At 42.2% G+C, this 144,179-nt stretch overlaps 1 protein-coding gene across 2 annotated transcripts; it reads left to right on the top strand.

The window, feature by feature from the left end:
- Positions 1 to 30,751: 30,751 nt before the first annotated feature.
- Positions 30,752 to 116,824, top strand: LOC148027178 (uncharacterized). Of its 2 annotated transcripts, none has more exons than XM_087691727.1 (4): positions 30,752 to 32,008; positions 32,091 to 33,102; positions 63,384 to 63,418; positions 115,421 to 116,824. In XM_087691727.1, exons 1-4 carry the CDS (start codon positions 31,274 to 31,276, stop codon positions 116,336 to 116,338), a joined length of 2,700 nt encoding a protein of 899 aa, XP_087547853.1. In that variant the 5' UTR covers positions 30,752 to 31,273; the 3' UTR covers positions 116,339 to 116,824. The 2 variants fall into 2 exon arrangements, with proteins under 2 accessions (XP_087547853.1, XP_087547852.1); XM_087691726.1 differs by having other exon boundaries at positions 32,082 to 33,102.
- Positions 116,825 to 144,179: the final 27,355 nt, after the last annotated feature.

The following is a 144,179-nucleotide window of genomic DNA, read 5'->3' as shown; positions in this document are numbered from 1 at the left end:
TTCAATTGGAATACCCCTCCCTTTACCATCAAACTTCGATGGCTTGTACTACTTGAGAAGAAATTTCTTCTCTTAAGCTTTTGTAATATTGAGATTCGGGGTGATGTTCTAAGGAATTATGCAATTTTATGATCAATTTTCTCTCCAACCATATTTTAAAAAAAACTACTTACTTGATCTACCTCATTAATTTAGGAAGAAAATTAAGTACTACTTATCCTTCTGATAATGATCAGGAATTACACTACAAGAGAGAGTTTTAAATTTTTTTTAAAAACCTCATCAAAAGGATAATATCTTTCCACTATGTCACCCTCATCATCCCCAAAATTTGGCAAATCAAAACAGGAAAAAAATCCTAAAATCTCCATTCTCAATCTCAACCAAAAAGCTCTAGCAATCTCCCCCTCTTCTCAGTTTGATGAGAGACTTGGATTGAAGCGATATCATCCAAGAGCCAAACGAATCAATCATGGTATCTCTGGCACACTCTCTGGACCTCAAAGATCAAATTACCAGTATCAGGTTGCATCTTGAAAGCTTCTGGATTGCTGGTTTGCCAATATATCCTCCATAAAGAGCTCTTCTTCTTGGCCACAACCCTTCTTCTTCAATTTAGCTATAAATATGAGCCATGGGGAGCCATTGAGGAGCCAGAACAAGAGAGGAGAGGCCCTTCTCAAGAGCATAGAGTGAGAGAAAGTGGGGCAAGAGAAGCGCGAGAACGGGAACCCTCTCCTTCCATAAAGACAAGGAGAATATTCTGCGAGCTCTTGAATTTGAATCCTCCATCCCTTCTATCCTATTTCTCTGTGGAATCAAGACTCTTCTCAGTTTTCCTAAATTCTTAATGATCACCTTCCCCCATCAATCAAAAATTATGTCAATCTAGTTACCCCCCAAGCTCATTCGCCAAGATCCCCTTTTCAATACTTGCAATTAAAGACCATGTCCTCGAAGAAGATAGTTACGAAGGTCGCAGAGGCAGAAGCTACCAATAACGTTGCGGACACAATTACTAAAAACAGAATGGCGAGTACAGGGATTACAAACAAAGTTGTGATACCATCAACCAAGCACCCATCATGGATCCTCATGTACTTTTAAAAAAAATTAAAGATAGCTAGTTGGCCTTCATCCCATGAACAGGCAACAAAAGCTGCATTCGTGAAATAAGATTTTATTCAATTTTTGCATATAAACTTTTTAAAAGAATTCTTAACCACAAATTCGAAGGGATAACTTGGGTCTGTACAAGATGAACCTAAGCGAGTATAAGGAAGGTATTGTGTCCCTAAAAGATTTAATATTTTTTATTTGTGTTGATTGAACGAAACCTCTTATGGGTAATCATGGACACTAATCCTCAGTATATAAGAGACCTTGAGATGAAATTTCCAAGGGATAATGTCCGTAATCAAACTAACCAAGATTTTCTTTTATTGCTAGCAAGGACCCATGTAACTCCAAAGGGGTTATCCTCAATAAACATCTTGTTTAGATTCAGTCCAACAACTAGATCCAGGGAAAGAGAAAATCTAGGAGACTATTGGAAGGTATTGCCACTTATCCTAATTTTGCCACTTATGCTAATTTACCTAGATGTTGTTATTTTTGGAAAGAAAAAATTTGTATCGAAAATAAACTTGTTAAAAAGTTTATGTATAATGCATTTGAAATAAGATGTTTGTGATTGTAAGTTAGGTACTGATCTTTCCTAAAATCATCAAGCTAAAAGATGGATGACTAAGTACAGATCACCGACTAAGGTAGTATTCTGGTGAGCACAGAATGCTAACTGAGGTAGTGTTCTTGATGGTGCTAGACCTCCCCAAGGCCAGCATGAATAAAACCTACTCCAAGGGGGAGGGGGGGGTTCGCGTTAGTGAGTTTAGACCAATCATGACACAAAAGGTCTTATCATAGGGAATTCTAGTTGGTAGGAGGAGGTGAGGATACTAACGGGCTCTGGTCATAAACTCCTTAGGCTCTTATGAACTACCAACTACCCTTCAATTTCCAGACTGTGTCTTGGAAATTCCAATACTAGTTGGGGAACAAAACTTTGAGAGAATAATACATTCGAACAAAAAATAGTGTAAAAATTCAATTTTCTGAAATGTCCTATTAAGAAGGAATTTCTTTACTCTGTTTTTGTGTTGTGAATTAAAGGGATGTAACGAATTTGTATCAGGAGATAATTCAAAGAAGTTGTTTTTATATGTTGAACCTAAAGTGGTAGGTAATTAGGTAACTAAAACTACTCTCTCGAGGGAAGCGGGAGGATGGGGACCCTAACGGATCCAGATCTATAGATGGGTGGCCTCGATGAGCCTAGAGCCTTCCTAAGAAGGAATAAAAATCGCACTTTTGATTGACCATAAGCAACCAGAAAGCTTGACTCGCATCACTTTAGAACCCCAGGCAGAAGGGATTAAAGTGTCATACTTCTCCCATTCACTTTGAACCCAATTCAATGTAAGTTCGTTTTAGTCACATAGCAATTCCTATAGGGAATGGAATCTTGAGCTGCTAATACTAATCAACCATTAGTAATTGATTTGACCATAAAGACTCAAGTCGGTCCGTGTGGGAATGGCTGGAACTTCCACTACGAGGTAGACTCACGTGAGCCTAGTTAGCAAACTCCGAGGGATTTCACAAAAATCCTGGACGGTGCTTCCTAGGATATCTCTTGATAGGCTACTAAGAACGTATTGCCAAGGAAAGCTTGGACGATCACATTACAGGTATACCCCAGTGTAGCATCCAAAATGCTTGGGAAGTATCCATGAGCAATAGACATCCAAGATATCTAACAAAATAGTATGTTGTCATATTATTCCAACAATGAAACAACCTCTGGAAACTAATCCAAATGAACTCAATAGAATCCCAAGGAGTATCCCAGGTATCAAGCTAATATACGAGCATCCAAGTCAAGCCTCAAGAGTATCAAATGGGTAAAGATAAGCTCAATACTTGCTATCCACAGGTAGTATACATCAAACCACTATGAATACACAATCAATAACTGAAATAGGAAGGCTCAAATCCAAGTCCAAGAGCTAGTAACCAATGCCATGGTGCCAAAGGGTGAATGCCCAAGGGCTAGTCAAAGAGTAGAGGCCCAATCCACAGGCAGTATACATCAAACCACTGTGAATACACAATCAATAACTAAAATAGGAAGGCTCAAATCCAAGTCCAAGAGCTAGTAACCAATGCCATGGTGCCAAAGGGTGAATGCCCAAGGGTTAGTCAAAGAGTAGAGGCCCAATGGGAGCTAGGAGAAGTGCCAGATGAAGCAAGAAGAGGGGGAGGCACACTAGGCACAAAAATGATGCACGTATCCCCTCTTGTTGTAGCTACTTCTGCCCACAATGGAGCCCAAGGCAATGATTACTAGGACCAAGGGAAGGCTTGGAGCAAGCCTCAACAAGTCTTCTATTAGCAGGAAGAAGAAGAGCACTAAATCATACCCCTCAATGCTGGTGCATTGGCTCTAATACTAGTTGAAGGGAGGTGAGCTCTGAAATGGAAGCACAGAATAGAAGTAAGAGCTATGGTGGAAGGAGCAAGAGCAAGAGAGAGAGACACACACAAGATGTGGGAACTCCAACAGTCACAATGTGTGACTATCCTTCCCTTTATTCAAATGTCACTAAAAGAATAAAGAATGAAGTGATAGTGATGCGTTCCCACAACCTACAATGCACAAGTGTGCTGTGCAAGTACTGTTAGCGTAACTAATACATGGGCGGCTAAGCATAGGTGCCTTTACTCCCAATAGTGATAATATCCTCCTTTGTCTCCCTAATGCCTTCCTCATCCTCCTCGGCCCAAACAGGGAGACATATAATCTTGTTTTGTGTAGGACATTACCAAGGCCGTGGCAATAGATGGTCTGGGATGATTCCAATGGGCCTGTTACACTCCTCCCATGCTTACCAAGACCCCACATTTCCCATCTAATTGCAAGCATTATACCGTCAAACTTTGGTGTTGTAGGGTAGCTGTATGGCAAATGCCACACCTGTGCTGATTTAGACTGCACTCTCCAAGTGACTTGGATTACTGCACTCAATACACTAGAGGGTTTTGACAATAGTATTTCGAGCCCCCTTTGAGGGTTTGCAGGCCTTGTCCTTTCTCTTGGACTTAGTTGGCTTCTAGTATTCCTCTTCGTCAAAGTCCTCCTTCTCACTAGTACTCTCTTCCTCTAGGTCTAAACCCGTATCCGAGTCATTGGGTTCCATGCAACAGGCTTTGTCAACAGGTTTAGTTGATTTCCTCCCTTTTTTCTAACCTCTTCTTAACTATAACATCTCAATGCGGCTAGCCCACTCATAAAAATAATCCATAGTATTAAATAATAGGTATTTCAAAGCGAGTGCTTTTCAGATATCTTGATTTAAGCCTTGTGCACATATAGAAAGTGCAACATTTCACCATTGGGTTGGGTGTTTGGAAATATGCGTCCTCTCAAGTCTTTAAAGTGAGCTGCATAGCTCTAGATTGTGACACTACCTTGTTTTAGTTTACAAGTTTTTTATAACACGCGTCAGAATCCAGAGTGCAATCCCGAAGGGGTAACTACTCATAAGAAATACATGACAACGGACTAGGTCATCTTGACTACCATCGCAAAGTTACACTATGTGGAAGATCATAAGGTGATCTCAAAGTTTAGGAAAGGTTAAGACTCAAACAAAGGATTGAAGAGAAAGTAAGGAGAGGAGAGGAGAGGAGAGGAGAGGGAGACAAAGCAGACCGAGAGCTGAGAGAAACACGACACTTCTTCCCTAATCCTTTTATAGCTTCTAATGCTTGTGGTGTCATGAAGTCCATCTTCCACAATTCATGGCTAAATTTCCACCTTGTATTACTATGCCATTGCTGACAGCATAGATGGGCTCTTTTAGCCACCATTACGTGAATGCTAGTTTGGGTCGCCAATCAGGCCGTCGACACGGATCCACCGCTTTAGATAGAACTAGAGAAACTTCTTGAAGATGATGCTACAAAACAAGGATCAAAGACTAGTGGGCTGATGTACATATGTGTCCAAGATGGTCAAGAGGCAAAGAATAAGAAAATAGTTGATTGCACTATGAGCTTTGGTTGTCCCTTCCCAATTATGAGCCTTTATCTAGATCATAGCCTCCTGCATCTCCTTTAGCACCAATAAACGATGAAGTTATGGATGATCTTGTAAAGAATATGAGAGATCTACATATAAAATTTGCCAAATGGGAATATCTGGTAGAGCTGCTCCTTCTTACACTTTACCTACTAGGAGTGAGTTTGTTCACAAATGTATGTGGTGTGATAGTACTAAGCATGACCATAGGGATTGTGAAGCCTACAAAGATGCAGTGGGAATAAATTTAATTTTCTCAAATATTGGAAAAATCTATGCCAGTGAGACACTTTTGCCTGTTACCACAAACTTTGGCACTGGTGGCATTAATAAGATTTTAGAGGATATACATCTGTATGGTTATCCTATGTCATCATAGATGTTGCAGTTTATGGATTGCAACTTGAGAAGAAGCCTGAAGGCGAGAAGACAGAGCTTTGTACCTATGCCTTGCAAACTGTAGGTAATGGCAAGGTGCCTTAGATAGAGTTGTCTAGTGTGGATTAGACTATTATATCACTAACTCGATTGGATTCTCTTATAGATACCTACTCTGTTTATGCTTATCTAGCCAAAACTTAGAACATAAAGGTGATTGTTGAAGAGAAAAGATGGTGATCAAGATCAATGAGTGCATTGCTTTGATCTATCATGGTTTTGAAATAAGTATCATGGTTTGAAGCTTATATGAGAGTGGGAAAGTGCATATTGATGTGGAGCATGGATGGGATATGCATGCAACTAATAAAATTGATGGGGAGCTATATCCAATCTGTTCTAACATAAAGGTTTCTACAGAAGATGTTCATGATGAATACCACGTTTTTATGAGGGTTATTCATATCCTATTATTTTGGGACACCTCTACATTATTTTGCATGGATGGAAACCAAAGTTATGGATGATGGATCTACCAATGCGAGGGTTAGGAGTATAGACAGGAAGAGGACTATATAATCTTTGACAATTTGCGTTAACCACATTTGAAATAGAGATACACTACGAGATTACTGTTTGCCCCAAAAAGAGTTAGATTTTTGTTAAGTACCATTGTTAGGCAGGATGCCACTGGTAGAATAAGTGAAAACCTCTTGCCTTTAGGTATCAATGCTTTTTCTAGTGGATTTATTAGTTTATATGTAGAAGGGTCCATAAGCTATTGCAAGATGATGCTAAGCAATATCCTTGTAGGAAAGAAAAAGAGTTGAGAAGTCATGGTTTATTACAAGATGATGAGAGCATTATAGGATTGTATGATGGTCTTTCATGTTCAAATACTATTGCAAAATTTTTAGCTATACTAAAATTAGATAAGAATGATGAGTCTAGTCTTGTTTAGGTGCATTCCTTATATGTGTATCATGCCATTGCTAAATTTGTCCAACAAAAAGAGTTGTGATTTGAAGAGAGGGTTAAAGCCAAAGTTGAGACTAAGTATAAAGCAATGGATAAGAAGGTAAGACCTATTGTAGGTCCATTGCCTCCAGACAATGATGAGCAGATGAAGAGGGCTGCAAGATAGCCAAACTTGAGGAACCCAAAGAATATTGGACACAAGTTCTAGTAGAGTCATTGAAAGAGTTAAAGATTGGAAATGGGAAGTTCTTTTTCTCATAGAAAATTAGTGTTTTGAGGACATGATTGCGAGGCATGACATGGCATTTGCTTTTCTCCCACATGAGATTGGATGTATGTTGAGAGTGGAAAAAGACTGAATTTTTGACTGATTTTTGTTGTTTTTGAGGACTGAATGATTGATTTTTTATGGATTTAGAGTGTGTATGATTAATAAAGGAAGTTTTTGAGAGTGTTTTGGATGATATTGATTATGTTTTGGAAGATCATGATGATTCTCAGTAGAGATATGAAGATCTATGATGTTCTGATAGGTTCTGTTGAGGTTCTGATTGGTTCTGTATAGCTTCTGTTTTGTTCTGATTTTCTTCTTATGAAGCATGGATTGATGATTCCTGAAGATTGAGATATTTTGGAACCCTATTGAATAGTTTTTGATAGTTTGGAATGGTTTGAGTATGAGTTATGAGGTTCTTATGACCTTCTGTAACCTTCTGTAAATCTTTTGTAGAGCCTCTATCTTTGCTCTGTCTCTGCTCTGTAACTGTTTTGTATCTACTCTAGTACTGTACTGCACTGTTCTGTAGATCTTCTGTAAGTGTTCTGTAGAAAGTATGTGTGACTTTGGAAAAGTTTTCTAACTTTTGGAAAGGATGAATCTAAGTTCAAAAGAGCTAAAACAAATGGAAGAAGTAGCTATTGAAGAGTGAAGAGAAGACTGAGTGACAGTGACAGTAGTGAGCTATAAAGAGACACTGTAGTGGCTCTAGTGACCTTTCATATCAAACATACCTCTTAGGAGGTGCATCCACGACCTAATAATGATTATTGAGAGTTATTATGAGAGTATTGTAGTGAGGATATGATGTACTATTGATAGAGAGAGAGAGAGAGAGAGAGAGCCAGAGATAGTCAATTCTATCAAAACAGTGTAACTGTATATGAGAGATTGAGAGATAGAAGTATGAAGACATTGAAGATGAATACTATGTGATTGATTTCCATTCAAAATTTGTGTATTCTTTTATGTTCTTTGTTTTATTGATGGATTCTATGAAGATGTTGAAGATTATGGTTGATTCTATTAAATCCGTGGGAGATATCTACTATGATGCTGCGTGAAGATTTGCTGTTTTCTTTGTTTTGGTCATCGTAAGAATAAAATAAAAGCTTGTTGATGTTACAAGATAGATTTTCTTGCAATAGAATCCCTTTTTCCTTGGTTTTCCTCTTGGGGCTCCATGTTTTTGGTGCGCAGCCAGGGAAACTTGCCATCAATAAGCATCAGAAGAGGTTGAAAATGAAGGAAATGGCATTGTCAAGAAGAGGAGAATTCAATGGATGTTTGCAAAGTTCCTTCCTCCATTGAAGAGTTGGAGATTCTCATTATCAAAGCCACTTTTCACAAGAATTTCATCCCACAATGGCGGAAACATATCACCATCATGATGCATGCTCTATGTGGTGGACTGTTTCCTCTTCCTGTTGAAGCAGCAAAAACTTGCATCTTGGTGGCAAACTGTTTGGGAACAAACTGAAGAGCAGAAACAGAGAGAATGACCATCCATGGAAGATTTGGCATTCATTGAGTAGTTTCCAGACATCATCAAGTGGGAGATTGTGAAGAAGCTTCAGGAGTCGTGGTCTGTGGAGGTTCACGAAAACAAGAAGGAAAAGAGTTGGAATTTGTTCATGGATACTCAACAGCAAGATACCTGGGATGCTTGGTGCACTGACAATCTTCTATTTGTCCAATTAGCAACCCACTGGAAGTTGGTAGACAGAGTGTTTTTCACAACATACACTATTTAAACCCTCAGAAGCTGGCATTATTATAATGACACAACAACAATCCTAAGAAGAATGAGTTTTGATACTTTCAGAATGGAATATCTTCCCCTCTGTAGTGGTTTGAAAGCTAAATTCAGAGATGTTGAAAAGAAGGAAGTAGAAGAGATGTTGGCCAGAGAATCCATCAGAGACTGAAGCCCCTCTCTGATACTATCCTGTTGAGTACAGACCAACTGGTTGGAGCCAATCCCCTGATGAATGACGCAATCAAGAGGCAAGTGTCAGAACGAGTCCAGAGGTATGTAAGAAGAGAGAAGGCAAAAATCAAAGATGAGAACGAGCTTGCACAGCAGAAGCCTCCTTTGAGCCCTAAAAGCAATCTTTATAGAAGTCCCTATGGCAACTCAAGTTCCCCTTCGTAGTCAGATTCGTCCTGGAAATATTGATGACAGGCCAGCAAATGTAGTCCCATTGCCAGTTTTTAAGGGAGAGTACAATGAAGACCCTGATCTTCATGTAGCAAAATTTATGGTAGCATGTGTGGCTAACAATGCCAGAACCCCTGAGCATTGGTTAGCAATATTCCCCGCCACTTTCAAGGGTGCGGCATTTTAGTGGTATGAGAGACAAGCAGCAGCAACTTTTGGCATATGGGACGACTTGAAGTTGGCCTTCCTCACTAAATTCAGGCGTGAAGGTTTCAAAGAGCGGATGCCAGAGGAGTTTATGAACCTAAGTCAGTCCTCTGGAGAAAGAGTAGAAGTTTACGTCTCGCGAATCGAATCCATCCTGAAGAGATGGACTAACCATCATTTGGATGAAGGAATCCAGAAAGGAGTGTTTCTCAGAGGCCTACAACCAGAAGTTCGCAAGTTCGTGGAATTGAGAAGACTAGTCAATCTGCAAGCTGTAGTGGAAGGTGCAAGATTGTATAACGAAGTTGAAGTAAGGCTATCAATGACTCCAGGAAGAAGAGTCTTACCACCTCCTATGTCACGAATGGTATATCCACTTAATGCAGTTCCAGGAACAATTCCCTACCCCTATCCCCAGATGCAAACAATGCCGCAGTATAATGCACCTATTCCACTGTGGTCACCACAGATGACAATGCCTCAAATAATGATTCAACCACAATAATAGTGGCCTCAAACAGTTCTTTCAATGGCGACTCAACAATAGTGGAACCCTACCAACTGGAAACAACAACCCCAAGTCTCAACAGGAGCTCTGAATCAGAATCAGAACAGAGGATCTTATGGATCGACCCAACTAGTTTATGCAGTAATTACAGAAGCTTCCCAAAACCCTACTACAAGTACTTCCGGAGGTGAAAATCTGAAGGACTACTTATCCAATTCAATTGCAAGTATCAAGAAAGAGCTTCTAGATGTGATTACAGAGCAGCTACAGATGCTGAAGGTGAATACCGCCAGTATATCCACTCCTACGGGAGATGGAAGAGATGTGATGCGTTCTAACACATGTTGTGGAAAGTGTCATCAAACAGTCACAGAGACAGTAATAGACATAGAGCCAAAGACAGAGTCAGAAGCTATGACAGAAGCAGAAGCAGATGTAGAGGCAGAAGATCTATTTTTCTCCTACAGAGCCTCTACAGAAGCATAGACAAAGCCTCCAGAGGAAGAGGATGAAATTGATGAGGAAGAAAATGAAGCAGGTTATAAAAGTGCAGATGAAGAATTTCCTCTGATAGTGGATGATCTTGCTGATGTCCCTACAGAGACTTCAGAGGCCGAAGATCTCAAGGTGCTGGATGGAATGACCATGGTTCCATTTGGGTTGATCAATGGACCACAAAGTATGCAAAATCTGAATTATTGAAACTTCTTGAAGTAGAGTTCATTTATCCCGTGGCTAACAATGAATGGGTTTCACCCATTGTGGTAGTACCCAAGAAGAACGAGAAACTTCAAGTATGTGTGGACTTTCGAAGGCTCAATTCGAAGACGAAGAAGGATAATTTTCCTATCCTTTTTACAGACCCCAACTGTTGGACACAGTGGCAGGCCATTAGATGTATTCCCTCTTGGATGGATTCAGCGGATATAACCAAGTCCAAATCGCAGAAGAGGATCAATCTAAAACAACCTTCACCACCGAATGGGGAACCTATGCCTATAGAGTGATGCCATTTGGGCTCTGTAATGCTCCTGCCACCTTCCAATGAGTAATGATGCCTGCCTTTCAGAATCATCTTCATGATTTCATTGAGGTGGATCTTGATGACTTCTATGTCTATAGCTTAATCCGCGAGCATTGGGGACACCTAGAGCAATGTTTTGATAGATGCCGAGAGTATGGGATTTCTCTCAACCCCGACAAATGTGTCTTTGGCGTCTCATTAGGAGTTTTTTTGGGCCATATTGACTTGGCACAAGGGATTGCAACAGACCCGGTGAAGATTGAGAAGATTGCTGCCTTCACAGCACCAACAAACCTCAAGCAATTGAGAGGATTTATTGGCCATGTGGGCTATTACAGAAGATTTATTGCACATTTTGCAACCAAGGCAGCCCCTCTGCACAAGCTCCTAAGGAAAGATGCTGATTTCCTTTGGACTGATGACTGTGAAGAAGCCTTTAATACCCTAAAACAATGTCTTATCCAAGCACCTATTTTGCAGCCTCCTAACTGGACGAAGGAGTTCCATGTGCACACAAATGCATCAGTTGAAGGGCTAGGTAATGTCCTATGTCAAAAGGGCCCCTCTAAATTAGATCAACCAATATATTATGCAAGCCGAAAGGTCACTGATAGGGAACGAAACTACACAATGAGACAAACCTTGAGTGCTTGGCAATGGTGTTTGCACTAGAGACCTTGAGTGCTTGGCAATGGTGTTTGCACTAGAGAAGTTTCAACACTATCTACTGTCAACGCATTTCAAGTTCTATGTGGATCATGAAGCCCTGTCCTTCTTAATAAACAAAGCAGATGTTAAAGGACGACTGATGAGATGGTTACTCCTATTCTAAGAGTTCGATTTCGAATTAGTTACTAAGCCTGGCCATTCCCATGTCCTAGCCGATCATCTATCACGGATCCCTCAAATAGAAGACGAGGAACAGGATGATCCTAACCTTCCTGATGCTTCCTTGTTTCTAGTTGAAATAGTTACTCCCTGGTATGCAGACATAGCCAACCTCCTGGCAACTCAACGGTATCCTCATGGCATCTCAAGCCATAAGAAGAAGAAGCTTTTGTTAGAATCAGCCCCCTACACTTTGCTAAGCGGTGCACTGTACAAGAGAGGCAAAGATGAAGTGCTGCGAAGATGTGTTGCAGGGGATGAAATCGGCATAGTATTGAAAGGATGCCATGACAAACCATGTGGTGGACACTTCACAGGAGAAGTGATAGCCAAGAAGGCTCTGTTGGCGGGATACTAGTGGCCGACCCTCCACAAGGATGCATATGATTACTGTAAGAGATGTGATGCTTGTCAATGACTGGGGAAACCCACCAAAACAAGTGCCATGCCACTGCAACCTATTCTTCTTCTAAAGCAGTTTGAGAAGTGGGGGATTGATTTTGTGGGTCCCATTGATCCACCCACCAGACAGAAGCAGAAGAGATACATCCTAGTATGTACAGATTATGTCACAAAGTGGTGTGAAGCTAAAGCTCTGAAGCGGGATGATGGTAACAGCGTAGCCCTGTTCATGTACAAGAATATTATCACCCGTTTTGGCAGTCCCCTCGAGTTGGTAAGTGACCGAGGTACTCATTTCCTTAACAAAATCATGGAGGAGTTGACAGAGCTGTATAAGATACGCCATCGTAAGTCCACTCCTTACTACCCTAGAGCCAATGGCCAAGTTGAAGTCACCAATTGCATCCTTTGCTTGATTCTGACGAGAACGATTGCTGCACATCGTCGCGACTGGGATGATCGACTTACAGAGGCCCTCTAGGCATACAAAACCTCTCGTAAGGCAGCTATAGGATAGACCCCTTTCCAGCTAGTGTATGGTACAGAAGTCGTCTTCCCTGTTGAGCTGAAATTGCCCTCTTTGCATGTGGCAGTTAAAGAACGCTTGGGAGATAATGAGTCACTACAACGCCATCTCCTGCACTTGGAATGCTTGGATGAGATACGATGGATGGCCCTACAGTGCATTGAAACAACTCAGGCACGACGCAAGGCCTATCATGACAGTTTCATCAAGCACAAGGAGTTCAAAGAAGGTGATCTTGTCCTAGCCTATGATTCGAGATTTGGCAAGTTTCGTGGCAAGCTTCAACAACGGTGGATGGGCCCGTACAAGGTACTTGCTATCAATCCTAATGGCTCTATTCAAGTGCAGACCATTGATGCCTCTGATGATTCCTTCCTGATCACAATGGCTATCGTCTGAAGAAGTACTTTTCTCCCTGGGGATCTTGACAATCACAGTCAACCTACCCTTTCCCTTTTGGGCGGCGCACTATCCTTCTCGTCGTGCTTCTGATAGTCCTTATGATTTTCCTTATGAGGCGGTCTCGTTCTCCTAACCCCTCGCAGATACATCTCAACCCAAATTTGTTCTCTTCTTGTCTGATCCAACAACGGTGGCGAGGTTGGTCCTGATATATGGTATTTCTACCATTCTCTTTCTTTAAATTTAAAAACAAAACAAAACAAACGAAACTGTTATGGGAGAAAAGGAAGAAATTCCCTATCATAACAGGCCTCGTTCCAAGAAAAGGTGGAAACACCCTTGGGCGGGAAGCTGACTGTGGAAAAGGTGGTAACACCCCGCAGTTCAGGATAGCTGATTTACTAGCAGAACCTTTTCAGCAAGTAATTTGAAGCCACCTCCCTTGGTGCGCTATCTCTGCAATATCAGTCCATCTGTCCTTCTTAATAGACGACCTTTCTTACAAGTCATTGACGTATGAGATTTGTAGGATGCCTCCCTGGGTATGCCTCGTCTTCAAGATCCTGATGACAACAACAGTCGCCATGATCTTCATCACCAACCCCTTGAGTGATGCGAGCTTTCATCCTAACAGGATGGGGATGTGTGTATGGGCTACCCTCTGTATCTATCAGAGCGTGAGACAGAGGGTGGGGTGAGAGGTGAGATATGTGAACAGAGTGTTGCACGCACAGGATGGGCCTCTCAATGCACAAAGCACAATCTGTTCCTGTGCACTACACTATAAGGCTCCCTGGCCTTCCTTCTTGCACTGTATGCAGCACAGGGTGGGATGCACAGTTGCACCATCAATCGTGCACAAGGCATACAACCTCTGTACACGTGACAATGAGGATTACATCAATGGGTTTCAGGAATGGGTTGCCCTCTGTATCTATCAACATAGCGTGAGACAGAGGGTGGGCTGAGTGCGACTGGCGTTTCTTCAATCAATTATCAAGAGGTGAGGATTGAGGGAGGTTATAACCATTGGAGTCAGGTACGTTTATGTTTCCCTATGCACCCACAGGATGGATCTCTGCCATCAGCACAGGACACATCACTCTGTTCTGTACACTGCACTACAAGGCCCCCTGGCCTTTCTTCTTGCACCTATGCCATACGGGTTGGACGCACTGATGCACCATTAATTGTGCACCCTGGCATACTCCCTCTGCACCACCCCTTTTTCTATTCTTAAACCGGGTGTGAGCTATGGGTTTTCATCATTATTTCTTGGAGTGATGTTAGTAATGGGGTGAGTGACTGTTCTTTCAATCCATTTGTGTGATCGTGAGTTGAGTGCAATACCCCTCGTCATCGACGAATTTCCTGCGATTTCCTCAACCAGCTATCTCCCTAGGTACTGCTGCATGGTCCCTGCCACAAAGGATGAAGGACATGTACTGTGAAGACACCTGGGTACCTCCTGCAGCCGATAATGATACAAGACGCAATCTCGATCATTGACATTCCTCCTTGGCAATATGGGCCAAGTTTTTCTAACCCTACACCTTCTATTTTTCAGTGACGGTCCTGTCTTAAGTGTGGGGACATTCGTGGTTGTTCTGATATGTGGTACTAGGTCCTTCTTGTTCGGTTTACCCTTCTTGCTAAGGTTTTAAGTGTGGGGACGCGTCCCTACGCGTCTATGTTGCATAACCCCATGCATATCCTCTGTTATGATCATGCATCTATGCCGTGACTTCATTTTACCTTGATGGGGTCCCTTCCCCACTCTTGCATTCTCTTTCACCCTGTCCCCGAAGTTGTTCCTTGACCGTTTGTCTTTATTCTTTGTTTTGTGATTTTTCCATGTGAACGCACCCTCTGTTCACTACGACTCATATCCAACCTTATAGCCCTGTTCGTCCCTTTGAACTGCCCATTTTCCCTTTTAACCAACCCTTGTTCCGACAGACGGTTCTAAAGTTATTAATTTTTTAACCAATTCTCGTAAAATGGATGGTTTTCCATGTGAACGCGTCTTCATTACTTCGGAACCCTAATCTGATGTGCCAGCCCTATCCTATCCCTTCCCCCTGACATTTTTCCTTTTTAGTTTGTGTCATTCCGATGCACGGTTGGTACGTATTAATTTTTACGGGTTTTCGGGCCCTTATTCGTGCCTCTTTTTCACATTTTTCCATGCAAACCTGCCCTATTTTTACCGGAATTCTAGAATCATTTGACAGTCATGTCCTGCCAGCCTTTCCCCCACTTTTTCCTTTTTCCTCCACCCTCTTCCGACTGTCAGATTTTTAGTTATTAATTTTTTCGAGTGTTTTTGGATGTGCTTTTCGTGTTTTTTCCACGTAAATCCCTCCTAAGTTCCCCCAAACCGAGTTTTGATGCACCAGCCCTGTGAATCCCTGTCCCCCGGACATCTTTTTTACTGTCCTCTATTCCGGTGCACAGTTATTCTCGTATAAATTTTCGAGTCCATTTTCGAGCCCATTTTTTGGGTTTTTCCCATGTGAACACATCTCTATGTGACCCATGTAAGGAGTCTCTTCAAGTGAATCCTGATGGGCAAACGACCAACCGAAAGAGCAATTTCGATAATATTCATTAGTGAAATACGAAATGAGGAGCTTTATAAAGCCTTGGTAGGCAACTCGAGCTTGCAATGAGACACGCTAGCAAGGTCATTCGAAGAGGCCATTCGGGTTGACAACCAATTGAAGGAGAGGAGCTCTAGGAACTTGAACCAAGAAGAGACCAACTCTAGAAGTTCAGAGAGAGCTTCAGGATCCAACAAACGCTAATACGCAAGCACCCAAGATAAGGAAAAGGCTGCGGACACCAACCAGGAAATGGCTGACATGAAAATGGAAATAGCCAAGACACAGGAAATGCTGAGACAACCAACACGACCACATGTCCAATGCATGTATTGTGGTAGGAACCACTTGCTAGCTGAGTGTCAAGACCCCAGGTCACGACCTTGTGCTAATTGCGGTAGGTTTGGTCACGATAGTGCGCATTGTAGATTGCCTAGAAACTTCACAACCGTACAGTCAACCTTACCTAGCGAATAGGCTGCAACAATTCTTCGAAAGGGGAGTGCCATTGGCCCTTCTCGCACCAAACGATGTTAAGTCGGCTATTCCTATAATGGATATAAATCCTCTTGGAATACCCAGACCACTTGGCCCCTATGTGACACATCCACTGAGCGACGCTCCAATCCACTAATGTGGAAGAGCCAAATGAGGAAGAGCCTTACATATACCCTTACCTCTCGCGTGACGAGGAGGGCAATGCAGTCCTCATGGACTATTGACTGGTACTGATGATGGCGTTAGGTAGGGGACAAGGTAGAGACCTAAGAGGGCAGACCCAAGATCCAATCATGTGTTGGACTTGCAGTCACCCGGGACACATCTCATCATTCTGTCCTAAAAGGGAGCAACAAAATAAAGATAAGGCTGACCTAAGGTGTCCTGAGTGTGGAATCACTCATCTCTTCGTTGACTGTCTAAAGCGAAATCCATCCTCGAATTCAACTAACGTGCCATCCGTCCCATTGGGGCTATTCAATGTTGAGAATCTTGACGAGGAGACTACACCTATTCCATTGCATGTCATGACCCGTGCACAAACAAAGCATGCCGGCATATCACTGCTAGGTCCTAGCAACCTTGACGCAACCTCGATAGGGAAGAAGAGCCACATGCGAAGGAAGAAGAGATTCGAAGCTAAAGTCGCACTCAAAATTGAGAGTGCCACAACGCTACATGCTGGAAAGAAAAAGTCACTGACGTTGAGGCAGAGACATCAGCCCCAAAGACTACTGAAAAGGGAAGTGCTAAGGTAGGAGAGTACCCCAACCCAAAGCACCAACTAGAGGCCATCGAGAAGGTGAGGGAGTGGGTAAAGGAGACTCAGAAACACTTGAAAGATACAAAGCCCATCTTGGAGTAAGAGATCGGGGACCTCTCTAACATCAGCACGCCTCACCCCCCTCCACCGAAACTGAGAGATACGACTGTGCCACAAGCAATATCGCTTAGGCAAAGCCTTAACTCTATGGGCCAGCAACCTAGTCATGGCCACTGGCCAGGACAATCCGACACAGGAGAAAGATGAGCAACCAATGACCTCCTTACCACTCTAGTAACCACCCCGATGACGTTAAGCCTGGGAGATCTGCTTAAGCATCATCCGATCCTATGGTGGGACTTGAAGTAGTGGGTTGAAGGGTCGCAAGAGCAAGCTGCTGCAGGCCTACAAGAACATGATACAAAGACGCAGATACCGAGTTTGACATTGCACTCCATGCCTAAATCCTTGCACGTTAATGTTTTTTGGGAAGGCACCGAGATGCACGCGGTCTTACCGGTCTTAGCCCTAGGTGATACAACAAGGAAAGGGATTGTTGACACAAAGGCGAGAGTTAGTGTACTGAGCCATGCAATGCTCTAGACTTGGGGCAACCCACCTATTGAGACTGCTAGGTTCAATGTCACATTAGCTAATGGAATGAAAGTGAAGCCATTTGTGGTGCTAAAAAACTGGCTGCTGAAAATTGTCGGAGTCCAATTCTCAGTTGACTTTATAGTCATGAAGGGAGTGGACTACGATATCCTATTAGGCCGACCCTGGATGTGCAATGCCAGAGTGATCGAAGATTGGGAAAATGGTTTCATCTTCCTAGGCAATAGAATAGAAGCCGTAAGGGTAGAAATGGACTCCTGGAAAACTGCACGAGTCAACCTCAACGACATCTTCGCTATGCTCAAGGGTGATACCCAGATCAAGGAATCCTATGGTCCCCTAACTAAGTATATCCCATGTCCTGAAGACGAGCGAGACTGGATGCATATCCTTGCTACCATCGACCTGTCGTTCTCGAACAACGAGGAGTACAAAAAGGCCAATAAAATGATCAGTGAGTCCAAGGGTACACCCTCAGTATCAATCTGCATGATGGCAGGAAACCTTCGCAAAAGACCCAACCCTGTCACTATCCAAGTGCCAACCAATAGGAGGGAGTTCTAGGGGGTTTTAGAGTATTTGAACAGTAAGCTAGCGAGCAATCCAACAGCAAACTTCAAGCCACTTTAAGATCTCTTAAATGAACCAACGTGGAAATGGACTAGGGTGCATGAACTAAACCTCAAGTACAATTGGGCCCTAGTCCCCGATCAAACGCATGAGACATACCAAGACCTAGGAGACGACGAGTGGTCAGATAAAGATGATTCTGATGATGAATACAAGGACTATTGCTTCTTTAGTGACAAGAGTGAGGATGAGATAGATACCATACAATACGACATCGATGGACGAGTGATAGAACGTATACGAACAGACTCCAGGCCACAGAGAAAGAACACCTTTAGGATAGATCAAAGGGTCATGTGCATGGATTGTGACCACGCTTGGTTGGAACATATAAGAGCCATAGATCTTGAGCAAGCAGGCCTAACCCAACTAGGTAACATGCGAGTGCTTAGAACAGAGTCACCCTCTGAGCCACAACCACCGTGGGAGACTACCTCGTCTAGCGAAGACGAGGAGTTCGATTCCGAGTCGGAAGTGAGTTCAGAGAGCGACCCAAAAATACCGAGGCATCCCAAGACTAGACGTACCAAGGGGGACCTGCCCGTCCACCTGAGGTGCAAACGCTTGAAAGAAGAAAGGGCAGAACAGTCTAAGGATGCAAGAGCAAATGAACAACGAAAACCACATGACCTCCCTAAGAGATTTAAAAAGTTTAAGAAGGATGATAAGGTAGTGATCCTGGTGGGTGCCAAACGTCAAGGGCAAACAAGTAAACCCATCGAGGGACCTGCCAAGGTCAAGGAGGTGAACCTAGCCCAGGAAGGGGAGACACCTGGGCTTGCCGATGACCTGACGGAGGAAGAGGAGAAAACTCTCATTGTCCTCTTACGAGAGTATATAGCCGTGTTCGCTTGGTCCTTAAAAGAACTCAAGGGGGTAGATCCAAGTGTAGTGACTCATAACATACCCATGATGCCAGACGCAACGTCGACTAAGTAGTGACTCTATCCTATGAATCCAAAACACATGCATGTGGCCAAGGAAGAGATCGACAAGCTGATGAGAGCGAGATTCATCTACAAAATTGAGCACACATACTGGGTATCACCCAAAGTCATTGTAATGAAGAAAAACAAAAAGATTAGGGTGTACATCAATTACAAGAAGGTGAATGCCGCCACTAAGAGGGACAACTACCCATTGCCATACACCGAGCACATGCTTGAGAGAGTGGAGGGCAAAGAGGCCTACAATTTTTTGGACGGCTTCTCTAGATACAATCAGGTGCAGGTGCATCCTGACGATAGGCATAAGATTGCATTCGCCACTGAATGGGGTGTCTTTGCCTACATAGTCATGCCCTTTGTGTTGACTAACGTTCCAGCCACCTTTCAACGCCTTCTAACTCGAAAAGATGAGGCAAATGGCTATGTAACAAAAGGAAATACTTGATCTGAAATGGGAACTAAAGGCCAAAGATGAAAAGGAGAAAAGCTAGCGGGAACAGCTCATAGATGAAAATCAAGAGCTATTGAAAATGCAGAGAGAGTATAAGCTTCTAACCATGCAACATGAGGATCTAGCCGCAAAAATAGGTCAGATCAAACAAGGCATGAAAGATTTTTCCGCAAGGGAAGAAGGAAGGAAGAAGAAGAGGAACAACACCATAGAGAAATGGAAACCATGATCGAGAAGCTAAGTCTTGAAATTGGAAGACCAGGAGCAGAGACTCATAGCCTGGTACAAAGACAAGGAGAAGGTATTGAGGAAATGAAAAAGAGAGCCGAAGAGTGGGCATGCCAAAATGAACAAAGAGTGAAGACCTTGGCACGTCGCCTGACTCTCGTAGAAAAAGAGAAAGTCCTAACAGAAAGCAGAGCAAAGGCAGCCCAAGTGGGTTTCAATACTCAATAGCGAGTCTTCTTGAATACCCTGATGGATGCCACTCACGTGGAGGAAGGGGAGTCCTTGGAGGTGGTAAAGAAGAAGCTGAGCATAGCACGTAGAGCTCTGCGAGCAAGGCTACACATGCCCCCCCAACCCATTGTAGTTGGGTTGAGCCTTGATGAACAACATAGGTACCTGTTGTTGGCCGGCCTAACCCCCCAGGAGATTGATGATTTGGGGTTTGTAGAGGAGGTACAACATGAAGATTGCCCAAGAAGTGAAGCCGAACTGCAATTTGATACGGGAAGATTCGAAGAAGAAGTGATCCCACAACCCCCTTCACCCCATTCTAAAGAGTAGCGACGACAGCTAATAGACACATCTTTGGAAAGAAAAACCACCCTGAGGGAGAAGAGAAGGAAAATGGTGGAAGACGCCAGACAAAGATTGAGGGATAACCCTAAGGCACAACCATTTGCACCCCTTCCACCATGCCCAAATGACCTGCCGGCCAGTTTCCATGTGGAGCTTGTAGTCTGGGAGAGACAAGAAAAAGAGAAATAGCCTTTCAACTTCAGCTTCCTCATCCCCAATTGCCTGCGCCGCAAAGTCCTTCCCCCTAAAATAGTGGACGAGGTGATCGGCGTCAGAAACTGGCTAAGCCAACAATGGCTGGAAGAAAAAGAGAAGAATCCTACCCTCTAGAGCACCGAGGATGCGAAGTATTGGCAAAATAAGGTTTTTGAAGTGCCTTGGTCTGTGCCCGGATATGAGAGCCAGCCACCACTGTGGCGGAGATGCATCTGCGACAATGATGTGTTCTCATGGATGGGTTTTTGTAATACCCTCCCTTCTGAGAGAAACAACCCCACCTTCATGGCATATCCTCATAGGGTAGAAGTAGACTTTGATGCAAATACCCATGGCCATTACAACTTCCCAATCACATATAACCCCTGTACTACCACCTTAGCCCAAGCCCTCACTTTCACCTTCGACAGCCTAGATGCCACCATGACCCGCTTTATAGCTAACTTCTCCTCCTATCCCGATCCCGCCTTCATTACCACATGCAACTATCTTAGGTTATTAAAAATCTTACTTAGGCGGGACCCCACCTCGGCAAAACGTGGTCTTCCCCCCACTCTTTTTTGACCCTAACGCCATTGATAGTTGCGCGATGGCCCGCCTAATGATGCGAGCCAGCCTTCTACCTTCCTTCTGCCTTGCTATTCTTAAGGATATGAGTGACAGTCAATTCACCCGTTGTAACCACCCATTCCTCTCCACCACCCCTCTCCAAGTCCAGTTAAACCTTAAGGGTTTCATGCAGAGTTAGAAATTTTTGAGTCACTCCATTAAATCCCTCTCACCACCACCTTCTGATGAGGAGAACTAGCAATTAGCTACTACTCAAATCCTGTACCTCAGCAAGGTTATATAATTTTAAAAAAACAAACAACTAACAATGAAAGGAGCCCGTGACATGTCCAAACGCAAGTCATGGCACATAGCTCACAGTCACTACACCTAGGGGTCCTCAAGCTAGGCACGTCCAATGGCCTTGGTTGGCCAGCTCCGTTCCTAACCCCCTAACCCTTTTTGCCTCCCCACTTCACGATTAAGGCACCCCAAGAGCCGGACATACCTAAGGAGATAACACTCGCCTATGGTTAGACCTATCAACCTAAGCTATACACACCGCACCTCCCTTTGTACGAGCAGGGTCCTCAAGTATGGGACATCACCCAAGCTTACCTAAGGTTAGACCCAACACCCTATTCCACCAGCACAAGCACAAAGCACCGCACGGTGAGGTAGACACTCCCCTTAGGTCAAGCACTTTCTCCTTCTAGGTACAACAGGATTCTGCAAACCACCAACTTCGGAGGCCCCCATCATCCACTTGACACACCTTGGGTTCTCCATCCAAATCATTACCAAAGTTTCCCAATCAAATGAGTCCACATGCGGCCCTATCACCTCCCCACCAACTACTGGCCCAGACCCCACCCTTCCACAACAAATACCTCAAAGTGCCATGGGACTAGCACCCGTCTTGGAGGGGGGTTAATGTTAACCTCAGTACGAGATGGCAAAAATATGAAGCAAAAAGGGAAAAAAAAAACAGAAAAAGAGCAAAGGCGCATAGGCAGCCCCTAAAAGCTAAGCTGAGGCAAAAACACAATTTTAAATAGAAGGCACCTCAAAAAAGTCTAAAAACTCTTGTAAAAGAGCGCCAAGCTCCCTCCTATGCTATTTGTAAAAGAATAGACGGGTGTAGGCTTAAGGCATGAGACAAGAAAAGGGAAATAGAAAAAATGACCTTGCCACAAAGGCCGGTCACGTAAAAAGGGATGGGTGCCCCTGGGATTTTAGGGCTTGTATATAAAGTTCAAAAAGTGAATGGAAGCTCATTCTTTGGTGTGTGGCTAATAAGAGACCTCTCTCCTTGTCTTCTTCTCTTCTCTTGTTTGTGTGTGTGTGTGTGTGTGATATAGAGAGAGGGAGATTGAGAGGGTGAGGGAGTGAGCACATGGGAGTGAGGGATCAAGAGGGTGAAGCTCTTCACCATTCCCCCTTCTCTTCTTCTCTTCTCTTCTCTTTTCTCGCTCACGCACAGCTATGGTGGATGGAGCTTGAAGAAGGAGGCTTGAGAATGATTGAGCTAGCATCTAGGATCTTGGAGCTACCGGTGTGTGTGAAGGAGGAGGCAACTCATTTTGGCATCGAGGTAAGCTCACTACATTCATAGGTTTGGAGGCCCGTCGGCTAGGTGAGAGGTAACCATTAGAGCTTGCTTGGAATGCTTGAAACAATAAGCGGTCTGTGGGTCTTGGCGGTCGAGCAAGAGCTCCCACAATATGTATCTTGAATGGCTCTATATTAAACTTTACTTACATTGCTTTATCAGTTGTGCATGTGCTTGGTCTCTTTTGTTACCCCAAGTCTTGTTACATGCATTACTTTTATATCAATGAGATGTATGTTGTCTAACACCCTACTTGGTCGATAGTTCTTGGTGCCCATTGCCCTTTTTCACTCATTGTTAGATGTATTTGCATCCTAGCAGTTGCAATTGGTCATGTATCAGTGATAGCTCTGCTTTTGGCTTCTTTTATCTACTGTTGTGATTTATTACATCAAGCTATAAATTGCAAACTGTGAGCATTTACTGAGGAAAATCATTATTGTTTGACACCCTTTTGGTCATATTTGGTGGATAGCTAGTCATTTTAGTAGTTTCACTTGTTTTCAACTTGTTTTGGCAGTGATTTTAGCCTATTTATTGCTACTTATAACATCATGTTTTTTGCATAGTCTACCCTGTTTGAATCATTATGGCTGGTCATCTCAAGATACGGCTTTCTTTAACATTACCAAGTTGGATGGCACCAACTATGGCTACTAGAAGTCTTAACTATGGCTGGTTTTGGTGCAAAAATTGTAGATTAAGCCACTAAGAAATAAGGGTATTAAACCCGAGAACATGGATGATGATGATTGGGCTGATAGATGAACTATGCAAATCCACTATCATTTTATCACTCTTTGAAGAGGTCTACAATAATGTTGAGGATAGAGTGCATGGAATCTATGGGAAAAGATTTAGGAACTTTATGCAAAGCAGAGCCCTGCTTTGCAGATGTATTAGCTTAAATAGTTGACGGATCTCTACATGAAGGAGGGGACACCATTGTCTGCTCGCTTTAGCTAGTTTCATTCTATCATGAAGAATCTGGTTCAATGGAGTATTGAGTTTCAAGATAATCTGCATCCTTTATTTTTTCTTGGCACTTTACTTGAGTCTTGGGATGTATTTCACACTGCGATCTGTACCAACAAACTTGATGGGCTGAAATTGAAAGATGTAGAGAGTGCTCTTTTGATTGAAGAAATTAACTGGGAAAACAATGATACTTCTCACAGTTCACATGCTTTATCCATTAGAGGTGGCAAGTAAGATAATGATCCGTCATGGGAATGACTCTCAGAAGTCCCAGTCTAAGACACGTGGATGCAGCAAGTCCCGTGGACATAAGTTTGATCTTACATGCCATTGTGGGAAAGCATGACACATTCGACTGCAGTGCCATAAGATGCACAATGACAAGCACAAAGAAAAGGGAAAAGAGAAAGTGCAAAAGAAATCCAATGATCGTAATATTATACTTACAAAGTCTAGCATAAAGATTGAGGAGATAAATGTCATGCAATCTGAGGAGTACGATGGTGACTACATATTAGCAACCTCTTCATGTGATGCCTCACAGCTGACTGAGGCTTAGTCTATGCATGCACAATGTTGGCTCTTGGATTCGAGTATGTCTTTTCATGTGACCCTTGCAATGTATTTGGTTATGTGTGCTTAGGTGATGATTAGCCTCTTGCTATTGTTGTCATTGGTGATGTCACTCTATAGTTTCCCTCTAGTTACACTTTTGTTATGCATAATGTATGTCATATACCCGCATTGACTAAAAGCCTTATGTCTTATGGGCAGCTTGATGATGCAAGTTATCATATATGCTTTGGGGATTCTACATGGAAGATAACTTGTGGCAGCCTTGTTCTTGCAAGAGGTGCCAAGTTTGGCAACTTCTACCCCTTGGTTGTATCTGGTACTATTGACCATGTTTTGTCAGAGGGTTCTATCCCACATGTATTGCTCTGGCATGCTCGTCTTGGGCATATGTCGTGCTTAAGGGAATGAAAATGCTTAGTGCTTTGCAATATCTTCCACCTTTTGACTACTCACAACGTGAGTTGTGTGATCATTGTTTATATGGCAAGCGGACTAGGAATTCGCATAAAAAGTCTAGTGTTCGGCGCATGGGTGAGGCTTTGGCTCTTGTGCATTCAGATTTATGTGGACCCATGCCCTGTCAGTCATTAGGGGGTGTAAAGTACTTTTCCACATTTATTGATGATTATTCACGTAAGGTTTGGGCTTATCCTATAAAGCAGAAATATGATGTCTTGGCCATCTTTTAACATTCACTTGCTCTCGCAAAGACAGTCTTTATTGTTGTGCATCTCATTAATAGGTCACCTTGTAATGGTATTGACTTCCAAGTTGCAGAGGAGGTATGGATAGGAAAGCCTCCCTCATATGCTCATTTGCATGTCTTTGGATGTGAGGCTTTCTGCCATGTGACCAAGGACCAATGCAATAAGCTGGATCCGAAAAGTGTGAAATGCATTTTCCTTAGCTCTGGTGATGTAGGTGAGATGGGTTATTGTCTTTGGGATCTGCATACGCAGAAAGTCATATGTAGCCATGATGTAGACTTCCATGAAGACAAGATGCATAGACAGCCTAAGAAAGTGGTTGAGATACGCAGGGTTATCTTTTAGGAGGAACCCCTTGCTCTCGCATCACTAGCTAGACAACCTGCACCAACAACCAATGCTCATGGCCAGGATGTTAGACAGGATGTTGGACATGCAGCACAGCTTGCCTTCAAGCATTCTACTAGAGATAGATAAACTCCTGACCATTATACACCCTCCATGGATTATGTATTGGTTACATATGCAAGAGAGCCTCTCACCTATGATGAGGCTACGCGCATGGGGTGATTGTCACTCTTAGAAGAGGGCTATACAGTTTGAGATTGACTCATTGCATAAGAATCATACGTGGGACTTGATTTCCTTTCCTAGTGGCAAGAAAGCTTTGTCTTGCAAGTGGGTGTACAAGTTGAAAAGTACCCCTGGCCACCCCAAGCCAATATACAAGGCCAGATTGGTTGCTAAGGATTTTACGCAGGAACATGGTGTTGATTTTGATGAAGTCTTTTCTCCTATGATCAAGATGACTACCCTACGCTTAGTCTTGGCTTTAGTTGCCAAGCTTGACTTGGATATTTATCAATTGGATGTCAAGGTTACTTTCTTACATGGGGACTTGCATAATGAGATATGCATGGAACAATCTAAGGGTTTTGTAGAGCCTAGTAAGGAACACCTTGTGTGCTGACTGAGGAAGAGTCTTTATAGTCTAAAGGAAGCACCTAGGGAATGGTATCGCAAGTTCAATGCTTTTATGTAGTCACAAGGTTACAGATATAGTGCTATGGATCTGTGCTTGTATACGAAGAAAGCCCATAATGGTTCATTATTGATTTTGGTACTCTATGTGGATGATATGCTTTTTGTAGGGAAAGCTCATGATGAGCTAGATGCTCTCAAGGCTCAGCTCAAAAAGAACTTTCAGATGAAAGATTTGGGACATGTACTTGGTATGCGCATTATGCGTGATAGGTCTTAGGGACTACTCTATCTGTCCTAGAAGGAGTATATCCATAAAATCCTTGAGCACTTCCGTATGTAGGATATGAAGCCTATTGGCTATCCATTGCTTTCTCATGTGAAGGTGTCACATGCTAATTGTCCACAAACAGATGAGCAAAAGGTCGAGATGGCCAAGATTCCCTATGCATCTACAGTGGGCAGTCTTATGTATGCCATGATAGCCACCCGTCCAAATATTGCTTTTGCAATTGGTGTTGTGGCATGTTATATGGCTAAATCAGGCAAGAGACATTGGGATGTTGTGAAAGGTATCATGAGGTACCTGAAGGGCATTGCTGATATGTGCATTTGTTATGGTAGCCAGGACACAAGAGTCATGGGGTACACTGACTCTGACTATGCAAGACATGCAGATAGTAGGAAGTCCACTTCTAGCTATCTGTTCACTTTTGCAGGAGGTGTTGTTTCATGGATGTCCAGGGTGTAGAAATGCACAACCCTCTCCACTATAGAAGTCAAGTATGTTGTTGCTATGAGGCTTGCAAGGAGGCCATCTAGTTAGGCCATTTGATTACTGACCTTGGTATGACAAATGTTATCCCCACACTACATTTGGATTCTCTGAGTACTATCCAGTTAGCTAAGAATCCGGTCTTCCATGTGAAGGCAAAACACATTGAGGTGAGGTATTGCTACATTCGTGAGGTCATTGAGGATATGACTATTAATCTTGTCAAGATCTTGACTGACCAAAATCCTGCAGACTTGCTCATTGAAAGTCTCTCAGTGGAACATTTTGTCTTTCTTATGAAGATGATGGGCGTAGGATGAGATGACATCTTTCCTCATCCTATTGTACATATGTACACTTGTATTTTTTTTCTCATTATTTTTTCTTTTTTCCCTCCTCATTAACGTAGCTTTGCCTTTAAGTGGGAGGTTGTTGGGGGTAAAGGCCCCTCTACGCCTAGCCGCCTGTGCATTACTACACTAACAATACCCATGCCTGCACACTACAGGCGGTAGGCACCCATCATTGTCACTTCATTCTTTATTCTTTCAGTGACATCTGAATAAAGGGAAGGCCGGTCACACATTGTGATTGTTGGAGTTGCCACATTTGATGTCTCTCTCTCTCTCTCTCTCTCTCTCTCTCTCTCTCACTCCTTCCACTGTAGCTCTTGCTCCCGCTCGTGCTTCCACTTCATGGCTCACCTCCCTTGACATCACACATCCAATATGAGCTTTACACCTAAGGAATATGCCCACCAAGTTTGGTCACTAAATAAGCAAGTGGAAAATACAGGCTCTAGAAGGTTAATGTTCATAGTGGGTTGTGTGTAGAAAAAGTGAATTGTAGGCTGCACAGAATCTTGGGCTGAAGCTTTGAGAATTTGATTTTGATGTCTTCACAAAGTTGTAGATGGGATTGAGGCTATAGTTTTGTTTCACAAGGCTTAGCCATCTAAGTTATAAATGAAAAATTATGAATAGTTTTCTACACAGTGGTCTAGATTAACAGTTTTCAGAGCAAGGAGTGACAAACCATGATGGATACATAGTATTGTTACTAATATTCGAAAGATAATACCACATGTATGTTAGATGATACAAAGCTGAGGATCCTAGTCATTGAAAAGGACTATTCAAGAGAAGAAAATTGGAGGAGGATGAAGAGCCAGAGTTTAAAGAAAAAGAGGGAGAGCTGGATATTGAAGAAGAAGAAGATATAGAGGTTATAGAGAATGAAGAAGATCTCAAACCTGCAAAAGAGTGAGGTAGCACATGCAAGAGGATGTGCAGGTTTAGATAGGGTGGATGTCATGGCAGTGCATATCCACATATTAAAGTTCTACGAGATTCTTATTTATGTCAAGATCTAATGTGTCTCCTAGCCAGAGTGACTGATTATGTTTATGAGAATTACAACTAGTTTGCTAAGAGTGTATGACAAGACTTAGAGGTAGTCTTCACATCTAGGTGAAAGATCAAGTGGATAAGTAGTTGGCCATGACATTTAGGAGATAAAAGAGACTAAATCCAAGTGGCCCAAGAACAAAGTAAGTGACCAAATTTTATTTATGGGAGAAAATGGGCAAGTGGATATGAGAGTAGCCAATAAAGTGCAAAAAGCAAAGCATAATAAGGCAACATGAAGTCATGAATGGGGCAACCCTTTTAGGATTTTAGAGCTAGAAACACAACCTATTGGGTGTCGTCATCAACATGAATAGCAAGAGGAAATTTAGTAGGGTTAGAAGATTGAAAATCTCCAACTTAAGCATAATGGAAAAGAGGGTAAAAATATGAAGAAATCAGGCCATACACCTGGGTGTGCTTGGCTATCTCTGGAATAGAATGAACTGGACTACCTTGGGGAGTTTTAGAGACATTTTTCTATTGTATACTCAATCTTTACATGGTTGGACTTCAGAGAACTCAAGATACAATGTTTCTTACCTTGTTATGGGTGCCTTCTTTACCATAAAGCTTGTTTAGAATAGATAAGAGAGTGGACATATTTGAAGCTTTTTGTACCTAATGCTGTAGGTGTTTTATGAGACATAGTTTTTACTACTATAAGGGAGTATTTGTCATAAGTTTTATTAGAGAAAACAGGTTGAAGTACATTCAACTGCCCACAGAGGATTTCAAGTTATTTTGGTTAGTGTATGAAGCATAGTCTTTCATTATATTATTGTAGCAAAGAGTTTTGGATTGCATAGAGTGGTCAAGAAATAATCTTGATAGAGTTTCGTCTCAACCATCGTCTTAGACATAGAGTTTGTAATCCAAGAAGAGTGGTTACAATATATAGATTTTATCAATAGACAATACACCATGTGTTTTGGGTTCTTTTATTTCTTCCATATCTATCTTGTATGTTTCCTTAAGCCCTAGTGGTTAGTGGCTTGACACAATCCCCTCTTCCCCCCCACAATATTTTGATTGTAGTTAATCGTTTAATAGTAATAGAGAGGCAATATGGTTAAATAACATTTATTACTAGTTTTAAATATGAAACTAATAATTTTGCACTTAGAATTAAGGTGGTCCAATCATTCAATTCTATATTATCATTTTAAGCTTGACTTCAATAAAGGCAATTGCAACCTTCATGCTTAACCTTTCACAAGGTTAAAATCTGCCTTTTTTCTTTCTGTCATAATCAATGGTAAAGGAAAGTAAAGAAAAGCAAATAAAAATGCATATCTTCTTGAGAGATAGGGGAATGACACTTTTCCTTATAATTATAACACAACAAGGAGACTTGTACCAACTCTTTGACATATTGCTTGTATAGCATATTCATGTACTTTTTTGTGTATTACTATGCTTTTATGAAGTTATAAGCATTCTTAACCAAAAAATAATGAAATGTCAAAGCCATCACATCTCAAACTCTGACTGAGCAACTTTTTGGGTTTTGGTTTTTTGTTTTGCCAGTTCTTATTATCAACACAACAACTCATGTTATTTAACACTTTCCAACCAAATCTAATTAACTTCATGAACTTGTGAGTGTTGTTCATCTCATGCATAGATATATTAATTTTGCTTAGATATTTTGAGAAATACATTCAATTCAACAAGATTAATATGGTCCGTTAAAAAACAAACATGCGATTCTTGTACATTTTTCAAAAGACACATATCAATTTTGGCTAGATATGGCTAAAAGCAACTTCAATTTGGTAAGATTAATATGATTCACAATTTAATGGCTACTATTTCTAGAATAAGTCACTCTATGCATTAGTATTGTAGTCAAAGGATGACTATCATGAATGGAAACATTGCATTGATGATCGATTCTCGTTGATTTTTTGTTGACTTGGGATGACACACTGTTTGCTTAGTCATCTATCAAACTTAACTTGACAACAAATTACATTCTTGATATGTTCACTCTCAATATGCTACATAATCTAGTGATGCGAAAATACATCACAATTGGGGAACATTAGTATGTAGAGCTCCATCTCCTCAACAAGGAGTCAATTGAAAGAATTCTAGAAGTGCATCATGACTAAATATAGTTAATAACATGAACTTGAACAAGAAACATGTAGAATCAACTCACCTAAACCTAATTGCATGAATCAACTTAGTTGAATCATTAGCCTTCAAAGGCTATGTTGACCTACTATCCTACGATGTGGCTTAAGCTTCTTGATAAAAGGCTATGAGGCGCTTCACGCCTCATGCCCTCTTGATGCTTCGTGCCTCATACCCTCTCGGCATTGCTGGGACTTGGTGGGTGGGCATGCGGACGGGCATTGTGAATGACATGCGTGCAGATGATGGGTGTGCAATGGGCATGTGGACGACGGGAGGGTTAGTAAATGACAGGCATGGGGTGGGCCACATGAAACCACCTAAAGGTTTTGCATGCGCCACTTGGCCCTTCGCAAAACCTTTCGCTAATAGGTATATAAGAAGATGTAAACTTTGAATACCTATTATTTTCCCCTTTATTTGTAATACAATTACAGTCTCTTCTAAGAAAAAAAAAAAACTATTGGATTCTCTCTTTGCCCATGTTCCCTTGGTGGCAGGTGCAACGAGGCGCTTAGAGAGTGTGAAGAGCGAGGCATAGCCTAGAGGCGTGAGAGCACGCCCTTATTGTGCATGTGGGTTCTGGGATGCACTTTTTGCTACTAAGCAAACATTGAAAAAAAAAAGTGCGGCGCTCACCTAGTCGAGGATGACGGATGGCAGATGGATGTCGGATGTCCTCGCTCTCTCTCTCTCTCTGACTGTCTCTGTCGTACAGCAAGAAGGGCCGTTCAAACATGCGCCATGGATGCCCTCTCTTCTCTTTCGTCTCCGCCTCTCGTTTTCTCTCGCTAGGTCGTTTACGACGAACGGCCGTTGGATGATGCTGGATGGATGTCTTCTGTCTGTCTTTCTCTCGCTGGGTTGTGACAGACGCGCTGTAGCCCGTATGGCAGATATGACTGCCGTTCCCCTTCGCAGCTTTTTTACGATCTTCGTGGCCTCCACAGCGCCATGGAATATCGCATTCTGCGTTGTCAAACCAGTATCGAAGGGCTGCAGTAGCGACAATCGGCACGCTTGCTTATGACATACGCAACAGCTTCACTTGACGATTTAGCACACAGCATGTCGGGAACGTCGGATTAAGACTCGCTTCGGCGGTCTGTTGACGGACTGTTTTATCATGGCTTCGGCAGGCTTCACCGCACAGGCACCCAGTAAAAGCATGGTTCGCGCTAGCTTGCTGTCGTTTACACCGTCCGATCCTGGAAACAAGACACCTGAGCCAGCACTCAGGTCGTCATGGCTCAAAAGGCTCAAGTCACACGATGCGTCAGAGCTTGTCAAAGGTGGCTCTAAAGAGTTGGTTCCTGAAACGATTCAGATCAGTAGCTGCCAGAAGAACGCATTTCAGAATCTTGAAGAACAAGAATGCTCTGTTCTTGTACGAGACAAAGCAATCACATCCTCGAAGGGTGCTTCCCCTAGTCAAATCATGGATAGAGGACATGGTCAGAATGCACATACTGTTGATTCTGCAGAAGAGTTTGGGAAAGAGAGGATCCCTGCAAACCATGTCCCTGCACATACTGTTAATTCTGCAAAAGAGTTTGGGAAAGAGAGGATCAGTGCGAACATCATCCCTTCGAAAAGTGGTTTTGGACCTTGGATTAACACCCATTCTGGGAATAGATTTGGACCAAAGCTGCAGGTGCAGCGAAAGAAAGCTGAACTAAGCTCTCAACCTATTGTTGGTAATCTTGCGAGGACAAATCCATCCAAATCAACTGGACATGCATTGATTAAAGGTGTTTGTTTTCCGAATCCAGTTCCAAGTTCCAGCCCTACACAAACAGAGGCACGTCCTCCTAGCACTGGAAAGCCTCCATTGCCACATAGGCGAAGCAAGCCTACAATGGTAAGTTGAAAGACTTGAGATTTGTTTTTCCTCTAAGTAGGTCTGACATATGGATATGTCAATTGACGGACAGGTCTTGCAGGAGCCAAAGAGCAGAGACATCATAGAGATCAAGCAAGTGGTTATAGGGAGGGAGGAGCAAGTGAGCAACTTATGCACAGTTGTGGGAGCCAGTGCAAGTGCAGGCTCATATATTAATGAGACAAGAATGCTTTTTAAAGCATGCACAGCACCAAGGCAACAAATAACTGACTCACAGGCAAAAAATTCTGTGAATATTTTCACTTCTACAAACAATCATACTGAATTCTCTGAACTTGCTCAACCACTTTCGATAGAAAAATTACATAACATAGTTCAAGAATGGGTGGGGTCATCCAATGATGCTATGGTACACTCTAATGCAAGTGATGGCAGTGATATGGCTGAAGGTACAGATCCACTTCAACAAAGAGAAGCAATGCCAAAGAACATCACAGGCTCAAATGGTAATAATTATGCAAATTTATCATCAGAAGTTCCTGTTGTGGACTCATGCACACAGCAACATAGGCCTGAAAATAAAGAAGTAAGATTTCTTAATGGCAACATGTTTGGATCTGCAAAAGCGGCTGAGGAATTGATGGGGAATGCATTGGTATTCGATTATTCATCTGGAAATGCAGGATCTGATGCAGCATTAGGGTTGTCAGAACCAGCTGCAAGTTCTTCAACTACTGCAAGCTTTCCTTGGGAAATGTTTGCGGATGCTACTGATCCTTCTGACAAAGATAGGGAGCAGTTTGTTCAAGTGTACATAAAAGCTCGTGATGACCTGAAGAATCAGGGAACTTCTCAATGTATGAACAGGTTGCCTGAGAAGGAAATTAACACTGGTACAAGATTTCCAAATGGGAAGAGTGTGCTGCCTTATGATATTCCAGCCTGCAGAATAGATATGCAGACAGTGGCAGCTTTTTCAGCTGAAGCTAAGGCCAACACTGTCGATTTGAGCTCTGAGCAAAATTGTAGGTCGTTTAGCATGAACACAAAGTTTATAAGTCCTGTAACAAAAGAGAAAGAGCAGCAGCATCATACCATCAGTTTTACTGAGGGTAAGTAGAGTAATAGTTTCTACTTATACCACGTGCCTATCGCTTCAACTTTTCTGAAAGCCTTCCCTTCAAGTTTGCTGCCAGAAACTTGTTAGAAATTGAATTATTTGGGAGCTAAATTTTTAAAACTATTATCGGTAGATGGTTATGAAATATGCCTGTAATGTTTAGGTATCAGAAGGTTACTTCTACCAACCTTTTTGTCTTTGATATATAAGTTTGATTTGCATCTATGCTGCTGGTTGTGAGAAAATTTCCAGCCAAATCCCCCAGATCCGCTGTTGCCCACTGCAAATGGTCCTTTTGGTGCTGCCCAACTGCCCATACTGCCCTAGAATGGCCTCCCCCAGTCTAGCTGCATGCCAAGTGGCCATGGTTGCCAAGAAACCCGTTCAATAAGGTTAGGAAACTTGTTTCATGCCTGGGCATTTCAGAAACCTATGGAACATCTATTTTAAATTTCCAAAAAAGCCCTATCCTAAAAAATGCGTTTGAACTTTTGTAAGTGATGTTTGTTGTGGATTCATTTGACACACTGACATGGACATTGACATTGATTGCAATAAATTTTCTTGAGTTGTTGTCTATGGTGCATGCATGTATTGATAGCTTCTTATCTTATATAATTAAAGCTAATGTCGTCATGGATATTGGACCATGATCAATGTATATGCTGATGCTACGTTGAATCTCCATTTGCATTGTATAGGATCATGAATTATGATAAATTACATTATATGAGTCACACTCTATATGTATAGAGTCTCATGATAGTTTTCTTCCATCTCAAATGAAACTTGTTTCTAATGTTTTAGGAAATTGGAATGAAACCTATAAAATGTGTTTTACACCTTTTGTTTTAGAAACCCTTGGTGACTATGCAAGTGGCAAAGTTGCCCATGCAAAACTCAGCCTGTAGACTCAAATTTTAGCCAATATTAGTTGAGAGAAAAATACTTTACCCTACCCAATTATTGGCCACTGCCCAACCTCAATTTGACCAAGATCTTATCAGCAGAGTATGTTAGCCATGTGCGAGTTTGAGCATGTATTATGGGCTGGGCACATTATGTAGTTATTTTAGGTATTTTTATTGTGTAGCATTTTATGCTTTATGGCATTTATTGCTGCTAGTCGGCCAACATTAATGCTGGCTGACCTGACATATTTTATGGCATTATTCATGTTTAGATATTGCCTCCTTAGTTAGTCACTTCACCACCTGGAGGTCTTGTGGAGAGAGGAGCCGGTGCTAGTGCCCACACAGCCAATGACTCGCTATTGTATGCGATAGTCTCATGCCTGATATATGGATTCCATTTCCTGAGTATACATCTGAGTTCTCATTTGTATTGTGTTCTTCAGTGTTCTTTCTTTCCCTTTCTCTTTTGTCTTGTGTTTCAGCAGTTTAGTACGGCATATGTTTACGCTTCCATTGCTGCTCCACTTCTGACATAGTATTAGAGCTCAAGATCGGTGCTCCTGCTGTGTTTTCTTACTAATTTCAAGACTCTTTTCACCCTTGCTGATCAGGCGATTGTTGCTTCAACTAGGTGACTTGTTTTACCTACGTTTTTTTGCTAACGTCAGCATCTGTACAGCTTGTGTGTCCGTTTCAGCCTGTGTTTTGGTGTCTCTGCATCTCCTCCTGGCTGGGCGCTTGCATTATCAAGCCATTTGTGCTGTTTCAGGCTGTTTTTGGTTGTTTTTAAAACTTTTCATAACAGTTTTCTTATTGTTTTGGTTAGATTTTGGGTTATACTATATGTGAACTCTTGCTTTTTGCAGTCTGTGCTCGTGTTTTGGCTGAGTTCTCTCTCCAAATACCTTCTTTTCTCTACTTCTCTTCTAAATCCTCTACCGATGGCTCCTGCATGTACATCCACTGATGATAGGTTACATGGATCTGATTATCCTACATGGAGTGCTGTGATGAAGGCTTGGTTTATACAGAAGCGGTTACAAGGGAGGCTTTCATCAGGCTCTAGTGAGGCTCTTGCAGCTTCACAGAGGGGTTTGAAGAAGAAGAAGTCGAAGACCCAGTATTACCACTGTGGGAAGAAAGGTCATTTATGGAAGGACTGCAAAGTGTTAGCGGCTTTCAAGAAGACGGAGCAAACAATGAAGCGGGATATGGACTTCTCCAATGAGTCATTATTTGTCTTCGACTCAGACTCCGATTCTCCGGCCAAGGAGAAGTCCAAGGCATGAAAAGGATCAGCTTCTACAGATCATGGGAAGGGATTGATGGCCCCTTCCTCAGTTGCTTTCTAGTGGTGGTGATGAGGTCATCCCTCGTGACTCTCCAATGCTAGAGAGGGAGTGTGAGAGGGTGGTGAGACGGGGCAGTTGCACCTCATCTATACATCTATACATCTATAGTATATACAGATGCACAGGATCTAGAGAGGGACTTTTCTGACGCATTGATCAAAGTTTGGCATGTTCAAATCCTAGAGCTAGGATTGACATTCAGGTTCATGATGGGCTGGTTATTTGACAAAGAGCGGGTGGCTTTCATCTGGAGCTCACATGAGGGGACGCTTTGGCGGTCTGGCCAAAGGAGGGGGATCCATGGTCATTTATGCACTGCAGTATTGGTGACAGGATCATTATATGTGCTACATTAGAGGCATTGTTGACAGACATTGAGAGCTACTATGATCTTCTCTATTTTCAGGAGCTGGTACGATTGGCATCGGCCTTAGGTTCTCTCCGAGGCACCTTGGTGGTGGCTTGATCACCCATTGCCTGGGAATCCATGGTTCTACTTGGTGGTTCTCTATTGTATGGACTATGATGAGTCATTTATCATTGTGTCATTGTATTGTATCAGATCACCCATGATCTGAGAGAGGGTATTAGCAAAGTATGTCAGCTCATGTGTGAGTTTGAGCATGTATTATGGGTTGGGCACATTATATAGATATTTTGGGCATTTTTATTGTGTAGCATTTTATGTTTTATGGCATTTATTGCTGCCAGTCAGCCAGCATTAATGCTGGCTGATGTGACATATTTTCTGGGCTCCTCCTCCTAAGTTAGTCAGTTCACCACTTGGGAGGTCTTGTGGAGAGAGGAGCCAGTGCTAGTGTCCACGTTGCTAGTGACTCGCTATTGTATGTGACAGTCTCGTGTCTGATATATGGATTCCATTTCCTGAGCATACATCCGAGTTCTCATCTGTATTGTGTTCTTTCTTTCCCTTTCTCTTTTGTCTTGTTTTCAATAGTTTATTACAACATATGTTCATGCTTCCATTGCTGATCCACTTTTGACAGATCTGTCACTAGGCATCCATTGGCACTTGTCCCCAACAACTTTTGTCAATGTTCCCCATTGCCCAAGCTCTTGTCACCTCGATTCATTTTTCAAGTTAGTCTCACATGTACACAACTTAATTGTCCCAATGAAATAAGTTAAAAATTCATGACCCCATTATAGACCTTCCCCTTGAATCCTCTCTGCAATCACCCTTGATTGCATTGAAATGTGATAAAAGCATGAGTTCGACTAGAAATTCATGCGGCATCATAGTCAAAACAATTTCTATAGTTGTTGCATAACCATACTCATGTGGTATCATAGTCAAAACAATATCATAGAAATTCATGTGGCATCATAGTCAAAACAATATCTGTTTCCAGCCAGTAAAAACCAAGTTACAATCCGTGCACATGTATCATAACTATAGTTAGAACCAAAGACAAGAAACCAACATGCCAAAATCCAAAGATGTTGTGACTATTCAAAGGCAAGGTAATGCAAGAACTGAGCATAAACAATGCCTCATACCAAAGATGTGCATGTTGTACATCCACACATTACACCTAACTCAGGCAAATGCAGAGTTTTAGAGTCTGGGTGCAAATCATACTAATCTATATACCAAAGCATAGTGGCTAGTACCTTGAATAGTGATCCTCTAGGTAGAATATTATTAGCACACAATACCTTGAATGAGCCCAAAATACATCCAACTTCCAAGATCACTATATACTCGAGCTGGTCTAGACTCCATTCCAAGAGAGTGGAGATACTACCTTCCCCTTGAGCATTAGGCAATACTTCAGACTTTCTACTTTGGTGACCTTGAATGTGCCTAATCCAATATTGGCTCCAATTGAAATGCATTGATGTAAAGCTGCAACACTTGAGGATGATTTACCAAATCATTTCCCTCCATCTATTCGCATCCATAGGTGGGTAATTCTGAAACTTCATCAAGTATTGCCTTGAAACTTTACTTTTCATCTTCCTTTTCTTATGTGCCAATATCTGCTTTGGTACCGAAGCCTCATCGTGTTCCTAAACCTCAAGCTGAATTTTAACACATATATCCTCTAGTACATCCCCATGGAAAGGTCTCAAACAATCTAACATGAAAGCATTATGTATCTTCCAATGTTGAGGTAATTTCAGTCTAAAAGCCACACCATTGATCTTTAAACACTTGGAATGGCACATAATATCATGTTTTCACTCTGGATACAAAATATGCTCCTTTCATCTTTTTAAGCCTTGCTTTCTCAAAGCATAAGGTACCCAGTAGCCTTCTACAAATTCCAATGCATGTCTATGGCAATGAATTGTCCATTTGTGCTTGTCTGGAGATTTTTAAAGTGCTTGTTGCCAAGCAAAAAATGCATTACAAATTGATTGGCTCTTTTAAACAGCCCCAAAACATGTAATTGCTGAAACTTTCATAAAAAAGAAATGTGTTCCTAGAGAGTTTCTGTGTCCCATAAGCCAAACCCTAATTTGGGAGGGTCTATGCATCTATAAATAGATGGGCTACCCACCATTTAGCTGATCCCTTTTTGTAGGTCACTTCATTGTTTGCAGATTTCAGCCATTCGATGGTGCGCTCCTATTAGGGATCTTCTCTAGTTGCTGATCCATAGCTGATGCCCATTAGCTCAGTGACCTATTCAACCTGAGTTTCACTCTAGTTTGCTGTTGCCTTTTCTCCAGCTGTTCCCAAGGTCATCTACTAGTTGTCACCTTCATCTAGGGGTGTCCTATAGTTTGCTTTTGCTGCACTAGCTGGCTGCCTTAATTTGACATATGTCTCAGCCCGCGTTTTGCAGCTCATCAGGCTGCTCTACATCAGCACACCCTTATCCAGCTGTTGCTTGACTGTTCTCTACCTTGGTGATCAGTTTCCAGCACTTTCTGGGTGGTATACTACTATGTTCAGCCAAATCCAACCTCCAGACTGCTGGGTTTTGGTTAGCAACCTGCTGCCCCCTTGCTTTGCCTTTGAGCATCTTGTATACCCTTTCGATCATTTATAGCATTGATTCATTCACTTTAGAGTTCTCTTCTTTCTCTATTCGTATTTGTGTTTTTGCATTTGGCATTTATGTTTTATGTTTATTGCGTTATTGCATTTTAGTCATGTTTGTACAGTCGGTGTTTTCTTAGTGCAAACCCTAGCATATCTTCACACGGTACGAGAGTCGGTGCTTTTGTAAAGAGTATCATGTGGCTATTGTGGAGGCTTGGTTTTGTGTGAGATACATGGGTGATATGTAACTAATTTATAATGTGTTAGATACCTTCTTCTTGGGATCCCACATTGTCTTTCAAGCTTCTCTATCATTGGAGGCCTTGCCGAGGCATTATGGACTCAACGAGGAAGACAATGCATCATCACTTTCTTCTTCTGGGCCAAATGTAGGGCTCATGACGGAGGAATTTAGTGAATTATTGCATGTCAGATATGTTAGAGATCACAGCCTGATCAGGAGCAGCAGGGCAGGTGCAGTCGGACAGGAGCAGCAGTGACCAGTCGGACAGCTGCTGTCCGTGTGCAGTCGGACTGCACAGTGGCGGTCCGACCTGTGCAGGCAGTCGGCTCCATTTAATGCAGCCGACAGGCTGTTTTCTGGCGCCCTATTTTCGCCCAGTTTTCTGGCTATAAATAGCCGACATCTCCAGCAGTCTCCTACACTTCTCTGCTCGCAGATTACAGACCGGTGGCACGCGTAGATTCCGTCTCTGTTCGCAGATTTCAGACAGGAGACAGTGCAGATTGCAGCGGACTTCGAGGTGAACAGCAGGTTGCATCGTCGAGGTGGAGACACGCAGTCCAGCGCACTGCGCCCGTGTATATATCTGCATATCTTTGTATTCAGCACACTTTATACAGCAGATCTTCATCTTCCACTGTCTCTTTCTCTCTCTTCTCTCTCTGCGTTCTCTCTCTTAGTCCTACGCTTCCGCACCGCTGCACTTTGACATGGTATCAGAGCAGTGTTTGAGGGCTGACTGAGCGCAGAACCAACCTGAAGAGGAGTTTCTATCGCGACACAAATTTGCGTTTTCAGCGTTTGAGGGCAGACAGGAGGGCTGCGCCTCGGAACAAGGCTGAGGCAAGTGTGGGCGCACAGGAAAGGAGTCCAGGTGGTGGATTTGCTGCTGTTTACTGCTGTTTGACGCGGAGAAAGTTTGCGTTTTCAGCCTACAAGTGCAGGTTTTGCTTTTTCATCGCCTCCGGCGGGTGAAGAAGTTTTAGGACGCGGAAGAGCCTTAGCAGGCTGAGTTTTCACAGTCAGAGGGGGCTGCTTTTGCGTTTGTGAAGGCATTACAGGTGAAGATGTCTACAGAGATTGACTTGGAGTTCCAGTCGATTATGGACCGGAAGGTGCCTGTCTTACCGGCTCTTCCTGCAGATCAGAAGCTCGACGGCAACAACTACCGCATTTGGCGCGTCATGATGTTGGCCATCCTTGAGTCCTATGATTTGGCGGAGCTTGTACAGGAGGAGATCGACCAACCCTCGGTAAGAGATGAGTCCAAACTCTCTTTCGATGCTCGTGTGGAGTTGGCCAAGGCTCAGTCTCATTGGGACAAACTGAATGCCAGGATTCGTTCCTTTCTTTTTCTATCTTGTACTACAGCCGTGATCGCTCACATGGAGCACTTGACGGTGGCTCGGGAGATATGGCTGGAGCTTGATCAGATGTACAATCGGATGACCCTTATAAAGCGGGTTTCTTTGGAGGTACAGATGCGGACCTTGTCCGTAAACAAGTCTTCTTCGTTGCGGGAGCACATCAACAAGCTAAGGCAGCTTCAGATGCAGGTTCAGAAATGCGGGGAAGCCGATTTCCTCCGAAGACATGGCGATCACACTATTGTCCCAGTTGCCGCCACGATTCGGTACATTCTACTCCGCCCTTATTGCTTCGGGGCGGGAGTCTACTCTTTGGTGGGAAGAGTTGGTTCCTATTGTCTTGGACCAAGAGGAACAGCTAAAGGGACAGAATGCTTCCAAGTCGGAGGCGCTGACAGGTCAAGCCTCTCAGAAGAAGGGGAAGGACCAAAAGAAGAAGAAGGGGGATAACAAGTCAAAGAAGGACAAGGACAAGGACAAGGACAAAGAATCCACATGTCATATTTGTGGCAAGACTGGCCATTGGAAGAAGGATTGCCCTGACAAAGACAAGAAGGACACCAACAAGGACACAAAGGATTCTGGAGCGGTGGCTGCACCCTCATCAACTGCATTTCTTCATCTAGCTGTCATTGAGGACTCTTTACCTAATGCTTCTGATGCTGCGATGACGGCTCCCCAGGCTCGAGAATGGATCGTTGATAGTGGTGCCTCCCGGCACATGACTCCTTCATCAGATGGTGTTGCCCAGTTGCGACCCTCGCGTGGACAGATTCTCATTGGAGATAGCTCTTCAGCGTCTGTTGCAGGACGGGGTAAGATGCAGCTTATTCCAGATGGACGAGGTGGTACCCATACCTCCGAGGTTTTGCATGTACCTGGCTTAGGGCATCATCTCTTGTCAGTTCATAAGATTTGCTCCCTTGGACTTTTGGTGGAGTTCGATAGTACTATGGTGCGAGTCCTTGATCGTGGGTCGAGGAAGGTTCTCTCATCCGGATATGAGGAAAACGACATCTATAAATTGAAGTCTTCCACCGCCCTCTCTACTCTTCTTCTTACTTCACAGTCACAGTCAGAGTTATGGCATGCTCGGTTTGGTCACCTGAACTATGATTATCTTCGGAGGGCGTCACGTGGACAGCTTGTTCGAGGATTGCCGGATATAGTGGTGAGCCAGCAGCCATGTGTCTCCTGCATTCGGGGGAAGCAGCATAGGAATGCCATTCCCCACACAGATTCGCGGCGGTCTACTTCACCGATGGAGCTTGTATCTACGGATCTATGTGGCCCTGTGAGGAATGAGTCCTTGCGTGGGAGCTCGTACTTCATGCTGATCGTAGATGACTACAGCAGGATGACATGGGCCTATTTTTTGGCACTAAAGTCAGACGCTTTCACCCACTTCAAGGATTGGCTTCTCTTTGAGGAGAACCGATCGGGCCGGAAGTTAAAGACCTTGCGATCCGACAAGGGTGGTGAATTTGTTTCTAATGAGTTTGCTCGGTTTTGTGCAGATAAAGGTATTCACCAGGAGTTTGCTAATACCAACACTCCTCAAGAAAATGGCATTCTTGAACGGAAAAACCGTAGTGTGATTGAGATGGCGCGCACCATGATGGAGCACCGACCGACCTCTCAGGTTCTGTGGGCCGAGGCTGTGGCTACTGCAGTCCACATCCTTAATCGATCCCCCACTTCGGCCGTTAATGGGATGACCCCTTTTGAGGCTTACTTTGGGACTAAGCCCGATGTTTCTTACTTTAGGGTCTTTGGGTGTGATGCCTATGTTCACATTCCCAAGGCTCACCGTGATAAATTTGAAGCAGCTTCCCGAAGAGAGGTATTTGTTGGCTACAGCTCCCAGTCCCAAGGCTATCGATTGTATGATCCTGTCAAGCGGGATGTGTACACTAGTCGAGATGTGCGGTTTGTGGAGGTTCCGGCTATATCAACAGGTGAGGAGCATCCCGTTCTTGGAGATCCCGGGGAGAGTTGGGCTCCTGCTACAGTTCCATTGGAGCCCGTGCCTTTTGATTATGATTCTGTTTCTGACACAGAGTCTACTTTTCCATCGGACCCCTCTGTGGAGTTACCACCGGTGGATATTCCAGTGTCTTCCGCTGATGGAGAGAGACGAGGGGAGGTTCGGCCTCCTCCTCGCTGGGCCCGTGACAGACTCCGTGATTCAGGGATCGAGGGGGTTCCTGAGGAGTGGGGACCGCAGGATGGTCCGCGGCGGTCACGGCGGCACCAGGCACATTCTACGGAGCTTGTTTGCTCTAACTATTGTTTGATGACCCGTGTTATGCAGGATCGAGAGCCCACCTCTGTGAAGGAGGCTTTACAGTCCGCACCATGGAAGAAAGCTATGGAAGCCGAGTTGGAGGCTATTGAGAGGAATGGCACTTGGTCACTCGTGCCCCGCCCTTCGAATAAGAAGGTGATTGGCGTCAAGTGGGTCTTCAAGACCAAATACCTTAGTGATGGTTCTTTGGATAAGCACAAGGCTCGCCTTGTTGCTAAAGGTTTTGCACAGCGCCCAGGGATTGATTGTCATGATACTTTTGCCCCCACAGCTCGTATGGCGACCATTAGAGCTGTTCTTGCCTTGGCTGGCCATAGGAGATGGCCTGTTTACCAGTTGGATGTGAAGTCCGCCTTCCTCAATGGTGATTTGAAGGAGGAGATCTATGTTGAGCAGCCTCCTGGCTTTGGATCTTCAGATGGGAAAGTCTACAGGTTGAAGAAGGCCTTGTATGGCCTCAAGCAGGCTCCGCGTGCATGGAATGAGAAGATTGACTCGTTCCTCCAGTCTCAGTTGGGATATCGGCGTTCCAAGGTCGATCCGCAGCTTTATGTTCACACTTCCGAGGATGGTTGTGTGCTTTTTGTGTTATATGTTGATGATTTGATTGTCACAGGTGATGATGCAAACAAGAGACGAAATCAGCTTTACATCGGACGTTCGAGATGACGGACTTGGGTCTACTCCATTTCTTTTTGGGCCATGAGATTTATCAGTCTCAGAGGGGGATCTTCATCTCTCAACAGAGATATGTACAGGAGCTCTTGGTGTCTTTTGAGATGGAGGATTGTCGGACCCTTTCTACTCCTATGGATCCGAACTGGAAGGCCACTTCCCATTCAGCTTCTCCTATGGCGGATGCTTCCCGCTATCGTCAGTTGATTGGGTCCTTGATTTGGCTTCTCAACACTCGGGTTGATCTTTGTTTTGCTGTTGGGCTCTTGGCTGGGTTCATGAGTGAACCTAAGACGGTGCATTGGTTGGCTGCTCAGAGGATACTTCGGTATTTGAGGGGGACGTCTGATTTAGGGATTCATTATCCCGCAGGGACAGATGGTTCAGATTTTGTACTTGCAGGTTGGAGCGACTCGGATTGGGCCGGTGATGTGGACCACAGGCGGTCTACTATAGGTTACTGTTTTACCTTGGGTGCAGGTGTTATCTCATGGAGTAGCAAGAAGCAGCCCATGGTAGCCCTTTCGTCTACTGAGGCGGAGTATCAGGCCGCGTCTTCCACCACATGTGAGGCTGTGTGGCTTCGGAGATTATTGGAGGAGCTTGGGTGCCCCCAGACTCGTCCTACTTTGCTGCAATGTGACAATGAGAGTTGCATTGCCTTGGCACGGAACCCTGTTTTTCATGCCCGGACGAAGCACATAGAGATCTAGTACCACTTAATCAGAGAAAAGCTTCTGGATGATACCATCACTGTGGAGTACTGCAAGACGGAGGACAATCTTGCGGATTTGTTTACGAAGGCACTTGCCCAGGCTCTACTTCGGCGACATTCCAGATCCCTCAGGCTTCTGCCTTGCCCAGGCTCTGAGAGGGGGTGTTAGAGATCACAGCCTGATCAGGAGCAGCAGGGCAGGTGCAGTCGGACAGGAGCAGCAGTGACCAGTCGGACAGCTGCTGTCCGTGTGCAGTCGGACTGCCACGTGGCAGTCCGACCTGTGCAGGCAGTCGGCTGCATTTAATGCAGCCGATAGGCTGTTTTCTGGCGCCCTATTTTCGCCCAGTTTTCTGGCTATAAATAGCCGACATCTCCAGCAGTCTCCTACACTTCTCTGCTCGCAGATTACAGACCGGTGGCACGCGCAGATTCCGTCTCTGTTCGCAGATTTCAGACAGGAGACAGTGCAGACTGCAGCGGACTTCGAGGTGAACAGCAGGTTGCATCGTCGAGGTGGAGACACGCAGTCCAGCGCACTGCGCCCGTGTATATATCTGCATATCTTTGTATTCAGCACACTTTATACAGCAGATCTTCATCTTCCACTGCCTCTTTCTCTCTCTTCTTTCTCTGCGTTCTCTCTCTCAGTCCTACGCTTCCGCACCACTGCACTCTGACAAAATATTGCTGCCATACTCTTAGGAGCCTTGCATATTAGTCAAGATCTGTGGGTGAGATTAGCTATGTCTCCACTTTGGAACAACATGTTGGATTTAGGATAATTGGTGACCCATCTTCATCACAACTAGGCTTGATGTCACGTTCCTATGACCCTTTTGAGTCGTATGAATCCGAACCCTTTCCTGTTTCTTCTGTTTAGCACTCATGTTTGTCATGCCTTGTCATCTCCTGCTTGTGAGCCTCAGTCTGAGTCAGACGAGGACTTTAGGAGCTCTGACTTGTCTATCACTTGTTTTGACAGAGGAGGTAGCTCATTCTAAAGCACTCAGGTTATTGCATTTTAGTGCATTTTCTCCTTTAGTTGGGATATTATGTGCATTTCTCAAGGCAGTTTCTGCATTCTTCAGCTTGCCTCACCTGCCGGACCTTGTCGACCCTTTTCGAGATTTTTTTTGACCATTTCTGCCATTTTTACCAGCATTAAATGCTGGTTGGATCAGCATTAAATGAGTCGGACATATTTTTGGCCTCAAATTTCAGGTCAGCCAATTTTTGGATTTTTTGCTATTTATAGCCATTTCCCACTTAGCAGTCAGTTGTATTATCATCTTCCCTTCTTCTTGGCAAGTGCACACTTCGATTTCGTCATCTTCCTCTGTCTTCGATGCTACTGTCTCATCATCAGCCTGATCTGGTGCCCTCACTGACGCTCCGGTTGCGTGCAAGGACTGATCAGTCCACAGCTTTGTATTCAGCATTCATTTCAGTCAGTGCAGATTTTCTTCCTTCATTTTCTGCTTCCTTTCTCTCTCTCTTTCTCTCTCCGTGTTCGTGTTCCTTCTTTTGTTGCGCACTCTCACATGGTATCAGAGCCTAACTCAGAGCATGGAGAGCTTCTATTGCAGAGGAGGACACCATCAAGTGCAGCCCTTCTTCCATCCTTTCCAGCCCTTGGCGGTGCTGTCCAGGCTGAAAGGCAGCCTTCCATACCTGCATTTTTACTGTTTTGCAGCATCAGGAGGAGTAGGTGATAGTTTTCTAGGTGTTTGCAGCCTACGTTTGCATCAAACGCAGCCAACAGGAGGCTGTCCACATCAGTAGAGGAGGAGGCGTCATCATTTGGAGGATAGGCAACAGTTTTTCTCTCTAGGCGGCAGCATTTTCTCTTTCCTTTTGCAGGCGACAGCGTCCTTTGGGTCTTTTTTGACATAGGCGGCTCTATCTTGATTGTTTGTTGGTTGCAGTTTGTTTAGTGATTGTAGATATATACTGTGACATTAATGTGACATTAAAGTGATATTTAATGTGACATTAAGGTCACAAACATTGAATGTGACATTAAAGTGACATTTAATGTCACATTAAGGTAAATCAAGGGGAACACGCACGAGGATGACCGTCCGGGCTCTTGGGCGCCTGAACGGGGTTAAGGGGAGCCTAGAACTGAAGAGAGTCCAAGAATAGTAGGACTCACCAAGGTTTGACGGCTGGCAATCGGATCACGATGGTCTGGCCAGCAATATACTAGGCAAGGCTGGGAGGTGAAAGAAATCACTCGTGCTCACCCATCCCGACTGTTTTCTTCTGGCTTGATAGCCTTCTTTTGAGTGATCTGTCATTGGTATCAGAGCCTATGGATCAACATGGGAGCGAGTAAGTACTTTAAAGAAAAGGTTTCCCGATTTACGATTCTTAAGGGGAAGGAAATGTGACATTAATGTGACATTAAAGTGATATTTAATGTGACATTAAGGTCACAAACATTGAATGTGACATTAAAGTGACATTTAATGTCACATTAAGGTAAATCAAGGGGAACATGCACGAGGATGACCGTCCGGGCTCTTGGGCGCCTGAACGGGGTTAAGGGGAGCCTAGAACTGAAGAGAGTCCAAGAATAGTAGGACTCACCAAGGTTTGACGGCTGGCAATCGGATCACGATGGTCTGGCCAGCAATATACTAGGCAAGGCTGGGAGGTGAAAGAAATCACTCGTGCTCACCCATCCCGACTGTTTTCTTCTGGCTTGATAGCCTTCTTCTGAGTCATCTGTCATTGGTATCAGAGCCTATGGATCAACATGGGAGCGAGTAAGTACTTTAAAGAAAAGGTTTCCCGATTTACGATTCTTAAGGGGAAGGAAATGTGACATTAATGTGATATTTAATGTGACATTAAGGTCACAAACATTGAATGTGACATTAAAGTGACATTTAATGTCACATTAAGGTAAATCAAGGGGAACACGCACGAGGATGACCGTCCGGGCTCTTGGGTGCCTGAACGGGGTTAAGGGGAGCCTAGAACTGAAGAGAGTCCAAGAATAGTATGACTCACCAAGGTTTGACGGCTGGCAATCGGATCACGATGGTCTGGCTAGCAATATACTAGGCAAGGCTGGGAGGTGAAAGAAATCACTCGTGCTCACCCATCCCGACTGTTTTCTTCTGGCTTGATAGCCTTCTTCTGAGTCATCTGTCATTGGTATCAGAGCCTATGGATCAACGGACATGATCCGTCATCCGCCAGGTCGTCTGTTACTTGCCAGGACGTCCGTCATCCGTCAAGTCACGCATCGTCCGCCAGGTTACCAGTCGACTGAGGGTCGCCCGCCATTCGTTAGTCGTCGAAGTTTCTTTCGAAGTAGTCATTTGTGGTGTGCCACGTCACGTAAGTGTGACACTTTGCAAAACAACCAGGCGTGAGGCGAAATGACCGACGTGAGGCGAAACGACCAGGTGTGAGGAAAAACGACCCGGCGTGAGGCGAAAAGGGATCCGTTTGTGGTCAACGAAAGGCGAAATGTGCAAAAGGCGTCAGCTGTGAGGCGAAACATGAAGAAGCTGTGAGGCGAAACATAAAGACGACTGCTGTAGTCGTGATAATAAGTTCTAGATAGCATTCAGGCTATATATGTCACACAGCTGTCTTCAAGGAGCAATTTTGCAGTAATATTGTTTCCTTCCAACTGAGCCAGCATTTGAATCGCCACCGACGGACTGAAATCAGCCAGATTTGTCACACATATAAAAGACATATTTGTGGTCCAAGTGATCGTCTCGTTTTCTGCCGAAGAACTTCATTTTTAGCGTGACTGGTCAAGTTCGGGAAGATAAGGATTGTTCCTCACTCTTCGGGCTTACTAATAAATCCAGCAGCAGCTGCCCTGTCATTAAAACCAGGGAAGTACTTTACTTTGTATGCAAATTTCTTATCTTTGCTTTCTTTGGTGATGCCTTTTGGCCTCACTAATGCACCAGCTACCTTTATGAAGCTGATGAATAGTGTTTTACGGCCCTATCTAGGACATTTTGTAGTAGTCTTCTTGGATGATATCTTGATATTTAGTAAATTAAGAGAAGAACATTTGGAACACTTACGATTAGTATTCCAACTGTTAAGAACACATTCCCTTTATGTGAAGAAAACTAAATGTGAATTCTTTGCACAAGAGGTCAAATATTTGGGGCATATTATCTCGAAAGAGGGAATCAACATGGATCCAGAAAAAGTAAGGGCTATTATTGAATGGCCATCTCCAAGGAACATGGAAGAGCTGTAGATCTTCCTAGGTTTATCTGGATTTTATCGTAGATTCATTCGAGATTATGCCAAAGTAGCTGTTCCAATGACAGACCAACTTAAAGGGAAAGGAAAGAGTTTCAATTGGGAAACAGAACAAAATGAAAGTTTTCAAAAACTTAAGGTAGCTATTGCTACATCTCCAGTATTATTAATAGTGGATCCCAATAAACCATTTGTGGTTGAAGCTGATGCCAGTGATAAGGCGATAGGCGCGGTCTTATTACAAGAAGGTTGTTCAGTTGCTTTTGAAAGCAAGAAATTAGACCGTGCAAAATAGAATTATTCTGTTTATGAGAGGGAGCTGTATGCAATAGTACATGCAATGAAGAAATGGAGGCACTATTTGTACGGTGCCAAACTTTTGATTTTATCGGATCATGAACGCATTAAGTGGCTTAATGATCAATCGGATTTACACGAGCGTAAAGCCAGATGGGCCGAACTCCTCCAAGAGTTCGACTATGAGATAAGATATAGAAAAGGAAAGTATAATATAGTAGCTGATGCACTCAGCAGAATGCCCATCATTAATGAATTGAGTTTTACTCAGTTCACTTCCAACTTGCTTGAATCTTTAAAAGGGAAATGCCAGGTTGATCCGGCATATTCCAACATATGGGAAGCAATAAAAAATGGGGATCCAAATGAAAGTGCTTCTACTGAGGAAGGAATATCTGACAATGTTCAACAAGGAAATGGAGCATCAGGGGTTGCTCAAACTGGATTCAAGTGGAAGAATTTTTCCATTGATAATGATTATTTACTCTACAAGGGTAGGGTATGTGTCCCGAAAGATATAGAAATTAGGCGCCAGATACTCTTTGAGTGTCATGATACCCCTAGCGCGGGACATCGAGGAGTTAATAAGACTTATAGTCTTATTAAAAGGCAGTTCTATTGGCCTGGAATGAATAAGGACATCCTTGACTATGTGGTCAAATGTAATAAATGCCAGGTTAATAAAGCTGAAAGATTGAAAATGGGAGGACTTCTCCATCCACTAGAGATTCCTTCGGGAAAATGGGAGAGTATCTCCATGGACTTTATTGTTGCTTTACCCAGAACACAGAGGGGGCACGACTCTGTGTGGGTGATTGTGGATAGGTTAACCAAAATGGCTAGGTTCATTCCAACTTCAACTGATGTTAAAACACCAGAATTGGCTAGATTGTTCGTAGAGAACATATACCGATTGTATGGCCTTCCGGCAAATATAGTTTCTGATCGGGATAGAAAATTTGATAGCCAATTTTGGCGTGCGGTATTTAGGAAATTGGATACTAAACTTAGCATGAGCACGGCGGATCACCCGCAAACTGATGGGCAAACTGAAAGGGTTAACCAAATCCTTGAAGATATGCTTAGGGCATATGTAAGTAAAAGGCAAACTAATTGGGAAGAGTATTTACCAATAGCAGAGTTTGCATATAACAGTGCCAAGCACTCTTCCACTGGATATAGTCCATTTATGTTAATGTATGGGTTTCAGCCCAGAGCTCCTTTTGCAGTAGGACTGCATAAGGAAAAGGTTCAGGCAGCTAAAGATTTTTTGGAGGATATGAATAGTATGTTAAAATTTGCTCAAGAAAATATTAAAAAGGCTCAAAATCGAGCTAGAGCATATGCAGATCCTCACCGAAGAGACATCTCCTTTGAAAAAGGAGAATTGGTCTATATTAAGGTGCCTGAACAAACTAAAACTATGAAAAAGGGACAGTGTCCAAAGCTTTCACCGAGGTATTGTGGTCCTTTCATAATACTTAAAAAGGTGGGAGAATTGGCTTACAAGATCCAACTACCTACTGGTAGTAAAATACATCTAGTTTTTCATGTAAGTAAATTAAAGAAGAAGCTGGGTGATTTGGATAATCTAATTTTAAATGATGACATTGAGGAGCTATTCAATGACCAATCTAATCCACATGAATCAGAAAGAATATTAAATGTTCGTAATAGGCGAACAAGGAATACTATTTATCAAGAATGTTTGGTTAAGTGGAAAGATTGTTCAGAAGAAAGCTCAACATGGGAGCGAGTAAGTACTTTAAAGAAAAGGTTTCCCGATTTACAGTTAGACCTTCCAAGTATCGTTTTCGAGGACGAAACCGATTCTTAAGGGGAAGGAAATGTGACATTAATGTGACATTAAAGTGATATTTAATGTGACATTAAGGTCACAAACATTGAATGTGACATTAAAGTGACATTTAATGTCACATTAAGGTAAATCAAGGGGAACATGCACGAGGATGACCGTCCGGGCTCTTGGGCGCCCGGACGGGGTTAAGGGGAGCCTAGAACTGAAGAGAGTCCAAGAATAGTAGGATTCACCAAGGTTTGACGGCTGGCAATTGGATCACGATGGTCTGGCCAGCAATATACTAGGCAAGGCTGGGAGGTGAAAGAAATCACTCGTGCTCACCCATCCCGACTGTTTTCTTTTGGCTTGATAGCCTTCTTTTGAGTCATCTGTCATATACGAAGATGTCTTATCACCAGTTCTTTGCTGATTCAGAGGATGCGGTCTCTATTCTTTCCTTTGAGAGACGGAGAGACTTTCGTGCTAGTTCACGCGACGACCCGAGGTCGCCTAGCCCATTTGCACGAGATCCCTCTATTCCCCGTTCTGTCCATGTTTCACAGAAGGCTCGTTCTACTGGCCTTCATATGCCTTTCATGGCACTCTCTATACAAGTGCCCATGCTCCCTTCTTTGCCCAAAGAAGACCGGCTTGATAGTTCCAACTACTCGCTTTGGTCATGTAAGGTGGAGTGTATCCTTGATACCTTCGATCTTTGGGAGTTTGTTACCCACCCTATTTCCCGTCCAGTGGAGGATCCCCCCATTGGATCATCGATGGATCATGTGACCTTATGGGATCGGCTCAACTCGAGAGCTCAATCTTTCCTTTTTATGAGCTTACAGGATTTTGTCCTAGTGCATGCGCGCAGATTGCGGAAAGTAGCGGAAGTGTGGACAAAGCTTGCTTCTTTATACCATCAGAAGATATTTGCCCATCGGATTACTCTCGAGAAGAAATTACGGATGCTGGCTGTTGATGATTCTTCTTCCATGAAGGATCATATCAACAGGTTGGAGGACATGAGGGATGAGCTTGCGTCCCATGGCAGGATGATCTCTTTCGAGGATATGGCCATGATTCTTTTGACTCAGTTGGCTCTCCTTGTTTTGATGTCTTCTACACTAGCCTTCTTACATCGAGGACTCGTGAGAAGCTTCTATGGGAGGAGCTTGCCCTGCTTGTTTTGGAGCATGACAAATGCGCCAAAGAGGTAGCTAGTGGATCCACCTCCATTAAAGCTTTTGTTGCAGGTTCGGGAGGGGGGACATAGAAGAAAGAGAAGTCACAGGCTAAAAGACAGGAGCGTTCTTCAGGTTCTGACACCGACTTAGAGAAGCCTAAATGCCCTTATTGTGGAAAGGGGACACATCCAAAGGAGAAATGTTGGAAGAAGTATCCTTACCTTCGTTCGGGAGCGAAGGATGGAGCTAAAACATCCGAGCCTTCTACCTCTACTCCAGCAGTTACCCGTGAGTCGGTGTTCCTTCATATCGTTAACTTGGAGGAGCCTTCTTCAGTGGTTGCCTCATCTTCTGAGAGACCCTGGGTGGTTGATAGTGGAGCTTCTAGTCATACAACTCCCCGAGGTGATTTGTTGCAGGATCTATGCCCTTTTGAGGGTTCAGTCAGTGTTGATGATATTGTTTCGGTGCCTATTTGTGGTGTTGGCACTTTGCCTTTATTTCCTGACCACGCGTCTATGGTCTTGCTAGGCTTGGTACTCGGGTTGTCTTCATTGAGCAGGCCGTTTGTATTGAGGATTCTTCTACAGGGGTTGCTATCGCGATAGGTTGGCAGGAGACTGGGCTTTACAAGCTCCATTCACTTTCTCTTATGCAGGGTCCTCTGCGGTAGTTTTCTATTGCTATACCCGTTCCCACTTGTGCACACTCTTTTCCACAGATTCCTTTCCATCCCCCACCCTCTTCTCCGGTGGTTCCCTCGTACCCCCCATCCCTTTTAGAGGGGGACGATCTTGGTGATGCGGTTGTGGATTTCTTGGCCCCGAGCATTTCAGAGGGGGTTTCCTAGGATTGTGAGGAGCTTCTTCATCGGCAATCTTCATTGACGGACTTCATCGACATTGGCATTCCTCTTGCCACCCTAGGATCCGTTTCTCCCTTGGCCTTCCGCCACATCTAGGATCTGAGAGGGGGTGTTAGCAGTCATGTTTGTCATGCCTTGTCATCTCCTGCATGTGAGCCTCAGTCTGAGTCAGACGAGGGCTCCCTTGTTTTGATGGAGGAGGTAGCTCATTCTAGAGCACTCAATTTATTGCATTTCAGTGCATTTTCTTCTATAGTCGGGATCTTATGTGCATTTCCCGGGGTAGTTTTTGCATTCTTCAGCCTGCCTCACCTGCAGGACATTGTCCACCCTTTCTGGGATTTTTCTGAGCATTTCTGCCATTTTTACGAGCATTAAATGCTGGTCGGACTTGGCCTCAAATTTCAGGTCGGCCAATTTTTGGGTTTTTTGGCTATTTATAGCCATTTCCCACTTGGCAGTCAGTTGTATTATCATCTTCCCTCCTTCCTTGGCAAGTGCACACTCTGACACTGTCATCTTCCCCCGTCTTCGGTGCTGCCGTCATCATCAATGGTTTCAGCTCATTGTAAAATTCCATATATTTTTAATAATTCCACACTTCTATTTTAAAAAATATTGCTTTGAAGTCAATGTTTGCACCTTGACCTAGATCTTGTTATATACTATGGCACAAGAGCCTCTATTGTCATAAAAGCAACTTCTTGTGTTCCCACATAAGGTGGCAATAATAGAAAGGAATCTCGCAAGGGCCAAACACTTAAGTTTGGGAAGTTTGGGAAGCTCATTCTACCAAGCAGAAATTGCAAAGTGAAGAATATGTTAGTTGGTTTAATAATGGTTTGCATTTAGCATTCATTTCAGTCAGTGCAGATTTTCTTCCTTCATTTTCTGCTTCCTTTCTCTCTCTCTCTCTTCGTGTTGGCGTTCCTTCTTCCGTTGCGCACTCTCACATCTTTTTCTAATGTGCAAGATCCAAATCATGAAAGGCTTGATTATGTTAAGTTTGATAGAAAGGGCTCTAGATGTAGACATAAATCTATAGGTCTACCTAGAATTGTATCCTTTGCTTCTTTTAAGCATGGAGTTGGCATTTCTAGTTCACACTTCCCTCCCATCCCACCTGCTTTTGTCAATTCTCTTTCATTTGCTTTTAGTAGCTTAGGATTAAATTCCACCACTACATCAAGTACACTAGGATTAGGAACATTTGTTTCTATTCCTAGCACTTTTTCTTTTTCCATGCCACATGTTAGCTACCCATAGGTGAATGCTACTTTGCACCACGGTACATCGTTAGTGGGAATGCCACCCATTAACATTATGCCTTATACTCAGCCGTAGGTGAGTACATTTGTTTAACTTGGGACGGTTGTGATGGGTATTCCCATCCCTCCCCTTGGACCTTCACCACCCTTTCCATCGGCCTCTTAGACGTAGGGATATCCATCCTTTGCTTGTGGTGTGCTTTTACATACTCCATGGGTCATTCCCATGCAAGGATTTCCATCCTCATCCTACTATGTTGCTATCCCTTCTCCTTCAGCTACACATGCAGCCACTATGACTATGCCTAGTTAGCCCATACCCACTTTTGGATCCATTGTGCACACATTCCACATGCATAGTGGGTATTTTGGGGTTAATTTTCAAGTATACTCCACTCCGTTGCTCTATCCACCCTAGCCCTACTACTTTCCCTCAACACTATCACTCCTGTAGGCTGTTGTTACGGCCAAGAATGCCTTCGCGGATAAGACACGTTTTAACAGGGTCGAATTTCACTACTTGGTCTAACCTTATGCAATAAGAGCTTGAATCTTAGTGTCTTTGGGGACCTAGTAGTTGGTTTAGAGCCCATTTTGGATCCTCAAAGATTATACAAACTTGACATTGGGCCTCCCTATGACAAAGACAAGGGTTCACCAGTTGTTTGGAGTTTGGTATGTCTTGTTTGAGTAGAGAGGTGGTGAACCTCACCAACTAGATACTCTAACTAATTTGCAACTCCTGATGGATTATAGAGTGCCAAAGCTTGAAAGAGAATGAAGTCTAGCCATCTTCTCTACAGGTATTTTGTGAATTCTATGTCCCCATTATTTGTTCAATATCTATTGAAGATGAGATAAAGGGTGCATTGTCCTCCTTGTTTCATCATTTGCACAATATCTGTTGAAGATGTGAGAGAGGATACATTGTCCTCTTCGTTGAGATGATAATGCCACCTTAAGGCCTCTAGTAAAGGAGAAGTTTGAGAAGACACCATAGCTTCCCAAGAGTAAGGTGATAGGTCTCTTAGTTGTTGTGAGTTGGTATTACGCCCTTGGTTGCATTCCATTTGTGGATGGATTCTTATAGTACGATCCGTTCGGTCTGGTCGGACGTGTATGATCCGTTCCCTTTTTTTTTCTTTTGACTTGGTGTTCAAAGAAAAGCCGTTTTCTGCTGTACCCTTTTCACTTTCTCCTCATTGACCTCTATCTATACCTCACTTACCACATCCTCTTCTTCTACCTTGCTCTTACAAGCTGTTTGCTCTTCCTTTACCTCCTCTTCTTTCCCTTCCCTTGCCTCTATCTATATCTCTATATTTTTTACTCCTCTTACAATGCCTAAGCTTCTTTATGAAGCCTTCCCATTATACATAGCTCACCTTAAGTCTTAGCCTTAAGTTTCTTTTTGTATCTACTATCTACTACTTTTTGTACTTGCCACTTAGCACTTGTGACTTGCTATACCATGATCCATGAACCATGACCCATAATTGGAGCTAGCTTTTTTTTTTTTTGATCCATTGTACATGTCTTCAATCTTATAAATAAAATTGGATCTTGAAAATTACTTGTGACTAGAATTTTGCATTTACATTTTGTCTCAACCTCTTGTCATGTTCATGACTCGTTGTTGATAATTGAAGCAAAGACATTTGTTTGTAAAGTGTATTAGTATTGAACGGATAATACCTTGTAATACTCTATCTCATGGGTAGCGACTCTTATGTTAAAACAATTAATATTTACTAGCCTAACCTTAATTTTCTATGTATTTTTTAATGACTGTATGAAACACTGAATTTTATTTGAGATTTTTTAATGTACATTTAGTACCGTACTAAGTCCATGGACTGGATGGATCGGACGGATCATACCTGGCTACCTTGAACACGCCACTTGCGTATTCCACACAAACCAAGCCTTGATAGTAGCTGTAGGATGTTCTTTAGTAGAGCAACAACTTTGATACCATGAGAAGATATGCTAGGGCTTGCAGTAAGAAAACACAGAATGCATGAATACGACTAAAACACAAGAATTTAGACAAAAACACATACAAAAAAGGGGAGAAGAGAGAAACTAATGAATAAATGAATGCTGAATGTAAATGAGTGAATGTGCACAATGCTCAAATATAGAGCAATCCAACAGCCAATGATTCTCGAGGGAGTGGGTTGAGGTAGAGATCGAAGTGTATCGTCCATTGGAGATGGTTCCCAAGTGTAGTAACCACTAGTTGGAGTAGAGCATGACTTAGAAAAGAGCTGAAAACTAAAAAATGACCTGCTGTAAATGCAAATGCAGATTAGGCAAATGTTGAAGAATGCTATAAGACTCAAAAATGACCTGCTTGCCGATGCAAATGCAGATCAGAACGATGCTGAAAAAGTGCTCTAGATGATGAACAGCAGTAGGGAAGCTTATAGGGATGAAAATGCAGCAGTCTACCAGATCATAATGATCAGGGTAGTAGCTAAGAGCAGTCCATGAGAGGTTGCAGTAGTCGAAAAGAGGATTGGAGTGATGGCAACCACAACTGCACAATACCTGAAACGACGTTTGCAGTAGGCCAAAATGGTATGGCCAAAACATTGTTTTGGGATCTCTAATTTTCTCCCCCTCTTAGCTTGTGGTGCGGCCAAAATCTAAATTGCCTTACTCTCATTTCACTTATCTTCTTTATGTGGCAGTTAAGTATGCATCCGGCCTGGGAGGGGCATTAATACCCATATTATTTTATGCGTATGATATAGTTCTCTTTTTCGGCACTTGTGAGGGATTATAGGGCCACTTGGATGCACTACAGGCCTTCTGTCAACATGATAGGGATCTGTAATATTTCCATGCAATAAAAGTTAGTCGGCTAGTTCGAAAGTTAGTTAGTCAGTTAATAAGTTAGTAAGATTACTAACTAAAGACTAACTAAGGTAAAAACTAACTAACGTAATAGCTAATAAATTTTATTTAATTAAATATTTATTTTAAAATAAATCGAGAGTTGTAATTCAACATTTTTCTCGGATTGATAAGGACCGTAGCCTCCCTTTACGAAAGTTACAACGTGAACAAGACTTATAAGCCTTATTAATCACTAATATTAATGTGTATAGTTTGGATGGTCCAAAGATATTAGATTTTTTGGGGAAAAAAAGAGTATATTTTAGATATTATCCTAAAAAGATAGAACTAAAAGTAATTTAAAAGAAAATGCAAGTGATGTTTTAGTTAGTTTTGGAGAATTTATAAAAAGAAAAATAAAGAAAAGTGACTGGCGAAATCGCGCGCACCGCGATCGCAGTCTACAGGTAGTAGACAACACTTCGAATAGAAAAAAGGAGTGAACTGAGAGCTTTCTAACTAAGTGTCTTGGCAAGTGTCTTGGGGTTTTACCTTCCATTTGGAGCCAGTGCAACCATCTAAGTATCAGATTATTGAGTTTTCCAAGAGTCCCTCCACTCTTGTGCTCAGCCTTATCCCCTCCTCTCAATTTCATTATAAATATGAGGCATGGGGAGGCACAAGAGAGAATAAGGAGACTCCGAAAGGCTGCAAGAGAGAGGGAGAGAGAGAGGATACCCCTCCAAGAGATTGTGAGAGAGAGAGAGAGAGAGAGAGAGAGAGAGAGAGAGAGAGTTACCCCGAGAGGATGCACAATTTCCCTCTATCTCGATCCTCGATTTTACCATCTTCTCTTATGCTCTCCCATCTCGAATCTATTTCACCTTCTTAATCTCGAGTCTACTTGCGGACAATGGTCTCCAAGCAAAGAATGTTACATGCAGATGGCAATTCTACAACTAGCAATGAAGCTTCAGGCGAATACATCACTGTTAATCCGACTGCGGTTCCGGTCGTAAGTGAGGTATTTCTAAATTAATAGATGCTTGCTTTGATTCTCGCATGAGATACGTTAGGATCTGTACCTTGTGGTGCTAGAATAGGTCATTGAAAATGATAAGTCGCATCTAAAATATTTAAAGATGAAGTTTGTGAAGTGCTTGTATCAAGGGGAGTTAAATTGCACCTAGTTGCTATGCGATGAATCCATGCATAGCATAAGCAGCATATGGGACTCTAAAGTATTGAGCTTCGATGAGTCTTTGATTAATCTTTACCGAGGATAATATTGTTTAAGATTCGCAAATGCATATAGACGGTACATACATGGGAGAGATTATGCGAACTTTACATCGAGGACATACGACTCCTTGCCTTAGGAGAAAGGAAGATAAAGCCAAGATAAAATATTGCATAACAAGGAAAGGCTAAAAGATAAATGTCACTTAGAGAAGAGGCATAAATGATTTTGCTAGATTGATTAATTCGTATTGGAATGATAGGACTTACGTCATGTATAGTATTTGAACCTTTAGCATATGCCTTAGCCAAAAGGAGAGAATGTTAGGTAAATTTTACTCTTTGGTCCCAAGGGGAAGAGCGAATATATGATAAAATTGTTATCGCGTCTATTCTTGTATTGTTTGGGAAAAATACAAGTGTTTTGTTGGTTGATTGAACAACACCCTAAATGTTTTTCTTTCAATCAATTGATTGTTGCATTGTAATTTAGATAAATATTCCAAGGCTTGTGTTGATGGAAAATGTGCTTGACTTTTAATTGGATTAATTAAGGAAGGATATTTTGCACGCGTGGATCATCTCCAAGATCGCACCGTGGATTACCCCAAGAGGGCACTACTCGATTCACAGACCGATGGTCGAGTGGTGAAAAGGCCAACCACGAAAAGTGTGTCTCGCTCCTAGGTCGCTTGGGGTCAGTGGAGCTTTGGACACCCCTTGCCAAGTCCGGAACGGAGTTGTAGACTACCGTGAGCCCAACGTCTGGAGGCGTTGGAAGATTTTATTGTAGATAAAGGATGGAATTTTCGGTGCCATGTGATTTGGACCGGGTACTTCTGTTGGACAGAAGGGATACATAATTCTCCTGTATAGACAGGAGACAAAGGTTAACTTGAAGATAAATTAAGGAACTTGTTTGTCAAAAGGTCTGCTTGCTCTGTTTTCGTGTCTGTGCTATAAATTATGCGAGCGAACCCTGTTCCCTAAAAGGCTTAATTAATGAAGCCGATTTTAAATGTCCTACATAAATGTGGTAGGACCTAATTAGAAAACTAAAGCTATCAAGGGAAGCGGGTGGACAGAATCTCCGATGGGTCCGTTCTACGGCAGGGTGGTCCCAGAGAACTGGGAGGCTTCTCACAAAGATTTATCGCCGGGTTGACTTTAAGTATTGTTAAGTTAGAGCCCGATTCATGCCGTCTTAGGGGACCGGAATGGGACTATGCCCTACGGGTAGAGAGATTGAGCGGTGCATCCCTCTCGTTTCCCTTTCTCTTTGAACCAAGTGCCCTATGGATTTGCTTCGGTTTGGGTATCTCTGCGTAAAGTAGGGTGTCCAAAACCCGACGTTAGAATGCTGTTAGGAGACCTTGACAACTAAGAACCCAAATTTCAGGTTGATCCTAGTGGGTTCGGCCGTGAACGTTCAGTTGTGAGACGGACTCGGGAAATCCTCGGCGACAAACCCCGGAACATTCCATGGAAGTGCCGGGCGGCGACGCTTAGATTCGTTTCTCGATGGATGGCCAAAACGTGCTTGGACAGCCGATAGGCGGGCACATTACAGTATCTCACAATGAACCTTAGGAAAACCAATGTTATGGTGTTTAGTACCTCCATCCAATGGATTTAGTGACCAGTGCCCCCTTTAATATATGGAGAGGAGCGAGTGGAGGTAGTGTAGAGATATCTTTACTTCGAGATTACATTTTTAGGGCCGAGAATTGAGGCTCACTTTGACGAGGGCAGTAGAGGATAGATTGACATGAGGCTATGCAGTGTAGGGTCGAAGGAGAGCCAGTGTGCACACATATAGTTTCAAGAGCCTCGGATGAAGCTCTAGCTCTTCAATACTTTGGTCACACTTGGGTTATTTTTTACATTTTCGGCTTGCTTTCCATATTGAGAATGTAACCAGTCTTCCTTTCGTGGATGGGTGGTAAATCCCTGATTATAACTTAATTACAACAGCAAACAATTAATGCAAATCTGAAAATATAAATTTACCTACTGATCTTGGACAATGCACACCCAATTGGCCCTCAGTATTGATTTACGATGGGATTCTCCCGATCCCCTTCGCAATCCAAACTCCCCTTTCTGTCCAAAGTGACCAACAAGTCTTCAATCTGATTTGCCCCTTGATTTGGGTACTTAATTGGCCTTCACCCACTTCATAGACGATGGAAATGCCCCAAATTCAATGGCTGGCTCGTCCTCCACCTGAATTTAGCTGAAATTCATCTTCGGCCTTGAAAATTCTAAGTCTTGGAGCTTCCAATTTTTGGCACGCTTCCTGAGGCTGCTACTGAACCCTAGTTTACAGCAGAGAAATCTGAAATTTCTCAGCCTCTCGTGATCTCAATGCCGCAATCTTTGGAGCAAGACTGTAGAAAGGTTGGGAGATGAGAGAGAATGCTGAGGAGAGAGAAAATTCAGACTTTCTTCGCGAAGAACTGAAGAAAATCTGTTCTTTATTATTGTTGCCTTGTCTCAACAGCTTGTAGATGCAAAGATCTGAAGAAAATCAGCCATTTACTGCTGCTGCCCTGTCTCAACAGTCTATAGATGCTGTCACTTGTTGTTGATTGGTCTTCTCCTACCCTTGGCTGCCTTAGGTCCTCCAATGGCTGCAAATTAGATTAGCAACATCTCCTCCCTCTCTCTTGCAGGCTGAATGTACTAAAAATGCCTCTCTCTGTAAAGAAAATACCCTAACACAGAAGCATAAACAGAAACCGTACGACAAAGCACAGACTGATAAAAGAACACAATTAGGGTAACTCAGAGACAATGAACACAGTGAATAAATGAAATGATATAATACAATGCTCATGCAACAAACACACTATGCAATGAATGAATACTGAACCTCGAGCTTCTGTATCTCAAAGATCAGGGCAGGGGTAATGAGCTGGAGAGTGTATCGTACTCTGAACGGATCCCGAATCACAGCAAGCCAGTCTCCGGATGTCGAACACCAGCAAATGCAGCAGTGAGAAGCTGGATTTGATGCAAACAACAGTGAGGAGAGAGAAAGACTAATAACGCAGGCAGTAGGTGAGAGAAAGACTAAAAACGCAGGCAGGACAGCTTGTAGGAGAGAGAATTCTCTAAATGAATGTAAGAGTGTGTAGAATGTCCAAGGGCAGAGCAATGCAATGTTGGAGAGTGATGTCTACATGCCCACCGAAGACAGATCCCAAGTGTAGTAGCCACCAGTTGGAGATGAGAGAGTGCTGAATAATGAAGGACAACAAGCTGGTCACCGAAACATAGCAGTCAGAGACAGAAATCTAGTAAATGCAGTAGTGTAGCACAAGAGGAAGGATGAAAACTGATCACCTAAGGTAGAGAATTGTTAGGCGACAATAGGAGAGGTGTTTGCTGATGTAGACGGCTTGCTAGACAGCAAAAACATAGGTATTGCACCAGTCGTCCGGTGGGAGAGATAGCAACAGCTTGTCACCTAGCACTAGATGCTGAAAATGCAAGCCGATCGGTGCTATGATGACAGAGCAGATGGAGACCTCTAAACAGCTAGTTGATGGCTGAAAATAGGCTGCCTAGGGCTAGATAATTATGGGCCGTAGTTGGTGATGGCTGGACAACAGATAGTAGGTGGTTGATGGTTGAAATCTGCATGGTAGCGTGGGAAACCTACACAAAAGGATAAGGTTGAATGGTGGGCAGCTTGTCTACTTAGAGATGTTGAAGGGTGCCCAAAAATTTAGGGTTTTGGGGGACGCACACCAAATTTGCGCTTTTCATTAATTAAGCATGTGTTGGGGCTGTTTAAAAATGCTAATCAGTTGTGAGCGTGTTTTAGCTCATCGACCTTTACTTGCATTCACAAATTGGTATGGGTTTGGGTCTTCATGATAACTCACACCCATTACTTGCATGTCAGAAGGAGGAACGAAAGAAGACCTTAAAAAAGTTGTACCATACATACCTTGCACCACATTTAATGGATCGATTGACATGGAATAGCTCATGTTTTCCAATTTTGTGTCTCCTCTTTCAGTTGGGGGCTTGTGATCGGTAACAACATAGATCTTTGACTAATGTGTAAGATCCTCCGGGTTGTAGACTTGGGAACAATATGCCAAAGGTGATGTTTGAGGTGGATCAGGTAGGGGCTCACTCTGTTCGACCTCTATAATCTTTGCCTCAAGCTAAGCTCCTTTTCTGTGAGAAGATACATTTTGCTTGGTAGAAGATCTTACTTTCGAGGAAATGGCACCATTTTGATCTTGGGAGTGGATTGAGAATAGCAATCCTTGGAGCCGATGTCATAGGCTCTTAGGGAGATTGCTTTGGTGAAGATGCAGAAGACATACAAAAGGTGTTCTTGCCCACTCTGTAATCCCAAGCTTTGTTCTCTATGGAGACTGAGGATCTTTAGCTGTGAGAGCACTCCTTTTCTAATACCATATAAAAAATGGTCTGGTAAACACAGAAAACACAAAGCACAACAATACAGAGAACATGATCTGTAGAATGATGAATGATAATCTATGAATGAGATTTGAGATAATACAATCAGGGGGCTTTGAACCTCCTGTCTCTAGGATCAGGGCAGAGGTGTCTGAAGAAGGTGTTGGATTGTGTTTGTACTCGAATGGATCCCGAATGCCGTAGCAGCAGTCCAATAATTTCTGATGGTTATATGATGTAGCAGCAGTGTACACAGCTCTCAATCAGCAAAAACACAGACTTCACTGTGGTCATCTCTTCACTATAGTGAAGAGATGACCAGCAGTTTGAGAGTGACCAGCAGTCTGAGAGTGCTCCTGGATGTAGACAATCAGTGGGGCAGCCTGTAGGAAGACAACGCAGCTCTAAATGAAATAGGATGGCAGATGCAAAACACACATGATGCTGATGTAGGTGACTGTTGAGGGAGATGCTGGGCAGCCGGTAATCAGCAAAAATACGTGGTTTTCTGCAGATGGTGTGCTGAGTGAGCTTGAATAGCTGGGCAGAAACACTGGTGTGAAAACACAGCTGAAGGGTGATTAGGTACAGGTTGCGATGATGGAGAGAGGTCTTGCACAGCAGGACGAGGTGTTGATGATGATGTCTGGGCAGTGGAAGCACTCCAAATCAGGTTGCTTGCGTGTAGAGACCTCATGAAAGGCAGTTGCAGCTTTAGGAAGGCTCTGGAATTTACAAACTGAGATGTCCTTTGGGAAGGGGCATGGAAAGCAGTGCATACCTCTTCATCAAACACGGTCCTTTCTTTGCAGATGTGAAGGATCAAGATGTTGGACCACAATGACAGGGATTGTTGGCTCTGGGAGGACTTCAAAGGCCGGTAGGATCGTCTTGAAGAGTCAAGACTAACGAGATTGTGATGATTGTCACGAAGACTGCCAAGATTGGGAGGAGATATGTCATGTCATAGTAGCATGGAGTGGCCAAACTTGATGCACCAAGATTCTAATTTGAATTTAAGACAAGCTCAATGGTAGAGAGCTGATTTGATTTCATTGTTGGGGCAAACATGGGGTGCCAAGTCCTTTGCAGGAGTAATTAGTAAAGCCAACCAGCCATGCTTTGCACAAACTTCAATTGTAGTTGGCTATGTCTTGTGCAGACTTCAATTTTTGAACAAAAAATTTCATGGATGTGGCTTCCATTTTTGGATGATGGCTTCCATTCTACTGAATGGTTTAAATTTTTGATAGGAAATGATTAAAATTGTATGCGTTTATATTCAGAGTCATGATCATGATTTGTATGCGGTCTATTGTCCTTGCTCACTCATTGCAAAGTTGAAGAAAATTATTTGAATTCCATCCTTCTCATCTTGGTAGTTTTTGTGACATAGCACTTGTAATAAGTGTGTTAAGTTGAATTTCATTTTCCTGTTATTTCTTGGAATCTATGCTTATTTACCCTAAACTTGAAGATTAATTTTGCAGGAAACAACCAAGTATTGCTACATAAGGAAGCTCAGGTGCACTTTTATGCTTTTAAAAAGGACATTCCTTTATAATATGTAGTTTGATGGATCTAAATAATTAAATGGTGCTCAAAATTAGAGTTGCATAATTTGCAACCCTTAATTGAAATTGGCAAGCATGTTTGCACCTATTGCTTAAAGGTACACAAACTCTCTCCATCATGACACACAGATTTGTTTGATACCATTTTGAATGTGTGCATGTGGGGGCAGGGGGAAGAGAACCAAAAAGAAGAACGATAGCTGTATTTTTATTTTTTATACAGAGTAACATAGATATGGCAAAATACGATATAAGAATCCCAAATAATGAATGAAATACGCATAGGGAACAGACATTTTCTTGGTTGGCTGCATGTTATGTCCTTTGACATCTAGGATGGGGTCCTGCATCATTCACCACAGCTAGCTTATACAATTCAGATGGAGTGAAAACAGGAGATTGTATACAATGTATAGGAGAAACATATGGATGACTACATGCTACATCTGTGAGAGTACGTGAGGGAAGAAGAAACACGAGAGAGAGAGAGAGAGAGAGAGAGAGAGAGAGAGAGAGAGAGAGAGAGAGAGAGAGAGAAGATGAAGGGAGAAATTCTGCACCGACTGAAGAAGAATGCTGAATACAATGCTGAGGACTGATCAGTCCCTGCACGCAGCCTGGAGCATCAGTGAGGCACTGGATCAGGCTGAGATGATGAAGGCAGCACCAATGACGGAGAGTGTCGGAGAGGAGTGTGCTGAAAATAACCTGCAGAAGTGAAAGAGTGATCAATGAGATGGCTATAAATATCCAACACCCTCCAAATCTGGCCGTGCAATAAGTGCCCAAAAATGACTGCATTTAATGCAGTCCGACTGCTGAAAAAAAGGGGAAAATAAAGACAAAAATAACCAGCTGTCGTGGAGCAGGCTGACATTGATCAGAGGTGGAAACCTCCTAACAGACCAGGGAAATGCACAAGAAATGTCCCTAAAATGGGAGAAATGCACACTAAACTGCTAGAGCTCCCATGTCTTTGTCAGACTCTGACTGGAGCTCACAACCCCAGGAGATGATAGACTAACATGGCTAAAGCAAGCAAGCTAACACCCCCTCTCAGATCCTGGGAGTGTTTGAAGATCCAATAACCTCATGTGATAAAGCATAGAAGCCTGAGGCAAAGGCTTCGTGAAGAGATTTGTAGGATTGTCCTCCGTGGGACAGTAGGCCACTGCTAACTCGAAATCCCGATCCACTCCCAAACATAATGATACTGAACCTCAACATGCTTCGTGCAAGCATGAAACACGGGGTTCTTCGCTAGAGCAAGGGCACTCTGGTTGTCGGCGCACAACTCCGTAGATCTTGTTTGAGGAAAACCAATCTCCCCCATCATACGATAGAGCCAAACTGCCTCCATGGCGGTAGAACAAAGGGCACGATACTCGGCCTCTATAGAAGAAAGAGTCACAATAGGCTGCTTCTTATTGCTCTAAGAGAGAACTCTCAATCCAAGGGAGAAAGCATAACCTGTAGTGGACTGTCTCGAATCCACATCACCTGCCCAATTAGAGTCACTCCATTCGGAAAGAGTAACCCCCTCTCCATATATGATCCTGTAGGACCGAGTCCCCTATAAATATTATTGAACACGCAAAGTCGCTCTCTAGTGATCCTGGGTCGGAGTCTTCATAAAAGAAGACAGCAAAGCCACCATAAAAGAGATGTCCGGCCGAGTATAAATAAGCCAAATCAAGGAGCCAGCAAGGCACCTATAACGGGTAGCATCAGGAAGGGGATCTCTTGCTACCACAAGCTTGGACTCAGGGTCCATGGAGCGAGAAAGAGGCCGACACTCGGCCAAATCAAACTCTGAAAGAAGCTCGGAGATATGCTTGTGTTGGGAAATAAAAATGCCCTGTGCCATTTGATAGATCTTCAATCCGAGGAAGAAGTGCAAGATCCATCATGTCAAACTTGTGTCCCAAAATCTCCCAAGTCCGATCAACCTCCTGTGTAGAGCTCCCTTTGATGATAAGATCATCCATATACAAAATAATCAGAACACATCTATCATCCTCAACCTTGTAGTAAAGGTTGGGGTCATGTATCGATCGATCGAATCCACTTTGTAAGAAGAATCGGTCAATCCTTTGGTACCAAGCCTTGGGAGTTTGCTTCAGGCCTTTCGCAACTTGTAGACATGATCCTCTTTCCCCTATACAAGAAAACTTGGGAGGCTGGGAAACATAAATCTCCTCCTCCAGGATGCCATTCAAGAAAGCGGACTTGATGTCCATCAGGTAAATAGGCCAATGATTATGGGCAGCAATAGCCAAGATATCGAACCGTAGGTGCGAAAATCTCAAAATAGTCCAATCCTACACGCAGTGCAAAACCCTTGGCAACAAGCCTAGCTTTGTGCTTGTCCAAGGAACCATCAACAAGATATTTGGTCTTAAAGACCCACTTCACACCAATCACCTTCCGCTTTTGAGGACGCAGAACCAACTTCCAAGTTTGATTGCTCTCGATAGAATTGAGTTCAACATGCATAGCTTGCCTCCAAACATCTTTGCAAGAGCCTCATCAATTGTAGTAGGCTCTCTATCCTGAAGAATCTGTGGCATAAGAGCATAGCTCACACAGAGTGAACTATCCCGCTAAGCCTGTAAGCGAGTTGATCTGTGTGAACCTAAAGGGGTAGTAGGAAAGTGAGAAATACCAAAATCTTGCATAAGCCATCGATACCATGAAGAAATGTGGAGAGGCTTATCGTGTTGCGATGGAGACAAAGAAGTCTCTGGTACCTATAATGCATCTGTCGAAGAAAGGGACTCCCCCTCCTGAAGTGAAGGGACATCCTCTTGATTTGAGGAAGGCTCCCCTCCCAATGATGAAGGACCCCTAGAAGACTTCGGAGAGGAGCCTAAAGAGAGAGAAATACTCGGTGAAGAAGGAGCAACCGTCAAGGGTGGAAGGGAAGTAGGGGCAGATGGAGGAGGAGGAGGAGGAGGAGGAGGAGGGGGAGGAGCTGATGACGAGGGAGGGGTGCTAATAGGGAACCTAGAAGGAAGAAGAGGAACCGAGGATGGGAGAGGGTCAGGCGAGGACGAGAGGTCACCTGCACAAGAACCATTAACCGGATCGTCAGAGACCATAACTGCATTGAAGATCACATCCTGGCTCACCTCAATCTTCCATGTGGATGGGTCGTAGAGCCAATAGCCCTTCGTGGTTGTGCTATATCGCATGCAGAGAAGCTTCCGCGACTTCGAGTCAAGCTTTGTTTGCCTCTTTCTTCTTGTCCACATGGACACATGCCTCGCACACCGGAAGATGCAAAAATGGGACACAGAAGGCTAAAGAAAGCCTCATAGGGGGTCATGTCCGCCAAAGCAAAAGTCGGAGAGCGGTTGCGGGTGAACTGTTGTAGCCACAGCCTCATCTCGAAGGAAATGTGGGAGGCCCCTATGCTCCAACATGGATTGGGCCATGTCGAGCATGATTCGATTTGGCTACTCTACCATACTATTCTCACATGTTGTGTTCAGATGGGAGTACTCCACTCGAATCTCGTGATCCTTCTAGAACTTAGAAAAGAGGTTAGAAGCAAACTCGCTGCTGTGATCTGCTCGTACGCCTTGAACCTTGGAATTTGTTTGTGTCTCCACAAACACCTTCAACTCACAGAAGCGAGAGTACGCGTTGCTCTTTTACTCCAAAAATTAAGGCCACATATAATGACTGAAGTCATCAACAATCAACATTAGATACTTGGTCTTCCCAAGGGAGGCCATGCCCATAGGGCTGCAAAAGTCGGTGTGAACCAACTCAAGTGGTGAAGAAGCTCATCGTGTGGCAATCTGGGGATGTGGCTACCGATGCTGCTTGCCCCTCAAGTAGTTGATGTAAGGATTTTGGAGTTGAGAGTGAAGGTGCAGAGAGTTGAGAGTAGTAGAGTGAGAGAGTGAGCAGGACACTTGATGTTCGGTACAAAGACTAGTGTACCACTTTAGGTTTTGAATATATATATAAAGTACAACAAGTGAAGGGTGCATTCATACCCACACCCAAACTTGGTAAAAAGGCACGGTGAGCCTTTATTCCCAACAACCTCCCACCTAAAGGCAACGTGTCTAAAGGTAGAGGAAAGAATCAGCTAAGTCTATGTATGTACAAAGCAAAAATACACATATGCTCTCCAACCCCCATCATCTGGTGGCAATGAGCAAACCGCTCGGCTGGAAGACCCTTTGTAAGAAGGTCTGCAGGATTATCATCTGTATGTACCTTGACAAGCTCAATGCCTTTGTTGTCAAGTACATCCCTGATAAAGTGATACTTCACCTGTATGTGCTTTGTCTTTGTGTGAAAGACAGGATTGCATACTAGCATGATAGCACTCCGACTGTCATAGTGGAGGATAGGAACCTTTGTAATCCCAAGCTCTCTCACTAGATGTGAAAGCCATAAAGCCTCTTTGCATGCCTTTGTGGCAGCCACATATTCTGCCTTTGTAGTAGACAATGCAACACACTTTTGCAGCCTAGATATCCAAGAGATTGCTCCTCTTGTGAACATGAACACATATCCTGAAGTAGACTTCCTGTAGTCAAGATGGCCATCATAGTCTGCATCCGTGAAATCGACAACATATGACTTTTGCTTACCAAAGCAGATACACAAATCCTTCGTGTCCTTAAGGTATCTCATGATACCCTTCACTGCTTCCCAATGCTTTTTGCCAGGATATGCCATGCATATGCTAACCACTTCCACTGCAAATACAATGTTAGGACGTGTAGCCATAGCATACATCAAGCTACCAACAATTGAAGCATAGGGTATCTTGGCCATTTCAGCCTTTCCATCATTTGATGTAGGGCTGTTATCTGCACTAAGTTTCACGTATGGAGGCAATGGTACACTAATAGCTTTTCCCGCCTCCATATTGAAATGCTGCAGAACTTTCGTAATATACTCTTGGTGTGACAGATAAAGAAGACCCTTTGGTTTGTCTCTGAGTATACACATGCCAAGGATGTGATTTGCCTCACCAAGATCTTTCATATCAAAGCTATTGTGTAGACTTTGCTTCAAGGAGTCCAAGGCATTAATATCCTTCATTGCAATTGGCATGTCATCCACATACAAAACCAAGATAATAAGGTTGCCATCTACTGTGTAACCAGCCTTCCTTTAGTGGATGGGTGGTAAATCCCTGATTACAACTTAATTACAGCAGAAAACAATTAATGCAAATCTGAAAATACAAATTTATCTACTGATCTTGGATGATGCACACCCGATTGGCTTCAAAATTGGCACCCCTTTCGGTATTTCTTTAGATTTATTGAAGAAGAAGTTGATTTACAATGGAATTCTCCCGATCCCCTTCACAATCCAAACTCCCCTTGCTGTCCAAAGTGACCAGCAAGTCTTCAATCTATTTTGCCCCTTGATTCGGGCACTTAATTGGCCTTCACCCACTTCATAGACGATGGAAATGCCCCAAATTCAATGGTTGGCTAGTCCTCCACTTGAATTTAGCTGAAATTCACCTTTAGCCCTGTTGAATCTAAGTCTTGGAGCTTCCAATTTGTGGCACGCTTCTCAAGGCTGCTGCTAAACCCTAAATTTTGCTGCAAATTAGGGTTTATAGTAGAGAAATTTGCAATTTCTTAGCCTCCAAGGGTCCAAATGCTGAGATCTTCAAAGCAAGGTTGTGAAATGGTTGGGAGTTGAGAGAGAAAGCTGTAGAGAGAGAAAATTCAAAGTTTTGTCTCGAAGAATGATTGAAAATTAGTCAAATGTAGCTGCTACCCTGCCACAATAGCTTGTAGATGCAAAGAACCGAAGAAAATCAGTCATTTACTATTGCTGCCCTATCTCAACAGCGTGTAGATGCTCTCACCTGCTATTGATCGGTCTTCTCCTGCCCCTGGCTGCCTCAGAAGGTCCTCCAATGGCTGCAAATCAGACCAGTAACATCTCCTCCCTCTCTCTTGTAGACTGAATGCACAAAAAATGCCTCTCTCCAGTCTCTAAAGACGTTTTTCAGTCTTGTATGGGTATTTTTGACAAGTGGCAGCCTTCCCAAATGGTTTTTCCAGCATTAGCCATAATTAAATATTAATTTTTAGTCTTTAAATATTGAAAATTAATCTAATAATTATTTCGATGCTCTAAAAAATAATCAAACTAGCCAATAATTAAATTGGCTAGACATCTTTCATTCCCGAGTGGCTCTGTGCCATCATTGACCATCAGATTGACGTTAGGTACCATTAAACGCCACTTCTCTAGTATCACCAATTGACACTTATGGCCAAATGAATGATCTAGGCCAACAACTGACACTAGATACCACCAAGTACTTGTGCGCCATAACTTATAGGAACTTTTGCCTTTGACATCCCGTGATTTCCTTGGGTCCCAGGTTGGTAAATTTACTTTAACCCCAGTTGCATCTCACATGTGCAACATTTACTTAATCATGTGATTACAAATTAATCCACATGTGAAGTGAGGTTTTAAAAATACATGTCCTCATGACAGATAGTGTTGGTTTTTATGCAAATACAGCCAATGCACCCTTTTTGCAGTAGTCCATTTATGATAACTTAACGCCAAAGGACTATAATAAAGGTGGCAAAAGTGTGAAGTTTAAGCCTTTCAGTGGTGCACAAGTTAGGTTGAAAGCACTTGTTTTTATTTAATAGTTTGATGCAGCCTAATCTAGAGGCAACTTCATAGAGGCATCTAAGATACGCAAGACAACAACATTTTTGAAGAGAAATGCATTGCAGTGGTGGACTACACTTCTTAGTCAAGGGAAGTCACCTACCACTTGGGTCCAATTCAAGTAAATGTTTGCTTCAAATTGGTTGATAAGTACCTTTGAAGTAGACATTATGACAGCTTGGAATTAGTTGAATCCCAAAGACTACAAGAACTTGGATTAGTACAATAAGAAGTTTTGGGATGCATTGTTGCCAGTTACTTCTTATCGCACAGTACCTCTCCACGAGCAGGTGGAGAAGTATATTTGTGGTTTGCCAAAGGGTATTCGGGATTTTGCATTAAGTCCACTGTTTTCAACATGTCTCAGCTTATAGAAACTGCTACTACAGTTGACACATTGATGTGAAATTAATCTAATAATTATTTCGGTGCTCTAAAAAATAATCTTACTGGCCAATAATTAAATTGGCTAGGCATCTTACATTCCTGAGTGGCTCTGTGCCATCTTTGACCATCAGATTGACGTTAGGTACCATTAAACGCCACTTCTCTAGTGTCACCAACTGACACTTATGGCCAAATGAATGACCTAGGTCAACAACTGGCACCAAATACCACCAAGTACCTGTGCAACATAACTTGTAGCAACTTTTGCCTTTGACATTGTGTGATTTCCTCAGGTCTCAGGCTCATAAAATTACTTTAATCCTAGTTGCACCTCACATGTGCAACATTTACTTAATCATGTGATTAAAAATTAATCCACATGTTAAGTGAGATTTCAAAAATACATGTCCTTATGACATGTTGCCTTCTTGATATATAAGCAGTGATTAACTTGAGAACGGTGAAATCCTTGAGATTGCATGAATGTATTAAATTTGTGATACCATTCTCTGTCAGAGTGCAGCGGTGCGGAAGCGTAGGACTGAGAGAGAGAGAACGCAGAGAGAGAAGGGAGAGAAAGAGACAGTGTACACTGAAGATCTGCTGTATAAAGAATGCTGAATACAAAGATATACATGGGCGCAGTGCGCTGGACTGCGTGTCTCCACCTCGACGATGCGACCTGCTGTCCACCTCGAAGTCTGCTGCAGTCTGCACTGTCTGCTGTCTGAAATCTGTGAACAGAGACAGAAATCTGCACGGCACCGGTCTGTAATCTGCGACAGAGAATAGTGGCCAGACTGCTGAAAACGTCAGCAATAAATAGGCGAAAAATCACCTAGAACGGGGCTCAAAACTGGGGCGCAGCCTGGAATAAAATGGCTGCAGGCAGTCGGACTGCCACGTGGCAGTCCGACTGCTGCAGGTCCGACTGCAGCAGTCCGACTGGACTGCACCAGGCTGGCTGTACCTGCCTGGCTGTGATCCTCTCTAACACCCCCTCTCAGAGCCTGGGCAGGGCAGAAGCCTGAGGGATCTGGAATGTTGCCGAAGTAGAGCCTGAGGAAGCGCCTTCGTAAACAAATCCGCAAGATTGTCCTCCGTCTTGCAATACTCCACAGTGATGGTCTCATCCAAAAGCTTTTCTCGGATGAAGTGGTACTGGATCTCAATGTGCTTCGTCCGGGCATGAAAAACAGGATTCCTCGCCAAGGCAATGCAACTCTCATTGTCACATCGCAGCAATGTAGGACGAGTCTGGGGGCACCCAAGCTCCTCCAACAGTCTCCGAAGCCACACAACCTCGCATGTGGTGGAAGATGCGGCCCGATACTCCGCCTCAGTAGACGAAAGGGCTACCGTGGGCTGCTTCTTGCTACTCCAAGAAATAACACCTCCACCCAAAGTAAAGCAGTAACCTGTTGTAGACCGCCTGTGGTCCACGTCATCGGCCCAATCCGAGTCGCTCCAACCTGCAAGTACAAGATCTGACCCATCTGTCCCTGCGGGGTAATGAATCCCCAAATCAGACGTCCCCCTCAGATACCGAAGTATCCTCTGAGCAGCCTGCCAATGCACCGTCTTAGGTTCACTCATGAACCCTGCCAAGAGCCCAACAGCAAAACATAGATCAACCCTCGTGTTGAGAAGCCAAATCAAAGACCCTATCAACTGTCGATAGCGGGAAGCATCCGCCAAAGGAGAAGCTGAGTGGGAAGTGGCCTTCCAGTTCGGATCCATAGGAGTAGAGAGGGCCCGACAATCTTCCATCTCAAAAGACACCAAGAGCTCCTGTACATATCTCTGTTGGGAGAGAAAGATCCCCCTCTGAGACTGATAAATCTCATGGCCTAAAAAGAAATGGAGTAGCCCCAAATCCGTCATCTCGAACGTCCGATGTAAAGCTGACTTTGTCTCCTGGACCTGCTGTGCATCATCACCTGTGACAATCAAATCATCAACATATAATACAAACAGCACACAACCTTCCCCGGAAGTGTGAACATACAGCTACGGATCGGCCTTGGACCGCCGATATCCCAACTGAGTCTGGAGAAACGAATCAATCTTCTCGTTCCAAGCTCGCGGGGCCTGCTTGAGACCATACAGGGCTTTCTTCAACCTGTAGACTTTCCCATCTGAAGAACCAAAGCCAGGAGGCTGCTCAACGTAGATCTCCTCCTTCAAATCACCATTCAGAAAGGCCGACTTCACATCTAGCTGATAAACAGGCCATCTCCTATGGCCAGCCAAAGCAAGAACAGCTCTAATGGTTGCCATACGAGCTGTAGGGGCAAAGGTGTCATGACAGTCAATCCCTGGGCGCTGGGCAAAACCCTTAGCAACAAGGCGAGCCTTGTGCTTATCCAAAGTACCATCACTGAGATATTTGGTCTTGAAGACCCACTTGACTCCAATCACCTTCTTCTTCGGGGGGCGTGGCACAAGTGACCAAGTGCCATTCCTCTCAATAGCCTCCAACTCAGCTTCCATAGCTTTCTTCCATGGGGCGGACTGTAAAGCCTCCTTCACGGAGGTGGGCTCTCGATCCTGCATAACACAGGACATCAAACAATAATTGGAGCAAACAAGCTCCGAAGAATGAGCCTGGTGCCTCCGTGACCGCCGCGGACCATCCTGCGGTCCCCACTCCTCAGGAACCCCCTCGATCCCTGAATCACGGAGTGTGTCACGGGCCCAGCGAGGAGGAGGCCGAACCTCCCCTCGTCGTTCTCCATCAGTAGAAGACTCTGGAATGTCCACCGGTGGTAACTCCTCAGAAGGATCCGGTGGAACAGTAGACTCTGTGTCAGAAACAGAATCATAATCAAACGGCACAGGCTCCAGTGGAACTGTAGAAGGAGCCAAACTCTCCCCTGGATCTCCAAGAACGGGATGCTCCTCACCCGTTGAAGAAGCCGGAACCTCCACAAACCGCACATCACGGCTAGTATATACATCCCGCTTGACGGGATCATACAGTCGGTAGCCTTGGGACTGGGAGCTGTAGCCAACAAATACCTGTTTTCGGGAAGCCGCTTCAAATTTGTCACGGTGAGCTTTGGGAATGTGAACATAGGCATCACACCCAAAGACCCGAAAGTAAGAAACATCTGGCTTCGTCCCAAAATAAGCCTCAAATGGAGTCATCCCTTCCACGGCCGAAGTAGGGGATCGATTAAGGATGTGGACTGCAGTAGCCACAGCCTCGGCCCACAGAACCTGAGGGGTCTGTCGGTGCTCCATCATGGTGCGCGCCATCTCGATCACACTGCGGTTCTTCCGTTCTAGAATACCATTTTCTTGAGGAGTATTGGTATTGGCAAACTCCTGGTGAATTCCTCTATCTGCACAAAACTGAGCAAATTCATTAGACACAAATTCACCTCCCTTGTCGGATCGCAAGGTCTTCAACTTCCGGCCTGATCGGTTCTCCTCAAAGAGAAGCCAATCCTTGAAGTGCGAGAAAGCTTCTGACTTTAGTGCCAAAAAGTAGGCCCATGTCATCCTGCTATAGTCATCCACGATCAACATTAAGTACGAGCTCCCACGCAGGGACTCATTCCTCATAGGGCCACATAGATCCGTAGATACTAACTCCATCGGTGAAGTAGACCGCCGCGAAGCGGTGTGGGGAATGGCATCCCTATGCTGCTTCCCCCTTATGCAGGAGACACATGGCTGCTGGCTCACCACTATATCCGGCAACCCTCGAACAAGCTGTCCCCGTGACGCCTTCCGAAGATAGTCATAGTTCAGGTGACCAAACCTAGCATGCCATAATTCAGACTGTGACTGTGAGGTAAGAAGAAGAGTAGAGAGGGCAGTGGAAGACTTCAGTTTGTAAATGCCGTTCTCCTCATATCCAGATGATAGAACCTTCCTCGATTCACGATCAAGGACTCGCACTGTAGAACTATCAAACTCCATCAGAAGACCAAGGGAGCAAATCTTATGAACTGAAAGGAGATGGTACCCCAATCCTGGTACATGCAAAACCTCTGAGGTATGGGTGTCACCTCGTCCATCCGGAATAAGCTGCATCTTACCCCGACCTGCAATAGAAACGGAAGAGCTGTCTCCAATGAGAACCTGCCCACGCGATGGTCGCAGCTGGGCAACACCATCTGATGAAGGAGTCATGTGCCGTGAGGCACCACTATCAATAATCCACTCTCGAGATTGGGAAGCCGCCATCGCAGCATCAGAAGCATTCGGTGAAGCGTCCTCAATGACAACTAAATGTAGAAATGCAGCTGATGAGGGTGCAGCCACCGCTCCAGAATCCTTGGTTTCCTTCTTCTTGGTATCCTTCGAGTCTTTGTCAGGGCAATCCTTCTTCGAATGGCCAGTCTTTCCACAAATATGGCATGTGGAGTTTTTGTCCTTGTCCTTCTCCTTGTCCTTCTTGGACTTGTTATCCCCCTTCTTCTTCTTTTGGTCCTTCCCCTTCTTCTGAGAGGCTTGACCTGTCAACGCCTCCGTCTTGGAAGCATTCTGTCCCTTTAACTGTTCCTCTTGGTCCAAGACCATAGGAACCAACTCTTCCCACCGAAGAGTAGACTCTCGCCCCGAAGCAATAAGGGCGGAGTAAAATGTACCGAATCGTGGCGGCAACTGGGACAAGAGTGTAATCGCCATGTCTTCGGAGGAAATTGGCTTCCCCGCATTCTGAACCTGCATCTGTAGCTGCCTTAGCTTGTTAATGTGTTCCCTTAGCGAAGAAGACTTGTTGACGGACAAGGTCCGCATCTGTACCTCCAAAGAAACCCTCTTCATCAGGGTCATCCGATTGTACATTTGATCAAGCTCCAGCCATATCTCACGAGCCACCGTCAAGTGCTCGATGTGAGCGATCACGGCTGTAGTGCATGATAGAAAGAGAAAGGATCGAATCCTGGCATTCAGTTTGTCCCAATGAGACTGGGCCCTGGCCAACTCCGCACGAGCATCGGAAGAGAGTTTGGACTCATCTCTTACCGAAGGCCGGTCAATATCTTCCTGTACCAACTCCGCCAAATCATAGGACTCCAGAATGGCCAACATCATAACGCGCCAAATGCGGTAGTTGTCGCCGTCGAGCTTCTGATCTGTAGGAAGAGCCGGTAGGACAGGCACCTTCCGGTCCATAATCGCCTGGAACTCCAAGTCCATCTCTGTAGACATCTTCACCTGCAATGCCTTCTCAAACGCAAAAGCAGCCCCCTCTGACTGGGTAAACTCAGCCTGCTAAGGCTCTTTAGCGTCCCGAAGCTCCTTCACCCGCCGGAGGCGATGAAAAAGCAAAATCTGCACTTTTAGGTTGAAAACTCAAACTTTCTCCGCGTAAAACAGCAGTAAACAGCAGCAAATCCACCACCTGTACTCCTTTCCTGTGCGCCCACACTCGTTTCAGCCTTGTTCCAAGGCGCAGCCCTCCTGTCTGCCCTTAAACGCAAAAAACGCAAATTTGTGTCGCGATGGAAACTCCTCTTCAGGTTGATTCTGTGCTCAGTCAGCCCTCAAACACTGCTCTGATACCATGTCAGAGTGCAGCGGTGCGGAAGCGTAGGACTGAGAGAGAGAGAACGCAGAGAGAGAAGGGAGAGAAAGAGACAGTGTACACTGAAGATCTGCTGTATAAAGAATGCTGAATACAAAGATATACATGGGCGCAGTGCGCTGGACTGCGTGTCTCCACCTCGACGATGCGACCTGCTGTCCACCTCGAAGTCTGCTGCAGTCTGCATTGTCTGCTGTCTGAAATCTGTGAACAGAGACAGAAATCTGCACGGCACCGGTCTGTAATCTGCGACAGAGAATAGTGGCCAGACTGCTGAAAACGTCAGCAATAAATAGGCGAAAAATCACCTAGAACGGGGCTCAAAACTGGGGCGCAGCCTGGAATAAAATGGCTGCAGGCAGTCAGACTGCCACGTGGCAGTCCGACTGCTGCAGGTCCGACTGCAGCAGTCCGACTGGACTGTACCAGGCTGGCTGTACCTGCCTGACTGTGATCCTCTCTAACATTCTCGTGGTGCCTGCTTCAGCCCATACAGATTTCTGTCGAGTTTACATACCATGTGCTCTTTTTCCTTTGCAACAAAACCGTGAGGCTGCTGCATTTAGATTTCCTCATGCAGATCACCATGTAAGAAGGTGGTTTTTATATCCATCTGTATGAGTTCCATGTCTTTAGATGCAACCAAGCCCAAGACGGTTCGCAGAGTAGTCATTTTGACTATAGGAGAAAAGATTTCATCAAAACCAATCCATGTTCTTGCTTGTACCCTTTAGCAACCAAGCATGCCTTGTACTTGGGCAAAGAACCACAAGTGACTTTCATTTTGTAAACCCATTTGCAGAGTAGTACTTTTTGTCCTTTTGGTAAATGTACCAAATCCCAAGTGCCAATCTTCATGAGAGATTCCATTTCTGATAGCATTGCTTTTTGCCATTTCTTATTATCTTGTCTGTCCATTGCTTCCTGGAAGTATGACGGTTCACCACAATATGTTAACATGACATAATCAGCCACATAGTTTACTCCAAGAACAAATATATTTGGCTGTTTTTGCACTCTAGTCGACCTACGGACCTAGTGGTCAAAATTTGCTGATTGTTCAGCCTGCAAATCTGCATTAACAGCTTGACTGTTCAAAATCAGCATACCTCAAAGATGGTAAATAACCTAAACGAGAGAGCACTTTCATTCTAGATTGACTCATGTGTCCTAACCGGCTATGTCACAAAGAAATACATTGTTCAAAATCAGCATATCTCAAAGATGGTAAATAACCCAAACGAGAGAGTACTTTCATTCTAGATTGACTCATGTGTCCCAACCGGCTAAGCCACAAAGAAACACTTGGCTGCTCAGTTATGGTGACAACATGGTCACGCACACTAGATACATGCAAAGGATACAAAGTATCACTTCTGGACCCCTTGGCAACAATACGAGAGCCCTTATATATTTTCCATTTGCTATCCCCAAAGGTGGTGTGATAGCCTTCATCATCTAGTTGCCCTGTGCTTATCAAGCTTTTCTTGAGCGGAGGTACATGTCTCACATTATGCAAAACAAACACAGAGCCATACTAAAATTCTAGTTTCACATTGCCAATGCCTGCAATTTCACATGCATAGTTATCCCCCAAGTGAACAACACCACGTATACCACCATTGTAGTTAGAGAATCACTTATGGTGTGGTGTGACATGAAAGGATGCAAGTGAATCAAGTATCCAAGTGTGCATATCATCCGCAGAATCTGCAATCAATGCATGTGTATCCAAAAAAGAAGCAAGGAGTACATCACCATCACTGTCATTATTATGAGTGGCTATATTAACCTCTTCTATTTTTAAATTGCTCTTTTTGGTAGGTTGGGTGTCCTTATTTTCAGCCTTATTGGCTTCATTGTTCTTGTTTTTGCCCTTCTCTTTCTTCAATTGAAAGCAATCCCTTTTATAGTGCCCTTTTTTGCCACAATGATGGCACTCCGCATTCTTTCCATGAGATTTGCTGCGTGCTGTGTTTTTAGAAATACTCTTATGCTGAAATCTACCTCTAGTGTGTAATGCATTTGAAGACTTGCTTGCTGAGTTATTTGGCCTATTGAGTTCTTCCATCAGCAAAGAACTCTCCACATCAGAGTATAACAACGGAGCATTCGAATTACTCAAAGCTGTCCTGAAAGTATCCTAACTTTTAGGCAAAGTGCATAGCAAGAAAGTAGCTTTGAACTCTTCATTAATATGGAAATCCAAAGCAATTAGCTGACTGAAAATTGAGTTAAATTCATTTAAATGTACAGATATGGCTGTACCCTATTTCATGCAAAAATCCATCAGTTTTTTCAGCCAATAAACCTTGTTGGCTGCACTTTTCTGAGCACACAATTCTTCAAGCCTTTGCTACATTGCATATGCTGAATTCAACTTCTCAATGTTGAAGAGCAAGTTGTCTGACACTGAGAGCTCAATGGTAGAGCGAGCAAGCTTGTCCAAGTCATCCCACCCGTCTTGTTCCATGTCTTCTGGTTTGATTCCCTTTGTTTTGATGGGTTTGACATGTTTCTTCTGCACCAAGACATTATAGCATTGTTTTTGCCAAATTGTAAAATTATGTGCACCCTCAAGCTTCTTAATGTGCAAAAGATTACTGCTGTCACTGTTTCCAGCCATAATTTGCAATCCCAAATTGACTAACCAGTCACCAAAGGCAAGCCCAAATCTAACATAAGTGACCACAGTACACAAGAGTACCAACCAACAATGAAAATCCCAAGATTGCAGAAATTTCAGATCTGTAAATAGATTTTCAGAATTAAAAAATGTTGTTTGCTGCACTCCTCAAGCAATTTCTGACACATTTAGAGACCAAGCCACTAGTTATATGTGAAATCCCCAAAATTTCACTGTAATTTCTGCTCCAAAGGCTTTCCCGAGCACAAATTTGACAATTTGGATAAAAAGCCCCAAATTTTCAGAAGATAATATGTTCAAATTGCATCAATTCAAGTACCCAAGTGCATATACCAGGCAGTTCTTGCACAAATTGATGTAATTCTGCAAAAGCCCCAAATTTCTCGGGTCTGATGTGCACAAATCTCACTAAAATGTGAAAAAGCCCCAAAATTTTACGGGCAAATGTGCACCGATTTTGCAATTTTTGAGCCAGATTGTCCACTTCTGCATTAAAGTCCCCAAATCTAGGAAAAGCCCCAATTTTCCAAGAGCAGATGTGCATAGATTTGTATTTTATGCTTGTATGCGCGAACGTCCGGTAGAGAAGGGAGAGGAAACTGAAAAAAAAATTTCAGATTAAAAAAAAAAGCTTTGATTGCCCATTCCACATCTGCCGCCCGTCGGCCCGTCTGGTCTTTGCGTCCTAGCAGTCACGTCTAGTAGCCTGTCACCGTGTTTGCCCGTCGAACCCGGTTGTGTGTTGCCTGGGCTTGGTCGCCTACAACCTGGTCACCTGCAACGTGTCTCCTACAACTTGAGACGTGCCAACTGCTACCCATCGTGTCCGTGTGCAGTTATATTTTTATTTTGGAACTTATTATTCCAAGGCTTATTGTTTCTTGGTTTGGACTGGAGTTCCTGTACAATCAGTCTTGCCCTTATTAATGTGTCTTGGAGGTCAGATGGATGCATTGCTTCAAGCAGTGTGTTCAGGGGATCGTCCAATTCGTGGCAAAACCTGGATACTTGTCTTGCAATATCCATAGACAGTGCATACTTGAGAAGTGTTACAAACTTCGAGTAATAGGCATCCGGTGTCGTTCCAAGCTGCTTTAGACCAAAGAATTCATTCATCTTTTGCGTGCGGTATGCTGGTGGGAGATAGCGGCCTCGCACTACATCCTTTAATACATCCCAACTAGCAGATGCTTTTAGATATTCCTTGGTCTTTACATCATTGTTTCCACCAAATTTGGGCTTCTCCTATTAGCTTTAACTTGCCAATCATTGCTTGATTAGCTAGGGTAATTTTAGCAGCAATGATATAATCTTCCATGGACTTGACCCAAATTTTTCTTCAACCTCGACGTTTTTGCCTTTGATAATTAATAAGGAAAAATAAGAAAAAATAGGGAAAAATGCTCTTTAAAAGGAGAAAAAATAGGAAACAGAAGGAAACAATTGCTCCATCTCAGTATGGTGCTTGCTATCTCATGCAAGGTTCTAGGAGTTTCTCTAGGCTTTAGCATAGTTTGGGGGTCGGGCCTAGAGCAAGATTGGTCAATGCTAGGATTGCTTATATCCTCAAGGTTTTTGTGTTTCTTTTGAGGCTTTGTTGCTATTGTGTCATGGTTCTCCTTAGATGTGACTAGTATAGTCTTGTCACCTTGTTGTGACAGTGTTGTATCTACTCTTGATTGGTCAATGCGAGTTCTGTTGTTGGTGGATTGACTATTGCAAGCAATTGTCGATGGTAATGGTTGCTTTGATTTTTCATAACACAGGAATGTGTCTGAGGTTTCATCGATGTTAAGAGAGATGCCAATGAACTTGTCCGTTTGGCTCTTGAAGCTCCTGCTCGCCTATGCCTCTTGCTCGCTTGTCACACGGCCTGACGCCTATCACTGGCTTCAAGAAGCATGTACAATGTGTGCTTTGACCAGTTTGATGTAAGGATTTCAGAGCTAAGAGTGAAGGTGCAGAGAGTTAAGAGCAGTTGAGTGAGAGAGTGAGCACGACACTTGATGTTCGGTACAAAGACTAGTGTATCACTTTTTTTGAATATATATATGTGTGTGTGTGTGTGTGTGTGTGTGCACGCGTGTGTGTGTATATATATATATAAAGTACAACAAGTGAAGGATGCATTCACACCCACATACCCGAACTCAGTAAAAAGGCATGGTGAGCCTTTATCACCAATAGTAGTTAGGGCAAAGGGTGTGAATAGGAGGGCAATTAGGAAGGCCCTCCACCATCTTCCTCTGAGAAGCCTATCGAATTGTGTCCATGACCATAATGAGCATGCCAAAGTAGCCCAAGCTCGTAGGAAGACCGTGCAACTAAGGCTATGGGTGTATAAAGCCCATCTTCCTGTGTACGGGTCTAAAGAGTCTCTCCTGTAGACTCATACTCTACAGTCACTACATCTCTAGTGAAGACCACGTGGGTACCTAGCTGGGTAAGACCATAAACAAATAAGAGGTTGAAGCTTAGCTTCGGAACATAAAGAACTTTGGCGAAAGAAGATTGTTTGTCTGGTAAGAGAGGGATGGTTTCCATGCCACGGAGGGGACCGTAGAGTTGTCACCAATGGTGATGATGCCTCCTCTGGATCTCAAACCTTGAATCCAATTCTGTTTATAGGTCATATGAGAAGAAGTGCCACTATCCACGAGCCAAGGCTTCTCCTAGGAAGAAGAAGTAAGAGCCGTATCCTCCTTGGCAAGTATATCACAAAGACAGACTCTGTCGTAGCAGGGGTTGCCTTTGAATCCTTCAAATCCTTCTCCTTTGGCTTCAAATGGGGGTACTTTTGCCAATACTTCTCCTGGGGATGATTTCCCTTTCCATAGTGTGGGCACTTGGGCTTCTCCTTCGAATCCTTCTTATCCTCTTCCTTCTTCTCATTTCTCCTTTTGCTGCTTCTTCCCTTCTCTTGTACTTGTTGTGAGTGCCTTGGTGTAGAAGTCTCTCGCAGGTCCTTGAGGTGATAAAGTTGGTGTAGAAGACATTGAACTGGGGACAGGGCAGCTAAGTCAAAAGAATCATAGCCATATTCTCAGAGGAGATCTTCCGTTCGAGAGAGGCAAGCTCACCTTTCATATCCTCCATTTTCATGATATGCTCCTTCGTAGAAGGAGAGTCATCAAGACTCGGCAGTTGTAGCTTCTTCTCAAGGGAGATCTTGTGGGTAAACGTCTTGTGCTGATACAAAGACACAAGCTTGCTCCACACTTTTGCCGTAGTCTTCAACCTATGAACATGCACAAGAACAGAGTTCTGGAGACTCATAAAGAGAAAAGATCTCGCTCCAGAATTGAGCCAATCCCATAGGGTAGCATGGTCCATAGACAGCTCATCAACTGGATCCTCCTAGAGACAGGGAATAGGTGAAGAAATGAGCTCCCAAAGATCAAAGGTGTCGAGTATACACCCCACCTTGCATGACCACAAGGAATAGTTGGAACCATCCAGTTTGTCTTCTTTGGATATAGAAGGGAGAACATACACTTGAATAGAGGGTATCAAGGAAGGCATCTTCACTTTAGATGGGATCCACTGTGATAGATGAGAAGAAGAAAGACGGGTTCGAGGAGACTCCTCCCATCATTGGTAATCACGAAGCTCCCGATAATTACATCTCTGCTCAGACGAGTGATGTGAGATAAGCTCCTTATTTGAGTCATCAAAGCCTTGAAACTAACAAGACATCTTGCAAATCTGCAATCATTTTGAAAGTTGCAACACAAGATAGGTAACGCTGCCAACTGCACACAAGGATTGTCGCCTCCTCTTGTACGACTGGGTTTGTAGCAAAACGCAAATGTTGCCACCAAAAAGTTGACGCCTCCTCCATAGAATGTTGCCTTTGCAGGAAATGCAAGGGCTAAAGGTTGCATTTGATGGTTTGTGCTCCTCTTCTACAAAGGATCTCACCTCCGTACTCTTAGTTAGGCTCTGATACCATGTGAGAGTGCAATGGAAGAAGAAACACAAGCACACACAGAGAGAGAGAGAGAGAGAGAGAGAGAGAGAGAGAGAGAGAGAGAGAGAGAGAGAGAGAGAGAGAGAGAAGACGTGGCCCGAATCTGGGGTTTAGTGTTGTGGCAAATCACCTCTATGGTGTTTGTTGACCTAGTTCCTGATATTGCTACTCCCTGGTTGGACACTGTTTGCTCCACACCAGCTATGCTTTCAGTGTGATATTTCAGTGTTAGAATCAGTGTAGATTTTTCTTTGTGACTGTTATTTTCTGGTTTTTTCTAAGCTGACATGATGGTCTAATGTAAAATATTTACTACTTAATTCAATTATCTTCATGAAAAAAAAAGAGAGAGAGAAAAGGAAACAAAAGATGAAGGTGGAAATACTGCACTGATTGAAGAAGAATTCTGAATACAATGATGAGGACTGATCGGTCCTTGCACACAGCCCGGAGTATTAGTGAGGCAGTAGATCAGGCTAAGATGATGGAGGCAGCACTAATGATGGAGAGTTTCAGAGAGGAGTGTGCTGAAGATAACCTGTAGAAGTGAGAGAGTGATCAATGAGATGACTATAAATAGCCAACACTCTCCAAATCTGGTTGAGTGTCATGAGGACATTTATTTTTGAAACCTCACTTAACATGTGGATTAATTTTTAACCACATGGTTAAGTAAATGTTGCACATGTGAGGTGTAATGGGGGTTAGAGGAAATTTATGGGTCCGAGACCTGAGGAAATCGCGGGATGTCTAAGGCAAAAGTTGCTGCAAGTTATGCCGCACATGTACTTGGTGGTATCTGGTGCTAGTTGTTGGCCTAGGTCATTCATTTGACCATAAGTGTTAGTTGGTGATGCTAGAGAAGTGGCGTTTAATGGTACCTAATGCCAATTTGATGGTCAAAGATGGCGCAGAGAATTCGGGAATGGAAGTTGTCTAGCCAATTTAATTATTGACCAATCATATTATTTTTCAGGGTTCGAAATAATTATTAGATTAGTTTTCAGTATTTAAAGACTGAAAATTAATATTAATTATGGATAATGCTAGAAAAACCATTTGGGAAGGCTGCCACTTGTTAAAAATGCCCATGCAAGACTGAAAAACGTCTTTAGAGGTTGAAGAGAGGCATTTTTAGTGTATTTAGCCTGCAAGAGAGAGGGAGGAGATGTTGCTGGTCTAATTTGCAGCCATTGGATGACCTTCTGAGGCAGCCAAGAGAACACCAGTCAACAGTAGGTGACAACATCTACACGCTGTTGAGATAGGGCAATAGCAGTAAATGACTGATTTCTTTAGTTTTTTGCATCTACAAGCTGTTGAGACAGGGCAATAGTAATAAAGGACAGATTTTCTTCAGTTCTTCGCGAAGAAAGTCTGAATTTTCTCTCTCAGTATTCTCTCTCATCTCCTAGCCTTTCTACAGCCTTGCTCCAAAGATTGCAGCATTGAGATCACCAGAGGCTGAGAAATTTCAGATCTCTTTGCTATAAACCCTAATTTGCAGTAGAAAATAGGGTTTAGTAGCAGCGTCGGGAAGGGTGCCAAAAATTGGAAGCTCCAAGACTTGGATTTTTCAGGGCTGAAGCTGTTTTTAGTCAAATTCAACTGGAGGGACCAGCAAATTAATGAATTTGGGGCATTTTCCATCTCCATCAAAGCGGATGAAGGCCAATTGATTGCCCGAACCAAGGGGCAAATCAGATTGAAGACTTATTAGTCATTTTGGACGGCAAGGGAAGTTGGAATACCGAAAGGGATTAGAAGAATCCCATTGTACATCAACTTTTTCTTCAATTAAGTTAAAGAAATACCGAAAGGGGTGCTAGTTTTGGGGCCAACAGGGTGTTCAATGTTCAAGATTATATGGTAAAGTGTGCACTTCAGTTTTGTGAATTTGTTAATTGCTGTAAATAGTGCTTAATCAAGCTATTTACCACCCTATTCAAGGAGGAAGGGTGATTTCACTAGTTGCTGTATGAGGCCCTAAATGTGGCCGACTACATTAAATGCCTAAAAATGACTGCATTTAATGCAGTCAGACTGCTGGAAAAACGGGGAAAATAATGATAAAAATAACCAGTAGTCGTGAAGCAATCTGACATTGACCGGAGGTGGAAATCTCCTGATAGACTAGGGAAATGTATAAGAAATGTGCCTAAAATGGGAGAAATGCACACTAAATTGCCAGAGCTCCCATGTCTCCATTAGACTCTGACAGGAGCTCACAACTTGGAGATGATAGAGTGACATGACTAAAGTAGGTAGGCTAACAACATTAGGCTTCCTTTTTGCTCTTACTTCTCGAGTTGTATTACTCTTATAAGTTGATTTACATTTTGGTCATCTTCTAATTATCTCTATGATGAGCTATCATCTTCAATAGTACTATGTTGAGGTCTCATGGGCATTTTGGCCTTTCACAGACATCATCATTGACTACAAGTAGCAATGAGGAATGATAATGGTTCACCATAGATGGATATAAAAGGAGAGACATTATGTGTTATGTAGAGATATGTTAGGAATAAAGGCTCCCCGTGCCTTTTACGGTGTTCGGGTGTGCATGCACCCTTACACATGTACTTTATGTGTTATGTAGAGATATGTTGGGAATAAAGGTTCACCGTATAATCAAAAACTTAAAGTGATACATTTCATCATTGTACCCACACAACGAGTGTTGTGTTCTCACTCTCTTCCTCACTGTGTACTTTGCACTCATCCTCTCTCTCACTATGCATACCTTAGTTGTACTCTCTCTTGATCTTCGTGCACACTTGTCTTCAAATTGTCATCAAAGCGGGCCAGAGGCAGCTCAAGAGTGCACGCTCCTTGAGGCAGGCAGGCGACACAAGCGTGAGAGGCCACGCCAGTTGCGAGTTATACAGACGCAAGTGGGCGGCACATAAGTAGGCGATTGCTTGACACAAGCAGCCGACACGCAAGATCAGCGGGCCTGGTGAGCAAGCAACGTCAGATGGGAGTGCTATAGACAATTCTGCATTGCTCTTAATCCATTAAAGTGCATCTTTGGGATGCCCTCTGGGCTATTAATTACAGTTTTCCACCTTTCACTTCTCACTCCCAATCTCCTCCCTCAAACCTTTCAAAAACATCATTGTAGCATCAACAATACATATGCATGCCTCTTTCCATTTCCATCATATTTCTTTTTTAATTTAAAAAATAGTAAAGTCATGGGGCTGTGACAAGCTTCGATAGGTCAATGCAGGCGATCGGTTGTGACGGGCTGTGATTGGCGTGACAGGTTGTGATGGGTAGACGGGCCATAGGTCACGACTTTGCAGCCAATTCTTTGTTATTTTTTTTCAATTTCTCAAATTTGTTCCTCTCCCACTGATGAGCGTTCGCATGCCTCCGCACAGTGTGCAATCTTGACCCGAAAAATTGGGGCTTTTCTTGGATTTGGGGATTTCGATGCATGACAAGACAATTTGACTTGGAAATTGCAAATTTGGTGCACTTTTGCCCAGGAAATTTGGGGCTTTTCACATATTGGTGAAATTTTTTCAATTTCATTAAAATTTGTGCACTCCGAACCCAAGAAAATTGGGGCTTTTGCAGAAGTTCATCAATTTGTGCAAGAATTGCATGGTATATGCACTTGGGTATATGTATTGATGCAATTTGGGCGGATTTCCTTTTGAAAATTTGGGTCTTTTGATTGAAATTGTCAAATTTGTGCTCGAGAATGCCTTTGGAGCAGAAATTGTAGTTGAATTTTGGGGATTTCACATGTAATTGGTGCCTTGTCCTCTAAATGTGGCTGTAATCGCTTGTGGAGTGCAGTAATGGACACTCTAATTCTGGAAATCAATTTGCAGATCTGAAATTTCTGAAATTTCTTGATTTTCACTGCTGGTTGGTACTTACAGTGTACCACGGTCATTTGTGTGACATTTGGGCTTGCATTTGTTGATTTTTTGAGTCAATTTAGTGCTGCAAGTCATGGCTGGAAACAGTGACAGCAGCAATCTTTTACACATCAAGAAGCTTGAGGGTGCACACAATTTTGCAATATGGCAAAAACAGCGCTACAATGTCTTGGTGCAGAAGAAACAGGTGAAGCCCATCAAAGTGAAGGGAATAAAACCAGCAGGTATGGAACAAGAAGAGTGGGATGATTTGGATGAACTTGCACACTCTACGATTGTCCTCTTAGTGTTAGACAACTTGCTCTTTAACATTGAGAAGCTGAATTTAGCATATGCGATGTGGCAAACACTTGAAGAATTGTGTGCTTAGAAAAGTGCAGCCTACAAGGTTTATTGGCTGGAAAAGTTGATGGACTTTCACATGAAGGTACATCCATGTCTGTACATTTGAACGAATTCAACTCAATTTTCAATCAGTTGATTGCTTTGAATTTCCATATTGATGATGAGTTCAAGGCTACTTTCTTGCTCTGCACTTTGCCTGAAAGTTGGAATACTTTAAGGATAGCTTTGAGTAACTCAAATGCTCAGCTGTTATATTCTGATGTGGAGAGTTCTTTGCTGATGGGAGAACTCAATAGACAAAATAATTCAGCAAACAAGTCTTCTAATGCATTGCACAGTAGGGGCAGATTTCAACAAAAGGTCAGTTTTGAAAATAGAGCACACAACAAGTCTCGTGGCAAAAATGTGGAGTGTCATGATTGTGGCAAGAAAGGGCACAAAAAATGGGAATGTTTTCAACTGAAGAAAGAGAAAGGCAAGAACAAAAACACTGAACACAATAAGATTGAGAAAAAGACAACTAGCTTGTAAAGAAGAGCAGTGTGAAGATAGAGAAGGTAAATGTAGTCACTCATGAGAATGACAGTGGCAATGATGTACTTTTTACTTCTTTGAGTGCACATGCACTCATTGTAGATTCTGAGGATGACATGTACTTGGATACTTGATTTAGGTGCATCTTTTCATGTTACACCACATCACACCACATCATGAGTGGTTTTTTGACTACACCTCCGTGTTTGTTTTGCATAATGTGACGCATGTACCTCAGCTCAAGAAGAGCTTGATAAGCACAGGGCAGCTAGATGACGAAGGCTATCACACCACCTTTGGGGATAGCGAATGGAAAATTTATAAGGGCTCTCACATTGTTGCCAAGGGCTCCAAAAGTGATACTTTGTATCCTTTGTATGTATCTAGCGTGCGTGACCATGTAATTGCCATAACCAAGCAGTCAAGCGTTTCTTTGTGACATAGCTGATTGGGATACATGAGTCAAACTGGAATGAAAGTGCTTTCTCGTTTGGATTATTTGCCATCTTTGAGGTATGCTGATTTTGAACAAAGTGATCACAATTTTTATGGTAAGTATACTCAAACGTCACATAAAAAATCTCTTTCTCTGAAGTCTTCACCCTTAGCGTTGGTACATTCAGATGCATGTTAGATGCTAGGGTTATCTCTTGGGGGAAAGAAGTATTTCATTACTTTTTTTGATGACGCCACATGCAAAGTATGGGTTTATCCAATTCGTCGTAAAGACGAGGCCTTGGATAAATGTAAAAAATTCTTGACACTTATTGAAAATCAAATCAACAACACATTAAAGTGTCTTTGCTTTGACAATGGTGGGGAATATGTGTCCAAAGCCTTTCAGGACTTTTATGACAGCAAAGGGATTGAAAGGGAGCTCATTGTCTCTCACAGTTCACCCCAAAATGGTGTGGCAGAGCGTATGAACATGACCATTCAAGACAGGGTCTGTAGCATGCTGTCAGATGCTGCTTTACCTCATGGATTTTGGGCAGAGGTTGTTATGACAGCCATACACTTGATTAATTGGCCACCAAACAGGTCTTTGGGGGGGGGATGGAAGTCTCTCAAGACGCGTGGTCGGGCAAGCCACCTTGAGCCAAAGTCCTGCAAAATGTATTTTCCTAGGATATGGTGATGAGGGTGAAATGGGGTATCAATTATGGGATCCTGAGAAAAGGAAAGTAGTACGCAGCAATGATATCTTCCAGTAAGATTGCATGCACAAACAACTCGAAAAGACAGAGGAGATGAGAAGGGTTGTATTTCGGGAGGATGTATCGATAGGACAACAAAGAATGCCTGTTAGACAGTAGCAAATACCTACTGTAAATGTCCTTGAAAATGCATGGAATAATGCTGAAAATGATCAGCAAGATATTACCCATGATGTACCACAAATTCAGCAAGAACATATGCCTTTGGAACAACTAGAACCAACTGTACAACATGTTGAATGTGTAGAACAACAAGCTGTTAATGTAGATTTGCGGGCTGAATAGCCAGTAAATCTTAATCATTGGATTTGTAGGTCGAATAGTGTACAAAGACAACCCAATATGTTTGTTCCCGGTGTCAATTATGTGGCTGATTATGTCATGTTGACAGATTGTGGTTGATTATGTTATGTTGACAGAGTGCAAAGACAACCCGATAGGTGTGTTCCTGGTGTCAATTATATGGTTGATTATGTCATGTTGACAGATTGTGGTGAGCAGTCGTGCTTCAAGGAAGCAATGGACCGAAACGATAGCAAGAAATGACATAAGGCTATGTTGTCAGAGATGAAATCTCTCATGAAAAATGGCACTTGGGATTTGGTGCATTTGCCTAAAGGGTAGAAAGTGCTATCATGCAAATGGGTTTACAAAATGAAAGTCACTTTTGGTTCTTTGCCAAGGTACAAGGCATGATTGGTTGCTAAAGGGTATAAGTAATAACATGGAATTGATTTTGATGAATATTTTTCTCCTATAGTCAAAATGACTACTTTGCGAACCATTTTGGGCTTGGTTGTATTTGAAGATATGGAACTCGTACAGATGGATGTAAAAACAACTTTCTTACATGGTGATCTGCATGAGGTTATCTATATGCAACAACCTGAGGGTTTTGTTGCAAAGGGAAAAGAGCACATGGTATGTAAACTCACCAAGAGTTTATATGGGTTGAAACAGGCACTACGAGAATGGTATCATAAATTTGATAGATTTATGCAATCTCAGGGTTTCCATAGATCTCAAGTTGATAATTGCTTATACACTAAGAAGGCACCAGACGACAGTCTTATTCTCGTGGTTTTATATGTGGATGATGTAACCAACCTTCCTTCCGTGGTGGATGGGTGGTAAATCCCTGATTACAACTTAATTACAGCAGCAAACAATTACTGCAAATCTGAAAATACAGTTTTACCTACTGATCTTGGACAATGCATACTCGATTGGCCCCAAAATTGGCACTTCTTTCAATATTTCTTTAGCTTTATTGAAGAAAAAGTTAATTTACAATGGGATTCTCCCTATCCCCTTCGCAATCCAAATTCTCCTTGCTGTCCAAAGTGACTAGCAAGTCTTCAATCTATTTTTCCCCTTGATTCGGGCACTTAATTGGCCTTTACCCACTTCATAGATGATGGAAATGTACCAAATTCAATGGTTGGCTAGTCCTCCACTTGATTTTAGTGGAAATTCACCTTCAGCCCTGAAAATTCCAAGTCTTGGAGCTTCCAATTTATGGCATGCTTCTCAAGGTTGCTGCTTAACCCTAATTTTTGCTGTAAATTAGGGTTTACAACAGAGAAATCTGCAATTTCTAAGCGTCCAAGGGTCCAAATGTTGAGATCATTGGAGCAAGTTTGTGAAATGGCTGGGAGATGAGAAAAAAAGCTGTAGAGAGAGAAAATTCAGAGTTTCGTCACAGAGAATGACTGAAAATCAATCAAATGCAATCGTTGCCGTGCTGTTGATTGGTCTTCTCCTACCCCTGGCTGCCTCAGAAAATCCTCCAATGGCTACAAATCAAACCAGTAGCATTTTCTCCTACTCTCTTTCAGACTGAATATACTAAAAATGCTTCTTTCCAGTCTCTAAAGACGTTTTTCAGTCTTGCATGGGCATTTTTGACAAGTGGCAATCTTTCCAAATGGTTTTTCCAACATTATTCATAATTAAATATTAATTTTCAATCTTTAAAGACTGAAAATTAATCTAATAATTATTTCGATGTCCTGAAAAATAATGACTGGCCAATAATTAAATTGGCTAGGCAACTTTCATTCTTGAGTGTCTCTGTGCCATCTTTGACCATCATATTGGCATTAGGTGTCATTAAACGCCACTTACCTAGTGTCACTAACTGACACTTATGGCCAAATGAATGACCTAGACCAACAACTGGCACTAGATACCACCAAGTATCTGAGCAACATAACTTATAGCAACTTTTGCTTTTGAGATCTCATGATTTCCTCGGGTCTTGGGCTCGTAAATTTACTGTAACCCCAATTACAGCTCACATGTGCAACATTTACTTAACCATGATATTAAAAATTAATCCACATGTTAAGTGAGGTTTCAAAAATACATGTCTTGATGAAAACCCTTCCCCTTAAAATCCTTGCAATCATTCTCGATTGCACAGTCAAATGCATCAAAAGCAAAGTACTACACTGGAATTTCCATAGGGCATCATAGTCAACGCAACATTGCGCACTGCTATTCAACCATTCCATATGCTGAAAATTACCAGCCAACATAACATAACATAAGACTCACAAAGAATCTCATAAACATTGCCAGATTATCATGTGACATGACCATTTCTCATGAGCTCAACTCATCTGGAAAAACCAAACCATATCATAGCATAACCAAGCATAAACCATGCCTAAAACATCAATGGCATCATAACATATGCTGTTGTCCATGGAACTAGATGTAAACCATTGAAAACTGAGCATAATTTGATCATAAACTGATCACTTACTGATCTGAGAACTGATCACAAACTGCTGCAAATGTGACCCCAAACTGATCACAAACTCATTGCAAAAAGTGACTAGCAATCAATGGAAAAACTGATCCAAAAAGCGACCAGCTCACAGTGACTAGTACACTAAGTAGTGACCTCATGGCAAACTTACTATCAGCGCAGTACCTTGGATGCATACTTAATACATCCGGGATCCACTACATACGAGAGCTATCCATTACTGAGGAGCGGAGGTGCTAGCTCCCTCACAAGCATCAGATAATACTTTGGACCTCTACTTAGTTGAACCTGATTGAGCCCGAACTAAAGTCGGCTTTAACTGGAAAGCATCAAGGTAAAGTTGCAACAACTGAAGATGGTCTACCAAGTCATCCTCCTCTATCCATTTGGCATCCATTGGTGACTAATTCTGAAACTTCACCAAGCACCTTATGGAACCCTTGCCCCTGATCTTCCTCTCTTTGTGTGCCAAAATCTACTCTGGTACTAGTATTTCGTTGAGCTTTTCAACCTCCGTTTGAATTTCAGCAAAGACATCCTCTGGCACATCTCCTTGAAAAGGGCTAAGCAAGCTTCACATGAAAGTCATTGTGTATCCGCCAGTGTGGAGGCAATTTCAGCCTGCAGCGTGCATCACTGATCCTCTCCAACACTTGAAATGGCACATAGTATCTCATAGACAGCTTTGGATACAATCGCTTTTTGCCATTCATCTTTCTCAACTGTGCCTTTTCAAATTGCAGCAATATATAATCGTCCTCTGCAAAGTGCAAAGCACGCCTATGACGATCAGCTGCTCTCTTAGTAAGCTAAAAGATGATTTTTCATTACTTTGGAGATGGCAGAAGCAGATACAACAGGGATAGATTCCCCTTTCCATTTTACATCCAAAGTATGAACTTTGCCTATATGGAAGAGGGTCACAATCGTATCATGAGTATCGATCAGTGCATGCACACGATGATACCAAGGCATACCAAGCAAGACATCACGTCCTTCCAATGGAGCAATAAAGAACTCTTCGCTGTCCACATAAGTTTGAATGTGCAAACAAGCTTTCCAATGATAGGAGTGACCAACTCTGCATGTCCCTTGCATGCCATACCGATCTCACCCATGGGCCCCATCTCATTCTCTCTGATGCCTAAACGGGCTACCATATCAAGAGAGATGATATTTGACCATGCCCCTAGATCAAGAAAAATCAATGCATGTTGATCTCTGATTTTGCCCCGTGTCCTGCAAAGTTCAGTACTATCTTGATTAGGCTGATTTGCCACTACATCAAGCACTAAACCAGCAGTGGTTTTGCCTTTCTTTCCCTTATTATGCTCCTTTTCAGCTTGCTGTTTATTAGGACAGCTGCGTGCTATATGCCCTTCCTGTTCACAAATATAGCATTTATTTGCAGCCATCAGCTCCTTACGTCGTGCATCACTTTCCCCACTCTTTCTTTGTGATCTATTCCTCTTTCTAGCCCTATTTTCAGGTCTGCCCTGATTTTCAGCTTTATTTTCAGATTTACCCTTTTTCTCACCCTTCCACACATGGATTTTCAACACCAATGAGTCCACTATGTTAACGTGCATGAATTTTGGGGAAGAGAAAACTAGGTTCGAAGAACTCACAAAGTAATGGACCAATCCAACCTTGCTTTTATATTAATGCCAAACAAAATAAGGGTGAAAACACTTAACCAACAAGATATAGCCCCTCTTAACACGCCTCTTTTACATGTGACTTGGCATCATCATCGTGGAATCCTGCATCCTTTCCATACAGCAATGTGTCGGTTGTAGTAGTAGTTTCTATAAGCTGAGACATGCTGGAAACAATGGACTTAATGCAAAAATCCCAAATACCCTTTGGGAAACCACAAATATACTTCTCCATGTACTCATGGAAGGGTACTGTGCGATACGAAGTAACTAGCAGGAATGCATCCCAAAACTTCTTATTATATTGATCCAAGTTCTTGTAGTCTTTGGAATTCAAGTGATTCCAAGCTATCTTAATGTCTATTTCAAAGGTACTTGTCCATCAATTTGAAGCAAACATTTGCTTGAATTGGACCCAAGTGGTAGGTGACTTCCCTTGAATAAGAAGTGTAGACCACCACTGCAATGCATTTCCCTTAAAAATGTGGCTGTCTTGGGAATCTTAGATGCCTCCAAAATAGGCTGCATCAAACTGTTGAATAAAAACAAGTGCTTTCAGCCTATCTTGTGCACCATTGAAAGGCTCAAACTTCACGCTTTTGCTAGCTTCATCATAGTCCTTGGGCGGACCTATGGGAGTCAAGTTATCATAAATGGGCCGCTGCAAAAAGGGTGCATTGGTTGTATTTGCATAAAAACCAGCACTATTTGAAGCACCTACATGACCAGCATCAAATCCTTATGCTCCAATAGTCCCTAGGGGTGTCGATACATACCCATGTGGCTTGCTTTGTGCCCCAAGCATCATGCGTATGCTGCCATACATGGGATTAGGCATTCCACTTGCATTACCCGAATACATTGGGTGTTGTAAGTCATGAATTGGCTGCTGCATACCATAGGGATTTGTGCCATACATTCCTCTATGCGGTGCCTGTCCAATCATAGGATGAAAAATGGTACCACCACCAAAGTACCCTTGCTGTCCCATGCTTGCATGTGCATAGTTTCCTTGCTGCCCATGTTCCATTGGATTGGCACTACCAAGTTGGCCATGCAATTTGCACTTGCTGCCCCACGGATACCAACTGTTTGTGCTTATCAGGCATTTTGGGCTCTTCTAAAGAAGGCTTAGGCATTTTCTTTAGTTCTTGTGGCTGTCCCAAAGCTGTAGAAGGCGTCTTCTTCTCTTTGCCTTTGCTGTCCTTTTTTGGGGCATTTAAGAATCGAGTAAACTGGGGATCCTTTGCCAATTCAGCAAAAAGATTTGCTGCTGTACGCATTCGATCCTTGAAGCTCTCATCAAATTCTTCAGCTCCTTATTGGTCATCAGCCTTTTTATGCATCGAAGTGCCAACATTTGGGTCATTTCCCACATTTTCAGCATGCTGTCCATACTGAGAACCATGCCCAACATCAGTCATTGCATTTCCCCCTTCACCACGTGACTGACCAAGGAGTGATGCATCCTCTCCACTTGATCCCGTATCACCATGTGAAGACATGTTTGCTGTAATGCATTGCTGAGGATAATTTCAGCAATAATGCAATAGTCCTAAGTTGCAATCAAGTCCCACGGGCCCACCAATTCAAAGGATTTGATGGTATTCCGGCAATGGAACTATGTAACTAGCCTTCCTTCTGTGGATGGGTGGTAAATCCTTGATTACAAGTTAATTACAGCAGCAAACAATAAATGCAAATCTGAAAATACAAATTTACCTACTGATCTTGCACAATGGACACCTGGTTGGCCCCAAAATTGGCGCCCCTTTCAATATTTCTTTAGCTTTATTGAATAAAAAATTGATTTACAATGGGATTCTCCCGATCCCCTTCGCAATCCAAACTCCCCTTGCTGTCCAAAGTGACTGGCAAGTCTTCAATCTATCTTGCCCCTTGATTTGGGCACTTAATTGGCCTTCACCCACTTCATAGATGATGGAAATGCCCCAAATTCAATGGTTGGCTAGTCCCCCACCTGAATTTAGCTGAAATTCACCTTTAACCCTGAAAATTTCAAGTTTTCGAGCTTCCAATTTGTTGCACACTTCTCGAGGTTGCTGTTAAACCCTAATTTCTGCTGTAAATTAGGGTTTACAGCAGAGAAATCTGCAATTTCTCAGTCTCCAAGGGTCCAAATGCTGGGATCATCGGAGCAAGTCTGTGAAATGGCTAGGAGATGAGAGAAAAAGCTGTAGAGAGAGAAAATTCAGAGTTTCGTCACGAAGAATGACTGAAAATCAGTCAAATGCAGCTGCTGCCGTGCTGTTGATCGGTCTTGTCTTGCCCTTGCCTGCCGCAAAAGGTCCTCCAATGGCTGCAAATGAGACCAGCAGCATTTGCTCCCTCTCTCTTGCAGGCTGAATACACTAAAAATGCCTCTCTCGAGCCTCTTAAGACGTTTTTCAGTTCTGCATGGGCATTTTTGACAAGTGGTAACCTTTCCAAATGGTTTTTCTAGCATTATCCGTAATTAAATATTAATTTTCAGTCCTAAAATATTGAAAATTAATCTAATAATTATTTCAGTGCCGAAAAAAAAATCTACTGGCCAATATTTAATTATTGGCCAGGCAACTTCCATTCCTGAGTGTCTCTGTGCCATCTTTGACCATCAGATTGGCGTTAGGTAAGATAAAATCCCACTACTCTAGTGTCACCAACTGACACTTATGGCCAAGAACTGGCACCAGATAATCACCAAGTACCTGTGTGGTATAACTTATAGTAACTTTTGCTTTTCACATCCCATGATTTCCTTGAGTCTCGGGCTCGTAAATTTACTTTAACCCCAATTACAGCTCACATGTGGAACATGTACTTAACCATGTGATTAAAAATTAATCCACATGTTAAGTGAGGTTTCAAAAATACATGTCCTCATGACAAATGAGATGGTGATTGCAAGTAGGGATGTTCATACTTTGGACTCCTTGAAACAAAGGCTATACAATAGTTTTGATATGAAGGATCTTGGTGAGGCCAATTATATTCTTGGTATGCGCATACTTAGGGACAGATCACATGGTCTTCTCTATTTATCTCACAGCAGGAGTATGTTACGAAGGTTTTGCAGTGCTTTAATATGGAGGGGAGGAATGCCATTGGTGTACCGTTGTCTCCATATATGAAACTTAGTGCAAATGACAACCCTACATTTGATGATGAAAAGACTGAGATGGCCAAGATTCCTTATGCTTCAGCTGTTGGTAGCTTGATGTATGCTGTGGTTGCTACACGTCCTGACATTGCATTTGTGGTAGGAGTGGTTAGCAAGTACATGGCATATCCTGGCAAAAAGCATTGGGAAGCAATGAAGGGTATCATGAGATAAGGGTGCAAAGGACTTGTGTATCTGCTTTGGGACTTGTGTATCATGAGATACCTTAAGGGAATAAAGAACTTGTGTATCTGCTTTGGGAAGTAAAAGTCATTTGTTGTTGGCTTCACGGATGTAGACTACGTTCGTCATCGTGATTGCAAGAAGTCTACTTCGACATATGTATTCACATTCATAGGGGGAGTAGCCTCTTGGATATCCACGTTGCAAAATTGTGTTGTATTGTCTACTATAGAGACAGAATATGTGGGTGCCATTGAGGCATGCAAGGATGCTTTATGGCTTTCATGTTTGGTACGAGAGCTTTGTTGAAAGGTAAGCATAGGAACTCTCCCTATATTAGAGAGGATAAGGGTAGGTAGATGTAAAAGGGCTGGAGGATAGGGGAAATCCTAATCCTAACTCTTCCAGTGGCTATATAAACAGCCTAAAGTACACACTCAACTTAGAGGAGAGTGTACTAGTTGTACTTTGAGCAACTAACTAAACAAGATCTTGTCTTGTACTTGAGCTCTCTCTCTCTCCCTCTTGTGCACTCTCTCTTAAGCCTTCAACTTTGATTTTCAACACGGTATCATAGTCTTCTGTGATCCCTTCACTTCCTATACCCTTAGCTTCACTAAGTGTCACGAGGACGTGAAAATTTGATGCTTTGCTTATGTTTAATTGACATTTGATTAAAGGATTAATCAAATGTGCAATTAAAAGATGCACATGTGTTACACGTGAGGTGCAAGCTACTTTTTTACGGTTGAAGGCCCAAGGACCCTGTGAAAAAGATGGGTGTCAAAGGTAAAAATTGTAACGAGTTACACTTGTTAGATTCTAGGTGAATTTTGGTGTCAGTTTGTCCCTAGGATCATTAATTGGCCATTAAGTGTCAGTGGTGACACTAGGGACTAGGCATTAATTAATGGATTAATGCTTGTCCAAGGGTTAATTAATGCATGGGACCACTTTGGGTTGCAAATGGCCTAGCCAATTAATTTTTGGATGGGCAAGGTCAATTTTCTGGGCATGGATTAAGGGCTGATAAGAAAGCTGCCACTTGGCAAAGCTTTCCCATGCAAGTGGGGGAAAGGTTAAATAAGGTTGAAGAGAGAGGGAAATCTCGTTTTTTCATTTTGGAGCTGTTGGGAAGAGGTGTTGGACTGTTGCTGCCAGCTTTTGGGGCCATTTCCCAGCTATTGGAGACCATTTTGGTGATGGAGATTGCATATTCTTGTCCTTAGGAAGCTGGCAATTGCTGCTGATGCACTTTCTCTTGAAGATCACAGTCTCTGATGCTCCTGTTGTTGTTGGTGCATCCGTTTGGGGTTGGTACAGCAGGGCAGCTGCTGATTTTGATCAGTTTTTCACGACAAATCTTAGAAGTTTCTCTCTCTACAGCATTCTCTCATCTCCTTCAGTCTATGCTCAACCATTTCTCAGCAATTCTAAGCCATTCGAAGGAGATCTCAGCCATTTTTGGTGGACTGATCTGTAATTTCTACAGTAAGCCCTAATTTACAGCAGAAATTAGGGTTTAGCAGCCACCTTGGGAGCTGTGCCAGAGATTGAAGGCTCAAGGGACTGAAATCAGCAGCTGATAATTGAAGATTATCAAGGGATTTCAGGAGCCAGCCCATCCCAAATTGATTTGGGGTAGCAATTGGCTAGCCAAGGGTTAAATTGGAGAAGAAGTCCTTGGTGAATCAAGGGGCAAATGACCCAAAAGGCTTGCTGGCCATTTATGACAGCAAGAGCAATTGGCTAGCAGGAGGAGATTGAAGAATCTCAAGTTGTACTTCTTCCAAGGGGCGCTAGTTTTTGGGGCCAACAGGGAGTCTATTGTCGAAGAATGTTATGATAAAGTGTGTATTTCATTTTATGTGCATTTATTTATTGCTGTAATTAACTCTTAAATGAGGTTATCACCACCCATTCCAAGAAGGAAGACTGGTTTCACTAAGTGCACATGATTTTCCATCATTTTCATCTTTTACCTCTTACCTCCATAGCCAAACCAGACCTATCTTTGATGGAGGACTTGGGGAGAATAAAGAAGGAGGTTTCAGCTCAAGGCCCCTTCTAAGGAACTCTTCCCCAGCTCAGGGCGCAGCAGCCCAGTACCATAAACCTCCACATAAGCCACGCAGAAGGACGACATTGTTTGAAACACAGAATCGGTGCTGTTTTTGGTAGCGTGACGTCTCCAGGCTTGGAGTGGGCAGCAGGCGACGCAATCTTCGTGGCGACCATAGGGATTTGAACTTTCATAGCCCTCCTAGTGGGCCATATCTCCCTAAGAGAGCTTGGGGAAATTTCATCTCTGCTGGCTGCTAGAAGCCAAACCCTAACTGTCAGTTTCCTAGCAGCCATAGCCAGGAAGCTTCAAGCTTCTTCAACTTTCAAAATTTTCAATGTTTGGTCATTAACAATGATTTTAATCACTGAGTTAACTTTTTCTGAGTCATTCTCTAATCTGGAAACTTTATCTCAGAGGTTATTGCACTTGAAAAGTCATCATCAAGCTCATGAAGATCGACATCTAGCATCTCTAGCAACATGAGCTACAGATGAGTGCTTGTAAGCACTAAGGCACATTGCTCAATCAATGTTGCTGTTGGTATTTACAAAATTTGAATGTTTTTCATCAGAAAATTAAAACAACTGAGTACTTTACTTCATGTTGTAAGGCTATGTGTACAATTATAAACACATAGACTATCATCCACTAAAATTGTATTGCACATCTTGTGTGACCTTTTTCAAGAACATTGGTCAATGAAATCAGAGGGATGAGTGTCATTGTACTCTTCTCAGAATCATCAGCAACAAGCATTGAAATCATAGACCGTCCTTGTCCAACGCAAGGTTCATCCACTAAGCCATACCACAAGGAGGAGCCAGAAGTCCAGTCTAGGTTCACATTGTTGAAGCCAAAAAAGACCATTAAACCTCGGAAGAAGACTGCACATAAGAAAGGACCACCCAGGTCATATTTTGAAATATTACATATGTATGATTTTCATCCTTTTTCCTCATTATAGCTTTGATATCAAGTGTTTGATTTGCTTCCGCATTTAGTGGCAAGGTTGTAAGGGACTATACACTGCCCTTGTTCTAACAAGTGGTAAGACCTTCCCAATGGCCACAACATATGCTAATGTCTGTCCTCAAATTCGGAGATTTAATGGAAAAGATTTCCATCCTTGGCAGGTTTTGATTAAATACAAAATGATGGAAAGAGGATATTGTCCCTTTATACGAGGGACCAAAGTAATTGACTCATCTAATCCCCTTGATGTAGAAGATGATGAACGGGCTCAGGCCATCATCATGCTTCATTTAGATGAATCCTTAATTCATCATATTGACCAGCTCTTAACTGCAAAAGAAAAATGGGATGAGCTCGAAAGGCTCTACGGTGCTACAGGGAAGAACTCCAAGATATTTCTTAAGATTGAGTTTTTTAGCTTGGAATACAAACAGGGAGAAGATCTAAGCAAGTTCATTTCACATATGAAGGGGCTTATGGCACAGCTTGCCTCTGTTCAAACACCTATTCATGATGAAGATGCCATTGCCATCCTACTAAAGTTTGCGAAGAAGGTTTTTCCAACCCTTATGACTACCCTAACTAATATCCCGAACCCAACTTTAGCAAGTACCATCCTGTCATGTCTGGATGAAGAGAAGAGAAACCATACTGAAGGATCTTCAGCATTTACTTCCCGTGAGCAAGTGTTAGTTCATACAACTTCTACTAAGTGCTCCTTCTGTCACAAAAAGGGGCATATTATGACCAACTACTGGAAGAAATACCGTAAGAAAATGAAGTGCAATAAATGCAAAAAGATCGGGCATATCACCAGTAAGTGTCCTGGTGTTCCATAAGTATCTAAGGAATTGGAGGTTAACTTTGCCTCCCAATCCATAGGTGACCGGCTCTTTTGAGCCTTGTAACACTCTCTACCTATAACCTTTTCTTGTAACCTGATTTAGAAAGGTATCTCACTGAGAATTAAGGGGAGGCATTCTATTTGTATCCAATGCCACTTGGCATTGAGGGGGGGTGTTAAAAGATAAGCATAGGAACTCTCCCTACATCAAATGGATAAGGGTAGCTAGGTGTAAAAGGGTTGGAGGACAGGGGAAACCCTAACCCTAACTCCTCCAGTGGCTATATAAACAGCCTAAAGTACACACTCAACTTAGAGGAGAGTATACTAGTTGTACTTTAAGCAACTAACTAAACAAGATATTGTCTTGTACTTGAGCTCTCTCTCTCCCTCTTGTGCACACTCTCTCAAGCCTTCAACTCTGATTTGCAACAAGCTTGGCATTACAGAGGTTCCTATCCTCCACTGTGATAGTCAGAGTGCTATCATGCTAGCATGGAATCTTGTCTTTCATGCAAAGACAAAGCACATACAGGTGAAGTATCATTTTATTAGGGATGTACTTGACAGCAAGAGCATTGAGCTTGTCAAGGTACATACAAATGATAACCTTGCAGACCTTCTCATGTGACACGAAGGGTCTTTTAGCAGAGTAGTTTGCTCATTGCCGCTAGATGATGGGGGTTGGATAGTATATATGTATTTCAGCTTTGTACATGCATAGACTTAGCTGATTCTTTCCTCTACCTTCAGGCACATTGCCTTTAGGTGGGAGGTTGTTGGGAATAAAGGCTCACTGTGTCTTTTACGGTGTTTGGGTGTGTACGTACCCTTACACATGTACTTTATATATATATTGTGAGAGGAAGAAGAGATTGAAGCTTAGTTGAGAGTACAGTTGACGGTGTAGAGCGTGAGAGCACAACACCCAATGCAATAATGTGAAGTGTGTAGTGCAAGTACAGAGTACAATCCTTAAACCTTAGGGTTGTAAGAGGGTGTTCATATCCGAAGAGTATGAAACACTAATATAGACACACAAAATAACAGAAATAAATATGGGGAAAAAAACCTCTCATATGGGGAGTAAAAAGTGCCCTGGTGTCCTATTGAAGATCACTGACACTCCTCTGTGAGCGTAGGTGTGAGTCGAACCCAACAAACTCCCTTGGAGTGAAGAGTGATCAAGATACAAGGGTCATCCACCAAAGGAGATCAAATTTAAAGCATTGCGAAATGCTTCAAATTTGTCATGAGGAAGAGGCTTGGTTAAGATATTTGCCACATTACTGGTGGTAGGACAATAGACAAGGCTGACATCACTTGTATGTAGCCTCTCTCTAACAAAGTGATAATGGATCTCAATGTGTTTCGTGCGTGCATGAAACACTGGGTTCCGTGCCATTGCAATGGCACTCGTGAATGTCAATGAACAAAGAAATAGGCTCCGGGACATATACATCCAAATTAGCTAACAAGCGTCTAAGCCATACGCATTTAACTGTGATAGTGAAAGCTACCTTGTATTCAACTTCACATGACGATGTGGCAACAATGGATTGTTTCTTGCTAAGCCAAGAGATGCAAGATGAGCCAAGAAAGAAACAATTGCCACTAGTGGAGTGACGAGAATCAAAATCATCAGCCCAATCAGAATCACTGTAAGCATGTAAGTGCAGTGGCTCCCCTTGGCATAAAGTAATCCTAGAGTCCTAGTACCGTGCAAGTAATGGAAAACACGCTTGACAGCTTGTCAATGCGATATGTGTGGCTGATGCATATATCTGCTCAAGGATGAAACTGCAAACTGTATGTTCGGCCTTGTGTTGCATAGGTAGATAAGACATTCAATTGCTAGAGCATATGTATGGATATCAAACAAGTCATTGTCATCATGCAATGACAACTTCAGTCTAGGTTCCATTGGTGTACAAACTGGCTTGCAATCTTGGAAGCCAAACCTCTCGAGAAGTTTACCCATGTATCTCGACTGGGACAATCCAATTCCTCTAGCATCATGAATGAACTGAATGCCCAAGTAATAGTGCAAAGGTTCCAAATCTGACATCTCAAAAGTTTACTGCAAATTTTGTTTGAATGCTGAAATCTGATCAGCATATGTTCCTGTAAGTAGAAGATCATCAACATATAGACATATGATCAGCAAGGATTCTCCCTCTTTACATATGTAAAGAGTAGACTCTGATGAGCTGTTTATGAACCCTTGGCTGAGTAAAAAAGCATCAATCTTTGCATACCAAGCTCAAAGAGTTTGTTTCAAACCATATAAAGCCTTTTTCAGCTTACAGACCAAGTCTTCGGATCCCTCAACTGCAAAACCAATGGGCTGCTGTACATACACTTCTTCTTGAAGTTCTCCATGTAAAAATGCAATCTTTATATCAAGCATATCAAGCTGATGCGCAGTCCATCCATAATGGACAGCCAAAGCAACCATAGACCTAATGGTAGTCATGCGGGAGGTAGGAGCAAATGTCTCCTCATAGTCAATGCCTTTCTTTTGTGCATAGTCCTTGGCCACAAGCCTAGCCTTATATTTTGTCAATGGATCTATTTGCATTCCTTTTCAGCTAATAGACCCACTTTGTACCAATGGCTTTCTTCCCAATAGGCAAAGACACTAAATCCCATGTTTGATTCTTTATGGTGGAATCAAACCCAACTTGCATTGCTGCCATCCAATGCCCACTATGTTGTGCATCCTCAAAACATTTAGGCTCCTCATCATCAAAATGTATCTGCTACCATAACAAAATCCATGGTATGTGCACCATCATGCAAACAAACTTGGCTTCTAGTATGACCAGCAATAGGAGCATCCAAATGACTATCTTTCATATTTTGCAAATACCATCTAGGCATTTGTCTAGCTTCCTGACTGTGTACAAGCTCTTGCTAAATTTCAAATTCAGCACCTTGCTGAATATTCAGATCAGCTGTGGGCTGATTTTCTGCATTACCCAATGGAGCAGCTGGCTGAACATTAAGTTCACTTGTTGAAGCTCCAACTGTATCATCGAAAGAAATGGGCAATATTCCTTGAAATACATCATTGGCAGCTTGATATGTGTCATAACCAGAAGGGATAATTCTGATTTTTCATCGAAAAGCACATCCCTACTGATAGATACCTTTTTAGAGACATGATCATAAAACCTATATCCTTTGCTCTCATTGGTGTACCCCACAAAAATGCATTTGACAGCCTTGTTATCCAACTTCTTCCTGAGTACCTTGGGAATCTGTGCATATGCAAGACACCCAAAAGTACGAAAATGCCCAACAGAAGGTTTCCGGCTCTTTCAAGCCTCAAAAGGCATGACATTCTTTAATGCCTTGGTAGGGCACCTATTCAAAGACATGGCAAGTACACATAGCTACTTGCATCCAAAAGCTGTGTGGGGGGAAACGAAAAATGATGCATTTTCCCTAAAATACATTCCTCGCATATGTGCTTAGGAGGTCTCTCCAAGAGAGAAAAACCATCAAGCATTTGTGTACACTGCATAAGCATCAAGCTATCATAGTTTACATGTCCCATGCGAGCATGTCATAATTCCGCCTGTGACATAGTAGGAGTAAGAGTGAACGCTAGATAGATTGATTGATCAATTGATGAAAAAGCATCCAACTCATATAACCCATGATATAAAGTGCCAGTCAAAACCAAAGTCATGTGTTGCTTATCTCTCACCATGCATTTGTCATCATCAAATGTGACCTGCAAACCACACCTTGCCAAAGAATAAATAGATAACAAATTCTTCTTTACGCTTGAAATAAACAAGGCATCCTACAAGCGAAGGATAGAGCCATCGATGACTGTCAACACAATCTCCACAATGCTTCTAACAGAGTATGATGCATTGTTGGCACATCGTACAGACTTGCCAATCGGGGCTACAATAACAGAAGCAAACAAATCTCTGCAAGTTGTGATGTGCTTGGAAGCACCACTATATAAAAAAACCATGTACTTGCATCTGTAGTGGAGCTAAATGCTCTATCCAAGAAGAGTCATAATTACGTGTGTAAAAACAATAGTCCCTATTTGCAACAAAGGACGCAGACTTAGTAGCAGTGGAAGGTGTATCAGAAACATACATCCTTGACTCCTCCTTCTTCTCCTTGGCTATGAGCTTTCTACATTCAGTGATGTAGTGCCCTGGCTTCTTGCAATAGTGGCACTTGCTCTTCTTGGCTTGCGTGTCCCCTTGTTTCTTGCTACCCTGTGAAGTACTTGAAGTCCTAGAGCTTTGCGGAGCATTCTTTGCTTGGCTGCCCTTGCCCTTCTGCCTTGCTATAAAAGCCTGCTTAAGGGGCTATAATATCCATACCATTGTTCTTTTGTGTTTGCTCTTCCTCTAAGAGCAAACTGACCAATTGAAGGAAAGTAAGTGGCTGTGGGAAAATCTTGATGGTGAGGTTTAAGGCCGTATGAAAGGCCAAGTAAGAGGGGGGCAATGAATTCAAGGTAGTAGATATCAACTGCGCATCTGAGTAATACTCATCTATATTCATAAGCTACTCATGCAAGTCTTGGATTTTATTTTGATAATCCTGCATAGAATCACCCTCATCAGAGGTGGCGGGATATAGGATTGCTGGAGGTGCAGCCTATAGGAGGTTTGGGGCAACCGTGCACAGGACTGGAGCAGGTGGGCAAGGGGCTGGAGGTTGGTGGATGTAGGTTTGGTCCGCTTGGTAGTGGTGATGCAGGCAGAGGCCCTGCTTAGGAGTAGAGGCGCTGTTGGAGGCTGTCTTGGTGTTGTTGGTGGTAGGCTTGGCGCGGCTAATGGCAAACCTTTTGCAGACGGACGAACTGGAGCTGCTGGTGGCGAATCGAGTTGGATTGGCTGAGGAGCTCAGTTGGAGATAGTGGCCTCTAACTGAGCTGAGTTGAGAGCTAGCTCTGATACCAAATGTGAGAGAAAGAAGAGATTGAAGCTCAGTTGAGAGTACAATTGACAGTGTAGAGTGTGAGAGCATGACACCTAATGCAATAATTTGGAGTGTGTGGTGCAACTACAAAGTACAACCCTTAAACCTTAGGGTTGTAAGAGGGTGTTCACACCCAAAGAGTGTGAAACACTAATATAGGCACATAAAATAAAAGAAGTAAATCTGGGGCAAAAAACCTCTTGTATGGAGAGTAAAAAGTGCCCCAGTGTCCTATTGAAGATCACCAACACTCTTTGTGAGCGTAGGCGTGAGTGACGAGTCGAACCCAACATATATTATCAAAAACCTAAAGTGGTACACTTTGTCTTTATACCTGCACGTTAAGTGTTGTGCTCTCACTCTCTTCCTCACTCTCTCTCTCACTGTGTATACCTCTGCTGTACTTTGTCTCGATCCTCGTGCACATTTGTCTTCAAAATATAACAATGCTAGAGTAGCTGATTACTAGATGTTTGAGGATATAAATAGGAGTGTGCACTAGACCTAGTCATGTATGGTAGGAGGTATAGTAGGTTCTATAGGAGTTGCCATAGTCTGTAAAGAGGAGATAGAGCATGTAGTTTAGGTGGTTACTTGAGGTGAGGAGGCATGCTTTATATGAATCTAGATCCCAACAAGGAGATTGAGGGACATCTGCCTACTAGCAGCATGCTATTTTTCGCCAGCCACCTCACGATATACTACACAAAGAGACTTAGCATACTTGCCTCTTTACACAAATATCATGAAGTTCTCTAACCTTGGAGATATCCTTCTAGTAGAAGATTTCAATGACAGAATGGGTGACATGCAAGTTCTATGATAGGGTGGATCTTATATATCAAGAGATTACCATCAAGGGCATAGACCTCATGATAAGGGCCCTATGTACTAGGGGATTGTCATTGAGGGCATGGGCCTCATGAGTCTCTCAAAGGACACAACAACTAGCAAAACTTATGAAGAGCATTTCCTTACACTAGGTAGTGCACAACTTGGCTTTGATGACATCCTCTCAAGGTGGCCACTATGTAGTCTCTACAAATGCTATCCATTTTGTCATGACGGTAGTATTGTGGATTAATTGGTGGGTTGCTTCTCCTTTAAACCTAACATAGATTATTTTCCTATCTCACAAACTCCTTATTGGTGTCTCAAAAAATCATAGATACATGTTTTTCTCCACTTCATGTTAGATGAGCAACTGACAAAAGTTTGTGGTTTAGCCTATGGGGCATAGAAACTTTGTAGCATTTTGAGTTTTGAGGCTGTTTGAACAAGATAATTAAGGTTTAATGTGTAATGCACCTTTTTTAAGCTAAAGTTACACTCTCAAGCCCAAAACTAGAACTAGGAGGGACTTCAAACGCAGCTCACCCCATTTTATCCCAAGAGGTTCCGCCCAAAGCAACTAGGGTATCAGTGAATGAGTGCACATTGGCTGCCCAAGAACCTGCAAAGACTACAAAGGTAATGTTTATCTTCCCTTTGGAGTCCAAAGGGCCACCCCAAAGGGGCCAAGGCATCAAGCAAAGGGTGCACATTGGCTGCCCAATGGCGTAGCAAGACCCACAAAGGCAATGCAAAATCACTTTCTCTCTTCTTATTTAATAAATAAAAAATGAATTTGTGTCCATGGGGAAAGGGAATGATTGGTGAAGGTTATCTTTCCTCGAGAGTCCAAAGGGCCACCCCAAAGAGGCCAAGGCATCAAGCAAAAGATGTGTCAGCTGCCCAATGGCCTACCAAGACCTATAAAGGTGATGTAAGACCACTTTAAACTTCTTCTTTTCTTATCTTAAGAGTTAGGGTACGATAAGGGGGTGTTCACATCCGTATAACTTTATACATGGAGACGAAGGGACTTTACGTCCAACAAACTCCCACTTAAAGTCCCGAAGTAACTCCCACTAATTGGATACAATGCTCATGTTGAGCCTTTGCAAGACTCTTAGTAAGAACATCTGCAGGGTTATCTTGGGTTTTGATCTTAGTTAGTGTGACAAGACCATTAACAAGACCATCATCCAAGACTTGTCAAATGAAGTGATATTGCATATCTATGTGTTTGGTATATGCATGGAACATGGCATTCTTAGCTAGACGTAGTGCACTCTGGCTATCACAACCAAGCATTGGAGTATGTGAAGAAAGACCAAAATCCTTGACCAGACGGCCAAGCCGAATAGCATCCTTAGAAGCTTTGGTGGCTGAAATATATTCAGCCTCTGTAGTACTTAGTGCCACAATTTTCTGTAACCTTGAACACCAAGAGATAGCCCCACCAGCCAAAGTAAAAACATACCCACTGGTAGATTTCCTAGTGTCAAGATCTCTTGCCATATTTCAATCATAGAATCCATGCAACTCTAGTGTACCCTTTCCATAGCATATACACTTCTCTTGTGTATGTTTCAAATATTTGAAGATACATTTCATTGCTTCCCATTGTGGCTTGCTAGGGTTAGACATGAATCTACTAACAACTCTCACTGCATGAGCAATGTCAGGGCGAGTTGCAACCATAGCATACATCAAAGATCCATAAGCTGATGCATAAGGTATGCCCTTTATAGCACTAGTAACTTTATCATCCTTTGGGCAATCAGCTTTGCTAAACTTTATATGTGGCGGTAAAGGCACACCAAGAGGCTTAGCATCAGCTCGATTAAACTTGTCAAGTACTTTGCAATCTACTTGTCCTGTGAGAGAAACAACAAATGCTGCCCTCTATCTCTTTTAATGCGCATGCCCAAAATGTGTTTAGCTGCCCCTAAATCTTTCAGTGAGAAGACTAAACTTAGATGTTTTTTAAGAGCATTCAAAGTACTCTTATGCTTTCTTGCAATGAGCATGTCATCCACATATAAGACCAGCACAATAAGGCTTCCATCATCAGCCTTATTAGTGTATAAGCAATGATCTGCATGACTGTGTTTAAACCCATGGTTGAGCATGGAGGTATCAAACTTTTTGTACCAGTGTCTAAGGGCTTGTTTTAGACCATATAAGTTGCATTTCAGCTTATAGACCAAATGCTCTTTTCTGGGAATAGCAAAACCTCCGGGTTGTTTCATGTACAACTCTTCATCCAGTCACCATGAAGAAAAGCAGTGTTCACATCCATCCGATCTAACTCTAAATCCAAGGATGCGGTGAGAGCAAACAAAACACGGAGCATAGTCATCTTCACCATTGGTGAGAAAACCTCTTGGAAATCTATGCCTTCCTTCTGTGTATAGCCCTTATCAACCAACCGTGCCATGTACTTGGGCTTCCCATCAATACATTTTACCTTGTAAACCCATTTGTTAGCATAGTACCCCGAAACAATATTTTTGGGTTGCCGAAATGGACCGGCCATTTTGGACCGAAATGAAAATGGTAGACTGGTGTTTCGGTACCTTGCGGTCTGAAACGGGCAGCATATAGTGGCTTATCCAAGAAAAAAATGTGGGCGTTGTATCCAAATCGCGATCATCTCAATGCTTCTCAGTTCTATAGGCTGCACTGAGTACTCCAACTCTCGAGCCGCCGCCGCCGCCGTCGCTGTCTCCTCCTCCTCTTCTTTTTTTTTTTTTTTACCATTAGCTAATCATGGCGCTAGATCCATATTGGAGGCATGTCACTCCAATCAAGGGATACAAGGGCTTCGGCGGATCAAAGAAGTGGTAGTGCAACTATTATGCATTGGAGAAATCGGGAAGCATAATGTGCGTGAAAGACCAGTTGATATGCGTTTCCAACAAAGATATCAGGCCTTGCGTAAATGTGTTGGCTGAAGTAATGGTAAGTCTCTATCTTTGGCATCAAAAGCGTACGGGGATTGAGCTAGAAAAGGATGAATCCTCTCATCCAATACCACATCGGGTTAATGAAGCACAAGTGGGGCAAGGAGAGGCTAGTGGGCTTAGTGGCGCTAGCTAAATTGGAGGTACCAATGGTCCATTAAAAAAAAGTGCATCCATATCCGTATCGGATTCAAGTGCAAAAAGGATCACGTTGCCATCTTCTAGTGGTGGTGGGTAAACATGCTCCTTGCATGGTACAAGTGTCCACGTAGAATTTCAAAGGCAGGCAATTGTGGAGGCAACTAGGAAACTCACATGCTTATTTATTTGGTGTGCTATCCCTTTCAATATGGCCACTATATATCAATGAAAGAAGATAATCAAGTTAGTGAGCCACATAGGGTGTGAGTGGGAAGGTCTATCTGCGGATGCATTGCACACATGGAAGCTTTGAAAGAAGAAAGCATATATAGAGGCTCAATTAGAGTCCTTAAAGGAGACATGGGCGAAATATAGATGCATAATATTATGCGATGGATGATCAAATATCCGTCAAAGACATGTTTACAATGTTTCGGTGTCTTTATGTAAAGGTATCATGTTCATCAAGGCCATTGATGCCTCTGTCTCGGATCTTACCATCACACGAGCTTTCATTTGGAAGCACATGCGATAGGTCATCATGGATGTAGGAGTCGAAAATGTGATGTAGGCGGTGACAGATAATGGAAGCAATTGTGTGTCTATGGAATATATGCTTAAGGAGGAGTTTTTTAGCATAGTATGTACTATGGACTCCATATGCATCCCATTGCCTTGACTTGCTTATTGAAGATGTTGAACAAATATCTTGGGTGGATGACATTTTCAAGACGGCAACAAGCATTGTAAGATTTGTGAAGAAGAGGCCATCCCTCACAAGCATGTTTCGAGCCAATAGCACACTTGAGCTATAGAAACCCTCTGCTACTAGATTTGTTTATATGTTTATTGTATTGGAGAGGTTGATACGGGTCCATCTAAATTTGATATGAACCATTGAATGCGAGGAATGGCTCACATGGATTGAGAGAGAGTCTCGAAAGGCTCTTGCTTTTAGATACAATATTTTAAATGAGAGTTGATAGGTTGAGGCAGAGGCATTAGTGAAAAGTCTCACTCCTATTGCTATATTTACACATCATTGATATGGAGGGGAGTGCTTTGGATCTTTATACGAGTATCTGGGTAAAATTGGTAGGGCCTTGCTTTGCAATAGCTTTTTATTCCAAGATAAGTAAGTTACTGTTTAACTTTTACATATGTAATGATTTAGTGTTAACGACTCATTGATGATTATTCTAACTTATTTTATATATGATCCATCATCCTTCGCTCTCAAGGGTTGATGAGATTCATGCTATGTGAAATGCACAATGAGATTAGTTTTATAAACCAATCCATGTTGCTGCATATATCTTGCATCTCCTTTGGCACAATGAGAAGATGTACACTAGTGAAGAGTTGGAGGAGGGCTTCATGGAGTACACGAGGCATCTCATAGGGGGTGATCTAGATATAATGAGGAGAGTAGAGAATGATTTATTAGCATTATGTAATTATTATTCTTATTTTGGCCAGTCTAGAGCTAGGCTTCGAGAGACAACTTCGGCTTGTCTCTTAGTGGGAGAAATATGGTAATTGTGGACGTTGGTATGTGACTGATGACTTTTATGTTTTGAATCTTGATAATCTATTGTATTATGCAACCTAGGTAACAAATTCCATAATGTATTGTCTACTTAAATGTTGATTTTATGGCTTACCTATTCACAATTACCTAAGCTCAGTCTCTTAAATTTGAATAGAAACATATTGCCATTCCTGTCCTCTTACAAGATTGGAGTTTAGGGTCGGGTGAGAGGAACTAAAGTATATGGGTCCTCTTCCACGCCAAAAAGAGAAACAAGATCACAATTGCCCAGTTTTGGAGTATTTAGTGTTTTGCCATTGCAATCTCTAGCCTCTTGAAAGGACTGCTCTATCCCTTGAGCCTTTACAAGTAAATTGGTAATGAATAGTATTATGTATTATTAACTTTTTAACATTGATACTTGTCATTGCTTGGACTTGAGATTGTAATTTTTAATATGTAATATTTATGAACATTAAACATGTTGAATTTTCTCTCATATATTTGTCTCGTTCACCTTTGGAGGTGAACGTCGACAAGATTGATATAGAGAAGGTATATGACATCCCAGAGATACCATAGAGGAGTGGGAAACTACTCCATGCTCTACGAGGAGCTATTGACACCGGTGCATGAGATTTGTGCACAGAGAAGGGCTAGAGCCACTACAACAATCGAGGGCCACATGTGTCGTGCATTAGAGATAGAGTTCGAGGTTGAGGCTGAGGCTGCTTCATCATCTTCTCGATCACGATCCTTAGGGTCGGATGAGCAGATGATATACGGATCCTCGAAGTTAGGATGAGTTATGACTCATGATACTCGGGAGTCAGTTTAGCATTGCAAACTGCAGTTGCCAATTGTTCACTGATGTTGATATTTATTACTTAATAGTTATTAGTATCTAGTGTTCAATACTCACTGGACTTTGAAGTTTGGACAAATTATTCACATGACATAGTTATATGTATCATTGTATATTGATTTTACTTATTATGCATCTTGATTGTACTATTCTTGATGTTAGTCTTTATTGCTCTTTAGATCATAGATGATTCATGAGTCATAAATTATAATTCATTTTGTTGTCTTAAGTTTTGAAAACTAAGTCTTAGTTGTGTTAAGCTGTCTTAAGTTTTAACCATTGAGTCTTGACTCTTCACTCATGAATTGTGATATATGTAATGAATCATGATTTCAATCATATGACATGAAGACTTAAAGTTTCATATAAAATTTGGATACATTTGTTATAGACATTGATATATTTACATACCCACATAATACCGTATTTATTTTAGCGTACAATCCGAAACGTCATTTCCATGTTTTCAAAATTTGGTCGAAACTCCGTCTTTTTCCATTTTTGTTTCTCTTGTTTTCGAAACTCCTCCGTACTATGATGCATATGCATCTCAAATACTATGAGAAAGTGATCAAAGAGAACATAGCCCTACAAAACGCTGATTTTCAAAACCTTCGGTTAAAAGGAATCATCATGTATAATGTAGAGCTGATCCAAGTGGCTCTAGGTTTCGAGGTTTTGTGTCAAATCGAAGGTGTAGCCATGGTCTAGGAGAGATAACCAAGATCATAGATTCTATTTCAAAACTGCTAAAGCAAAGGTGTTCTAGTCTTGGCTTTTCGGGCCATCCATGAGACCATGTCTGGAAGTTGAATGCGATGGGTCAACACACGTATTAAAATCACCCATGATAAATTAGGTCTTCCAAAGGAGAGGCATGCTTTCAACTGGGGCCATAACTCGCGACGACTAGAAACATCATTAGGAGCACAGAGACCCATCAACCATAGCAGTTCCCCTCATAAGTAATTTCCACATCATTATGAATCTGCCGGATACATCTCTCCTAATCCCTCACTACTAGTTGATATTTCTTTGTGACAATTAGCAGTACACCAAAATGAGTTCTTGTTAAAACACCGACATAGAAAAGCTTGAACCCATGATAGTGTAGGATTCTCCTTGCTTCTTTGTGACTCTTATGCTTTGTTACACACAAAACATGCCAAGCATTAGAGTGCAAGGTTTACCACATAGCATATTGCTTGCCATGTGAACGAATACATGGAACATTCCATGTAGCAATTCTCATGTGAGATGGGAGATGAAGAATGGTGTTGCAGTTGCCTGCTGCAACTTTATTCGGCCAAACAACAAGAACATCCTCAATTAGAAAATCTGCCAATACAGCGAAGGCATTTGTTCCATTACCACGTGCTTTAGAAGTCGAGGACTGATCCACATCCATTGTACTTTGCCTCTCTTGTCTCTTCTTTGGTTTCAGTAAATTCTGCCATAAAGTGCCCAATTTTTTGCAATTGAAGCAATGTCTTGCGAAGGCTTCCCATTCGAGGTAGAAGTGCAAAGTGTACATACCAAGGGAATTCACTTGTAGCCAAGTGGGATGCTTGCGAGAGGTATTCCAAAGCATGCATATTTTATTTCTATTGATTGCTAAGTATTGGGGGGTATCAACACTTCACCAGCCAAGCCATGGCATGGAGCAAAAGGGACCAATACATGGCTGGGCAACCCTCCACTTCCACCCAAAGTGGACATTCTTGCTGTAGCAGTTTTGTAAAGTTTACCATTCGCTGCCATGGAACAACATGCACCGGTTTACGATCATAAAATAATGATAGCTTACTTAAAAGCATATCCCGCCGATGAGGGGATCGGAGCAAGACCTCATAAAATCCCCTTGTGCCCACAAAGATATCCTCCACATTGTCCTCTTGCATGATGGTCATTACCCATGCAAAGACATGGTAGGAATTTTGGCAGTAAAGAAAAAGATGACTGCTTTTTCATGGGGGAGGAAAACGAACACAACACCTTTTTGTATCCACAGAAGTAATGATGGCATCACTTTCTTCAAACTCATTGCAAGTATCTTGATTATGTTGCACATACTCCCCAAGCAATGTGTTGTCAAATTCCCAAAGATGCTCCCAATCCAAGTCGTGGGAGTCATCTGACTGGTCACTGCCCTATTGCTTGAGCATAGGACAAAGTGTGACCCATCTCTAAAGTGCAAGGCAATATTTGTGATTCCCCACAAGGCAATGCATTTGTCCCTTCCACTGGGGAGGCCTCAACAAATTCGGAACGCTTGACACGGGGCTCAGCATGTTCCATGTGAGAATTCGGGACCATTTCATCCTCATCCATGTGTGGCTGCAAGGCATCTACCATTGCATTATTGAAAGTGTTACTCAACTCAGCCATAGGGGAGCAGACGTTTTTTGCCTGATGCTGAAATGCTCTGCTGCCCTAGCCTGTGCACAGGGATGAAGAACAAGGGTGCACACAGGAACACACAAACAGGGTTTCTCAGCAGGTGTTTCTCCCTCTCTCTCTCTCCCCCTGCAGAAACAGAGCAGTGCTGCGCACAGGGCAACTGATTACCCAAATCTGTTTGCTGTGTTCTGTCCAGGGGCAGCACCTATATGCAAGGTAGCGCAGCACTGCCTGCCTTAAACAACCCTGAGACTGTAGCCACAAGCCCTGTGCAAAGGTAGGGTTTGTGCCAGATGTAGCACGTCTCTGTCCGCCTGCTTAGACCAGGTAACGCAGCAGTCTAAAACCCTAACTGTGTGGCATGCAGCAGTCCAGTGAATCTGGTGCAGTAGATTCTCAGGCAGTCTCTGGTGATGATCAGGTTCAGGACAGGCAACCAGCAGAATAAAAGACGGGCAGAATCTTGTGACCAGTAGTGCATGCACACACACACACACACACACTCTCTCTCTCTCTCTCTCTCTCTCTCTCTCTCTCTCTCTGCAACGGATTGTCACTGCTGCAGCCCAGTCCTGCAAGAGGGCAAGGCGGCTAGCTGACGGGCAGGGAAACGGAGAGAAAGGGGGTGCAGATCAGGTTGTGAATGCTCAGGTCTGGTCGGCAGTGATGGGGGGCCAGCGCACAGGCGACATCCCCCCCCCCAAGCTCCCTCCCCCCCCCCCCCCCCCCCCCCTTTTTGCTCTACCTCCACATTTTCATACCTGAAGTTTTACCTCCACATTTTCATACCTGAAGTTTTGTGTAATATTTGACTAAATGGTATTTGTGCATTGATACATCAAAAAGCAGATGTATGGTTTTAATGCATTAATCCAAAATTCATGCTCCTCGTTTCCTAAATTGGCCGAAACTCCAAAACTACATTGTTTGCCATTCCTGTTTCCCCCATTCTTGAAACTCAGTGGAACTACGCAAAGTAAATAGCTGTATCAACACATAATCAAGCGGATCAATATTCTGAACTTGAAAGACTTCTAATTGGGACAGACATTCTTTCTGTAGTCAGGAGATCATCACAACTTAAACTAAGTCTGAAATTGTTGTGGTCACAGCCCTTTCTTCAGGAGTTATGTCAGGAGGGCTAGAGTCTTCTTGTGCACTTAGATGTTGATTCATTCAGCTTTGTGCATTTGTTGCCTTGGGTACATACAAGGATCAAGAGGTTATGGTTAAAACAATCAAATCATGAAGTTGTGTGCTATGATCAGTCCATAGAGTTGTTGGTTGTGCTCCTTATACTTAGTGAGGATGCTAACCAAGAATTAAAGCTGCCAGAACTTGACATCTTGTCATGTTTGTATGATGATGTTTCAGGCCTTGACATGTACGTACGAGCACAATAGGTCTCATGTGTTGGCAACTAAGAAACCTGTTGGTGAAGCAAATGCACCTGCTGGCCATGAATGTCATGTGGCATCGAATTGCAGTCCGGTTAGCTTCAGAAATGAGCAACTACTCCCAGTAAGAGTAAAGGCCCAAACCTTTTTGCCTGGTCAAAACAAAATCTGTCAACAGCAGGATCCATATATTGCAGCTATTGTCAACAACAAAAGAAAGAGATCTGATCTAAACATGCCTGCAGAAGACAAGGACAATAAAGCTGTCAACCAACATGGAAAGGAGGATTTTCTGCCAGAGAAATGCCCTCAGTTGAGTGAGCTAAATCAAGCTGATGGTTTACACAACGAACAGCAGGGAGCCACCAAGTCACATAGCAAACTGTTTGACACAGTGCCAAAAGATGTTGCAGTTTCAGCGCAAACTAGGGATGAGGCTGTCTCAATACAAGTTGGAAAAGGTCCAACTAGGCTACCTATCAGGTCCCAGGTGTGGTTACAGAGGTGGCACCAGAACATACAAATACCGAAACGTATGCAGAGGTTTACATCTGGAGTAGAACAAGAAAAGCGAGTTCCTCTTTATCATTCTAAAGACCGTTATAGGCCATTTCATGGGGCAACCAAGCTCAGTGGGAACAGTTGCTTGATGCAATTCACTGAAAAAGAGCAGGGCTATGATACATTTCGTTCTGCGAAAGTCCTTCCTAGTGCTGCAGCCATGGCCATTGTAGGGACTGCAGCCAGACAATTCGGCTCTCTGCAGCCTGAACGGAGGGGGTCTTTTGCATCCTGGTCAGGATTTGGAACACTTTCTGCTGGAAAGCCAGAGTCAAAGATGAAAGGGAAGGCGCAGGACATCTTGCAAAAGGCTGGTGGAACGTCCTTTGAATAGACAGAAATCGCCCATCGCAAATCCTGCATTGGCACGAGATAAAAGGGAAGACTAAACATGCCAGTGGATGAGTCACAGCTGAATTTCCTGCCCTTGTGACGTTGTAACTTCACATTGGTCACGACGCTTTCCAAACATGCACATTTACTCTATAATGGTGACCATGGCAAAGTATTTGTGAAGAATAATGGCTAACCATCAGTGCACCGCAAACCATGGTAAAGTAGCAAAATAAGTCTCTATCATGCTAATGAGCGAGTCCCTGTTGTGTCATTTGAAATCATATATAAAGACCCTGAAGTTTCATACCATCTGCGCAGAAATTCATGTTTTAGCTGCAATGGCAGGTGTACTTTCTGCTGTGGTACTTCTGCAATATATCCTATATCACTGGTGTGACTGTTGTAGCTTTTGAAACATGATTTGCATGTGCTTGACAAGATACAGTTCGAGAGCTTAACTGACATGAGGAAGCTCAACTCTTTTCTGTCATATAAGTGAAGTATAGTACTATAATAACTAAACTAATAATTAAAAACATTTTGGTTAACTTACTAATAACCCAAATATATAATCTCCAGTATAACTAAATACTTAGATATACCAAGTAAAGTAGTTAATTCTAGCTTTATTTTGATTAAACTAATTAATAAACTACTATAAGTTACTTACCTATCTTAATTACAATGACTAACTATTTTAATTCAATATTGAATTAATAAATGATTATAACTATTATAAATTAATTACTTGTTTTAATTAATGATTAATTAATTAAACTAAATAAATGCTTAATAAAATATTATGATATACCTATCGAACACAACGAACACAACAAAACACTATTGAATACAATTGATTGCCTTTTCTCTCGCCCCCTTTCCCTTTCTATAGCCATTGTGCAATTAGATTTGGAAGTAGCTTTATATTAAGTAGAACACCATGGTTGAATCCATCTAAGTCCTCTTGGTGTGTGTGTGTGTCTCTCTCTCTCATAGCCTACTGTGTAATTAGATTTGGAAGCGGCCTACAATTAAGCAAAACACCACGGTTAGACTACCATACCTAGTTGCTCGTGATGACATCGTACTAAATGGTCACTTGTGTACCACAGTAGTGTACTAGGTAAAATGATTATTCTTTGTTGTATTATTTTTGTACTTCATGGATGCATCATTATTATGGTTGTATTATTTTTTTGAGAGGAGCTCACTCTTGCGTACATTGTATTGTCATCCGCAACTGTATTTATCACATTTGCAACAATTGTTTTGTGGATTGTGTAGACGGAAATGTAATTAGAATAATGTAGGCTAGGTCTATTTAGGTCAAGGCATAAGCGTGCTTCAAGGATTATTCTGGCCTAGATCGTACATAGTAGGTAGGTCGCCCAAAAGGTGGTGTAAATCCTAATTCACAATTGTGGAATTCCTAAAACACAAGATGGGCGCAAACCTTATAACACAAATGGGGTAGCATCCTAGACAAGTGTCCTAACCCTAACCTTAATCTTCGCACTTGAATTTTGATATTCCGGAGAGAGAATCAATAGATGGGGCTTCCATCAACATCATGAAAGACCATGGCTCAAAGGACGATTGCTATGAGGAGGGAGGGAAAGGCCAATCACTTTTACCATCAAGCTCAATACATTGAGGAATGAGAAGATTATGTGCACAAAAGGCTATAATAGTAGCTAGGCAAGGCAAGTTGTAGCAGAATGCATAGTATGGAGAATGATGTTGTTTGTGTGTCCATCATTCCATGAGTTTGTTGCTTTAATTATTATTTTCAATTAAGCTTTAAGCTTAGAAATAACATGCCATCAAGGAATGATGGGATTGTTTGATTTACTAAGTATTGAATTGCGTGCAATATGGATTTGAGGGTTCATCAATTTGAGTGTGGCAAACATGAGTGATTGCACCCACCTTCGGCAGCCACTGGCAGAAGATGGGGGACCGAGGTAGTTTTAGACGGTGCCTTTTCGAGCTTGGGGGCAATGGGCTTTTTTGAGTTGCGACACCCTCCGTTGGCGAGCCTGGTTTCTCATGCCGATCGGAGCGTCACCCTTTTGGCCAACCGCACTCGATTGCTTATAGCCACTCGACTACATACCACTTTTGATCCCTGTGACATACTACTTTTGATCCCTGTGATCCTGTTTAGTGTTGCTCATCCCGTTACTCCAAGTCTCCTAACTGAGCGTTGGTCGTGTCTTCCAAGTCTTGGGCAGCAACATCAATGCTGTACCTTCCACAACGTTGGCTATTCCATGGCAGACAGCGTTGTGATGGCAATCTCGAAGCCTCGGGCTGAGGGGACTGTTAAACCATCTCGTCAGTTGCCCTGGCACTCGACCACAAGTGCCCCATCATTTGACGTGGCTGTTGTCGCCGCAAGTGGTGGTGGAGTCTAGGTTGCGCATGTCGTCGAGTCAATCCCATTGTCAAGCCATCAACCCGTAGCATGCCACTAGGGTGGACTCCATATCCCATGGCTCATCACTGATCAGTCCAAGTAGTCGGGTCGGCTCCACCTATCATGGAGTCTGTAGTAATATGTCAAGAAGTCCTCCCCCGTGCACCTCTTCGTGAAGTGTTCAACCTTCATAGCCGAGACCTCCATGGCCATGATCGAGTCGCCTCATCGTGTAGTCCAGTGGCATCTAGTCAGCATGGTCGAGCCCATCTTCAAATCCATCGTCGAGTGGTCCTAGCATCTCCATGGTCGAGTCGCTTTGTGACGACGTCGAGTCCTTGCTACCCAGTCTCAGGGTGCCAGATTTGATGAACTTCCACACACGTGCCGCTCCAGACAACCACCCATAGTGGAGCTCGAAGCCTTTGAAAGTGTGTGCAGTGGAAACATTTTGACTCAGTATTGGGCTGTGACCTCTCACCTTTAGGATGGTGCCGCTCAGCATCGTCAACCAATCGCTCGTTATTCTGTGCAGCGAGCTTTTGCATGGAACCAAGGGGGGGTTGTCTTGATCGGCAGCTCCCTCAAACTGAGTGTCTGCCTTAGAAACACGGACTCTTCAATTCCTTGGGCTGTAGGGAAGCACAAGCCCATTCGTCATCATCAAGTCAGGTTGCCTTGTCGTCAAGCCGCCATGCCATCATTTAGAGTAGAGTCTGAGCCCACTGTTTCTGTAGGCGAGTCCTCCATCCCTGGTCGAGTCCACCACTCCCTTATTTGCTTTTGTCGAGTCCATCTGGATAGCCGTCGTCAAGTCTCACCTTGCAATGTAGTTCGTCGTCGAGCTCGCCCAGCCTCTCATCGATTCATTACAGTCATGTGGTCGAGTCAATCACGCGTAGGCATGTAGTCGAGTAGGATAGGATAGCTACATAGGTTTCAATCATAAGATTAATCACATAGGTCGCAAACACACATGTACTAGTCATCAGTGACGGACTAGGTTAGTACTCACAAGCGTAACTAGGTTAGTCGCATAGGTTAAACATACCCTAAGTTAGTTGCACTAATCAAAGGTAGTCATGTACATGTTAGGTGTCCTCCACTAGAGTAGAAGCTCACTTTGTGGTAAGTTAATCCATAGGTTAAGGTCAGCGCACATAGCTACATTAACAACATGCACTACGTTAGCTCGTGAAAGCACTCAACGTCAATCCCATCTACATGATAGGACTTAGATAGGCCATGTGCACACACATTGCTCCCACATGCATCACACACTAGCCTACCCCACTCACACACACACTTGTGTGTAATTGCACATTTAGTTGTGCCTTCACCAGGCCCCTCTTACTCATACACTTGTGCACATGCTCACTCACACCACTCATCTACTATTACACGCTTACACTCATTCCCCATTGCCACATACACTCCACACACTCACTAATGCACATCCTCTCACACATTCTCATGTGCTTGTGTCCAACATTTTGACTCACATTCACACTGATCACCCTCTCTTGTGTACTCTCTTTCACCTGTACACTCACCACACTTACTACACATACACACACCCACCACTTGCCACTTCCACACGTATACACCCACACAACTAACACTAGGACACACATTATACCTCGCACCCATTTACACACCACCATTTTACCAAGTCCTTAAGCACTTGTTATGTTGTGGGTGTAGGTGCACATGGTATATTGACGATCCAACAATATATCAATTGAAAACTTTGGAGGCTTGGAATGAAAAACTTTGAATTTTTATGTATTAGTGGTCCATTTCAATGGTCACTAGTACAATTAGCTAGGATGCAAACTTATGAATGAGGCAGAGAAGTTGTATTACACCAAAGGGTTAGGTAAAGTAAGAGTTGAAAAATGTAAAAACTAATGGTATGTTTTGAAGATAAGGGGTGTTGTCTTTCAAAAAGTCAATACAACAAATAATGGTATGTTTTGAAGGTAAGGGATGTTGCAAATAGACTTGCATCTATTGGGATACCACAAGAGGATGATAAGCTAGCTTTAGCCATTTTGGATTGGTGGAAAGACAAGGCATGGATACATTTCCTTATGTTTGTTTTGGTTATAGGAGTTAGTTCTTGGTTTTCAAGATCTTGTCTCATTGACCAACATGATAAGGCATAAATACTTTTCCTTATGTCTATTTTGGTTATAGGAGATATTTCTTAGTTTCTAAGATCTCATCTCATTGACCAACATGGTTATAAAGTCTATGCTTTATAATCTAAAGTGGTTTGAATGAATCCACATCAACATTAGCCATCACTTCCTCTTTTGAGCATAAGTCTCATACTTGAAGCAAATAAAATGAAACCCATGGAGATAACAAATTTGCAAGAAAAGTGTAAGAAAACAGCAATCTCACCATGTGGGCTAAGAGATACCTAAGGGACACTCAAATTTAATGGTTTATAACTCTCACTTAAAAAGAGATAATACCCTAGTTAGGGAACACCAAAATCTCTACAAATAAGATATAATTATTGCAATCACTCAACTTGCTCTATTCCAACCATTAGACCTAGAGATAGGACTCGAGTTACCAATATACAAAGCTCCATCAAAGCTGCTTGAATCCAAATATTTCTTATTGGAATACAACTATAAAATATCCCTCTAACTAAGCCAAGTTTAGAGCATTGATAAGATTACAAGTTTGAGCTAGGCATTGAATGTGGGAGTGCGTGTGAGGAAGCCATTGTATATAGAGATATACCCATTGTTATGCATACTCTTCCTTTTAAATAAAAATACCCATAGTAACCTTATTAAGAGTAGCTTAGACATACCCACTCCATAATCCAAGGAAGGGTCCTCGACTAGTTAACAAAAGCCCTATGTTCCACAATCGACACCATCTAGTCCCCATTTTGAGAACTTTGGATTTAGTTGATGTGGGAGTTTTTGTTCTACTTCATAGGGAAAGCATTGGATAGTAAGCCCTAATAGCAATTTAACACCCATCTAAGAAGAGTCACTCAACAACCAATCAAAGATGGGGGGGGAGGGGGGGGGGGGGGGGTTTGGGTTTGGGTGGGGTGGGGAGATAGGCACACTCATGAATATGTAAGTATATGATAGTTAGCCCTAATAGCAATCTAGCACCCATATAAGAAGAGTCACTGTACAACCAATCAAAGATGAGAGTAACTAACATTGATTATCCCCTCCCTCTTGATTTGCTATTATTCTTGTTGTTGTCATTTGCCAACGATTAGTGGAGATATTCACATATCTATTACATGTTTTGTTGATTCAATTGCACCCTATTGGAAAAGTACTTTGTGTCATTTCCTCTTCAAGAGGAATAGAAGGGCCTAATTGTTTACATTTGGGAGTTTAAGGGTTGGTTCAAACCTTGGCAAAAATATGCCACCTATCGAGCAGTTGACATTAGTGGAGCATATTTTCGAAGAGTCACAAAGCAAGAGTGGTATGGTTCATGTGACAGACCCAAATTGCTTTAAGTTGAAAAATTCACTCATCTTTATGGATTGGAAGGAGTTCCCTCACATAACTTCAATTTGGCCCTAGGTTTGTGAGGCTTTGGTCATTTGTTATTGTGTCACTATTGTTTCCATCAAAGCTGAGCTTTATTTGTCAAGCGGAGCTATGCTATCATAGTCTAGTTTGCACTATTAGTATTGACTATTGAGAAATCCTTCATAATCTCCATCTAGAAGTTAGCAATTGTTTGGATCTTGTCTACATTAAACTCTAGGGCTTTGATCTATTTCAAAAGGAATTTTCCCCATTATAGGTTCGATAGGGCGTTCATATGTGGAGGTATTTAAAACACTAATTTGATTAGAGATATTGACTTGCATACTCTTTGATCATAAATTAAATTTGATTTGTCTTCTTCCAAAAGTACTTATAAGCCTAAGGTGCTAGAGTAAAAGTAACTTGTATACAATCTTCTTTGGCCATGAAGACAAGAAATACTAAGCATCCCATAAATAGGAGGCTATTGCAAATCCATAAGGACCCTAGGCTGCTTTAAAAGCTCAAAGACCCTATATTAATTAGGTAATTTAGTGAATTCCAGTATCGCAGAACAATTCCTCTTAATTCTTCCAAGTGCAATTACCTTTTTGGGAGGGATGAACTTAGTACATGCTCGTACACATAACAGCTTTAGGTGTGATTGATCGTCCATTGATAGTCAAGATGGAATGGATTCTTGCTTTCTTGAATAGGAACAAGCCTACTAGCTTGATATCTTCCATCCAGCAAATATGCTTCAAGTTAATTTCTAAGTGCATTAGCTTGTTGGAATTAATGTAGTAGTAGACTCCGCTTTGACTCCATCATTGCTTCGATGAAAAGACTTGATGATCAATAGAGACCTTCAAGCATCTTCATGAAGGAGTTATGCCAGCTATAGTCCATGAATAAAATGTTTGTTAAGTCTCTCTGGATTGGCTTTAGGTATTCTCATCTTCCTCTTGATGAGCCTGTGAACATTCAAACCTTCTACTAGCCCTATAGTCACTCCATGGCCTTGATACAACCCACCTCACCAACTACGAACAATAAGGATTGTGATTGACTCAGCAGGACTTGGACTACAAGTCTTTGCTCGTTTGCATGGACTTGGACTACAAGAGTCTTGCTCAGACTCATCTCCCTCTCATTGCCATCTTCTTGACCCACAAGGGGCACGTCATATATGACTCAACCTTTCCAAAGTTCTATTTGAACCCACTCTCACCCCCTTGGTCCTTGACCTATGAACTTGGTCTTGTTGGCAAACACTTAGTCTACATGGGCTAAAACCACCATGTTCGGCCCACAAGGATGTTACGTATGTAACTCAACCTTGGATGGTTGAGTAGGGAGAAGTGTTCAGATGGCTGGTAGATGCTTAGCCCACAAGGGGCACTCCATACTCAACTCGGCCTTGAAAGGCCAAGTAGGGAGGCAATACACTCGGCCACTACAAATGGCCATATAATTGGACTCGAACATGGTCCAAGTAGGGAGGCAATATGATGGGCCATGTATGGCAACATAATTGGACTCAAACATGGTTCAAGTGGGACCACGTACTTGGACTCAGGTCGAATATCAAGTGGGCCTCAACATCCACACACAATCAACCCTTGGCTTTTAGACATGACTTGCCACCCTTGGCCACCTTTGGCCCCCATGCACTTGGATGCCTTATAATGGCTATGCCACCAAGTCGGTCACACCACTACTGACCAGTTCATACCCCCTCTTGGCCCATTTGAACAAACAAGTGGCTAATGTCTTAGCTCCAACCATACACAGCCAACTTGGGCACCACCAAAATAGGCGCCCCCACCCACTATAATTAGCCTTGTGACCCACCATAATAACTATGGCTCTTGTGGCCTCCTGGACAACACTCAATTGTGACCCATACCTTTGAACTTGGCTTGCTGTTCTCAACCAAATTTGACTAGAATAGCCCACAAATACTCTCAAACAGGCTATTGTGGTAGCCCTTGGCTTGCCATTTCTAGTCTCAATATTATAATTGTCTTGGCCATCTTCTTAGTGGTGATCATCACCATAATCGATGACTTGTATTCTCCATATATGTGACAACCTTTTCTTGTAGGTAAATCAACATAATTTACATTGACTCTGACACATAGGTTGATACCTCCATCATTAGAATTATGCACTCATGTTCTTCATGAGGCACACTCTCTGTTGCACCACTCTCCCATAGACCACTCATACTTTCCCATAGTAGGATAGGGTAATTGTCCACTCCCCCACACATCTTCATCCAAGTGATTAGGCATTCTTAGGCACCCAAAATTCTGACCTGCAATCACGTGGATATGCAATGCATTACTGGTCTAACCACCCCTAATTAGTCATGGAACTCTTGCATATATGTCATGTATAGAATGATTGATGCATACACACTCCGAGCATCACGAGCACTTAGGGCACTCACTTTTAAGAACAACATGGGTAGACATTAGGATTCTTGACATGAACTTCTAGACACATGCTCTTAACTTGTCACTAGTTGCAATTAGTCGTACTCCCATTGTTCTTAAGTTCACATCCCTCAGGGTTAGTTAAAGTGCACATCCATTTCATTAGGCACTCAACAAACCCTATACCTTAGAAATATCACCAAACCCTAGATCCCAACACAGCTAGGTCATTCACCTAAGAACGAGTTAATGCATCATGCCTATAGTTGGTTGTAGTTAGTGACAATACTTTCTTGCTAAATCAAGCCTCGAGACAATTAAGTCATCCACACAAAGCATACCATTGCACATAGCAAAAGCGCAAAGAATATACCCACATCATATGCACCCTCATGCACACATTTCAATGCCCACATGCTCACAAGACCACATGAGCACATGCTAAGTCAAACATACATCCTAGCACATTGCACAATATTCTTGCGCTTTCTTGCATTTCATCAAGACTCATGTTATGCACTTAGGCACACAATGTTGGTCACATAGTTTTGAAAAATGTAAGTCTAAACTAGATTGGTAGTGCATTGGTTATACACACATATTGCACCTTGGTTCAACTTGATATTGCATCAAACCTTAGGTGTATCCACATGAAATTTTTGGGAACTACAAAGTCAAGAATCTAGAATTAGCTCTAGGGTAAACCCTTGATCCTAGCACAAGGTTGAGATTTGTGAGCATTTGTTCAAACTTCGTGATCAAGAGACATAGTTACCCTAGCAGGCATAGGGTTTAGGAATCTAAAGATTTTCCTCCACTTCATCTCATTGAGGTGCTCATCCTTGCGTATGCAAGTGGAACTTGCTTATCATTTTCCTGATGGACACTTAGGTCGTTATCAGACTCTTGCTTGAGTTCGTTGAGAGCTTCCACCTCAAAGTCTAATCCAACCATTCGAGTAGAATCATTGCTAGCTTCAAGTATGTTATGCTCTTTCTATAACCTCTGAGAGCATGAATCAACTTGCACCATCTAGTTTCATTCCTCATCCAATAGATTAGGATAAAGCAATCTACACATAAGACAATGCATATGAGAAAGTTGCATAGAGTGAATGTGGATCAAACAAGTGGAAAGCAATAAGTTTGTGAGATAGCTCACAATAGTTGGTGGGGATCACCGAGATGTCATGTAGGTCTGTCTAGATTTTCATGGAGTCCACTCCATGAATCTTGAAGGTCTCCTTCAAATAGTTGTATTTGGGCCCTCTATCACCACTTTGTACCATTAGATATACAAGATGAACATGATGAAGCTCCAATAATCAATCTCCAAAATCTATTCAATATTCCCAAAGCACTCTATTTTAGCTACCACAATATTTGCATGCATGGCCTTGTGACAATTCTCTTATTTAAACTTTGGTATTACACCACAATTAAATGTGTGTCATCTTTGGTATATGTGCTCCAACTAAAACTATCACCCATAGGACCACAAAGTGGAATATGACTTGTAATGAAAAAGGTAAGTAAGGATGGACCCTGATTAAATGTTTGATTATCATGTAAGCATGCATATCAAGGAAAACTATTAAAAAAATTTCTATCAAATAATATTTCTCTTAAATATTACATTCTAATTAACCTTTAAATATTTTGATTTATGTGCTACACCCTAATTCCCTATGATTGTATTGCACAAATGAGAGGTTCTCTCTTCTTCTTCTTCTTCTTCTTCTTCTTCTTCTTCTTCTTCTTCTTCTCTCTCTCTCTCTCTCTCTCTCTCTCTCTCTCTCTCTCTCTCTCTCTCTCTCTATCTCTCTCTCTCTCTCTCTCTCTCTCTCTCTCTCTCTCTCTCTCTCTCTACCCTATGAACCCTATTAGGCGCTGCTTTTGTCTACTCATGTTCATTTATTTGTGCAAACCCCACCAAGCACTGCGAGGTGCCACCTCTATCTACCTAGGTCCATCCATTTGTACAGAGCCCACTAGGTGCTGCCTCTATGTACCTAGGTTGGTTTGTTTGTGCAGGTGGCCCCTCCCTACTCAAGCACTTTATTCCATTTGCTACTTATAGGCCCATAATGCCTACAATATAAAAAAATCTTGCCTTTTAGAATATGGTAGTGTAACCTAGCTAATGCTTTCATCTAGGTCATTGTGCTTAGTACATTGCTGGAGTAGTAAGGACACAATTGCCACCCTTGCTTGATAAATCTCAAAAAGGGGAGGGGTATGATATTTCACCATTTATTATAACTTAGCACTTACATTTCCAAATAGAATACTAATGTATTTTGTGAATCTTTTACGTAAATCCATATCAATCTTAAAGGATAGTAAATTCTCGTTAGATTTTTTGAGCAAGTTCGAATCCTTCCCATGATGAAATGGAGTCATGAATGAATCTGCCCTTAATAAATCAAAATTTCTCTCTTATCCACCCATTTAGATGTGGGGAGAGTCTTCTTGTTAATGTTTTAGTATAAATTTGTAGGTTGATATAAGACATGTGATGGGTCTCTAGTTTGAGAGGTTATCCTTTTCATCTCTCTTGTAAGAGGGTTGAGAGAGAGAACATAAGAGAGTTGTGGGTACAAAATGAATGATACCCTTATTATTTGCTACCTTCAGTTATACTTTGCACATATATAAGGCGTGCGCACTCAGCTATCGACCATTTGCCTTTACCCCAACAATCTCCCACTTAAAGGGCAATACGCATTTATGGGAGCATAAGAAAAAAGTGGAGATACGATCAAATGTCTATCAATACTCTATAGTGTGCAAAGCACTTGGTAACACCATTTTGGGGTGGGCCATCTAGGGCAGTTAAGTGATGCTTAATACCCCTCTTATCACAAAGCTATTTAAATTCTTTGAAGATATACTCATCCCCATTATTAGATTTAAGGTATTTTAGAAGATATCTTGACTAGTTCCTGAACAAGAGCAAGCCAACATTGAAAGGTAGATAAGACATTTGATTTCTACTTAATAGGAGATGCCTAGGCCTTATGTGAATAATCATCAATGAATGTAACAAAGTACTCCACGCCACCCAATGATTGATAGGGCATGGGACCACATACATAAGAACACACAAGAGCCAAAGACTCACCCATGTGCATAATGGTAGACTTCTTATGAAAACTGCATGTGTGCTTGCCATAAAGACAATGGCCATAAGAATCAAAACATTTGTAATCAAGAGATGGAAGATACTACAAATGCATAAGAATTTCTATTCCTTTTAAAAAGACATGTGCCCAAGGCGAGGATGCAATAAAGATACATGTGGTATGTTAGCCAGAGCCAAAACATAGTCAAGAGACCCAAATACAAATAAAAGATACAGACTCCTAGCCTTGGCACCTTGAGCAAATATAAGTTTTTTCTTCTATGTTGAATCACCAAAAGATACATTATAGCATGGATCATCCAACTATTTTAGCAGAGAAGACTTTTGGTCAAAGATGATACATGGCGTAAAGTATGCGAAGTAAAAGAGCTACTTAAGAGAAACTATAGCATTACATTCCCAATTCTAATAATATCATATACCAAGTCATTTTTGAGTCACATAGAACCTGTCATGCTACAATAGGACTAAAACCAATCCCTATATGGAGCAACATGAAAGGAAGCCCTTGAATCAAGTAGCCAACATTGATAATATGTAGATGAAGCACCGAGCAATTGAGAAGCATTAAACTGTGACTGCACTATATCTCTTCAATCTTTACACTAGACTTATTAGGGACAATGTTGCAATCATCAAACTTTTCCTACATTGTGGCTAAATATGACCTTGCTTCCCACAATAATGACATGTCAAAGAGAACTTACAACCACAAGACTTACTGCAAGACTACCCATAGGCCTCTATGAGTCTCTACCATGGTGGTCTCATTACCACTCTTACCATCATGTCTGCCCCTAATAGTCAATGCATGAGGTGTGAGAGGTATCCACATTCTTTCTATTTATCTCCTCTGTGAGTAAAGCACCCTCAACATCATAGCATTTCGCGCCATCTTTAAGAGTATTCCTCTTGATACACCACTAGAAATTGTGCCATTAAAGGCTCATCAATTGAGCACGTCACATGTGGTATCAAGGCATAAAGAAAGGTAGGTATATTTAAAAAATATATGAAAAAAAATTGATAATCTAACCTAGAATTTTGGAGGTTTTATAACTGCTAATGTGGAATGAATCTTTAGCAAACTAATCAAGTTGGGAATGTTTTTTAGTATTCCGAGCTATGTATATATCATTCTTTTGACTTCGATCGGAGAAGAGAGGTTATGTGGATCATGGATTGACTATACAATTCTTCACCATTGTATCAAGAGAGATCAATGGGTTTGGGATGGACAATTGTGCTATATTAACGTTGATGGTCTTCTCTACATCCACTCCAACTTAAAAAGGATATAGTGGATGGAAAGCCTAAAGGTTACGAAAGCTTTTATATTCTCTAAATCTAGAAGAAATTCCACCTTGTTCATAAGCATAGCTGACAGATCCGTTAGGACTGCTATATTTATGATGAGGTGACAAAGGTGATCCTAGCCGACAAAGTAGTCATACAAGGCCGCTTTGGTCATCACGCTTATTGCATAGAAGGCTCCTTGACCTTCCCTTATAGTACAAACTCATGGATATCCATAATGAATCGCCCTCCTATTACAATATGTATATATATCTAATTATCAATCTTAAATCCCTACATGAGAAATGCAATGCCTTAGGCTATGGAATCCTAAACATAGAAAGGGTTTATTTCCTTACAAGCCATACAAAAATAAAATTTCCACTTGATGTAATAAACTTGGATAGTATTATTGCATCCACAAATAATGAAAATAGTCTCTTTTTTCAAAATCGTCTACTCATTATACTAAGTTCATGTTCTTAAACATAAAATTGTGGGAATCTTGTAATGTAACGTTAAGTGAGAGACAAATTTTAATATATTGTACATGAATTTGATCATGTAAGTTTTTTGCCAATCCTAGGATACCATGCTTGCTCTTAGCCTTATCAAAGTACATGAGAAGAAGAAACTCCTCAAGGAGATCAAACCACTAAATTGATGAGACAAGAGAAAAGATGTGGAATCCAAATTAGAAATATGGATCGAGTCAATGGAAGACTACTTCATTGCCATAGGAACTACAATTTCCAATTAGGCTATGATAGCTAAGTTAAAGCCGAGCTAAGAGAAGCTCACCTATGGTGGAAGTAGTGGCATAAAGACCAAGGAGCATTGGAGTTAGCCATCACTTGGGATAATTTAAAGGAAGCTATAGGTGGGAGATACTTTTCGCTAGCTGATTGGACCATGAAGATGAACAAATTCTTCATACTATGCCGATTGAACCTAAGCTTAGAGGCTTATTACTCAAAATTCAAATTGTTTCTAAAGTGCGTACCACCCACAGATATCTCCGAACACCTATCAAAGTTTTTCCATGATGGGTTAAACTCTCTATTGGATACCCACCTCAAGGCAATGCATGCGTCTGACCTTCAAGATGCATTAATCCAAGCAATGCTAATTATCCAAGAGCTTCAATCAAAGCTTAGAAGTGGAATATTTTGGGAACAAGGTTCTCCAAACAAAGGGCCACATGGCTTTGTCAAAAGAGCCCAAGGCCAATACCAAACTCGCAAAAGGAAGAAGGCCAAAACAAATGCAGTCAAGAATTTTATACCAATAGGTGGCAACAATGACGTGCAAAAATGTTACCATTGCAATGAACCAAGCCACTTTAAGAGACAATGTCCAAAGCTTAACCAAACTTTTTGCCAAGGATTGTTTCATGGTAAAAACTAATCTATCATGGTCAAATGCAAAGGGAAAGTTGTTGGTGTGATACATAAGGAATTGGAAGAAGATGAAAATCCTACATTAGAGATAGAAATGGAGAGAGCAAGTGTCCATGTTGCCCTCCATAAAAGGGGACTGAATTGCTAATTCTTAGTTATTCAAACACCTATAACTTACCAAGGTAAAGCATTCAAAATTCTAATTAACTATGGAAGCACTCATTCATTCATTTCACCAAAGTGTTTAAGAAAGTTAAATACTACACATTCATCCAAGCTTTTGGTAGACTTAGTTGATGGAAAAGAAGTTATTTTTGCACAACAATCTAGTGAGGTGGAATTTAACCTATGAAGAAATCCTGCCAAAATGAAGAGGGTTATAAAATCGGGAGCTTATGAGTGCCTATTAGGGATGTATTAGTGTTAAAGGTAGCAATGGCATTAATCATAGGAGTCGGTAAAATGATGCATTGAAGAGCTAATGGGAGCAGGGGAGTAATGGCAACCTAGCATGGCACATGGACACCACTTGACAAGGCACATGGATAGGTAGAAGGCCCCACCACTAGCGATGATCTATATAATAGGAGGGAGGGAAGCATGTTAAGGGTTTTGCTCAAGCTTATTCATAGCCTTGGAAGCCAAGAACCAAGAAGTCCTCTTGCTATATGCCATATCCTATAGTCTTCTCGACTAGCATATTGAGTGCTCTCACAATATCGCTTCTATTTGTATTGTCTTTAGTCATTGGGTTCGGCAATAGTATTGCCTTGGTCATTTGTATCAGTCAATTGTTTAGTCTTTGTTCCTCCAGAGAAACATTGTAACCGTGGTATATTGTCCCTGATTCTAGCAGTGCGATTGTTCATTCAATTTTGAGTTCATTCCTATATTTGATTCCTATATTGTGATTATGTCTTGCTCTTCAACTTGGGCTCTAATGATCGAAAGTGATGATCAAGTCTATTTGTGTTGCTATTAAGTGGGGCCATCATAAGAGGAGAAGAGAAGGTGCAAATGCTGCGAAAGCTCTGATGAAACCAAGTTCCAAGAGAATAAGAGAAGGTGCAAGTGCTGCGGAAGCTTTGCTGAAATCAAGCTCCAAGAGGAGATTCCTACACATATTGTGTAGAAGAGAAGGTGCAAATGCTGCGGAAGCTCTACTGAAATTAAGTTCCAAGAGAAGAAGAGAAGGTGCAAGTGCTACAAAAGCTCTACTGAAATCTCTATGGTGGTTGTACAAGGATACTAATAACATATGGCAACTACGGTTTCTATTTCTCCACACACTAAGTTGAATGCATATGCATTTGCATGGTTTGCTTGAGGCAGTCCTACATGATGTGAGCCATATATGACAGTACTGGTCTAGACTAGATGACACTATCTCTTGAGACAAGCTCATTTCTTAGTGAGGCTGTAGTCAAGGCACATTCCAATACCCTAACATTTTGGATGTGTTGATTGCGGTCCACTCCTCTGGAATCGAATCCTGATATCTTTCTACCTATTTCACCTTTAAATTTGACTAGTCGCTTTCTCATTGCACTCAAGGTGTCCTGCAAGTCATCTACACTCCACCTGCAATTCCCATCCCAATGGCACACCATCCTAAACATTTTTCTCCCAAATTTCTCATCAAGATCTTCAAAGAAGATCCAAATGTTGTTATCTGGTAGTTGAAGCATACATAGTAAATTAACCTAGTTAGGTTAACGAGGCTCAAAAGGTTTCCGTTTCCAAATCCTCCATGTGAAAGAAGGTTGCAACCCAAGTTAGCCATAGAGCACAGTTGGCCATCATGAAATGAGGCCCTAATTGCATTTCTATTCGATTCCAACTAGACCAAACAAAGGCACAAAAACTGAAACAACTCTACCACCTCAAGAAAGATGACAAGTAAGTTCATGTAAGCACCACTAATTTACAATATTGAATAGCCATGTTGATCAGAATACACAGCCAAAGGATAAAATGCCAAATATGTTGTATGTCCAAGGTTTCAATAAACCTATTCGAAAGGCCTTTGCCTCCAATGATCTATTTGGTACCGGTTCTATAAGAAAGCTCTAAGGTTAGAGTAGTTCCTATTGAAAGAGAAGTTGGAAAAAGGAAATAAGTCCAGCAAATCATTCAAAAAACACTAGCATGATGAAAACAATGGATTGACTTCTGATTCTGACTTGGGCATGGAGTCCAACAGTACAGAGTTTGATTATAAGGATGAAGAAAGAATAAAATAAACAAGAAGAAAGACAAAGGGAAGAGAACAATAGACAACAACATGAAGAATGAGGTTAGCAACCTCTAATGCACACAATGCAACAATCATGGACATGTCCGGAGCTAAATGCGGTCTGAACAAAATTTGCAACCTAGCTACACACAACACTGAGTATTGTTAGTTCAATGGCAGGTTCTAGATGGCCCGTCTTGGAGGTTAGCAAGGGACTAGAGCAACCAATTCCAGATCTCTCAGCCAATGCAGTTCCTCACCAAGATTGGTGTATACCAACTAGAACACTATATTAGGGAATTTGGGAATTCTCACATAGTTTGTGAATTCCCAATATAGTTAATATTTGGCCAAATGATCAAATCTTATCCCCTTACTAATTAAACCATCACGATCTTTTCTATTCGGTTCAGAGATCAAATCACCCAGAATGTCCTACTTCATAGGTGGATCAGGGGTAAATATCATCACAATGGCCCCTTGCCAACAACTAGGATTATTGGATTAGGAACTTGCCCCTTTCCTGGTACAGATGACCAATCAAGAGAGAGTACATCCTCTCAAAATCATTAGATCAGTAATTTTGGAAATTGCTACAATGCACTTTCAAGTACCTTTAGTACTTCTAAACATGGAGCATACTGGCAAAGATTACTACCTTCTATTGGGAAGACCTTGGCTATAAGGATAAATTGACTATTTGGAGAAACCAACACAAGATAACAATTAGGTTGACTAATGTTACCCCACATCACCAACTAATTGTCTTGTTGAAAGAGTCAATATGGTCAAGGGATTGAGTGATGATTAGGAAGAGGAGTTATTGAAGGCTAAAGCTTACTTGCAATCATGGTGTCTCATCAATGTTCTCTAGATTAGTGAACAATACATGCAACTCCAGAGCCTGCAACTCAAAGCCCCCAATGAGTAGGAATAGGATGATAGTTCATAATGTTCCAAAGTTTAAAATCCGAACTACCCTTAGGAAACAGCATCACCTGAGATGATTGTTGATGCTGATATCGGTGACATCTTGAGTCAAGAACGCAAGTTTGAAGCATAAATGTAGAAAGTTATAAGGGTCCAGGAGGATGAGCTATACATAGTGTATCTTAGCCTTGGACAAGACCAAACTAGCCAGGATTAGCACCAAACTGCAACTAGAGTTCTAGCAACAACTCATCAGCCTACTAACTGAGTTTAATGATATATCTTCTTGGGAAACCCTCATATGGAAAAATTTATCAAAGAAGAGTTGGAACCTTTCTTAAGGGTAGGTTTCATCGATCTTGTTGATCATGCAAATTGGATATCCCCAATCGTCATTGTTTCAAAAAGAACAAGAAGCTACATATATGTGTGGATTACATGAAGCTAAATGCGGCCACAATCTCGGATCCTTTCCCTATCTCTTGTTTGGATATCATATTGGATGAAGTAGCTAGCCACCACGAGATGTACTCTTTCCTCAACAGTTTCAGAAGATATAATCAAGTGAGCCTTGCTCTAGAAGACCAAGCTAAGACAACTCTCATCATTGCATGGGAGTATATGTGTGCACAGTGATGTGGTTTGGCCTCAAGAATGCTTCGGTATCCTTTTAGAGAGAGATGCAAGAGATCTTAGGGCCTATCTCATGGATTTCATGCACGTCTTCTTGGACAATTTTAGTGTTTTTGGAAAGGACACACTCCACTTGATGTATCTCTGGCTCTACCTCACTAGCCCGCGATGTAAGTCTACGTTTAAATCCCCTCAAATGTGTATTTGCTCTTCAACACCAAGGTGGCTATAATAATGCAAGCTCCGATATTAGATTTTCCATCTTGGTTACTTCACTTTTTAGGTCAAACCTAGTGGCATGGTTGTCACTTTTGTCTTTTAGTGCATCTGGCTATTCCACTCAACAAATTGGCACATGTGCCTAAAGCAACTTACTAATGGAATGAGGAAGTTGATGCCACATTTTGATACCTTTGGTTGTTACTCTCAAAGGCCCCCATTATAATTCTACCCAATTGGGCGCCAAGACCTTTCATGTATTTGTGGATGCTTCTAGTATAGCAATTGGAAGTGTATTGATGCAGCAAGATGACAACAAATGGTTTTGATCCATGCTTTATGCCAGTTTGAGATTTTCCAATGCAAAGAAAAACTACTCCATCACTGAAAGAGAATGTCTAGGATTGATCTACTCTACTAAAAAGTTTTGGCACTATCTGCTAGGGCACACATTCACTTTTCATGTGGATCATTCCACATTGGACTTTTTGGTCAAGCAACAAAATGTTATAGGGTGATTGGCTTGTTCGATCATAGGGCGATTGGCTTGTTCGATCCCTGTTGTTGCAAGAATTTAAGTACATGATAGTGCATCGCCTTGAGACTCAACATGTCATTGTAGACTTTTTGTCCCCCTTGGATTTCAAAGAACCACCAATTGACATTGAGGATGAATACCTAAATGCACAACTCTTTGTAGTAGCAGTAGATGACATAGACCTTGAGCTTCCAAACCCACCGTGGTCTTGCTATGAATAGATGATGGCTTTCTTAGAAATAGGCATACCCCCACCCTATCTCCAAAAGGTCCACTGGAAAAAATTGGCTCTCCGAAGCCATCATTTTGAGGTCATCATGGGCCATCTATACTACCACTCCCTTTGGAGTACTATAGAGAGTGGTCCTCCCGATGGAGTAGCCTAATGTCCTAGAGGAAGCATACCAAGGAGCTGCCAGAGGCCACTTTTATATGGAAATCACAGTCTAAAAAATCTAGCAAGCCGGATAGTGGCCAACAATGCATGGTGATGTTTGAAAGTGGATCCAGCACTGTGATTCCTGCCAAACAAATGGGCCAACCCGAAGCTAGAAATCACTTACCACTCCAACCAATCCTACTCCCAGAACCTTTCCAAAAAATGGGGATTGGACTTTGTTGGACCCATCTCTCTAGGTGCTACCTACACTTGCAAGAAGTACATACTGATGGGAACCAACTGCTACACCAAATGGGTAGAAGCTTGTTGGGCCCTACTAGACAATACTACCAAGTCAGTCAACAAATGTCTATTCTGAGTTATCTTCACTAGGTATGGAACATTGATCGAATTTGTTAGACTGAGGCATACACTTTATAAATAAGGTCATTAAAGAGCTCACTTCATTCTTTCTAATTGTCCATAAAAAATCATCTCCCTATTATCCACAAGTCAATGGTTTAGCATAATCTAGCAAAAAAGTTCTATGAAAAATTCTAACCAAATTGCTAGATCAGCATCAGAAAGATTGGGATATCAAGCTTCCTACACACTTTGGGCTTTTAAAATGTATTTCAAAGTCGCAATTGGCATGACTCCCTACACGTTAGCCTTTGGATTGGAAGCCCTTATACTATTGGAATTTGTAGCCCCCAATTTCTGACTAGGGGTATGGGATCGATTGATTCTGGAGGAATCCCGCCTGTTCCAGATGGAAGCCATTGCTTACCTCACTGGATACACATCATCCACATCCTATTTGAGGTCGAAGCTTGGAAAAAACACCAATTTGATTGACTATCTAAGAAGCCCTTATTCCATAAAGGTCAACTAGTCCTAGTCTTCAAAACCTAGATGGGAAAACTCCTCGACAAATTCTAGTGGAGTGTTCCATTTTAGGTATTTCATGACTCTAGTACTAATTCATTTCATCTAACCAAGTTACAAGGCAAGTTGGTACTAAGGCCTGTCAATGGATTTTGGCTATGGCATTGCCATGCGATAGGCTGCTAGTGCCCATTTCCTCTCAATTCGGATTTTCCTACGTCTTCCACACTAGATCCCAAATCATTATTTCCCCTCGTTGCCTACCTTCAAATTGAATTTAATCTCAAGGTAAGCATTGCTGATGTGGCACTCATTTATGATGCACACTCATTTGAGAAGATGCCACACAGCTGCATGTTTTCTCAAGAATCTCAATCACATCACACATGTTAATGGGTTGTTTTTCTAACATGGTGTGCATGCATTGGCCACAAACTTCTATACATTAATTCACCAATCTTTTAAGGTAGTTTTCATCTCTCACCACTCTTATTTTTCAGCACTCTCTTGCAATCATTGCCTTTGTTTCTCTTTCACCTCTCTCTATACCCTCTATGTATTCTTTATCGTAAGTATGACCATGACTTCTAACTATAAACTAAGGAAGTGTACCCTCCTATGATAGTAGGCCATCAACAGCACCCTCCCTTAGATGATATGCTACAACTAACTTAGTTTGTCACCCTCTCATGGGCCACCATCCCAGCGCACCCTTATACAATTTTTATCTTAGAATAGCTCTTCCAAAAGAGCCACGCCATCCATATCCAAGGCCGTAGATACAACCTCTCCCTCTGTCACATGTAGAAGAAGCTGGCTTTGCCAAAACAAGGCACGATCAACCCACTAACTCTCTCCACCCAAGAGATGGAGGCCATCTTTGGTCCCATCACCAACAACAAGGAGTATTGGCTCAGTAATATCCTAGTGCCACACAAGTCAAAACAGGAGACCCTCAAGTTCTTTATTGAGATGCTCTACCTACCACAAGTGAAGGCCTTCAATGTAATAAGGAAGCAGATGACACCTCCTAGTGTCATCTGTAGTAGGTGTGGCAACTGTTGTAGAGCCTTTAAGGAGCACATGGAAGGTGAGGAAGGACAAGGACTCAAAGATGAGGTCCCAACCGTCATCAAAGACTAAGTCCTCAAAATGGAGGAGCACTTGGAGAGTAACCCTGACAAGCAAGCCGTTGACCAAGCACATCCTCACTAGGAAACCCCAATCCCCTCCTCTCCCAAAAATTCCACCTTAGCCACTAGCCTCTCCTTTAAGCTTGCCCTATTGAAATCAAAGGGCCAAAAGTGCCCATGAGAAGAGGACATGAGACCAAGCCCCTTAGCCAAGCAATCGAAGACCCTACTACTGGGATGGGTCAACGCCTCTTCACCACCACACCCACACCCCTTTTCCTCATCTCGCGAGAGCTTATCTGGGAATTGCTCTTTGGATACTAAGATACCTTAATGGCTTCTTGACATGGTAGCAACACTGGCAATAGGAGCTCATGGTGTAGATTGACTGCTACAAGTAGACAAACACTGCCCTCTCTGAGCAACTTCGCTAGAGATTTGTTGCCCTTTGTGGCTGAAAAAAATGGTTGAAAGCATGCCAAAACACCTAGCTTACCTTTGTCGGCCCAATGACAAAAGAGGGAGAACATGTTTCTCCAAGCTTGGGTGGTTGGAGAGCGGAGAACCCAAATGGTGCGACCCCACCTGCCGCCCCGCCCTAGAGATAATTGATGAGTTCTAGTAGGATTTGAGTGGGAGTGGATCAATCATCGAAAGAAGCTCAAACGCAAGCTCCAAGACACCATGACAGATTCTTGCTCTAACTCCCACTCCTATCTGTCAATAAGCTAGATGAGCCTAACTTTGAGGCCAAGCCTGCCCCACCCATCCAACCATATTGACCGATGTAAAACAAATCACATGGTGGGGGTACTTGCTTGAGCTACTACACCAAACACACACCATGCACATAAGAGGAAGCTCACACAAGAATATGAGAAGAGAGATGGAGGTTAAAACATTTTCTTGCTTGTTCTTTTCTTCTTCTTCCACACACAATACATATGTATACAAAAGTATAGATAAGATACCACATAAAGGAAAGTGGCCTACTAAATCAAATAAAGTATAATTGACTATACTAATCGATTGGCGCTATAAGTATGCCAGCTATAGGTAGGCACAACAAACTAAATATAGTAAGTGATAAGTCAGTGGGGCCATGTGAGGATCATAATGACCACTGATGTGCTAAGTGTAGACATGTGGACCCATCTAACCAGACGATCCATCATCAATGTCCCGCATGTGTTGAGCTTTCCATCTCAACACTCCCCCTCAAGATCAACTGTAGCTCTGTAACTCCAAGTAAGCTTCAAAATTTTGGAAGTTTCTCTCCATCCAATGCCTTTGTGAAAATGTTAGCTATTTAATCCTTTATGCGGATATATACTAAGTCAATCTCTCCTAGGACTTTCCTACAACAAGTACTTTCTCTCTCATAAAGTGGTAATGCACCTCGATGTGTTTTGTCCTAGCATGGGATACTATATTCTTAGCTAGCTCTATGCTACTCATGTTGTCATAGTGAATGAAAATTGGACCATCTCCTTGCACATCCAAATCACCCAATAACCTTTGCAACCATACTAGCTTACATGTTGCCATAGTAGCACCTCTATATCTATGTACTCAAAAAAGAAATTATAGGTTACTTTTTGCTACTCCATGTAACTGCTACACTACTAAGGGAAAAGATGAATCCACTAGTAGATCTTTTGTACATGCTACCAGCCCAATTTGTACATGTTTATCCAAACGCCTGTATATCCTTATCTACCTCATTAAAAAGTCCATAATACAAAATGGACTTCAGATACCTCAATATGAATCTAATTGCATCTAAATGAGGCTTTCTAGGCATCTACATAAACTGATTGAAGAAATACCAAGCTCATTATCCAAACTCTCAGAACCACTAGAATTTCCATCAAATCCCAAATGACTAGTAGATGCATCATACCATCTGTCACTTTCTTCTTCCCTTCGTCTTTACTTACAATACTTGGATATGCATCTGAAGATGTGGGGCTACACCCTTAGTCTCCCAGACCAAGGGCTAACTATAGATGTCCAATGCATCACTACTAGATACATACCAACTACTCATCTCATAAAAAATAATATCCCTGCTCACTTTGAACTCACCTATGATAGGATCATAACAATGATACCCTTTCTACTCTAAAGAGTATCCAATATAAATACATTTTTCAGCCTTTGGATTAAGATTCTTTTGTAGTTTATCTAGCACATGAATATATGCAATACAACCAAACAGTTTCGAGTGTAACACATCAGGCTTCTTGCTTGTAAATCATTCTTTGGGAGGCATCCCATGAACTGCAACTATGGGAGTTCTGTTTATAATATAGATAGCAATATGAATAGCTTTAGACCAAATATATTTTGGCATATTCTTTTTAGCCACATCAATGCCCATGCAATTTTTGCGATATGTCTATTTTTCCTTTTTGCAACTCCATTTTGCCGTGGAGTATACATGCAAGTAAACTATCTCTTTATCCCATGAGACCTCAAAAAGTTACTAAACTCATTAGAGAGGTACTCTTTTTCTCCATTTGACATCAAGCACTTAACTTTCAAGCTTGTTTATTTTTCAATAGTAGCCTTGAAAGTTTTGAAGTGCTCAAATACATCACTATTTTCATTCATGAAATATACCCAGCTTTCTTAAACAATCATCAATAAATGTGACAAAGTATTTACTGCCACCAAGAGATATTTTGTATAGGCCCCCAAATATCTATATGCACAAGATCAAGTATATTTCTGCTCGCATCTCTGTCATGTGAAAAATGTTATCTTGTCTGCTTACTAAATAAACATGCTTCACATACTTTATGAAATTCTACAACTCTAAAAGTAAGCAACCTTATAACCAATCCTTTGGACTGCATTAATTTTAGCATTTACACCTTTGCATGTCCAATATGTTTGTACCATATTTCAACCACTCCTTTTCCTTTAGCATACATGGCAGTATTTATAGTCAAAATTCCAATATCTAGAGTAAATATATGGCCAATTGTACTTCCTTTTATGATCAACCTGCACTTATTATTAAAGTCTTCTACAAAACAGCCTTTTGCATTAAACAAACTTGCAATCCTTGCTCTACCATTTAGTCATCAACACTAAATTCTTTGTAATTGATAGCACATATAATACATCTAATAGACTCTTTGTTTGACCATCATGCAAGGACAAGGCAACTTTTTCAATATGTGAAATTGGGTGGTATGGATCATCACAGATTTGCACATAACCTAGGTTTTATAAATCCTACAGCTCTCCAAGCCATTCAACATGACTGGTCATATGATTAGATGCACCTGAATCAACATACTATACATCATCATGTGTCTCCTTTCCTATAACATCATTAATTATATGTTACATAATAAATAGATACTCATTTTTGTCTTCATTTTGTCATGAAGACCATGCATATTTTCCTTGCTACAATTTACCACTACAAATATCATTATTCTTAGCATAACAATGGACCGTAATATGACCTATTTTGCCATAATAATGGCAAAAAATATCACAATTGCTAGAATCTCTATTCTATCATCTACCTCTTCCTCTAGAGCTCTCCCTGGCTGTAAAGTTTCTGCAACCTCCTGAAACTTATATTTTACTGAATTGTTGATTTAATCTATTTTGCAAGTTATCACCAGTATGTCCCATATCATGGCCTCTTTCATCATCATCAAGTATTGCATCAATCGCTACCAAAGCATATGCAATGCTTTTCACCTTCAAAACACACTTAATAACATATATATTTTTAGAGTATTTAACTCTTGATTGAGTTGAATCTTCCATGCCTTTGTACTTACTAAAAATTTAATCTAAAAATTTTTCCAAGCTACATATGAAGTTTCTATATTTCTAATATGCCTCAATATAGTATGATCAATGATTGTAGATAGCCAATACATCAACTTTTTATTCTTTTCATTCTATTCTTTTCACACCTTTAATTCATGTATAGTCATAGGGTTACTCAGCTTTGGCTCCTTTTCTTCACCTAAAACGCTTGTAGAGGCCTTTTCCAATAAGGAAGTTCGTCATATGGAACTTCTATGATGGGTTGTTGTTCTTGTCCATCTTCTCGATGATGGGGTTTTCGTTGTTCTCTACCATTATCACAAAATTGATACAAAACAGTAAGCAAGTCTTTTGCAACCTTTTACAAGTACACAACAATACACCAAGTAGACTTTTTACTAATTGCTCAATAATAGTACATGTAATTTACAACCTATTTGTAGATAAAACTTGTGTTTACTTCTTGGGAAACACATCAAAACTTAAATATTCGAAATCTATAACATGTGCATCCACTTTCGATCAATACAACCAAAATTGCATTATACCCTAAAACTACTATCCGCAACCTTGTGCGTTTGAAATAAGGCCTGAAACACCCATAGATAGCCAAAAAAGTAGCAAAAAATCCCTAAAGTACATATTTGTAAAATATACAGTGCTTTGCTTATACATCAAATCTCACAACAATCTCATATTTTCGCTTTGCCTTGCATCCCCGATGCCTCCATAAACACTATCCAAGAGAGAGTGGAAGAATGGGAGATCTTCTTACCTATTGTTTATTTACTTGAATCCTTGGTTCTTCTCCTTTACCTCAATCTTTGAAACCAGCCTCTCTTAGTGGCAGTGTTCTGATATCATATCTCGAATCGTGTTGTGGGAGGACTTGATTGAGCTACTACACCACATACACACAAGAGGAAGCTTACTCAAGAACATAAGAAGAGAGATGGAGGCCAAACCAATTTCTTGTTTTTTTTTTCTTCTTCTTCCATACACAATACAAATGTTCACAAAGTATAGATAAGCTACAACATAAAGAAAAGTGGCCTATTAAGTCAAACAATACATAATTGACTATACTAATCGACTAGCGCTATAATTATGACAGGTGTAGGTAGGTGCAACAAACTAAATATAATAAGTAATAAGTCAATGGCCATGCGAGAATCATAATGACCACCACTGTGCTAAGTATAGACATGTGGACCCATCTAACTACATGGCTCAATGTTCACATTCGTTGAGCTTGCCATCTCAATATGACGTGGCCTTATCCCCTCCTCAGCAGAACATCAGGGCAAGAGTGACCCCATTGGCTCTGCCTCAACCCACTTTGTCTCTAGCTTGACGATCTCATCACCTTATCAAAGTCAAGAGTGGCCACCATCCAAATCATCATCAATTGACTGGATAGGGAATCTAGACTTGAAGCCCACCTTACATGCCATGTTACATGCCTACTAGAAAAGGGAAGAATGTTGCCATGTCGAGGAACCCAACACCCCGAGTGATGAGAATGATTCATCCAAGTTCTTTGTCTTGAATTTTTTTAATTTATCTACTGGCACAAGCTCTACAGATCCAAAGTGGCAGATAATGGTGGAATATTGCCAAGAGCAACAAAACGCTGAGGTAGAGGAGCAGATTCAAGTCCTGTAGCAGCAATAGGCTGTCTTGGACTTGAACTTGACCTACTTTGGAGACATATACTAGAGGAACATGGGTTAAAGTAGCCCAATAGATGAGGAAGGCTAGTATCCCTCGGCTCAAGCTCCAAACCTAGCTGACTCTTGCTCTCCACCAAAGCGTTGTTGGAGTGCTCATTGAATTGATAGATAGATCTTTTCCCTTAGCCACTTAAGCCTTCCTTTGTAAAAGTTAAATTCTAAATTATAGCACCATGTTAACTTGAAATAAACATAGGCGATTAGATCTCATTGTGAAAGGGTTCTAGGTACATACATGTGATGTTTTACTAGCATAAGGACCATCAATAAATGATCTAATGGAGATAGATTCAGATTAGGGACAACAAAGTCATACGATCATTGCTAAAATATTGATGGAAAAGATCTATTACATCTTCCATCAGAAACATAAGACCTAGAGAGGATTCTTTAAAAGGGATCTTGGCCAAACCCTTAGAATAAGTGAAATCCATTAAGAAGGTCTCTAAAGTCCTTTGCTTATCTATATTATTAAAAGATAGATTAATAAGTAAGATATCCTTTGTCTTGAAAAGTTGAGAGCTACCTTGGATAAGATCCCTACAAGTTGTTTATTCGTACTCTCAACTTGAACATTTGCTTGCGGATTATATGGGGTGGTTTTATTGTTTTTAATCTTCAAAGCTTCCATTAAGGCTACTATAATCTTATTCAGAGATTGTGTCTCTCGGTCAAACTATAACTCTTTAGGTGGACCAAAATGGCAAACAATTTGCTCCATAATAAAACTAGCCATCTCCTTAGTGTTATCATTCATCATTGCTTGAGGTTCAGACCACTTTGAAAAGTAGTCTGTCGCTACAATGATATAATGCTTCCTCGTAATCAATGAAGGGTGTATTGGTCCAACAAAATTAATACCCCATTTTTCGAATGGTAATGTAACTAAAATAGGATTCAGTGGTGACCACTTACAATTCTTCTTGGCATTGTGTCTTTGACAAATATCACAGTGCTTAATATAATTAAAGGCATCTTGGAAAATCGATGCCCACCCATATCTAGCATGTAGAGCTTTCTGGATAGTAAGTCGTCTAGTAAAATGTATGCCACATGCTGAATCATGGTATTCCTCAAGAATAAATGGCACCTCATTAGGTACTACACATCAACGATAGATCT

The sequence above is a fragment of the Lygodium microphyllum genome, chromosome 13, assembly GCF_053477565.2.
Source record: "Lygodium microphyllum isolate KBCC chromosome 13, Lygodium_microphyllum_v1.1.10, whole genome shotgun sequence".
Classification (NCBI taxonomy): Eukaryota; Viridiplantae; Streptophyta; class Polypodiopsida; order Schizaeales; family Lygodiaceae; genus Lygodium; species Lygodium microphyllum.
Note: the sequence above shows the minus strand (reverse complement) of the source record. Positions and strands in the feature narration are given on the sequence as shown.

Bases quoted from the DNA above. Each gene is read 5' to 3' on its own strand.
- LOC148027178 (XM_087691726.1), top strand. From the start codon at position 31,274: ATGGCTTCGGCAGGCTTCACCGCACAGGCACCCAGTAAAAGCATGGTT. The intron at 33,103-63,383 runs GTAAGTAGAGTA...TTAATTTTGCAG, and splicing joins TACCATCAGTTTTACTGAGG to GAAACAACCAAGTATTGCTA. The intron at 63,419-115,420 runs GTGCACTTTTAT...ATGATGTTTCAG, and splicing joins TGCTACATAAGGAAGCTCAG to GCCTTGACATGTACGTACGA.